The 139,132-nt window shown below is 52.1% G+C and overlaps 6 protein-coding genes and 2 long non-coding RNA genes across 15 annotated transcripts; 2 read left to right on the top strand and 6 right to left on the bottom strand.

Moving 5' to 3' along the window:
* Positions 1-30,484: 30,484 nt before the first annotated feature.
* LOC124505798 (general transcription factor II-I repeat domain-containing protein 2-like) lies at positions 30,485-32,547 on the bottom strand. The gene has a single exon (XM_047071834.1). It carries the CDS (start codon positions 32,318-32,320, stop codon positions 30,533-30,535), a length of 1,788 nt encoding a protein of 595 aa, XP_046927790.1. The 5' UTR covers positions 32,321-32,547; the 3' UTR covers positions 30,485-30,532.
* Positions 32,548-32,595: 48 nt separating this feature from the next.
* On the bottom strand, positions 32,596-33,561 carry LOC124505799 (putative ubiquitin-like protein FUBI-like protein ENSP00000310146). Its single transcript, XM_047071835.1, has 2 exons — positions 32,989-33,561; positions 32,596-32,883 (listed from the first exon to the last, which is right to left on the bottom strand). Exons 1-2 carry the CDS (start codon positions 33,178-33,180, stop codon positions 32,608-32,610), a joined length of 468 nt encoding a protein of 155 aa, XP_046927791.1. The 5' UTR covers positions 33,181-33,561; the 3' UTR covers positions 32,596-32,607.
* Positions 33,562-42,174: 8,613 nt separating this feature from the next.
* LOC124504602 (uncharacterized) lies at positions 42,175-47,815 on the bottom strand. Its single transcript, XR_006960493.1, has 2 exons — positions 42,989-47,815; positions 42,175-42,771 (listed from the first exon to the last, which is right to left on the bottom strand). It is a non-coding gene; the product is annotated as an uncharacterized LOC124504602 (long non-coding RNA).
* A 12,783-nt stretch (positions 47,816-60,598) lies between these two features.
* On the bottom strand, positions 60,599-93,809 carry FRMD8 (FERM domain containing 8). 4 transcript variants are annotated; one of them, XR_006960508.1, is made up of 12 exons: positions 93,668-93,754; positions 93,295-93,379; positions 91,700-91,867; positions 87,703-87,804; positions 87,279-87,337; positions 86,981-87,147; positions 84,753-84,977; positions 82,512-82,635; positions 81,432-81,575; positions 77,062-77,266; positions 62,801-63,180; positions 62,194-62,280 (listed from the first exon to the last, which is right to left on the bottom strand). XR_006960508.1 is itself a non-coding variant. In XM_047070252.1 (11 exons), the coding sequence occupies exons 2-11, from the start codon at positions 93,377-93,379 to the stop codon at positions 62,207-62,209; spliced, it is 1,353 nt and encodes a 450-aa protein (XP_046926208.1). In that variant the 5' UTR covers positions 93,668-93,754; the 3' UTR covers positions 60,599-62,206. The 4 variants fall into 4 exon arrangements, 3 of the variants coding, with proteins under 3 accessions (XP_046926208.1, XP_046926209.1, XP_046926207.1); XM_047070252.1 differs by lacking the exon at positions 62,801-63,180 and having other exon boundaries at positions 60,599-62,280; XM_047070253.1 differs by lacking the exons at positions 62,194-62,280; positions 62,801-63,180 and adding an exon at positions 71,833-73,648 and having other exon boundaries at positions 93,668-93,809.
* Positions 93,810-98,855: 5,046 nt separating this feature from the next.
* Positions 98,856-104,181, top strand: SLC25A45 (solute carrier family 25 member 45). 3 transcript variants are annotated; one of them, XM_047072533.1, is made up of 6 exons: positions 98,856-98,892; positions 99,922-99,965; positions 100,152-100,223; positions 100,521-100,706; positions 103,496-103,757; positions 103,913-104,181. In XM_047072533.1, the coding sequence occupies exons 1-6, from the start codon at positions 98,856-98,858 to the stop codon at positions 104,179-104,181; spliced, it is 870 nt and encodes a 289-aa protein (XP_046928489.1). The 3 variants fall into 3 exon arrangements, with proteins under 3 accessions (XP_046928489.1, XP_046928490.1, XP_046928491.1); XM_047072534.1 differs by lacking the exon at positions 100,152-100,223; XM_047072535.1 differs by lacking the exon at positions 100,521-100,706.
* Positions 104,182-111,586: 7,405 nt separating this feature from the next.
* Positions 111,587-114,777, bottom strand: TIGD3 (tigger transposable element derived 3). The gene has a single exon (XM_047070539.1). It carries the CDS (start codon positions 113,881-113,883, stop codon positions 112,468-112,470), a length of 1,416 nt encoding a protein of 471 aa, XP_046926495.1. The 5' UTR covers positions 113,884-114,777; the 3' UTR covers positions 111,587-112,467.
* Positions 114,778-115,129: 352 nt separating this feature from the next.
* Positions 115,130-117,149, top strand: LOC124504888 (uncharacterized). Its single transcript, XR_006960541.1, has 2 exons — positions 115,130-115,495; positions 116,700-117,149. It is a non-coding gene; the product is annotated as an uncharacterized LOC124504888 (long non-coding RNA).
* Positions 117,090-131,137, bottom strand: DPF2 (double PHD fingers 2). Of its 3 annotated transcripts, XM_047070541.1 has the most exons (11): positions 131,053-131,136; positions 126,066-126,226; positions 125,532-125,639; positions 125,043-125,206; positions 124,023-124,115; positions 123,780-123,858; positions 122,084-122,221; positions 121,839-121,967; positions 121,610-121,722; positions 120,413-120,494; positions 117,090-118,421 (listed from the first exon to the last, which is right to left on the bottom strand). In XM_047070541.1, exons 1-11 carry the CDS (start codon positions 131,082-131,084, stop codon positions 118,345-118,347), a joined length of 1,176 nt encoding a protein of 391 aa, XP_046926497.1. In that variant the 5' UTR covers positions 131,085-131,136; the 3' UTR covers positions 117,090-118,344. The 3 variants fall into 3 exon arrangements, with proteins under 3 accessions (XP_046926497.1, XP_046926496.1, XP_046926498.1); XM_047070540.1 differs by lacking the exons at positions 117,090-118,421; positions 120,413-120,494 and having other exon boundaries at positions 120,814-121,722; positions 131,053-131,137; XM_047070542.1 differs by lacking the exons at positions 117,090-118,421; positions 120,413-120,494; positions 131,053-131,136 and adding an exon at positions 129,119-129,213 and having other exon boundaries at positions 120,814-121,722.
* Between the last annotated feature and the right edge of the window lie 7,995 nt (positions 131,138-139,132).

The raw sequence follows: 139,132 nt of genomic DNA, 5'->3' as shown, positions 1-139,132 counted from the left end.
GCTTCAAGGAGGTGGGGCAATGGAAAGGACTGTGGGAGCAAAAATTTAAGGTCAGGCCTCCAGGCCTTTTGTCAGCAAGGCCCTACCTAATGCTCCAGACTCCCGTCAGGCCAGAAACCTCCAGAGAATGCCAGAATCCACTCCACCTCCTCCCCTTTTTAGCAAGGCCAGTCGAGCTTACTCAAGAGAAAAACTATGGGTGCCCTTCATTTCTGGGTCTGGGGTCCAGAGTTCAGTCTGGGGGAGACTCCAGCGGCCACCTCTTTGGTTTGATTTTACCGAATCCTGTGATTTTTATCTAATACTGCATTACCAAAGACTGTTCTGGAAATGCAGATCAGAAAGGCAAGGGGAGTCCCGCAGAAACAACTTTTTTGTTGTCTGAGGACTAGGAATTTGCAGTTCCCAGCCCCCTCCTGCCGCCCACCTTCCCAGAGCTGATCTCTGGAACAATACTGGTTCAAACGTGGGGCTCCCTCGCAGCAAGAAAATCCCACAGAGGCCACGCAGCTCAGGGCTCCATCACACCAAAGAGAGAGCATTGTTTTCCAGGGGATTTTGGACAGCTAAAAATGTACCCTGGAGAAACTCTGAAATCAACCCCTGAAACCCAGCAGACTGTTACCTTGCAGAGAGCTGAGGGCAATTCCAGCAAAAACAAGTTACAGAAACTACAGGCCACAGTGTCACTGGCCTTCCCCGAATGCGGTTAGAAAAGGCGGCCCGGGGCCTCTCCCTCTCAGGCACCGAACCTCACTAGGCAGAAGAGTAAAGGAAACATTCTCCTCCTGTCTTCCTGAGAGAAGCATCCATCTTCTAAATGTACCCTCCTCTAAGATGTAGTGTGAGATAGAATCCTCCTCAGAGGTGGGGGTTGGTGGGGGGGTGGGGACAAGGGGGAAGGCATCTTGTAAGAACAGTTCCCCCACCCCCAGCCTATGAGCTCCCTGCTGCTAGTTCCCTTCTTTAGTTTATTCACCACATAATGTCCTTGGCGCTGGGCCCTGCAGCCTGTTTGTGGATCTTTCTGGAAGGTCTGGCGGTGGAAGCCTGTTGGAGGACAGAGTGACAACAGGGCAGAAAGTGCTCTCTAGGGGAGCGGCTTTAGCTTCATCTCCCCAACTTAAGAGCTCTGCAGGGCAGGGGAGGGGGGTGGCCCTCACAGCCTTCACCCGGGGTTTCTAGACCTTTCCCCCACGCTGTCCTCCTCCCTCTGGCCTCTCTTCTTGTCCCAGTTAGTCTTTCCTGGAGACTTACTACTGACCTCCTCTCCCCAGCAGAGAACAGTCTGCGTGCTCTGCCTTCCTGGCCCCTCCGTTGTCCCTGATGTGTCTGCAGGACAGTAAATTCGGCACGCGGCTTTATTTTCTGTAACTGGTATCGAGGGCTGCGCTGCCACCCCCTTGCCCTGCATAATCCCCTTTCAGCTGTCACCCCAGCTCCCTGTGAGGGACATGCTGCAGTCCCCCAGACGGATGAGGAAACTGAGGCCTAAGATGGCTCTCTTGGTACCACTAGTGGCCGGCCCACAACAGAAGCTCTGTACGCTCTACTGAGTAATGACTAAATGAATAAATCGGGAAAAGCATCTCGTTGGAAGTTAAAACCCCAGGCCGAATAGCTCAGGGGCATGTGTGGTACGTGCTCAGCTGTGCAGTGTGACTGACTGACTGACAACTGAGCACGGGAGGGGCTCTGAAGGGCCAAGCGGTCCTCGTTCTGGAATGTCCCGTCCGGGGTCACTCACGGGAAATAAGCTCCGTCATAATGTGAGGTTTTCAGTGGTTTGCTGTGCTGCTTAAGTCTTGAAAGGTGGTAGGAAGGAAGAAGGAAGCGATTAGACCCAACTTGACATGCCGTGAGAGGAACTAAAGGCATCCGGATTTGACGTAGATGTCACTGCTCATCAGGGTGCAGCGCGATGGCAGGGAGCAGAGCTACGTAAGTCTCCGGAGAACTTCCGGACAGACTGATGCACGGGTGCAGGGGAAGAAACTTCCCGACACACTGACCCACAGGGGTCAAAAACAGGGGAAAGTACAGGGGAAGAAACCCAAAGGCCACCTTAGGTCTCTCTCCACCGAGCTCCGGCTGAACACTCAGGCTGTAGAGCGAAGGGACCGGCTGAAGGCTCAGGCCTCATCGTCATCCCCCTGTATGGGGGTCAGGCCTCACCTGTGCCGGGACGTCTGCTTACTCAGCCTCGGGGCCTGCTGAGTGGACCTTTGGAAATAGCCCAAAGGAGCGTGAGTCTCCACATTCTTGCATCCCTGAGCTGTTCAGTCACCCACTTGGGGACCCTGGCGGATGTTTGTGTTAGCATCGCATACCCCGCCTGATGCTTATTAAACATTTCACATCTCCTACACACACACACACACACACACACACACACACACACACACACTGGGTGTGCCATTCGTCCTCGACACAGCTGTGGCCCACATCCCATGCAGACAACTTTTGTGGAACAAGGGGGCAGAGGTCACCCAGTTCTGGGAACTTCCCCTGAGGTATATTTCTCAACACAGGGCGGGTAAAAACAGAAGCCCGTGGCATTACAGGTCCTTCTCCAGGGCTAATGTAACAGGAGAGCCATGCAGGGATTGAGGTGGAATGGACCATAAAGCTCATTAGGTGATGGGAACTCACTAGAAAGCAGGAGAGGCACGAAGGGAAGACTGGAGCGAGGGCTGGGGGGTTTCAGTTACCTGGAGGGGGAATTTGGATTCTGCTGCTTGGGCCTTTCTGGACTTGAAGCAACCCTGTGACCATAGGAAGTATTGTATGGCGGCACTTTGGAAGGTGGCTGAGCTGGGAGAGGTGGCAGATGGCAGGACACTGGAGTCCATTGTCGCAGCCCAAGCCAGAGGTCACAGAGGCCTGGATTGGGGTGGGTGGCGGCCATGGGACAATAGAATGAAGACAGAGAAGTCTGCCTGAGGCTCTGAGCTCCCCAGTGTTTTCCTCCTCTCTGGTTCCTCAGCACCCCCGGCCCTTTCCAGACTCATGCTCTTTACTCTCAATGACACATCTCTGCTCTTTCCTCTCGATGACATAGCTCTTCAGGTGACACTCATTCTCATCACCCCGCCTAGACATCACTCCTCCAAAAGGGCCTCTCTGACCAGCATATCCAAAGTCATCTCAGATCACCACCTCGTAGTTCCTCTCTGTCACAACGCAGCCTATGTTCTCCTGGATACCGATGTGTATTAACATTAACATGTTCCCCTTGTTCCTCTGACAGTCAAAGGGACTCCAGGTCTGTAGCTGGTTGGCAGGGAGGATGGGGTGTCACTGCTGGGGCCTGAACGGGGGGAGAGGGGGCAAAGAAGCCTCAGGCTCACTCATGCACAGACATGGGAGAGGCAGGTCTGTGCCAGCCTCCCTGAGAGACAGTCCCTCCCCCAGCTGCAGACAGAGAGTGAGGACACCACAGATACATCATTTGGCTCCGTCCTGTCTGGACCCTGCATTTCCAGCTGTGGCTGTTCAGGAAGAACCTAACTAGAACCTAACCAGGGGTGGAGCGGGGAGCCCAGCAGGGGGAAGTGGGGGGAAGGCAGAAGAGGAGAGAGAGCTTCCAGTGTCTTCCCAGCCCCACTCTTTCCTTAGAAGTCACTCTTCCATTTAGAAGCTTCTAGAAATAAGTATACAAAATACTACCCCCGTAAGAAAATAGAACATCCAGGGGCGCCTGGGTGGCGCAGTCAGTTAAGCGTCCGACTTCAGCCAGGTCACGATCTCGCGGTCCGTGAGTTCGAGCCCCGCGTCGGGCTCTGGGCTGATGGCTCAGAGCCTGGAGCCTGTTTCCCATTCTGTGTCTCCCTCTCTCTCTCTGCCCCTCCCCCGTTCATGCTCTGTCTCTCTCTGTCCCAAAAATAAATAAACATTGAAAAAAAAAAAAAAAGAAAATAGAACATCCAGATAATTTCTGGGGAGCAGAAGTGGTGCACCCCCAATATTCAGGTGCCTCTGGGCTTGTTCCAGCCCTGCTGCCCTGTCCTCTGGGGGAAAGACACCCATGTGGAGTTGACCTGGCTCAAGAATGCTGTGGTGATTGATGGCGGAAGCTGTCACTCCTCCCCTTTGCCCTCCCAGGACCAGGAATCCTGGGGTCTCCGGGACCATCAGTGTGGGTACAGATCTGGCATTCCACAGCACCATGGTGCCCTGCGCCTGAAGTTCTGACAAGTTTTTCGGCTGTCCCCAAGTCCCCAGGGCTGCCCCAGGCCTCTTCAGCCACAGCCTACACAAGCAAAAGAACTCAGCAGAGCCTGGGAAGAAGGTGGAGCTGAGAACAGCTTTGGGAAAAGAACCTAGGTGGAAATTTCCATCACTGTTCTGCTTAGGCAAAGACCAGCTGAGGCCCAAGGTGTAGGCAGACACTGCAAAGGGGTTACAAAGGGTCACTCTCCCTCATTCTTCCAGTGTTAATCACCTACTGCCCCACCCTCAAGCTGGGCCATAAAGCTCAATCAGCGGTGTCCCTCCTGTGTCCCCACTTCTGGCCCTGTTTACTGCCAGCTCCCTAGTTCACGGACATCCACCACCTCTGCCCTGAGGATATGCCCATTCTCCCTGCCAGTCAGAGCCCCCCCCCCAACTTTAGAAGCCAAGCAGTGTGCCTTTCCTTTTACAGGAAGACTTCCCTGCTGAATGGTCAGTCTGTCTTGCAGCCATCGTGGTCCAGTGACCTCAGCAGCAGTCCTGTGGTCACACCCTTCCTCCAGTGACTCATCTGTTATTACCTTCAGCTATGGCATATTTATTGTTTGTCCTTGTCGTTTAGCATCCTTGAAAACAGAGTCCTACAGCCCTACCTCAGCTGAGAGCAACTCGTCCATGCCGTTGATCCTGTGTGGCCTCTGGCTTGGGCTGGCACTGGGGACTCTGAGAGGCTCAGCCCACCCCACACTGTTCCAGACCTGGTTCCCCAGATCCGCCCCCAGCCCAAGCCAGCACTGCCTCAGCCAGAGTGGAGGGAAAGGAATGTTTGTAGGCTGGACTTCCTCCCCCCACAGCCAGAATGCCAGCATGACCGGTGCTAGAGGCTGAGACGACTGGGCCTCGGGCTCTGGCCAAAACCACCCCTGGGGCCTGTCTGGTCTCACCCATCAGCCCTCTGCTCTGGCCTGGCAGCTTAGGTGTGCTGGAACCGGCAGGTGTTTCCTCCCTGTCCCTCCACCCAGCCTAAATGTCACCCTCCTTGGTTTGGTGATGGTCCCCTGAAGACCGTGGATATCTCCCTCCTGTCCCCCACCCATCTGGGACTACTGCAAGCGTTCTATGGAGGAGTCATGAAGAGAGCGGCCCCAAGAGTCCCACACACTCGGTCTGAGCCTCGTTTGTTCCTCCACTTTCTGCCTGAGCTCTGTGACACCGGCAAGTTACTTAACCTCTCTGAATCAAGTTTTTGCCTCAGTGAAATAGGAATGATCTGCGCAGTACCCCCTTCTCAGGGTTGTGAGGTCGTCAGCAGCTTGGTTCAGTGCGTGGCTCAAATGCTGTGCTCTATAAATGGTGGCTGTCACTACCAGCGGCAGCTTCCCGGCATGACCGGAGCCAGGCACGTCTCGGGAAGGGGTTAACCATTGGCAGTGACTTCACCCCTGCAGTGGAGCAGGAAGGAGGCAGAGGAGGTAACAAAATCAGGCCTCAGCGGGGTGGAATTTTCCAGTGCTCATAAAATCGGAGTTGCAGTCAGGTTGCTAAGGGAGGTCACCATGGAAACGGTCAAGTGCGCTTGCTTCTGGTTATTCCAACCTGGCTCCAGGACGATGACACAAGTTCCAGGCCTCTTCATTGGCTGCCACCTTCCTCTTGCCACCGAATCTGGCAGGAGATTGGCCGAGAGCTGTTGCTGGGCTGGAGTTAGACCTCTTTCCCACTCCCCTACACCCGGAACCTGCTGGAAGCTGTTATTTTGAACCCGAGGAAGGGGGAAATAGGCTGCCAAAGATGTTGCCATAGCAACTGCCTTCCTTTCTGCCCTCCTTGGAGTTAGCAGTTGACTTCTTTGCAGCTGAAGTACTTTTGCAAAGGCAGAGGGGGTAGCAGCCATTTTACACGGACTTAAAGTAACGGCAACTCCCTCACCTTCCAGAATAGTCAAGGAATTTCTGAACCTCTCCTTATGGCCTTGGTTACTAGCCCACCCCTGGGGGCCTTGGTTTCTTTTAGTGAAACGGGGTATTCATCCAGGATTCACTACTTGTGCGGCCACCGTGTGTCTTTAACTGACCGGCATTGACATTAGCTTAGTGTGGGATAACTCTATGAGGTCGGGTTGGAGGCCCCACAGACTTGTTTAGCCAAGCCTGGAGCCTTCGGGACCCAGGGGCCCCTCAGGAGTCTATTTCTTCTGCCAACAGCTGCCCTCTGGAACCATCAGCAGTTCACAGTCCCCCCAGGGACTCATTTTCTCTTTCTGTAAAAGGATTCTTCTGTAGATGATCTTGAGAAGCCCTTTCTAGCTCCGACATTCCACAGTCCTAAGTTAAAGGGCTGCCTGCTTCCCACAATAAATCTGTGGAACTCATCATCCTCATAGGAGGTAAAAATACAGGCAAATTCCCTATGCCAAGCACTATCTATGTGGCAGGCCCTGCACATACATTAGCTCAATGTTCACAGCAACCTTAGAAGGTGAATATCACTATTACAACACCTACCCATTTTACAGATAAGGAAACCGAGGCCCTGGAAAGGTAGGTAAATTTGCCCAAGGTCGAGATGTAAAGCCTGGGGGTCTGGCAGCAAGTCCATGCAGGTATCTTTCCAAGTACCAACTGACATGAAGATTAGACAATGTGGGTCGACTCAGAGTAGGTAGAACACTGGGTGGAATGAATCCCGCACTAGGAATCACAAGCCTGCTTCTACTCTAGGTCCTGCCGTTAAGTCCCATTGCGTTGTCTCCAGAAAGTCACTTTTCCTCTCTTGGCCTTAGTTTTCCCATCCATGAAAATAAGAGATTGTACCGGATCTTTGAGGGCCTCTCCGGGTGAAACACTCTGAGTCTCTGAGAGAAAAATTGGCTTAGAGGAGACCAGGGATAGCCTTCCCGAGTCACAGAGCAAATAAATGCAGCCTCAAATGGCCTGTCCATTAGCTTGGATCTCACCCTTTGAGGTGTGGGAAGGATTGTTTGAAGTTGGGGCCCATAGACCAGCATCAGTCCACATGATTTTTTCCAGCAAAATACATTTTGTCTTAAGACTGGCCTTTTTTCGGGGCGCCTGGGTGGCTCAGTCGGTTAAGCGGCCGACTTCGGCTCATGTCACGATCTTGCGGTCCGTGAGTTCGAGCCCCGCGTCGGGCTCTGTGCTGACAGCTCAGAGCCTGGAGCCTGTTTCAGATTCTGTGTCTCCCTCTCTCTGACCCTCCCCTGTTCATGCTCTGTCTCTCCATGTCTCAAAAATAAATAAAAACGTTAAAAAAAATTAAAAAAAAAAAAAGACTGGCCTTTTTTCAGTGATTGAGCCCTTCCTGCATTTTTGATGTTATAAAGTCATTTTTCTTATGAAATGATGGTGATAGCAGATGGTAGCTATTTTGTTGTCATGTTCTTACTTGGGAAATGTTGACTAATTGGGGAAAGTTGGCTAACCTTATGTCTATATATTATGGAAAATTTCAAGATTTTATTTTTTATTTAATTATTTTTACTTTATTTTATTATTTTTATTTTTTTATTTTTTAAGTGAACTCTGTGCCCAACATGGGGCTTGAACTTATGACCCCAAAATCCAGGTCACATGCTCTACCAACTGCTAGCCAGGTGCCCCAATTAGGGAACATTTCAAACAGAAAAAAAAGAAAGGAATAAGAATAGTTTAGTGAATCCCCATGTTACCCTTCAACAATTATTAACCCCTGGCCACTTTTGTTTCTCAACACCCCAAATACCTCCACGCCCTGAATTATTCTAAAGCAAAGCACAGACGTCATATAAATCCATCTGTAAAAAAAAAATGTTTAGAGTCGCCTAGGTGGCTCAGTTGGTTAAGCGTTCGACTTCAGCTCAGGTCATGATCTCAAGGTTCGTGAGTTTGAACCCCGCATCGGGCTCTGTGCTGACAGCTAGGAGCCTGGAGCCCGCTTCGGATTCTGTGTCTCCCTCTCTCTCTGCCCCTACCCCCCGCTCATGCTCTGTCTGTCTCTGTCTCAAAAATAAACATTAAAAAATTTTTTTTAAATAGCCACATTAGCATTTTCACACTAAAAAATTAACAATACTTCTTTAATACTAATCTTCAAATACACAGTTTGTCTCAATTTTTTGCAGTTGGATTGTTCAGTCGAGATTTATAGAGTCTACACATTTGCTTTGATTATATGTCTCTTAAGATTCTCTTAAATTCTGTAGGTTTGGCTCCCCACCTTTTTCCCCCTGTAAGTTATTTGCTGAAGAATCTGGGTTTGCCCTTGGAATTTTCCACACTCTGGATTTTGCTGATCGTATCCCTGTGGTGTGGTGTAACTTATTCTTCTGTCCCCTCTGCGTTTCCTGTAAACAGGTGATTAAATCTAAGGGCTGGAATCCAGTTTGGGTTTCTTTCCTTCCTTCCTTCCTTTCTTTCTTTTCTTTCGTTCGTTCTTTCTTTCTTTCTTTCTTTCTTTCTTTCTTTCTACAAGAATATGTTATACATGGTGTTGAAAATATCCAATTAAAAATAAAAGTATATTGGGGCACCTGGGTGGCTCAGTCGGTTAAGCGTCTGACTCTTTGTTTCGGCTCAGGTTATGATCTCATGGTGCATGAGTTTGAGCCCGTGTCAGGCTCTGTGCTGGCAGCTCAGAGCCTACAGCCTACTTCAGATTCTGTGCTTTCCTTTCTCTCTCTGTCCCTCTCCCGCTCATGCTGTCTCTCTCTCTCTCTCTCTCTCTCAAAAATAAATAAACATTAAAAAAAAAATCTAGCTAGCTAGTTCACTCTCACTGTATGTTTAAAAGCTGATTCCAATTCCCCGCCCCCCCCCTCAAAAGATGACTTCAATCCTTTGTGTAAAAGGTAGATATAAAGAGATTAAAAAAAATTAGTTGTACAGTAGGACCTAGTGGTCTTTACTTCTGGCTTCCAATTCTTTACTCCTGGGACAGAACTTCATTCATTCAACAAACACTCAATGAAAGGCACAGCTAGTGGAAATGAGGCAAGAGGAAGCCAAGGCCAAGCTTTCCTAGGAGCTAGTGTTGGAGTCAGGCGGTGACTCCAGAGAACAGCAGTGTATAAATGTTCTAAAGAGAGTAAGGTGGAGGGATAAAGGGAGCCAGAGGAGAGGACCAGTTTTAGATAGGGTGGACAAGGAAGGTGACATTTGAGCAGCGATTTGGAGGATGAGAATGAACCGGCTTTGAGCAGAACGGAATTCTAGACGGAAGGAAGAACAAGGGTGGACAGATGAAGTCAGGGCCACAGATATTTTCCTCTGGGAGATGGGCTGCTCCCCAGGCAAGGGAATGAAAGTTCCTTCCCCCTCTTCCCCCCTCCCCCATCCCCAATCCACGCAGGAAGTCTCCCAGTAACAGGCCATCTGCTCTTGGCTTAAGACTGTGAAATATTCAGCTGTTCCTCCTCCCAGATTCCAACCGCCACCTGTGTTGAAACATATGCCCACGTCTTCCTTTGTGGGTGGGGACCCCAGACCTTTTGACCCTTGGGCTTAGAGGGCAGGCAGCCTCTGAAGCCCTGGCTTCTGGCACCGCATGTGCTCTGGTGGTGATCCTTGCTCCAGAGCCTGTGCCATGGGGCGGGGACCAGATCTCACCTTGACCAGCCCAGCCCCAAGGGAGCCAGCCTCCCTCCCCACTGGCCTCCAACAGAGCTGGTAGCTGGGGAGATTTTCAAAGCCCAGAGCTGAGCTTTCACTAGGCATCTCCAAATTCTTTGGTCAAGTTCAAACCAGAAGAGGTTCCGCCCTCTCCAGTTTAAGGGCTTAACCCAGTGGGCATAGGTAGGAGGGCTTCCAGAGAAAAGCGATCCATACGTTCCAAAGGATCCTAGAACATCAACCAAGAGACTTGAGACTTGGTTTTGTCATGGCAAAACTGTCATTATCTAAACCACTGCCCAGTCTCTGCCGCATAGTAGGTGCTAGGTAAAGATCTGCTTAATGAATGAATGAGCCAAGCATAAAGGAGTGTTAACTTCAAGAATTTTCGGGAGTGGGCGGGGGAGGGAGTGGGGTGGGAAGAATTTTCAGGGGCGCCGTCTTGGTTTCAGCTCAGGTTATGATCTCAAGGTTGGTGGTTTGAAGCCCCGCCTCTGGCCCCAAGCTATCAGTGCGGAGCCTGCTGGGGATTCTTTCTCTCTCTACCCATCCCCCACTTTCTCAAAATAAATGGATGAACTTAAAAACAAAAAACTTTAGTGGTAGTAAGAGGTAGTGAGCTCCCTATTAGTGGGCGGAATCAAGGAGCTGCTGGATGCCCACTTTCATGGGGTCCCGTCTTAAAGCATGGTGAGGGCCTAGGAGAGCCTTCCTTTGCAGGGCGGTGTGAGGCTAACTGAGAATGATCTGGAACGGCTGACAGTCTGCCCGCTTAACCGCTTTGAACCCTAGGCCCCTCTGCGGCGGAGCCGAGGGGCTCAGTCCACGCGCTCCCGCACTGGAGGCTGCCTCCCGCCCCCCTGCACAGCCGGAAGGCCGGGCCTCCGCCTCCGCCTCGCGCTGCTCCCGCCCGGGTAGAGGCGTTGCGAAGGTGGCCGGAGCTGACGCAGCTGCGAGCGTCCCCCGCAGACTCTGGCTCCCGGGAGGCGACGCGAGGCCGCAGTTGGAGCTCGCGCGTCACCGCCGAGTGAGCTCAGCCCGCTGCCTCCGCCCGCGCCCCTGCGGCTGGGGTGGGGGTGGGGTGGGGGCGGGGGCGGGGCGGAGAGGGGGAACGGGGAGAACCGAGCGAGCACCTGCCGGGTTCGCAGTTCCGGACCCCACCCCGGCCCCGGCGTGGGGCGGAGCGGAGCCTCGGGCACCACACCCCTCCTTCCTTCCGACGCTGTCCCTCACCCCCACCCCGCGCAACAGCGTCACTTGTCACCGGATTCCCACAGTGGCTCAGTGACCTGCCCACCCAGCTCCCCGCCCCGTGCGGCTCCCAGCCTCAAAGCCCTTTCCCCCGCGAGCGCCAGGCCCTGTGTTCGCACACGCTTTGGTTCCGGGCTTGGGAGGCCGGGAGGGAAGTGGGGCCGCGATGGAACTGGTTGACCCTCCCAGAGAAGGCTTTCCAAAAGGAGCTGCTCTGGAGCTGGGTACCGGAGTGGGGGGCGGGGTCCGGAAGACCGAGTCTGGGTTGCAGGGGAACAGAAGGCGCTGCACGGAGGAGTGAGAGCGCCCGGGTGGGGCTGCGCGCAGAGCAGAAATGTAGGAAGGGGCCGGGGAAGGCACTGGCTGGGATGAGAGGGCTCGATGGTAGGCGGTGGATGGAGCTGGGTGCCAGGAATGCCGCTGGCCCAGTGTGTGTATGGGAAAGGGGAGATGCCAGCCCAGTTAAGGCGTAGCAGAGCTTGAAAGCTGTTTTGCAGAGGGTGGAAGGACGGAAATACAGACAACCTTTCCAAGGACACGCATTCCCCCACATCCACCTCTGGGGCACAAGACCGTGGGTCTTTCCTCGGGTGCTCCTGCCAGGATGCTGCCCCCATTCTCTCTCCAAACCTGGGACACTCTTCTCCCTCATTCCTGACGACCCCTACCCATAGGAACCCCAGCTATGAGAGGCATGGTCTAATGACCCCAGGGTTGCTCCTTCTAGAGCCTCTTTCTGCCCTAGATTCATTCCCCTTCCCTGCCTGGCACTCCCCGTGTGTCCCAATCTGGAAGGCCAGGGCAGAGACCCTGGGATGAGGAGAAGCGGGCCTGGGAGCTCCCCCCGCTACCCCACCCTGAGTTGGGACCTCTGGGCCCAGAGAGACCGCCCGTAGGTTGGCCCAGCCTCGACCCCGGCGCCGCACCTCACGTGACCGTCCTAGTAATCAGTCGCCCGGGGCTCCTGGGAGTCACCGGACTGAGCCCCACCCCCCAACAGGCTGGGGGCGGGCAGCGTCGGATCCGCGAGGTCCCCTCATCCGCGAGTGTCATTTGGGGGTGGGCAGTTCGGGGGTTGTGGGGTGGCCCTCAGCAGGGCTGGGAAAGAGGAGCCTCGCGGGAAGGAGGGAACTCTGGGGGCGGGGGTCTGTCTCCGCCTCGACTTTTGGGAACCGCTTTTCCCATCGATGTGGCTCAGCTTGGTGCTTTGATAGTGCCTGGGCGGGTATGGTGGCCCCGGATCCAAAAAAGGCGCAGAAACGGGACCTGGGTTGGGGCTCAGGGCTCAAAGGATGGTGGAAAGGACCCTGTGGCCAGGTCTCATTATTTTCTTTTTTTTAATGTTTACTATTTTTGAGAGCGAGCGCGCACGCGTTCAAGTTGGGGGGGGGGGGAAGAGAGAGAGGAAGACAGAGGAGCCAAAAGAAGTCTCATTCTAGGGGTCCCCCGGGAAGAAGACGGTGGGACAGTGCCTCTGTCCTCGCTCACTCAGCCTGACGTTCCCTTCCCATCCTTCCTCCCTACTCCCTCGCAAGGGCCTCGACTCCTGCTGAGGCTGCCTCCTCTGTTTCCCCCTGCCCAGCACCCACAGCACCCAGGGCGCCTCCCCAGGACTGAGCCTCTCTGGATTCTCTGGGGTATCCCGGACCTCCTCCCCACATCATCTGCCTTTAGGAAGCTCTTGCTAAACCAGTCTTTGGTATTGTCCCACCTTGGCCTTCCTGAATACACTCGGGCTTGTCTGTGGTTATGCCAGGCCCTTCAGGAGCCCTTTAGGCTGCCCCTCCCCCGCTCAGCTCCTCCTGCCGCTCCTGGCTCGCGTTGGTCCTCCCCAGTCCTGGTGAACTCCAGCTCTCCTTACATCTCGGCTCAGCCCTCAGCCCTCAGATCTCACCTTGAAGACGTGGGTGGAAGGGCCCTGCCGTAGGACTCCCTGACCTGAAGGAGAGAGCTGACTCATTCCTGCTTCCTGAGGCCCAGCTCAGGCCTCTAGAGGAGGGCGCTGATGGCACCTGGCCCCAGGGTTGTGTCCTCAGAGCTCAGAATGCTGCCACCGAGTGTGGTCAGTCCGCTTCCCACCCAGCTCAGACTAATAACTCTGGGTCGGGATCAGCAGAGAAGATTCTGAGAAGAGGTTAAGTAACACACTCCTCTGTTAAGAAATAATTATTCAAAATTTGGAAATAAGGCAAAAGGATGACTGCCAGTCCCAGCTCAAGCAGATTGATAAGGTGTAGAGAATTTCTGCCGGATAGAAAAGTCGGCTCTGCAGGCACTGGTTTCATTACCTGTAGGTCCTTGGCAGCTGTGCTTGTAGCTTAGTAGCCTCGTGCTGGGCTTTTTAGTTTCACTGAACTTAATTTAACTTTTTTGATGTTCTCTTTGAGTTAGTTCTTCCCACCTTACTGGTACCCTCCTCAAGGCATTCGGTAATCGCTGACACACACACTATATTAAGGAGGGCCAGGGGCGCCTGGGTGGCGCAGTCGGTTAAGCGTCCGACTTCAGCCAGGTCACGATCTCGCGGTCCGTGAGTTCGAGCCCCGCGTCGGGCTCTGGGCTGATGGCTCAGAGCCTGGAGCCTGTTTCCGATTCTGTGTCTCCCTCTCTCTCTGCCCCTCCCCCGCTCATGCTCTGTCTCTCTCTGTCCCAAAAATAAATAAAAAAAAAAAAACGTTGGAAAAAAAAAAAAAAAAAAGGAGGGCCATGCCTTTAGCTTTGGAAATTATATACTGTGACACTTCGGGAGACTGGCCCATCAAGATGTCCAACCGGACTCAGCGGCCAGAGCCGATGAAACTTTGTTGCAGGAAACATATGTCATGGGCTCACCTGAAACACTGCCTTTCCTACCTCGGGCTTCCTGGCTCCACCCTATGATTTATTATTGTTATTTATTTAGAAATATTAAGTACATGAATACTTTCTTATTATAAAAGTAGAAATTTTTTTTTTAACGTTTATTTGTTTTTGAGACAGAGAGAGACAGAGCATGAACAGGGGAGGGGCAGAGAGAGAGGGAGACACAGAATCTGAAACAGGCTCCAGGCTCTGAGCTGTCAGCACAGAGCCCGATGCGGGGCTCGAACTCACGGACCGTGAGACCATGACCTGAGCCGAAGTCGGCCGCTTAACCGACCGAGCCACCCAGGCGCCCCAGTGAAATTTTTAAAAATGTTTATTTATTTTTGAGAGAGAGACAGAGTGTGAGAGGGGGAGGGGCAGAGAAAGAAGGAGACACAGAATCCGAAAGCAGGCTCCAGGCTCTGAGCTGTCAGCACAGCCCTGTTCAGCAGGGCTTGAACCCATGAACTGTGAGGTCATGACCTGAGCTGAAGTCGGACGTTTAACTGACTGAGCCGTGCCCCTCTTGTTGTAAAATTTAAACAGTACAGTTAAAGGCCCTTGGACCATCACCTCTCATCCTATGCCTGTCCTAAAGTTGACTACTGTTATTCTGCCATATATATATATATATATATATATATATATACGCATCAGTGTGTGGAATATATATACTCCGGTTTATATATGTCTATATACATGATATACATATGTTAAATAATGTGCATTATGTATATACACATACAATACACGCATATATGTATACTTAATATATGTATATATATGTACATATTCTATTTAATATATGTGTATACATAGTATATACATATAAATAGAAATGTATTATTTTAGCAGTTATGAGATTTTTTTCATAAAAGGTGTTATACTGAAGATACTGTTTTGCAGCTTGCTTTTTCTTTTCTTTTAAAGTTTATTTTTTGAGAGAGAGAGAGAGCACAAGCAGGGGAGGGGCAGAGAGAGGAAGAGAGAGAGAACCCAAAGCAGGCTCCACATCATCGGCGTGGACCCCAATGTGGGCTTGAACTCACGAACCATGAGATCATGACCTGAGCCCAAATCAAGAGTCACTTAACTGACGGAGCCACCCAGGCTCCCCTCCAATCTTATTTTTGAATGAGAAAAAGCAAGCTGCTGGGGCACCAGGATGGCTCAGTCGGTTGAGCTCCTAACTCTTGATTTGGGCTCAGGTCATGATTTCCCAGTTAGTGAGATTGAGCCCTGCATCAGAATCTGTGCTATGGGATTCTCTCTCTCCCTCTCTCTGCCCCTCCCATGCTCATGTACTCTCTCTCTCTCTCTCTCTCTCTCTCTCTCTCTCTCTCAAAAATAAATAGGGGTGCATGGGTGGCTCAGTCAGTTGTGCATCTGACTTTGGTTTAGGTCATGATCTCAAGGTTTGTGAGTTTGAGCCCTGCGTCGGGCTCTGTGCTGACAGCTCGGAGCCTGGGGCCTGCTTCGGATTCTGTGTCTCCCTCTCTCTCTGCCCCTCCCCTGCTTGTGCTCTGTCTCTCTCTGTTTCTCAAAAATGAATAAATGTAATAAAAATAAATAGATAGATAGATAGATAGACCTAAAAAAAAAAGATTGGATGGGGCGTGGTGCACCTGGGTGGCTCAGTCGGTTGAGTCCGACTTCGGCTCAGGTCATGATCTCACGGTTCATGAGTTCGAGCCCCGTGTTGGGCTCTGTGCTGACAGCTCAGAGCCTGAAGCCTGCTTCAGATTCTGTGTCTCCCTCTCTCTGTGCCCCTGCCTGCTCACACTCTCCCTCTCTCCCACTCAATCTCTCAAAAATAAACATTAAAAATATAACATAAAAATAAAATTTTTAAAATGAATAAACATTACAAAATAAAAATAGAAATGTGTGAGACTTTACATAGAAAGGTATTAAAAATTTTGTTATAAAAATTTCAAACAGGGACGCCTGATTATCTCAGTAGGTAGAGCATCTGACTCTTGGTCTCTGCTCAGGTCATGATCTCTCAGTTTGTGAAACACAGCCCCACATCCGGCTCTGTGCTGATGGTGTGGAGCCTGCTTGGGATTCCTTCTGCCCCTGTCCCTTTTGTGCTCTCCCTCTCTCAAAATAAATAAATTAAAAAAAATTAAAACAAAAGGTTGTAATATTTACAGCCTTGTAATATTTATACATTTTATAAGCAATGAAATGTATAAAGCAAAAAGTGAAAACACACACACACACACACACACACACACACACAAAGCAGCAGCCCTGTGTTTCTCCAGGCTTCTCTACCTTTCTAAGCATATTTCTGGAACTTGCTTTAAGATGCCTCCGTGGGGAGAGTTGTCACATCTATAAATAGCTGCAGTGCCATGTGGGCCGTGCGAAACGGCTGCTGAGCCACCCGGTGCACTGGGAACTTGCGTCAGGGAGACAGTCATGAGCACAGGGGTGGGGCTTTAATTAGGACTGAAGGATGAGGTGGCAGATGAGTTGGGAAGAACATTCCAGGCAGAAGACTTGATCTGGGGGTGGGATGACATTTCTTTTTTATTTATTTATTTTAGAGACAGAGAGAGACAGGGAGAGGGAGGGAGAGAAAGCGCCAGTGGGGGAGGGGCAGAGAGAGGGAGTGAGAATCCCAAGCAGGTTCCATGTGGTCAGCATAGAGCCCAACTCGGGGCTTGATCCCACTAATGGAGAGATCATGACTTGAGCAGAAATTAAGAGTCAGCTGCTTAACCGACTGAGCCACTCAGACGCCCCGGTGGGATGACATTTCTCCATGCAGAATCCTGACCAGGGTGACACTGAGGCCCATGGAGAGGAGTGTAGGGCTGAGCCAGGCAGAGGCTGAGTGTCCTGGCGCGAGCCTTGTGCAAAGCTAAGCTAGAAGCTGGGAGGCCACAGCCAGACCTGTGGCTTGAGTTCCAGTCCCAAGAGACAGGAAGGGTCCAGGCTGTGAACCTCCTGCGCCCTGCAGAGTGGGGTCCATGGAGGAGCATCTCTTTGCTGCAAAGAGGGGAAGTCTGGTCTTTCCAGAATGCCGGAGCTGGAAACACGCTTGATGCGGGAATGGGAAGTACTCGTGCCGCAGCCCCGACTACATCGGGCACTGCCTAGAGGTGGATCCCGGAACTGTAGGCGGCCTGTATCCCAGTCCTAGGACTCCTTGGGAGTCCCTTTGAGGAGCACACAGTCCCTAAGGCTCTGGTGCCTCTGGTGCAGGCAAGCAGTGCGGGGAGGGGACACCTGCTCCGTGGGGACCTTCACCCCCTCAGCCTTTCCCCAGCCAGGCTGGGAGCAGAGTGGGTGGCAGGGCAAACAGAGTGGGGCCTGGCTCAAGGCCCCTCAGAGGATGTGAAAGCAGCAGGTCTAGAATTCAGATTTCCTGCTCCTCAGAGTCAGTCCAGGTCTACGGCTGGTCTTTTATCGGCCCTCAAGAATCATGGCCAGATCCCTTTATTACTTGCCTAAAGTTGCCCAGCCAAGGCCCGTCAGCATGAGTGTGCTAGGCCAAGGTCTAGGTCTAGCAGGCCTCCTTCAGTTTCACCTGAAACTCCCACCCCACCGCAAAAGGGCAAAAGTAAAAATAGGCATTTGTTGGATCATGTAACTAAAACACCCAGAGGCAGTCTCTGTTCTGGCTTGGCTGGACCCTGTTCTCCATGGCCCTCCACCCTGAGGCCCTGCTACCCCCAGGCATGCCTTCCTTCCCAGACCGGCCTTCTCATACCACTTAGATAAAGTGATTTATATTGTAAAATAAACAGGGAATGCTTGTTAAACTGGTTTAACAAGTGCTTAAAAATGGATAGTTTACTGTGATGTACTCATGCTGTGGAATATACCAGAACTGCAAGAGACCACACGGTTTCACCAGGGATTCCAGGGAGCTATTTCCAAGTTGTCCGAACACTACACTCATCAGACCACCATGAAGCTGGAAGGGAAAGGGCAGGGTCAAGGTCAAAGCAAAACAGTCAGACCAGGCCAAAAGAAATGCAAATGTGACAGTCAAGGGATAAGAAGACTGGGAGAGAGACAGGCCCCAGGAAGTCTGGGTGTTGAAGTTCAGTGTGAGTTCAGGAAACAGGTGATCTATAGGGGCTGAAGGGAGGGAAGGGCAAGCAAGTTCTCTGCCCCGCTCAGCACTGACGCAAAGATGAGGACCGCAGTCTCACTTGACTCTGACTCGTTTCCCACGCTCCGTAACTGGAGGGCTTGCAGGGCACAGACTCAGTGTGTGGCCAACAGGGGCCTTTTCTGCAGCTTGCTCTGTTTCGTGGGCCTCATTTTTGCATGGTGTCTCTGGTTCTTCTTCTTCTTCTTTTAATGTTTAGGTGGTGGGGAGGGGCAGAGAGAGGGAGACAGAGGTTCCGAAGCGGGCTCCGTGCTGACAGCAGAGAGCCTGATGTGGGGCTCAAACCCACGAACCACAAGATCACGACCCGAGCTGGAGTCAGAGACACTTAACCTACCGAGCCACCCGGGCGCCCCTGTGTTTCTGGTTCTAGTGCTCTTCCATTTTCCTGCTGAGCCCTGCTGAGTTCTTCCCGTGTTCCCGGATTCTTCTGGCAATTCGTATTAGGAGATAGTCATCTGTGGGCAGGAATGGCCAGGGGTTGGGCATTTTCAACTAGAAGGACTCTACATATTTCATGGCTTCCTGTGAGGTCCTAGAACACACATTCCTCTACCAGGTCTGCTTCCTGGTCACAGGAACCTCTGCAGCCCGCGGACATCTCTCTCCTGGACATTCTTGTATCTCTGTCTCAGGAGGTGTCAGGCCAAGCATTAGCTCACAAAGGGATGGGGGCAAATGAGGCTGCAAGATGAGGCTGTGGAATTGTCAGGCTTCCTCAAGCTTTTAATGAAGAGCCTCCATCCTGAAGATGCCCAGGAGCCCATCAAGAGTCGTCCCATTAGAACAAAAGACACTCAGCGCGCCTGGGTGGGTCAGTCGGTTAAGCACCAGACTCTTGATTTCGGCTCAGGTCATGATCTCACAGTTCAGGAGTTCCAGACCTGCGTCTAGCTCCACGCTGACAGTGTGGGGCTTGCTTGGGATCCTCTCTCTCTCTCTCTCTCTCTCTCTCTCCCTCCCCCCTCTCCCACTCTCTCCCTTTTGCTCAAAAATAAATAAATAAACTTAAAAAAACAAAAACAAAAAACCAAGACACTCCTATCATCCAGGAAATTCCAAGGGATTGCAGAGCTCTGTGTCAGAAACAGGTCCAAAACCAAACGTCAGAATAAAGGATGCTCCTAATGCTCTTATCACTTAGGAAGTTATAGGAGTTTAGGAGCCCTGTGTCAGGAACTGGGGCAGAGATCAATATATTTGCTATTATTTCATAGGCTGCTACAGTACCACAGAATACCACAGACTGCATGGCTTAAACAGCAGACATTTCTTTCTCAGTGTTGGAGACTGCAGTCTGAGATCTGGGCGCCGGGACGGTCGGTTTTGGTGAGAGCCCTCTTCTGGGCCGCGGCTTGCCAACTTCTCACTGGGTCCTCACATGGTGGAAAGAGAGCAAGGGAGCCTTTCGTAGTTCCTTTTATAATGGAGCTAATCTGCCTCATGAGGGCTCCTCTCTTATGAGCTAATTCTCTCCCAAATATCCCACTGGGGGCTAGGATTTCAACATAGGACTTGGAGAGGACACAAACATTCAGTTCATTACAAGTGTATTGTGAAAACCAAGAGATTTGCCTTGGTGCAATCCAGAGACCTGATTCAGATTTTAATGGTTTTATACATACTCATTTGTATGTGTGTTGTGTAACACTGTGTAATTGATGTCATGTGTACATTTATGTAACCACCATCACCATCAAAATACAGAACTGTTCCATCATTACAGAGATCCTATCAGATGCACCCTTGTCCCTAACCCCTGGCAACTACTAAATCTGTTCTCTATCTCTATAATTTTGTCATTTCATGAGTGATATATAAATGGAGTCATCAAGTATGTAACTTTTTGAGATTAGCTTTTTTTTTTTTCATCAGCATAATTGCTTTGAGATCCATTCAAGATGTTTTGTTCCTTTTTATTGCTGAGTAATATTCCAGGGTGTGGACACACCATTCATTCATCGAAAGACACTGAAATTATTTCCAAATATTGGCTATTACAAATAAGCTGCTATGAACATTCACGCACAAATTCTGAGTAGACCTATGTTTTCACTTCTCTGGAATAAGTGCCCAGGAGTGTGATTGCTGGGTTGTATGATAAGCGTATGTTTAGGTCAACAGAAACTGCCAGGTAGTCTTCCAGAGTAGCTATACCATTTATATTTTCACCAACAATGCACAAGAAATGCAGTTTCTTTCTATCCTCCTCAGCATTTGGTATTGTCACCATTTTTACTTCAGCTGTTTGAACAGGTATGCAGTTACCACTGATCATGTAACTGATTTTCTACCTTGGTCTCAGGGGGCTGGTTTCTCTACCCCTCTATAGAGAGACTATACTATACATCTATTTGTCCCTATTCATTAGGGCATAATGACCCCTTGACAAGTGTTATAACTGGTCACTATCCCTGTATGAGACACTCACGTTAATGGGACAAGGGAAGACGCACAGAAGTAGACCCTTCCTGGAGAGCAGCAAGTCACAGGGTGAAGGTCAGCAGTTTTCTAGTTCTTCCCCATCCTCCAGAGGTCATTATCCTGTGTCTTTGTGCAGTTCCTCTGAAAGGTTCGTACTGTTCTTCACCCTTTGCCTTCTAGGCTGACTTTGCCACCCGGTGGTATAAATTTAGGGGTTCTCTTCTGACTTTCAAAGATTTCTTTTTTTTTTTTTAATTGAAGTTTAGTTGACATACAATATTATATTAGTTTCAGGTGTACAACATAGTGACTTGGCAATTTTATACAATTCTCAGTGCTCACTGTGATGTATAGTCACTATCTCTCACCATTAATGCTATTACAGTGTTATTGAGTATATTCCTCATGCTGTATTTTTTCATCTCTGTGACTTTTTTTTTTTTTTTTTTGAGAGAGAGAGACAGAGAGACAGAGAGAGAATGAGTGAGTGAGGGGCAGAGTGAGAGCGAGAGAGAATGCGGAGTCTGGAGCAGGGCTCAACCTCACCTGATGCGGAGCTAGAACTCACCAACTGTGAGATCATGACCTGAGCCAAAGTCGGATGCCTAGCCAACTGAGCCACCCAGGCGCCCCTGGCTTTCAGGATTTCAAGAGGCATGTGTGGGTCGCGGATGTGTTAGGATCATCTTATATTGAGCTGTAGAGTGTCGTCCGTGGATATCTAGCTGATTGTACAAGACTGACTTGAAATGAGAGGCAGGTATTTATGAAAGATGGTCAAGGGTATCTCACAGGGCCCAGTGCTGGGTGGGAATCAGTTCTTTTCTCTAGAAAAAGAACTGGGTCTTCTTAGACACAGGCTCTGTCTGGAGTCAGGTATTGGTATAGAGTTCACTGTTGGCCTGGGTGCCCCCAACTCAAGGTGAATGAAAAGCCACTCGGAAGTGTTTGAGGGGGACAGCAACACATTCTCCAGGGCTTGAAGGAATAGCTAGACGGAATATGAGCTGAGACCATCACCTCTAATAATAGAGATCACAGCAGGAGACCACCTGTGACTCTGAAGGACAAGATAATTCTATTTAAGGTTGTAGGATCAGTGATCCCATAATTCCAAGAAGGGTGTGGATGCTGAGCCCCTTCTCAGATTCTAGAAACATGCAGGCTCTAATTCTATCTATTGTCAGAAGCCTGCAGCAACATTTAAACTGATGAACTCAAGACACAGGCATAGTGACTTCATAAAGAGTTTTGAGAATTTGTTATACACTCTGGATACAAGTCCTTTATTAGATATTTGATTTGTAAGTATTTTCTCCTAGTCTGTGGCTTGTCTTTTTCTTCTCTTAACAATGTTTTACAAACAGTAGAAGTGTTGATTTTGATGAAGTCCAAATGGTCATTTTTTTCTTTCATGGATTGTGTTTTTGTTGTCATTAAAAAAATTTTTTTTATTTTTTAAAATATTTTTGAGAGAGAGAGAGAGAGAGAGACAGAGACAAAGTGTGAGTAGGGGAAGGGTAGAGAGAGAGGGAGACACAGAATCTGAAGCAGGCTCCAGGCTCTGAGCTGTCAGCACAGAGCCCAACGCGGGGCTCGAATTCACGAACCGCGAGATCGTGACCTGAGCTGAAGTTGGACGCTTAACCAAGTGAGCCACCCAGTCACCCGTTTTTGTTGTCATTTCTAAGAGATCTTTGCCTAATCCAAGACCACAGAGATTTTTCTCTTGAATTTTCTTCTAGTAGTTTTATAGCTTTAAGTTGTACACTTAGGTCTATGATCCATTTTGAGTTAATTTTGGTATAAAATGAGATGTTTGGACTCAAGTTCGTAGTTTTGCATATGGATGTCTACTTGTTCCAGCATTACTTGTTGAAAAAACTATTGCTTCTCCACCGAATTGCCTTTGCACTTTTGTCAAATATCAATTAACTATATATGTGTGGGTATATTTTCTAGACTCCCTATTCTGTTTCATTGATGTATCTATCCCTGTTTACACTAACATCACACGGCCTGGATTGATCTAATCTTCTAAGTCTTGGTTGTGTAAGTCAGATAGTTCAAGTCTTCTAGCTTTATGATTTCCCAAAGTTGTTTTTGACTCTTCTAGGTCCTTTGCATTTTCACATGAATTTTTGAATTAGCTCGTCAATCTTTATTTAAAAGCCTGGGATTTGGGCTGGTATTGCACTGAATCTACAGTTCACTTGGGAAAGACTGACATCTTCACAATATTGAGTTCGTCATACCTCATCTCAATATTGAGACAGTATATCTTCATTTTTTAAATCCCTTAATTTCTCTCAATAATTTTTTATTATTTTCAGAGTAAAGGTCTTGCCATTTTTCAAATTCATCCCTAGCTATTTCACTATTTATTTATTTACTTACTTATTAAAGTGTATTTAAAAAGTTTTTTTAAATATTTATTTTTGAGAGAGGGAGAGACAGAGTGTGAGTGGGGGAGAGGCAGACAAAGAGGGAAGGAGAGAGAGTCCAAAGCAGACTTCAGGCTCCGAGCTGTCAGCACAGAGCCCAACTTGGGGCTTGAACTCACAAACTGCGAGATCATGACCTGAGCTGAAGTCAGACACTTAACCAACTGAGCCACTGAGGCACCCCTTTAAAAGTGTATTTTTAAGTACTCTCTACACCCAATGTGGGACTCAAACTCATGACCCCGAGATCAAGAGTCACGTGCTCTAACAACTGAGCCAGCCAGGCACCCTGGAAATTAAAAATTTTAAAAGACAATACCATTTGCAACAGCACTTAAAAAATGAAATAGTTGAGGTGCCTGGCTGGCTTAGTTGGGAGAGCATGTGACTCTTGATCTTGGGGTTGTGAGTTCAAGCCCTGTGCTGGATGTAGAGATTACTTAAACTTAAAAAATAAATAAATAAAAATAAATACAATAAAATTTCCAATGGTTCATTGACAGTATATAGAAATACTATGATTTCTGTGTATGGATTTTATATCCTGCAACCTTTACTTAGTTAGAAGGCGCCCTTGTCTTTTTTTTAATATAGACATTTAGTGTATAAATGTCCCTCTAAGTACTTATTACCTGCATCCCATAAGTTTCCATATGTTGTGTTTTTTTTATTCTCATTTGGTTCAGGATACTTTCTAATTTCCCTTTTGATTCCTTCTCTGATCTATGGGGTATTTTAAAGTATGTTATTTAGGGGCATCTGGCTGGCTCAGCTGGTATAGCATGAGACTCTTGATCTCGGGATTGTGAGTTCAAGCCCCACATCGGGCTTAAAGCCTACTTTAAAAAAATAATAAAGTATGTTATTTAGTTCCCAAATATTTGGGGATTTTCCAGAGATCTTTGTGTTATGGATTTCTAATTTAATTCCATTGTTGTCAAAGAATATACTTTCTATGTTTTGAATCCTTTCACATTTATTGAGACTTGTTTTATGGCCTAAAAATGGTCTATGTTGGTAAATTTTCTGTCCTAGAAAAAGTTTATTCTGCTGTTGTTGGGTGGAGTGTTCTATAAATGTCAGTTAGGTCCAAAAAATATCAATTGAGTCAAGTGGGTTGATAGTAATGTTCACATCTTCTGTATCTTGACTGATTTTCAGTTTACTTGTTTTATCAATTATTGTTCTATTCAATATTGAAATTTATGATGATTACTTGACTATGCCTATTTCTCCTTGCAGGTCTGCCAGTTTTTGTTTCGTGTATATTTGAAGCTCTATTATTAGATGTATAAGCATTTAGGAAGGTTCTGTCCTCTTTATGAATTGACCCCTTTATCATTATGAAATGACCCACTTTATCCCTGGTAGTATTCTTTGTTTTGAAACCTAACTTGTCTGGTATTAAAAAATTTTTTTTTTAATATTTATTTTTTCATTAAAAATTTTTTTAATGTTTATTTTTGACAGAGAGAGAGAGAATGAGTGGGAGAGGGGCAGAGAGAGAGGGAGACACAGAATCTGAAACAGGCTCCAGGCTCTGAGCTGTCAGCACAGAGCCCAACGCGGGGCTCGAACTCACGGACAGTGAAATCATGACCTGAGCTGAAGTCAGATGCTCAACTGACTGAGCCACCCAGGCACCCCGATTTTTAATATTTATTTTGGAGAGAGAAAGAGAGAGGGGTGGGGGGAGAATGGGAGAGGGGCAGAGAGAAAGGGAGACAGAATCTGAAGCAGGCTCCAGGCTCTGAGCTGTCATCACAGAGCCTGATGTGGGGCTTGAACTCACAAACTCATGACCTGAGCTGAAGTTGGATGCTTAACCGACTGAGCCACCCAGGCACGCCTAACTTGTCTGGTATTATTAGAGCCACTGCAGCATCTTTTGTTGTTGTTGTTATTGTTAGTGTATCTTTTCCCATTCCTTTACTTTTAACCTATTTGTTTCTTAAAAGTATGGTTCTTATAGGCAGTATATGGTCGGGTATTGATTTTTTCATCCATCACATTTAATTGGAGTGTTAGGACCATTTCATTTAATGTTGATAGTATTTTGCTGCTTGTTTTCTATTTGTCCCCTCTATTGTTTCCCTTATCCTCTTTATTGTATTCTTCTAGATTGTTTTTATGATTCTGTTTTGTCTCCTTTTTTGGCTTACTAGCTATAACTCTTTGTCATGTCATTTTGGTTGTTGTCTTAGGGTTTACAGTATTCATCTTAAACTTATCACAGACATTATATCACAGAATGTATAAGAACCTTACAATACTATGCTTCTATTTTGCCCCACTCTGCCTTTGTGCTATTATTTTCATATATTTTATTTATACATTTGTTATAAACCCCACAATACATTATTTTGCCTTAAACAGCCAATTATCTTGTAAAGAGATTTAAACAATAAGAAAAAAAGCTTTTTAGGGGCACCTGGGAGGCTTAGTCAGTTAAGCGTCCACCTCCTGATTTCAGTTCAGGTCCTGATCCCACCATTTGGGAGATTGGGCCCCACACTGGGCTCTGTGCTGACAGCACAGAACCTGCTTGGAATTCTCTCTCTCTCCCTCTCCCTCTCAAAATAAATCAACCTTTTTAAAAATATTTATTTCTTTTTGAGAGAAAGAGAGTATGAGCAGAGAAGGGGCAGAGAGAGGGAGACAGAGGATCTGAAGCAGGCTCTGCACCATCAACACAGAGTCCAACGCGGGGCTCGGATTCATGAACCATGAGATCATGACCTGAGCTGAGGTTGGACACTTAACCAACTGAGGCACCCAGGTGCCCCTAGATCTTATTTTCTTTTTTTTTTTTTTTTTCAATGTTTATTTATTTTTTTTTGGGACAGAGAGAGACAGAGCATGAACGGGGGAGGGGCAGAGAGAGAGGGAGACACAGAATCGGAAACAGGCTCCAGGCTCCGAGCCATCAGCCCAGAGCCTGACGCGGGGCTCGAACTCACGGACCGCGAGATCGTGACCTGGCTGAAGTCGGCCGCTTAACCGACTGCGCCACCCAGGTGCCCCATAGATCTTATTTTCAAAGGGTACCCTCAAGATCCCTCCCCACCACTCCAGAAAACACTCAGGCATCCACAGGGAAGAGAGACGTTTGCTTTCAAAACTATACAAAGTTGAAAAGGTTGAAAATACACAATTCGAAAGGTAATTCAAAAGCAGGTTTGAAAACACAGAGTCAGAATAAACAAGGGAAAATGAAACTGAAGGGAAACTGGATATACATTTGAAAGGAAAGGAAGTCACTGTATTGTTCAGAAGGACAAGGAGAACTATGACATAAATCTGTAAAGCATTCACGATTTAAGGGAATAAAATACCTAGGAGCCTTTCTGTTAGTGTGGTACTTTTTAGACTGAATTGTGCCCCCGTCCCTGATCCCCAAGTTTATGTGTTGAAGTCTTAATCCTCAGTACCTAAGAATGCCACTGTATTTGGAGGTGAGTTCTTTAAAGGGGTGACTAAGTTAAAATGAAGCCATTAGGATGAGGCCCTAGTCTAACATGGCTCACGAGAAGTGGAAGGGTTGCCAGGAACGGCCATGTAAAGACGCATCCAGAGGGCAGCATCTGCAAGCCAAGGAGAGAGGCCTCAGAATATACACCGGCCAATACCTTTTCTTGAACTTCCCTCTCTAGAACTGTGACAAAATAAACTTCTGTTATTTAAGCCACTCAGTCTGTGGTGTTCTGTGATGGCGGCCGGAGCAAGCTGATACAAGGATATAAAGTTCTATTAATTTTATCGTTTGTTGCTGGATCCAGCTGGGCCTGAAGATGGAGGTTACCTCTGGTCTTTTGAGCAGACTTAGTGTGGCCATTTCCTGGCAATGGGAAGCTAGTTAATTTCTCTGTACTTTGTGTTTTTCATCTCTAACACTGAACCTAATAATACCTGTACAGCAGCCAGCACCGGGCACATAGAAGGTGATCAATAAACACCAGGTTATTTCCACTTTCTCACAGACTATATTTTGTCCAGTATCTTATAATAACCCCTGTATTTATACTGCATTTTTTAAAAGTATATTTATTTATTTTGAGAGAGGACGAGAGTGAGAGCGAGCGCAAATGGAGGAGACAGACAGGGACAGGGAGACAGAGAATCCCAAGCAGGGTCTGCACTGTCAGCATGGAGCCTGATGTGGGGCTTGATCTCATGAACCGTGAGATCATGACCTGAGCTGAAATCGAGAGTCTGACATTTAACCAACTGAGCCACCCAGGCGCTCCTATACTGCATCTTAACTGTATTTATACAATGTATTTCTCATATTTTTTTCTAATAGGCAAGGCAGAGATTAGTATTCACAATTTACAAACTAAAAGACTAAGGACAAGTCCAGAGAGTTGCAGGAGGTTACACAGTGAGGCTGTGATAAAGTCAGGAGACAGGCCAGATAGTCCTATGGGTGTTTGTGGCTTCTCTGCATTTGACTTCATTGCCAGCTGGTGAAATGTACCAGTTGTCTGTCCTACACTTAATGGTCACTACAATTGTGCCTTTTTGAACTGTTTGCTTTTTTAAAAAAATTTTTTTTGGGGGGGTGTGGAGAGACGGAGCATGAGCAAGGGAGGGGCAGAGAGAGAGGGAGACACAGATCCAAAGCAGGCTCCAGGCTCTGTGCTATCAGCACAGAGTGTGACACAGGGCTCGAATCCACAGACCGTGAGATCATGACCTGAACCAAAGTCGGATGCTTAACCAACTGGGCCACCCAGGTGCTCCATGAACTCTTTTTTAAATAATTTTTCTGTTTCCCTCTTTTGGGTGAGGCAGTCAACTGCCCACCTACAGCAGGCCTGCTATCCCATGGTAATTTCTTGTTTTAGTGGCTCTGATCCTAGAAATCAGACCCTACTTGATACCAATGTATATAAAACAGAAATCAGTAAGCTCTGAGGCCTCCAGAAGCTATGTTCTTAAATCTTATGCTATTGATTGTAACTGCTCAGAGGCCTTCAGGGCTCCCTTCTGGGGTGTGGGAGGCTAGCTGCTGGTTCCGTAGGACCCTGCCCGCCTGCCCGATCCCAGCGACACAATCTCACCAACAGCTGTGGCACAGTCAGTGCCTATTGAATAAACGGTGTAGTGGTTTTGGAACTGTCATATTTGACGTTGCCACCAAAGGGCTCTCCCCAAGGTCGCCAGGGATTCCAGTCTCTAAACCCAGGGGACAATTTCCAGTGTGGACAATTTTCAAAAACCAAGGATAGTTCCAAGCTTTCTAGCCGGAGCTGCACGAATGACAGAATTGCTACCAACTGCTGTAGGTGTAGATTCGGAGGAAAGACCAGCAGCTCCGTTTTGGACTTAGGAGAGAGAGGTCTGGCTGGAGGTGAAAATTTGGGAGTTAAGAGCATATTAATACTAATTTAAAGCCAGGAGACCCAGGGAATGTGCACCAACAGAAGAAATATAATTGGAGAAGAACCCCTGAGGAGCTTCAATGTTTAGAATTTGGGAGGTGAACAAGAACCATAAAGGAGGCTGAGAGTCACCAGTGTGGTGAGAGGAAAGCAAAGGAAATGTCAGAGGAGGGAGACATGGGCTGTGTCAGATTCTGTCGTTAACTACCTTGAGACCGCTGTGCCGGAGAGGTCATCTATAGCCCGGAGAGCCCCCAGGCTACACGGGGGTCTCTGGCTGCCTTGTGAATGAGCCATCATGAACACGTGGCCCAGGTGAGCCTTCAGGTTGACTATAGCCACCACAGACATCTGACTGCAACCACACGGGCCTCTCCGTAGGCCTTTTCACAACACGGTAGCTGACTTTCCTGGAGAAGTCATGAGAGATAGGGATCCTCTAGCCTCAGGAAAGCCTTCAGATGACTGCAGGTACAGCTGACAATTTGACTACAACGTTTTAAGAGACACTGAGCTGATGGGGTGTCTGGGTGGCTCAGTTGGTTAAGTGTCCAACTCTTGATTTCGGCTCAGGTCATGATTATCTCATGGTTCATGGGTTCCAGCCCCACATCAGGCTCTGTGCTGTCAGCATGGAGCCTGCTTGGGATTCTCTCTTTGTCCCTCTCCTGCTTATGCTCTCTGTCTCTCTAAATAAATAAATAAATAAACATTAAAAAAAAGAGAGAGAAACCACCCAGCTAAGCTACTCCCAGATTCCTGACCTACAGAAACCAGTGAGATAATGAATATTTATTGTTTTAAGCCACTACACTTTGAAGTAACTTGAATGTGGTTAACAGATAACTGATACGTGTGGCAACAGCCTCATTTTATGGGTGAAGAAGGTAAAGCTCGGGGGACAAGGTGACCAGCTCAAGATCATGGAATGAACGAATGACAGAACCAGCTTGCACCCAGAGTAGGATCTTGCACATGGTATGTTCTTGACGAATATTTGTTGAATTGGCCCAATCATTTTCTTCTGCTGTCAGGTTAGGTTATAGTTGAAGTACAACAGTGATGAGTTACAACCAATTATTATAAACATAAAAACAGTCTGCATGATTGATTAAATGCTACGGGGCCTAGAGACATCTCCTCTCCATCTAGTGACATGCTGACTCAGGGAAAGGCGAAGGCTTGAGTACATGCACATTTGTCTTCCTTGTTGCCAGAATCCAAACATGCTCATTTTGGGGGAATCCCAAGAGGGCTAAGAAATAGGGCCTGTGCCAGTCAGGGTCCAATCGGAAGAAGCCACACGATAATTTAAACCGTGATTTAACATAAAAGTTATGAATTGTCTTGTAAGAATTCTAAAGAAATACCAGGGATAAGGACCAGGTGCTAACTATCTCAGGGGCTGAGGAGATGCCCAGGGAAGAGGCTCCCAACTGGAGGGCTGAAATCCAGCCCATGTTGGATACATCCAGATATACAGAACAGATACAGAAGAAACACAGAGAAATTGTTGCAGTGCCACACTGGCAGAATTTGCTGGAAATCTCCCCTTTAGGGTACTGGGGAAGGCTGTTCATGGTGAAGTGTCTTAGCAGAAAGATTGCATCATACAACTGCCTGTAGGGATAAGCTAGGGGATGCTGCTGACTGCGGGGCCCTGCAGGACACTGGTGCTGGAGACATCAGCCGCACTGCAGGAGTCGGCCAAGTGAGCAAACCAGGAAGGAAAACTCCTTCCTTTTGAAACGTGTCTCCAGTGCCCTCCACTGACAAAGCTTAACATCAGGCCTGCTGTCAGAGGGAAGATATTTAAAGGGCCCAGATCCATTTTTAGAGAGCAGACAACAAAGAATGAACTTGGAGCGGAGAAGCAAGTAATTGATAAATAGCACAACCTGGCTCAAAGATGCGTAAGAAGTCTACAGCTCGGGCATTTTGCTCGAGGCAGCAAGTGACGGTTTTTCCCTGGCTTGAGACAAGTAGAAAAACAAACACGAAGTATGGCAACCAGCTCCATCAGGCCGAAGTCTCAAACTAAAGTTGGGTAGCCAAGTAAGTTAGACAAGCAAGCGTAACAGGCCCCAGTATATGAAAAATCAAACGCCAAGGGAAAAACAAACAACCTAAACTTTTTTTTTTTTTGCAATCGAACCACACTGCAAGTGGGTAACATATAAAGTTTATAATACTGGGTGTTTCAAAGACAAAATTTAAAAATACATGTTGAAAAATAGAAATCTTTTAATTATTAAAATTTTTGTTCATAATCTGTTATTCCTTTGATTTGGAACCAGAAACCTGACACCTTTTTTTCTGCACCAAGATGTCAATGTCTGGTCTCATATTTCGAGTCGCAATGTGGAGAACTGAGTGTAATCCTGTATCCTTTAATTGGGAGCGAAACTTAGTTTTACTCAATTTCATAACAGAAAACAGCTGTTCACAGACATAGGTGCTTCCGAACATGGACAGAATTTTTGCACAATGTTTTCTATATTTGGGGTAACTCTTGCTGAGGTATTTGTAGAATTCTGGTATTCCAATGTCATCATATTTCGTTTTTAATACCGTATTACACTGCAGTTCAATAACTTCCATTTGTAATTCTTCATTAACGCTATCGATGTTAATTGAGAAGGGTGAGCTAAACAGTATGAGTTCATTTTCATAATGTTTGAAATCAAAGAACCTTTTTTGGAATTCCATCTTTAACTCCACAATTTTGGGGATGTAGATTAAGCCATCACGTTCGTTTCTGGAAACCGATTTCAGTGTAGGAAAGTGAGCCAGATTATTTGCAGCCAAATGAGCTTCCCAGAGACTCAATTTTGTGAGGAAAGAGCAAACTGAATCATACATTTGTGTCACTACTTGTGAACGTCTCTGAAGGGAGATATTCAAAGTGTTCAGATGGTTTGTGATGTCAACTAAAAAGGCCAGGTCTCTGATCCAGTCTTCGCTGGTGAGCTGGGGAAGGGGTTTGCCCTTGGAAGACATGAACACATCTATCTCTTTTATCAATTCAAAAAATCTCTTCAGCACCATGCCACGACTAAGCCACCTTACCTTTGTATAGTAAAGGAGATTACCGTATTGGGCATTCAGTTCCTCAAGCAAAGCCCTGAACTGCCTGTGGTTGGAGCCACGGGTGCGTATCCAGTCTACTGCGTTAATCACTACGTCCATGACATGTTCTAGCTTTAACTTTTTAGTACAAAACAATTCCTGGTGAATAATGCAGTGGATAGATTTAAGCTCTGCATCCTTGAAAAACATTTTGACCTTGGACTTAAGTTTTGCCACAAGTCCAGTGTTATCACAGACCATCGCAGGAGCACCATCTGTGGTTACACTTACTAGTTTTGACCAGTCAACATTAAACTTTTCAAGACTTTTCTCAACATACAAAAACAGGTCATTCTCAGATGTTGGGTCTGTCATGGGCACCATGTCCAAAAGTTCTTCAGTGATGTCAAAATTCTCATCAACACCCCGGATAAATATAATCAACTGCCTCGTATTATTTATGTATGTGCTCTCATCAACTGCAATAGAAAATGTCACAAATGATTTCACTTTTTCTCGCAACTTGTCCTGTAGGTTCTCAGCCATATCTTTTACTCGCTGAGCAACAGTGTTTCCAGTTAGACTTATGTTGGCAAATGCCGGTTTCTGCTCTGGACACAGGATTTCCGCAGCACTCAAGAGACAGTCTTTTATAAACTCACCATCTGTAAAAGGTTTCGATGCCCGGGCAATTTTCTCACTTATGACATAACTGCATTTCACAGCAGCATCACTTAGTTTATTTGTATTTGATGACAGATGCTGAAGAAAGTTTAGTCCTTTCTTGAGTTCGTTAAGTTTTTCATCACGCATCTCTTCCGTATACCGGTCAAAGTGCTTACTATGGTTTGCCTCGTAATGGCGTCTTAAGTTGTATTCTTTTGACACAGACAAAGTCTGGTTACATATTAAACACACGGGGCTGTTCTTAACTTCCACAAAGAAATACGCTCGTTCCCACTTTTCTTGAAACATGCGATGCTCTCGATCCATCTTTCGTTTTCCCACTTTTGACAGAGAAACAGGGACAAAAACAGAGTTCACTTTTCTTTACTGTAAGAGAAATACCACCACAAGCCTGAAGATAAAATGGTGCCTGACATTGGTTCTGAGGAGTGGAGGAGGGAGGAATGGAACCTGTAGCAAACTGTAAAGCCTTCCAAAGGGCACAGCCACGACTCAGCCGGGGCAGATTGTGAGTATGTGGGAACCCAGGCCCCACTGCCACCAGATCTACCCAATCGCTGAAGCAAAGCCAGATATTGTATTTTAACACAAAATCAGCCGACTTTTAGACACGGTAAATTAAGGCAAAATATGCTAGACACTGCGAAAGGCAAACCAAGTGAGTAAGTGTAAGGATCGTAAAGAACCCCATGGTAACAGTTTGGCCTCTTGCAGCCCGACTCACCTCCTAGCATTCGGCCAACCACTTCCAGGGTTGCCAGGGCTTCTACCCCACACTGACCCAGGGTGGCTTCATCCTGCAGGGGAGAACCTGCCAGAAGAACGACTTTGTCTTCAGTGGTGAGGCCCTCCAGGAAGGCCACATGAGCCTAGGGAAGAAAGGGAGGGTCAAGAGTGTTCTCGGGGGAAGTCACAGGAAGCCAGGCACAGGGCACATGGGTTAGGGAAGCTCAGGGATACACTATCACCTTTACCTTGATCTGGGCAACTGTCTCCAGGCCGGTAACTTCAAGAGTGTGCAGCTCCCGGGCACGGACAAACAGCTGCATGTCAGTGACTTGGCGACAGAGAAGAGTGAGGTCAGCAGCTGGGAGACTCAGGAAGAGGGGTTGTGGGGGTCCAGGACAGTTCGTGGGGCAGAAGAACACTAGTGGGCGGAACAGCATCCTTGGGGAATCGCGGGGCAGAGCTAACCAGAGCCCGCAGTGGGGGCACGCACAGGGGCGAAAGGTTAGACCTCCCCCGACCCCGAGCCCAGGTCCCGCTTCCCCGCTCCCCTAAGCCTTGCTGCCTTCGGTCCCTCAAGTATCACGTTTCCGTTCCACCCGGATCTTACCTGGGACCGAGCCTCGCGCGCCGCCGTAACCGTGGAAACGGAATCCAGAGGCTACAGAGCGAAGGCGCGAAGACACCCGCCACTAGGGGCGCATTGCGTCACTGCCCCGCGCCTCCTCAGGCCTCGCCCCCGCGCCCTTCGCCACGCCCCCCGCGGTCCGCGCACGCGCGGGCGCCGTCCAGGGCGGGCAAAGGCTCTCGGAGGCGGCGCCAAGATGGCGGCCCCCGTGCTCAGGCTCTTTTGGCGGAGCTGGAAAGCGGGCTCTCTGCAGTTTGTGGGATGCGGCAGGTGATGGGAGCCGCTTAGCCTAACACTCACACGGAAGTCCAGCCATTTCTCGGGACCTCGGAGCAACGAGTAGCCCGCTAGAACCTCGGTTTTCTCCTTCGAGGTGGACATCTGTTTTAAGCACAGGTAGGGTGAGGGTGCAGAGAAAGAGAGGAGGTAGCAAAGAGTGCGCAGGACAGGGGCGCCTGGCTGGCTGAGTCAGAGGAGCGAGTGACTCTTGATCCTGAGGTTGCCAACTCGAGCCCCATGTTGGGTGTAGAGATTACTTAATAAAATCTTCGAAAAAATGCGTAGAGGGACAGAACGACCACGGGGCTTCAGGTGTGGCCATGGTCCCTGATGGCCTCAACTACAAGGAGCAGCATGTTTAGTTCGGCTCCCTCTTTTCATTTAGACTGGGGGCAGGAGGTAGACTGAGTGGGACGCCCAGGAACTGTGGGTCCCAGAGGGCCTTCAGCCCACCCCCACCTTGGCAGCCCCTTTCCGTTGTAACCCTCAGGCCTAATCCAGCACTGGGGTATTGTGTTGGAAAGAAATACTCCACGAGGATCCTTATGGCAGAATAGTTGTCATAGATTGTAGGGGGGAAAAAAACAAAAACAAAAACCTAGGCCTGAATCCCAACTCACAATTTACCCTGAGGGTCTAACTCTTCTGTGAAGCTGGGCAACAATAATTACTCTCTAGAAGGGTTGCAGGAAATAGGTACAACTCTCACTTAGCATGGTGTTAGGTATGCCTGCATAAAACTAAAACCAGGAAAAACGTGTATCAGAAAGACTTCTAAATGTTGAAAGCCTTTTATCTTGGCCTGGTATAATGGTTTAGACTTTGGAGCCAGACTGAATTCAGATAGCAGTTCCGTGGCCTACAATCTCTATGATCATCGGCAAGTTACATAACCTGTACCTCAGCTTTCTCATCTGAGAATGGGGATAATAGAACCTACTCCTATGAGAATTGAGTAAGTCAATGTATTTATAAACCATTTGGAACAGTATCTGGCACAGAATAAGTGAAACATTGTTAATAAATAAAAACAGAGATATACCATGTTGAGTTAGACTTGTGATCCAAGCGTTTTTTCATAATTCTTCAAACACAACTCACTTGAGCCTCACAGATGGGAGAAGCAGACACATCAGAGGCCAGCCCTTTTCCAGTCTTGTAACCCATTAGTCTGGGTTCCTGGCCTTGGGTTCTGCTTTGCTCCCTGCCTGGAATGTTCTCCTTTCACCTGTTGAGTTTCTTCTATCCATTCTTGGAAGCCAGTCGCTAAGTTGGTTGTTTCTTTGCTTCAGACACAGACCCAGGAGCTGCCTAATCACTCTACCATGGTGGAGTCTGGTTGAGTGCTAGTCTGTGGAGATCCTGCTACCCCCAGAAGTATCCCAAAGCCCCCAAAGCATGCACAGTGTTTCATCTTGAGTGGCTGGCACCTCTACACATTTAATCCCAGGATATGGGGGTAGCTTGAAGGCTGTGAGGGACTTTCAGGGGTACCCTGAGGGCAACAGTATCCATCACCGTGGCCCTTGGTGTTTGTGGAAGAGCCCACTCCCGCATCCCATGGTCGGCCCGCCTTCATCTGGGGTTTGCCTGGTGGACAGGACCTGTGGGGAAATTCCTCAGGGCTGACATCTGACTCAGGTCCTCAGTAGTGGCCAGAAGTAGAGCCCTCTGTCTCCAAACACTATTGGATGCCTTACAGAGCTTTCCCAGATGAGAACAAGTGAAGCGCAGAGAAGACCCAAGTGCTTGGATTCCCCCAGTACGCCTGTGTTCTTGGCCTTGCATCCCTATCTCATCGCTACCTGAGGTTTCTAATTCAAGAACATGTGGCATCACAAGAACATAGGCTTGGGAGTCGATGGATCTAGGTTTAATTTTGGCCCCGTCATATACTGTGGGTGTCAGTCTCTCCCAACCTCAGTTTCAGCAGGATAGAGATACTACATCTGACCTCAGAGGGCTGTTAGGATAAAATGAAGGTGCACATAAATCACTCAGAACTCTGTTCCTTTGTTTCAGAAATTTATCTGAGTCTTCCCGGCCTAAAGAAGGGAGAGATCGTTCTCAGAGAGTCACCTAAAACCCCACAGCAGCTGTGGCCTTGGTTTCATTTATACATTCATTTCTTCCTTCATTCCACAGACACTTACTGAGCACAACTCAAGCAGGAGACAAGTGCCAGGCCCTGTGCCTGACAGTGAGGTGTCAGGGTGAATAGTTTGTCCTGGCTGTAAACTTATGGAAAAGGGAGGCTCTTGACCTGGAGTCTGGAGGTGGCTTGGCCATTTGGTGCTGCCCGTCTGTAGACGCTGAGAAAACAGGTGCTCAGCTTTGGGGAGATGAAGCCTAGGGAGAACTGGCTTATCATCTGTATTCTTTGCAACTCCCCCCCTCCCCCCACCTCACCCAACCCGCCCTACTCTGTAAGGTGTTTCCCGACGCACAACATCACCTACCTTGTGTACGAGCACTACCCACAGCAACCTCCAGATGAGAAGAGGGGAGACTTCTAGTCAGTGGGTAGATGGGTCAGACTTCTGGTCTGTTGCCTTTTCAGGGCTAAGGGGGTGGGAGCCCAGAAGGCTGAACTGCTCTCTCTGTCCTATAGAGGGATGAGGCACCCGGCTAGGACTGACTGACCTCCTTCCTTCTGGACATGGAGAGTTTCCCTCCGCTGGTACCGGGTTTGATGCCCATCACCTAGACCAGCCAGGTGACGGAGGGTCATGCTGACCAAGGGCAGCTACATCTCGGCTCCTAGAGAAGGGCTTCTGACGTTTGGCCAAGCAGCCTGCGTGACAGTGTTCCCTGCATGACAGACAAGCTCTCGAGGTGGTGGAAGAAGCAGGGCCTCAGAGCTGGGGAGAGGTGCTGGCACTGTGAGGCAGGAAGCACAGTGGCTGGAATCCTTGGGACTAATCCCTGCCCTGAAAGGGGGAGGATGGGAGCTTGCAGAGGTTGCCAGCAGTGGAGGAGGGAAGACAGGGCCAGAACAGCTACGTACCTTCAAGGACCTTCAAGGAGGGAAGACCCACCAGGAGTAGCCAAGCAAGGGATGGCATGGCTGATGGCCCCCGTGTGGTTCCTATCCTGACACAACTCAAGCAGGAGGCAAATTCAGGCTCTGGAAATGGGCATGGTGCCGGGAGGGGGTGAGCCTCAAACCTCTCCTTCGTAGGCCACTTTGTCCTTGCGATCTCACTCCTGTAAGTGCCGCTGAGCCCCTGCCTCGTGCTAGGCTGAGCAGAACTGACCCAGAGATGGGCAAGAAGGACAGTCCCACCGCCCCCGCCCCGCCCCCATGTGGGAGCCACCTCCTAGTCCCTTCAGATTCCCTTTCTCCAGCCCAGTACAGCAACCCGGAGTGGCTTCCCAGGGCCTTTGGGCTCGTGCGTGATGCAGGGAGGATGGGGCGCACAATTCCAGGGGACCCGGGGAAAGCACATCCCCCTTTCCTGGCTACTCTGACCTCAACTCAGGTCCAGGTCAAGTGTGGCCTTCCAGCTGGGTGAAGCTCTAAGGAGGGTGTCCTTTTTTCTTGTCTTCCTCTCCCAAGGTCGAAGGGACAAGCCACCCAAGCGCTGAAGGGGGACCTTGCAGGCAAGAAGGTGCTGGCCCTTCAGCTCCCCACCCCCTGCCTACAGTGTTATTTGGACATAAAAAAGAAAGGAGCACTGACACATGCTACAGCATCGATGAGCCCTGAAAACACGCCAAGTGGAGGAAGTCAGACCCCAAAGGACAATTATTTTATTTTATTTTATTTATTATTTACTTTTATTAATGAAAAGAAGAAGTTACTTTATTTTTCTTTCTTTCATTAAGATTTAAGGGTCTTTGGGGGGGGGCACGTGGGTGGCTCAGTCGATTGAGCGTCCAACTTCGGTTCAGATCATGATCTCACAGTTTGTGAGTTCTAGCCCCGCAGCAGGCAGGTGTCAGCGCAGAGCCTGCTTCGGACGCTCTGTCCCCCTTCCTCTGTGCCCCTCCCCTACCTCTTAAGAATAAATAAAATATTTTAAAAATATATATAAGGGTTTTTTTTTCTTTAAAAAAATTTTTAACTCCAGGGGCACCTGCGTGGCTCAGTCACTTGAGTGTCTGACTTAGGCTCAGATTATGATCTTGCAGTTCCAGAGTTCAAGCCCCACATCGGGCTTGCTGCTGTCAGTGCACAGCCTGCTTTGGATCCTCTGTTCCCCTCTCTCTGCCCCTGTCCTGCTCATGCTCTCTCTCTCTCTCTCTCTCTCTCTCAAAAATAACATTTAAAAAAACCCCCAAAACTCTCCTGCCTTAAAAAAAAGAAAGAATATAAAAATTTAACTCCAGTATAGTTAACATACAGCGTTGCCTTAGTTTCATGGGACAATTATTTTAGATTCTATTTATATGAAATATCTAGAATTGGCAGATTCATAGGAACAGAAAGTAGGGTAGAGGTCACCAGGGGCTGTGGGGGAGGGGAAATGGGAGTAACTAATGGATGTGGCTTGTCAGGGGCTATGAAAGAGATTTGGAGACAGTGGTGATGGTTGCACAACTTTGTGAATGTAATTAATGCCATCAAATTGAAGACTTAAAACTGGTTAAATGGCAGGTTTTACATTGTGCGTGTGTGTGTCCTCAATAAACATTTTTTAAACATTTAAAAAAGGCCACAAAGCCAAGCAAAATGCCTCCTGGTCAAATTCAGCCTCCACGACGAAATCTGACACAGGAACTGGAGGCAGGAGAGGCTGGGGGTGAGGGGAGAGTCTAGGATCCACAGGGTCAGAAGGATGAAGAACCAGCGGAGAATGGAAGAAGGGGAAACTGAGGCTTGAACTTGCCTCCAGCTGCCCACGTGGCCTGTACCAATCAGACACCAAGCCCCATCTTAACGCTCTCCCCACCTCCGTCCTGACTGTCCCTGCCTCGTCCAGTCTTCCTCATCTGCACTGGCTTCCTCCGCTTTGACCTTTGGTCCGTCTTTCATTGGCCTGGGTGGTGACCCTTCTAGAACCCGGATCTGATCACGTGTCTCTTCTGCTTAAAATTCATCTGCAGCTCCCCACTGCCTCCGCTCAGCCTTGCAGGCAAAGCTGTTCCCAGCTGATTCCAACCTGCTTTTCCTGCTTTACAGTCGTCTCGTTCCCAAGCTCCGAGTTCCTTTATGTCCCTGGCCATTTTTGAATACCTTCCACGTGGCAATTCATAAATGTTATTCCTAGTTTTCCCCACAACCCTGCAAGGTAGGTACCATTGACTCAGTTTTAGAGATGGGGAAACTGAGTCTCAAACAGGCTAGGTCACAGGTCCATGCTCTTTGAGACATGTTGGCTCCTCTCTGTCATTTCTTCCCGGCTTCCCCGCCTTGGCTTATGCGCGAGCATAATAAGCCTGTCAGCCCCTAGCAGCTGGTTGATCATGTCCAAGGACTAAAGGTCCCAAGGCTTCTTCTGACTCATGTGGTGGCCGCACTTCAGATAGACAGGCACCTTGGTGGACATTGTGACCTTAGTGCCAGGCCTGGCTGCTAAGGGTGGACACAGGCCACCCGCCAAGACCACAGCTTCCTGCTGCCTCCTCTCACCACCTCAGCCAGAAACACCAGATCCACAGGGCAATTTTCTGTCACCAAAATTTGCTAAGAGGTTGAGGGATTGCAGACGATGACAAAGCGGCCATCAGTCTCCTTTAGGAGGGCCCAAGCCAAGGTCCCTTATTTTTTTTTTTTATTAACTAAACTCTACCCCCAACATGGGGCTAGAACTCATGGCCCTTAGATCAAGAGTCACATGCTCCGCTGACTGAGCCAGCCGGGCTTCCCGGAAGTCCCTTAAAAGAGGTTCTCTCGGGGTGCCTGGCTGACTCGGTTGAGCGCCGGACTCTTGATCTTGACTCAGGTCATGATCTCAAGGTTCAGGGGATCGAGCCCCAAATCGGGCTCTGCACTGATGGCGTGACCATGGGCTGGGCTGGAGACAAGGCAGCCATCAGCACTGTGGCCAGTGAAATGGATTGTGATCCTCTGACCTCTTTCTGGGATGCGGGGAAGGGATGGGGAGGTTGACAAAGCTGGGAGAGAGGCAGAGGCAGCCGCTGCTGGGGCTTGCGTGGAGCTTGCTCAGGATCACAGCACACTGTCCCTGTTGGGTCCCACGCAGGAGGCGGGGCGGTGGGGGGAGGGGTGTCTCCTGGGATCCATCCAGGTCCCAGGAGCCTGGAGAGCGCAGTCTCAGATCCCTCGGTGCCCATTCTGGCCCCTCCCGCCCCATTTCCTGCCCCAGGGCCTGTGTGTGCGTTGGCCCTGCCTTCTTCTCCCCCAGGGCCACCCCACACCCTGACCTGCCAGCCCAGAACTCCTCACCCCCTCAGCCTTCCCAGAAGAGCCATCCTGGTCCTCGGAGGTGGAGGGCGGTGGTGAGTTGGTCCTGGGAGCCTCAGATGGAGGAGACCAGGCGGGGAGCACACACACCCTCGGCCTTGGGGTTCACAGCTCCCAAGCTCTCCTCTTCTTCTCGAAGGATTGGTTCGGATGGGGCTAGTTCATCTACCTACGGCCCAAGGGAGGGGGAGAGCCCTTGAGAGCCCAGCCCCAGGTCCTCCAAGGGGGTGATGGAGGAGACCGTGGAGGGGAGCACTCCTGGGGGAGGCCCTGGGTGCTTCAGCCCAACGTCCCTCCTCAGGACCACGGAGGGAAAGGGCCCGGAATGGGGAGCAGGAAGGAAGCAGAGACGCCACAGGGACTCGAACCCTGGCCCAGCAGCACCGGGCGTGCCACCACCAGCGCCTTTTGCTTTTTCCTGCTTGTTTTCTCACAGACTCAAAGGTGAAAAGCAAAACCTGAACGCGGCCATGGGCCGCGTCCAGTAAAAGAAACACCTGCGGCGGCTCCGGGCCCCCCTCCCTCCCAGGTTCCCCCTCGCTGCCCTGACAGCCCTGTCAAAGGTGCAGCCAGGGGGACGCGTGTCCCCTTGGCCGCGTGGCCACATGTTTCCTGTTGTGCTGGATGCACATCCCAACTGCAGGAGCTCACGAAGTCCGACGGAAAACTGAACCACAAGTTATGGTCCTGCTCACTGTAGGGCAATGTCTTCGTATGTAGATGGAAATTTCCAAAAAGATCCTAAGAAATGGGAGAGGCCACCTCTCTGCAGTAGGGCTGGGATGAGTGAGGGGAGAAGGATTTTACTTTCATTTTATACCTTTTTCTATGGCTTGAATTTTTAACTCTATGCAGATGGCTTTTACAATTAAAGGCAAAACTTTCAAGTTTTTCATCCAGAACAGGAAATCTAAGAACTAGAGGAAATTTCAAGCACCCCAGCCTAGCTCAAATGCCAGTGGTCCTCCGCATCTGCTGGGCCCCTGCTGTGTGGGGCCACACAGTCTAGCCCACCTGCCTGGCCTTCCGTCCTCGCTCTCTCCACCAGTGCCGGCTGTGGGGTCCTTCCTGCGAAGCTGCCACTGCTTGAAAACGAAGTCAGAAGCACAGTGTCCCCACCAGCCTCTGGCCCCGTGTCTGAGTTCCCCGAGAGGATGGTCTGAGTCACCAGGGCCCCAGACACAGGAGGAACAGGAAGCCTACCCTGGACCCTGGGCCAGTTTACCTGCCCTGGGCCACCCTCCCCATCTGGGCCCCAAGCACCTGCTGCTCCCAGGCTGGGCTCTGCCTCCTGTGGGCCCACGGCGGGTCCAGTGGGAGCATCCCCAAGCTCTGCGGTCCTCATCCAGGAGTCCTGTCCTGGCCTCTCACGAGGGGAGGACTCCTGGACCCCTCCAGCCAGCCCTGAGGAGCCCAGTAGCCCTTCTCCAGCAGAGTCCAGAGGAGAAGGTGAGGCTCAGAGAGGACTGAGACCTGTTCAGCGTCACACCAGGCCAGGCTGACAACGGGTCCTCTCTACTAGTCCTGACGGATGCTCTGCAAGCACAGCCAGTCTCGTCTCTCTCTTTCTCTCCCTCTCTCTCCCTCTCTCTCTCTCTCTCTTTCTCTCTCTCTCTCTCTCTCACACACACACACACACACACACACACACACAAACACACACACACACCCAACCCACCAAGGTCTGGGGACCGCTGGGTGAGCTCAGAGCCAGGTTTCCATCCCCCTCACCCATCTCCCTCACCTCTCCCCCACCTCCTCGCTTGCCCATCGCCCCTCCTGGCCTCTCTCCAGGCTTCAGCCCCCAAACACACCACAAAAGGCAGGCACTTACTTACTGCAGCAGGAAAGAGGAACCGTGCATAGCCATCTAAGTCCCAACCTGACGGAGGAACAAAGCTCTGACCTTAAAAGGCCTTAGAAATGGGGGGGGTAGTCAAAACACAGTCTGTAAGATGAGCAAAGAATTAATTCAACATGTTAGTGAGAATTAATTCAACATGTTAGTAACAAGACCCTCAAGGTGTCTGCTTAAGGAAACTCAGAGAGTGACCTACACAGGAAAATGTGTCCCCAGTGAAAATTAAAATGGCTTCAAGGGAAAAAATAAAATAAAATAAAATAAAATGGCTTCAAGAAAGCACTCCACACTCACAGTCAAGAACAGAAAAAATTGTGTTGGCAAGGCAGTGGGCAAAACAGGAGTGCATAACCGGCCCTTTCCAAACATCTGCACCCAGGGCAGTGAGCGAAGAGAAGCAAGCAATTCCTGCCCCTTGCCTCCGGCCAGGGGGACAACCAAAAGCAGCCTGGAGGTATAAAAGAGGATTTGCCCAAAGACGCCTGTGCCCGTGTAATTCAGAATTACAAAATGCTGGAACCAGCCCACGCAGAAGCCCACGAGGTGACAGTGGCGGGCTCACAGCCTGGAACACCCCAGGGAGCCTCAGCCAGAACAGGTGGATTATCTCAACACGAGTCATTGTGTCTACAAGGTAACCTGAAGTGGAAGAAGCAAAATGGCTCCCGATCACAACTATATGTACAACGAAGGCATGACACGGGCAGGAAACAGACGAGAGATGGAAAAATGGTTTCAAGGTTCAACAGTTGAAAATTCCAACACACAGGTACTTCATTCAACCCGCAAAGGAGGAGACAGTGAGGTGGGGGTGGGGAGGGGGTGGGCTCCCGTCTGCCCGGTCAGCACCCGGCACTCCACGCGGCAGGGCCGGACTCCACGCACCAAATACACTGCAGCGAAACACACAGAACAAAACCGGTGAGCGGTCTTGGGGGCAGTGGAGAGAACCACGAGTGGTGGGGAAAATGGAATCACACTTCGCATTACATAGGGACGTCGTGGCTTTGGACTGGACCCCAAACCGTCGAGAGGGATGGACCTAACGTATGGAATGTGACAAAGAATACTTTCTCAAACGCCATGGAGCATTTATAAAAATAATCGTACCTTAAGCAGTGAAGAAAGGGAGCCACAGATCCAAAAAGGCAGAAATTGTACTGGGCACTTCCTCAGGTAACCATTCATTAAAATAGAAATTGATTATAATAGTTAAAAAAAAACAAAACACAACCCTTCCAAAACCTCGGAAAATTTAAAGCGTACTCTTTAAATAACTATGTTCAAATGATACATCAGAACTGAAACCAAAAAGCAAATGGGAAATAAGGACAATAAACTCTTTTCCCAAATACAGACGGGGAGCCTTCAGGTGCACCATGGGGCACCTCCTGAGTCCCCACCGTGGCCCGGCCAGCCCCACCTGCACTCCTAGCTCCAGCCAGTTTCCTTCACAGCTCAGAGGCTTTGCTCGTGCCCTTTTCTCAGCCAGGAATGCTCTTCCTTACAGCCTCACCTACCTGTCAAGTGACAGCTCAAACGTCTCCCCTGGGTTAGGGCTCTGTCTTCACCCTCAGGCTGCACTCCATCCCCGGTGGCTGTTGCCGCACTGTGTTAACTCACCATCTATCTAGTCACCATCGGAGACCCGTCCCCCGGGAGAACGGGGGCACCACGGGAAGGCAGGGCCATTCATCTCACCTGCCTGTGTCTGTGGAGACCAGCTGAGTATCTGGACACCGAGGAGGCTGTTGGTTGGAGTGATCGTTAGAAACCGAACCGTGGACCGGAGCAACAGCAGTTGGCCGTTCCCCCCTGCAGAACGCCCCCCATGCTCCCGCTGGGCCCTGGCCACTAACTGGCCTCCATGCATCCTCTGGCGGCGGGGGCGGCGGGGGTGGCGGGGGCGGCGGGGGGGCAGCAGTTGCCTCCCTTACGGAGGGTCCACGCGTCAGCGTTGGAGGGCTCTGTCCATGGTCACAGTGGGGCTAGAGCAGGAGCGCCTCCTGCCACAGCCTCCCTGACCGCGCTCTGCCTCCCCTGCCTTCCGCACTAAGCATGTAAGGCAAGACTGGAAAAAGAGGGACAAACAACATCCAAGGAGAGCACAAGAATTAATGAAGTAAAAGCAGAAATTAATAAATTACAACATGAAAGCAGAACTGGGTATTCTATCTAAAGCTGCTTCTTTGAAAAAAACAGTAAAATGGATTTCTTGAAAGTCTGTCAAAGATAAACTAGGAATAAAAAGTGAAAACTATTTTTTTTCCTTCCACCCCCCAAAACCATTGACAAGGATATTAAAATGCAAAAAAAAAAAAAAAGCTCTACATTAATACGTATTTAAAAAGGCAATTTTCTTAGAAAACTGAATTCAAGCAAATTGACTTACAATGAAATAGAAATACAGACTAGCCTATAACTCAGGAAGACACTGGAAGTTCGCAAAGAACTTGGAATCTCCAAAAGGAAGTGGCAGCCCGGGCGGCGTTACCCAACACTCTGTGTCCAGTCAACTGTGCGAAGTGGGGAGGCTGACAGGGACCGGAAACAGCAGGGCCCCTCACTCCCAGCACCTGTGCCGTGTGACCCCTCATCTCAGCCTCACGCAAACCACGAGTTATGTTCTGACTTTATTTTTGTCCCCATTTTGTTAAGGAAACCGGCTTCAAGTATTTTAGAAATGTGGCCAACGTCACGTGCTAAGTGGCAAAGCAGGGAATAGAAAGTCAGCTGTCCAGCTCAGAGGTCTGCTCTTTGCTGCTGCTCTTGAAAGCGTCTCTGCTTTTCCTGAGGTCCTGATACGGAAGCCTGCCTGACAACACCCTGAAGCTGAAGTGGACCTTCTGATTGATTTCTGTGTTGGCGGAATAGAGCTCCAGGCCTGGGACCGGTGTGTTTCAGAAATCACAGGAGGCCATGATATTCCGTGATATAATTAATCATGAGAGAATGAAAGGAGAAAAACTCAATGCTTGGGGGGGCAGCGGCGGGGGGTGGGGTGGGGAATGCAGAAAAGACATCTGAATAAATCCATTATCTATTACTGGACATAAAAAACAAAACCAAACCTTCCAAGCACTCCAACGAGATGACCCCGGCACACATACCAGGTAGAACCCGCTGACGTTGCACAGGAAGGAGTGCTCACCCACTTCACGCTACAGGATCGAAACACTCTTCTCTGCCCCCAAACCTTAATCATTCACACGACACCTGGACATTTTTTGCCATATAACCAGTCCCAGTTTTTTTTTTCCCTTAAATCAAGTTACTTTCGACATATAAATTTATTTTATGTCAAAGAACACTACCAAGAAAGTGGAAACACGACCCCCAGAAGGGAAAAATGTGATAAGGCTCTAGTATCCAGAATACACAAAGAACTTTTAAAATTCAATAATGAAAAAATAAACACTCAATTAAAAAGGGGACAAAAGATCAGTATAGACAGTTCTCTAGAGAAGATCTACACATGGCCAACAAACATATGGAAAGGTGCTAGACACAGTCATGAGAGAAGTGCAAATCAAAATCACAGGAGATACCACGTCACACCCATTAGGATGGCTATGATCAAAAAGCCAGAGGGGTGCCTGGCTGGCTTGGGTGGATGAGCATGCGACCCCGGGTTGGGAGTTCAAATCCTACACTGGGCATAGAGCTTATATAAAAACCACACACACACACACACACACACACACACACACACACACACACAGCCAAATAAGAACAAGGGTTGAGGGTGTGGAGAAATCAGAAACCTCATCAATTAATGGTGAGAATGTAAAATGGTGCAGCTACACTGGGAGACAGTTCTGCGGATCCTCAAAAAGTTAAGCACAGAGTTATCTGACCCAGCACTTCCACTCTGAGGCACACACCAATGACAATTTAAAACAAATTCAATAAAAAGTGCATAGAGGTATTATTCATAATAGCCAAATGAGTGGAAACAACCCAAATGTCCAACAAATGACTGGATAAACAAAATGTGGTGTAGACACACCAAGGGCGTATTCGGCCTCACAAAGGAATCAAGTATTGTTACATGCTGCAACGTGAATGAAACTTGCAAACACTGTGCTAACTGAAGTAGGACGGACACAACAGGACAAATGTATGATTCCCTTCGTAGGAGGAACCTAGAAGAGGCAAATAGACAGAAAGTATAGTAAAGGTTATCAGGAACCAGGAGGAGGAACACCAACCTGCAGAAGCTGCTCGTGCTGTGTTCTTGCCAATCACTAGGTTGCCTCTGCCAAATCAGTGTCACATGTACTGAACTCACATTCACATCTATTGCAAACAGACTTTGATCAGTTACAATAATGAAAATGCAGGAAAAAAAGCGGGGTGGGGGGAACCGGGAGGAGGGAGGGAGAGAGGGATGGGAAGTTACTGTTTTATGGGGATCAGGCTTCTGTTTGGGAAAACGAAAAAGTCCTGGAAATGGGATGACAGTGATGGTTGGCAAAACACGGTGAACATACTAAAACCCACTGAATTGTACACGTTGACAGCATGAATCTTACAGTATGTGGGGGGACATTTCAACTAAAAAGAGAAAAAATATATTCCTCTTAAAAGGAAATGTTGTATTACCACCATAAATAGAAAACCAGCAATTTTCAAATACATGATAAAACAAATACGTGAATATTAAAATTTGAAGAGGTCTGTCAGCAGATCACTCCAGCTGAGGACCGTCAGGATGACAACCAATGGGCAGCCTGATGTGTGCTGCTGGGGCTTGTGCACACCTGCCAGGGCCAGCCTGACCCCTCTCTATCCACTGACAGATCCCACCAGCGGATTGGGTGGGAACAAGACCACGATGCTCACAGCTCATTAGTGATTACAGCCAATGCCAGCAAGACAGGAGAGAAGCATGAAAAACGGAATGAATCACATGGATGACAGAACCATTAAAGATGACTCTTACTCTGAAACTCCAGTAGAACAGTGCTCACTCCGTGTCAGCAGAGCACTGAGCACAATGCCTCTTTATTTCATTAAACCCTCATCCCACTTCTTAGTAGATAATATGATTATCCCTTCTTACAAATGGAGAAACTGAGGCAGAGAGCTCGTGGCACAGAAAATAAATAAGGGGCAAGTCAAGCATGAGATCAGAGTCATCTGACTCAAAAGCCCTTTTAGCCTGGATGCTATATTGTCTTCCAATTGGCCTTAATAATCACCCTATTTATGTCTGAAATAATGTATACCTATAAAACAAGTCTTATCATATACTACCACAACCAGGAATTTTAATGGAAAAATATATCTAACCACAACACAGAATATAACATATCTAGGAGCGAACTTCATAAATGTCCATAACTTGCCTAAGAGAGGGCTAAAATTTCTGAGGACACGAAAATCATCCAATCCTAAACGAACAGGGGGGGCCTGTTCCTACATGGAAAGTCTCAACGTCATAACATATCGATAAACATAATGCAATTCCAGTAAAAATCAGAGTACCTTAAAAAAGAATGCCAGGGGCTTGTATTACCACGTTTTACAATCAGATGTGATAAAGCTAATATAATGAAAACACTGGACTGGCGGAGGAAAGATAGATCGGCCGAACAAACTAGAAAGTTCAGAAACATACTCAATTACATTAAAGGTACTTAGTACATAACTAACAAGTTTCAGATCAGTAGAGAAGGCATCATCCAGGAAGCGGCGCTGGGGAAATCAGCCATCTTGAATTAATTGGATTCTTACCTCACACTGTACAAACACCAACACGACTCCTAGACGGATTAAAGAGTTATGTCAAATGTCAAAAATGAAAGCACAAGGAAGCCAGTGGGAAATACAGCAGAACATCAAAGTATGAAACCACGGTCAAAATAACAGACTTGACAACAAAACTTAAAACCACTGGCAAGATGCAACAAGTAAATTTAAAAGGCAAATTACAGGGCGCCTGGGTGGCGCAGTCGGTTAAGCGTCCGGCTTCAGCCAGGTCACGATCTCGCGGTCCGTGAGTTCGAGCCCCGCGTCGGGCTCTGGGCTGATGGCTCAGAGCCTGGAGCCTGTTTCCGATTCTGTGTCTCCCTCTCTCTCTGCCCCTCCCCCATTCATGCTCTGTCTCTGTCCCAAAAATAAATAAACGTTGAAAAAAAAAATTAAAAAAAAAAAAAAAGGCAAATTACAACTTGAAAGCAACGCGGCAGCATCGCGCGTCAACTTAAAAAAAAGAAAAAAAGGGCAAACTACAAACTTAAACAATGTTTTGTAATCATTCGAGGGTAAACGTCCTCCAGTGAAGAGTTCTCAAGAGATGAAAACATAACTGAGGCACAAGCAGTCACACACGTCGGCCAACAAAGTGTTCACTCAGCTTTACAGAATCACAAAGTGGAAACTGAACCACGGCGACACTGGAGTTTACCTTCTACTCAGCAAAGATAAAACCCCAAACCGCCAAGGCCGGGCTGCAGGGAACCACTGCGTCTGGAATGGGGCGGGGGCTGGGGGGGCACTTCACAACCTGAGTCATAAAACCCAGAAGCCCTAAAAGAAAACATTGATACATAAGTATATTTAAAACTCTGAACAGCAACATTCTAGCATGAAACACAAAAGCCAGATCAACGACAAACAGGCAAGTATTTGCCGCATCAGTGACAAAGGGTTAATTTCTTCAATATATAAAAAGCTCTTGAAAATCTGTAAGTACACAGCCCAATAGAAATAGAACTCAAAACTACAATGAAATGCTATTTTTACTTCTCACATTGACAAGTAACCAAGTTTAAGAACAGTGTTGGTGAAGTGCGGGAAAATGTCAAGCGGAAGAACGGAACTACAGGGAGCATGGGCTGGCAGTACCCATCACATTCAGAAAGACACACAGACCATGACCCAGAAACCTTCCCCCAAAGGCACAGTTGCCCATATACACAAACAACCACATAGGCAGATACTCAGTATAGCCTCATACACCATAAAAATTGCTAGAAACAATCTAATTGCTCCTCACAAGGGAAAATGGGTACATTTAAACACTGACTACCACACAGATGTGTTTCGAAAAGCCCAAGGTAGGCCAAAAAAGATAAGCGGTGAGCTCCTAGATGTACCGTTAACTGAACAGTCCAAAGTGCGAGACTGGATGTGGTGTGCCGGGGCCTCTGTAGTGAAATAGGTACACAGGATTATCCAGAAAGAAATTCAAGCAACTGGCCACAACGGCTGCCTCTGTGGGAAGGGAGGCTGGGGTTAGAGAAGGATGTCACTCCATCCCCTTTACAGGGTTTGAATTTTTTATATGTGCACATATCACTCTGAACATTTTTTATATCTTGAAACAGACGGGAAGAAAACCGGCAGAGCCTCTGCCCTTGGGGTCAGCAGGAGGCAGAGGCAGGGCCTCGCTCTGACGCGCAGACAGCTGGTCCCACAGCTGTTACGTCGACAGAGGAGTCAAGGGGACAGCTACCACTCACCCCAGAAGCGAAGGGGGCAAGAATAAGGCTGCCGGGGATAGATCTGGGCCTTGTGGTTCCCAGCGTGAAGCTCCCCGTGACCCTATTAGTCGAGTAAGAGACAGAGCAGGGCTCACACTTGTGCTCCTGGCCCTCGGGGGGCCTCTGAGGGGAAGCGCGTACTTAAAGGGGGAACCACAGGCAGCAGAGGGAGCAGACTGTGCCCCACCGGATGCACGCCTTTTCCACTCGGGATTAGAGATGCTGACAGACAGATGCCAGGTAGGAAGATTTCAACAGACCAAACACATCAGATATAATTAAAAGCCACTTTCGGCGGATGTCACAACTGCTGTCCTAGAATAGTTTGTTTTTCAGCCTGCTTAGGAGAAAGAACTCAGAAGTAGACTCAGAGTCAGAAGTAGACTCAGAGTCTTGCTAGGTCTAAGTAAGTCAGACACTATCTGATGCTCACTTCTGGTACCGACAAGCAGTTGTAGAGACCGATCAGTTTTAACTCGATTCCACAGCACATTACTCTACTTTGGCAGCAGAAACTCTCAACCCACCTGACAAGATGGAGAATCCCAGATGGCACAGCTGCTATGCTGTGCTGTCCTGGAGGGGCTGTGAATGCCTGGAGCTTCCTTAACAAACACACTTAGGTGGATTTTTTTTTTTTTTTAAGTTATATGAAAAGAAAGCAAGTAAAGATAAATCCAGTATTCGGGATGGCGATTACGTTGGCCTAGAGATGGGGGCAGGGGGAGAAGATGACCACCCAGGTAGAAAAAGCTACGAACGTCCTAGGTTTTACACTGAACACAAGTCTCAGAAATGCTTACCACATTATTAAAAACACCAAGGAAGCAAATAAAAGAGAGCCATGTCATGTCACAAACCAAAGATTAACCCAGTTCTGTGTACTCAAGTCCCAACAAGGAGAGAATACTCTTGCCTTAAAAGGAGCAGCATAGCCTCCACATACTAGGTTTTCAAACAGTAACAGCGATGGTCTTTAAAATTTGCTGTATTTGACTAGAAACAACAGAAACTAGCGGCTAAAAATTCCAGAAACAGATTCAGGCAGATAATTAATTGAAAGACACTAATACTGACCTGGAGCAGAGCAAAGTAGAATTCATTCAGTAAAAGTTTGACATTTCCACTTTATGAGTATAACTCATCAATTTAGATTCACCCCTAAATTGGATTCATAACTCCTTAAACGGTGAAGAGTACTCAGGAAACTGTAAGAGTACACAGACATTTAGCTACTAAAGAAAACGTAATCAGAAGCAAAATGAACAGACTTATTATTATTAGACTTGGTAGATGGATGTTTTAAAAGTCCTTGTGTGATAGATACTTTTTGTACCAACAACAAAAGGGGAAAAAAAGGAGTACGTCTGACACTCGTAAGTGGCAAACGCGCTTACCTTCTGAACGGAACAAAGAATTTACGACCATTATAGAACTCAGTGAGGAATTTCATACAGTAAGCGGGCAAAGAGGTAAAGGGCAGATGGTAAACCAAATGGTAAAATGGACTAACCAGTAAGTTCAAAAACATGGATTAAGACTACCACAGCACTTTTAATAGTAGCAATAAATACTTCATGACACTGGACTTGGCAATGCCTTCTTGGACATGGCACCAAAAGCACAGGTAACGAAGGTAAAAAATAGATACGCTGGACTACATGAGAACTAAAAACTCCTGGGCATCAAAGGACGTAATCAACAGACTGAAAAGGCAGCCCACACAATGGGAGAAAATATTTCTAAGTCATCTATCTGATAAAGGGTTATTATTCAAAATATATTTTAAGAACTACAAGTCAATAACAATAAAAAATGACCCAGATTTTAAAATGGGCAAAGGACTTGAAAAGATGTTTCCCCAAACAAGACATTCAAATGGCCAAGAATCTTAGGAAAAGATGCTCAACATTACTAAGTATTAGGCAAATGCAAATCAAAACCACAACGAAACATCACCTCACACCCAATAGGATGGCTGCTATATAAAACAACAGAAAATAGCAAGTACTGGGGACCATGTGGAAAACTGGGATTCTTGCAGACTGGTGGGAATGCAAACTGGTGCAACCACTGTGGAAAACAGTATGGAGGTTCTTCAAAAAATTAAAAGTAGAATTACCATATGATCCAGCAATCCCACTTCTGGGTGTATCTCCAAAAGAAATAAAAGCAGGGTTTCAAAAGGTATTTGCACACCCATGTCCCCAGCAGCATCGTTCACAATAACCAAAAGGTGGATGCGACCCAGGTATTAATTGAGAAGTGGTAAACAAAATGTGTTGCATACATCTGATGGAACGTTCCGGCTCTTTTATTTTTTTAAAGTAAACTCCACACCCAACATGGGGCTCAAGCTCATAGACCTCAGATCAAAAGTTGCACACTCCAATGACTGAGCCAACCACGTGCCCATTTCAGCTCTTCTAAAAAGGAAGAGAATTTTGACACATATAACACAGATGAACCTTGAGGATATTACGCCAAGTAAAATAAGCCAGTCACCAAAGGCAAGTACCGTATGATTCTGTTTAACATGAGGTACCTAGAAAGGCCAAACTCCCAGAAACAGAGAAGGGTGGTTGCCAGGGGAGGGAGGGAGAAGGGAATGGGGAGTTTAGCAGGTACAGAGTTTCAGTTTTGCCAGATGAAAACGCCCTGGAGATTGGTTGCACGACAATATATCACGCTACTGAAATGTACACTTAAAAATGATTAAGATGATAAATTTTATGTTGTATTTTACCACAACTAAGAAAAAAGTTGTAATAAGAAAAACTGAAAATATCTGATGTCACCAACTACGCAGGGAAATGGATATACTCACAAGAGGAAGTGTAAGCTTTCCGGAGAGTATCTGAGTCTGTGAAACTGTGCATACTCACCGAGCAGGCAACGCCACACACACACCACATTCACAGAGATGCTCACAGCAGGCACAATCTAAAATAGTCAAGACACTGCTTACTACTTAGGAGACGGAGTAAACATCCTATAATATAAGCACCACGGGATACAATAATGCAGTTTTTCATTTGATCTTTTTTTGAGGTCATGGGCCTCTTCGGCAAGCTTATGCTTTTCACACACACACAATATATATATGTGTATATATATAAAACACACACCGTTTCTGAGCACTCACAGACCCCTAGAAGCCCATCCATAGCATTCTTACGGAAGAATTAACAACCATGAGAAAAAGCCACGTCCAATGTGTTTGTGAACTCCACTGATACAGGGAAATGCAAATGAAAACAGAAACACAAAACCAGAGCAGACCAGAATATGCACACTGATTGTCATCCAAGGCTCAGAGCAAGGCGGGCAGGGAGGCGGAACCAGGAGGTAGCGGTTGGACAGGAGGCTGGGTAATGAGAGGAAGGTGGCCCTGCAAACGCTCGACGAAGAGTAGCCGTGTGCCCAGGACACACGTTCACCTGGCGCCATTTCACAGAGGAGGGAAACAGGCTCGGCGGGTGGGGTTCAGTGACTTTCTCTAGTTCATAAAGCTTCCAAGTGGTCGGGTCGGGAAAACCCAGATCCATCCTTCGGCACCTGCTTTGGACACCTGCCCCCGGGGCTGGCGTTGCCATAGGTCCAAAACAGTTAGGATGCGGTAACGCAACCTCCATCATGGAGGCCCCCACTAGAAGACAATACCTGCCTGTCCCCAAGGTCTTCTCCAGTGAACTGTCCTATTGTGACAGCTGCGACTCTTCCACTCAATCATGTAGCCACAGGGCGGGGGACACCAGGAGGGGAGCAAGCTCTGGGGGGGCTCTGAGAGGACATCAGCCCCTACCCCCCACTGGCTGCACAATAAACTCCAGTTGTGGTATATGTTTAAGTGTAAAAAATTAAGCCATAAGTGTCACAAGAAAATCCAGATTAATATTTATATACTTTTGGGGTGGGAGAGATCTAAGCAGAACACCAAGTGCAGAACCTACAGCAAAAGGACCTCAGAAAAATGGTGCCACTCTTTCGTATGTCTGAAACACAACACACAAAATGAAAAGGTAATCTAAAAACCGGGAAAAGTATTTACGTTGAACATAGATTGTTAATATCCTTGATATGTGTTTCTACAAAACAACCAATAGGAAAATGAGCAATTAGTAAGCCCAAGTAACCCCCCCCCCCACACACACACCACTGCAAATGGCCAATCCACAGATATTATGTCTCAGTAGTGGTAAAGATCTAAGGTTTTTAATATAGTAATACCTTGGAATACTGTAGAAAAGGGAAGACAAAGCCAGGTTTACCTCAATTATGAGAACATTAATTTAGAAAGTCCCTCCGGGAGGGCTATTTAGCACTATAAATGAACCTAAAGTCTTAAGTTTGACGTAGGCATTTCATATATTCATATACCCCAAAGAAAGAATATCAGATGTGATCAAGTGTGAGCTACAGGGAAGGTCATCATAGCTGTACTTCCTAAGAGAAAAAAACAAAACAAAACAAAAACCTGGAAAATAAGATCATCTAACTTAGATTGTTTAAATTGATATAGCCATACGATGGATTACATCACCACAAAAGATGCTTTAAATGACAGGAAAAGATGTTCACTATATATTAAGTGAAAGGAGTTGCAAAGCAATTTACAGTATAATCCCATTTTTGTAACAAAAAAATCGTATCTTATGCATAGGAAGAAAAAAACACTCTAGAAGCAAACATACCAATAACAGAAAATTACTGAGGATTTTGGTTTTCTGTCTTATTTGTAAGCCTCATGATAAACCTTTTTTATACGTGAGAACTCAGTTAAGAGGTATTTAAAAGAGAGGGAAGGCGGCACAGAGCTGAGGGGCCTGCAGCAGAGAGCAGGCAGTGTCCTTACCCAGCAGGCCAGAAGGTGGCGGAGAGGACACCCACAAGAGCAAGGTCAAGGCCACACCCTCAGGGACATACACCTTTGCATCTTTTTATTTTTTGTTATTTTGCTACCTTCCTCTGCCCACTTCCAGACTGCAGGGGTGCAAGTCTGTGTTAAATACGAACACTTAAAACATACAAGTATCTGTAAGCCTGTTTGCATTTCATTTAATATCAGCACCACACAATAGAAAGCAGACCAGAGGTTAACATTTCCTCCAGACACTCAGCCACACAGAGCGGCATAAGAGGTCCTACAAGTCCCTTAATGTCCAAGGTCAGGAAGACAAACCAAGGGCAGCCGACAGAGTGGAAGAGGTGGTGGTTAGCGTCTGATCCCTTTTGTAAGGAGAGCCACTTAGACAGTTCTGACTATGCCCAACCTGGGCACAGAGAGGCCTCAACCCATACTTACTCTTAGGCTATTTTCCTTTTTAAATGAACTTCCAAACACAACTTTTGCTATCCTTATGCCCCCATTACTTTGATCTTGCACCAGATCACCATTTTCTACTTAGTGAATTTCATTGTGTCATCCACTGCCTGTGCGAGTTCAGAGAGAAGGCTGAGTTCAGATCTATGCACTAGAAGGCAAAATGATGAGCAAAATCATCAACACGGTCATTCACACCTGCAGCCTATTCACTTGATGGGAGAGTAACTGTGGGTGAAGAACAGGTAGAAAGCTTTTTCACAGACCATCTCAGGAGCCCCTGGATTGGGTGGAGGCTAGGAGGCCTGAGCTTCAGCTGCCTGCTGTCTGCCAATACCAACCATTGGGTGCCAATCACACCCTTATGGAAATCCTTTATCAGCCAACATAGTTGCTAGGAAACACTGCCATTTAGGAAAACATTTATAGCAGTTACCTTCAAGGTTGGAAGCAAGAGTTTTGTAGTCAGCATATAAAAAACAAGAAGAAACTAATTCTGAAAAGAGGGCAGGGCAGCTGGAGGAGGGCTGGGGTAAAAAGCAAAGAGAAGGGAAGGGGTAAGATAGGAAAGGAGACCTAGGTTGTTCTACAGGGATGAAGGACCAGAGTGGTGAGCAGGGAAAGGATCCTGAAACTTGCACACAGCCGTGCCCACTCTCAGCAGAGCCTTTAGCCTGTCCCACACCCCCCACCCCTGCCCGGCCACTTCCTCCTCCCCAGCACCCATCTCCAGTTTCTCAGTAGCGGACACATGAGGGTTTACCAGGACCCTAGACACAGGCCATCTAGACACAAGGAGGGAGGACAATAGCCAATCCCATGCCTGCTCTTGGAGGAATTCTTTAGGCCACGCTCTCCCACCCCTTTGTTTTGGTCACAGACCTAGCCTGTCCCATCTCCTCTCCCCTTCCAAGGTAAACTTCCCTTTCGGCTCCCTTGCAAACTAAAGCCTTAACGGAGGTTGGCAAGGGTTTCTATCCTGAGCCCAAAGTTTTGCCTCCCGCGAGGCAAAACCTTTGGGCCCAAGAGTAAATACACAACAGCAGTGTGAGGACTTTGCTCCCAGGATGAGCCTCCTGCCACTTCCCCACCCAGGACAGTCAATTTAGACACATGAGACAAACTATGGATTCCAAGAGCTTCTGTTCACACTCTGTTTAACCTTGGCCTGCTCCGCAGAGCAGGTGCACAATGGAGCCCAAACTCATGTCACTTACCAAACCAATAAAGCCAAACCAAAGTCTTTGGTACTAAAGATGACAATTGTGTTTAGATTCGAGTCCAAAATACATTCCAGCTCCCCCAAACCACAAGTACAGAAAACACAGAACACGTGTCTGTTGTATTCTTCAGACGGTCTCCCTTCAGCAAAGGGAATGATAGGTCCCCCTTCCAACGATACCATTTGGAAATCTAACCAGTTAAAGTTCCAGGATATCAAAGTACTCGCCCAGGACCTTGACACTGACCTTCACCGGCTGGGTGGTTCAGCATCAGTTTGCACGACTATTAGACACTCCCTACGGTGAGCTGAGCCCCCATTCCTGTCCACCAGGCTGCAGACCATTGAGGACACGTTTTATTTGAAGTTACTACACATTCCACTAAGTGACCTCAATTATTCAAAGCAAATAATGAACAGCAAATCTAGGCCTCAATCTGTAAGAAGATGATACATCCTACTTCGTTATCAAGATAACTTGTTTACAGAAAAGATAAAGGTCGAAAAACATAAGATAGCAATACAAATTAAAGAGTTTTAGAACTCAAACCTTTATTTGTGCTGTAAAGAAAATGATTAGTAATCATGTACACGATGCAACAGAAGACTAGTTCTCAGCACAGAGCAACACAGAAGTACTTTACGCAGTGTAACAGCTTCCATTTCACAACAGCATACACAAACACATTTCCCCATATGCGCATGACTAATTCTGAGGACAGGAATTACATCATACCCAAGTCATGATGAAAAGCTGAACGATACCAACATATTTTTAAACATTAAAAAAGAACCCATAAGACAAAAATCCCAGAAGCAAAAGGTATTGGGGATTTTAAATTTTTAGTGAAATCTAAGGTTAGAGGCACAGGAGAAAGAGCTACTGGTATTACTTTACCAACTCCCTGGATGCATCTCAGAAACACGTAATCATAAACGGTTTTCTTGTCTTTCCCTGAATTTTTAAAAACAGACCACATCTAGCAAAGGCTCCCCGCTCCCCCCGCCACCATTTTGCCTGTTCCCCAAACTGATTTTGGCTGAGAGTTGCTCCAGTGCCGGATCAATCTGAAAAGCACAAATGTTCAAACTAAAGATAGAATCGATTCACTCAACCTTTGCAAGGCTACATGGATTGTTTGCTATTATATATCACAGTAATTTTACAGTGACCATAAAAAGGTTATTCTGTTACAAAAACTAATAGCAAAAATTTTTACTGCTATTAATACGGACCACAAAGGCAAGAGATGTGTTTGAGACATAAAATTCCCATCATTGCACGTTCACTTTGCTCAGAATTTTCAACCACAACATCTCAGTAAATAGAAATGTTCCAAACCCCAAAGAGTACATCTAATCTCAAGTGCACACCACAATTTTAAACTTCAATACTTTAAAAGCTCACAATTTGCACATTTAAAGTCCTTTCTAAGACTTACAGCTCCCCAACACCCGCACACCTTCATATAAACCACTGAAAAAGCTCACGGAGCAGCAAAGGCTAGTGAGCACTCTGCCGACGGGGACTCCTGCCACCCAGCTTTCATGGGACTTGTACTCATGTTCAGTTGTCCTCCCTCTTTCCCACCTTGCAGCAAGGCAAAACAATTTTAGCTTCTTTCTAAAGTTTTGAAGCAATCTTTTGTGCTTTCGAAGCACAATGTAACTAGCACTAACAATTTAGTAGCGTTAACTAGTACCTTCTTCCCCTGTGAGTCGATTACCTTCCCCAGAATTTTACCCTTTTTGTCGGAATTCCCTTCCAACCCCCATTCCCTACCACCCCTACCCTCTGCAACATATACGGTATCAACCCAACCCTCTCCCTTTCCTCACCCCCACCCCTCCCAGTACCAATGCCAACGTGTACCACTCCAACTGTCACCCCTGCCAGAACCGATGCCAAGGTGTGCCCCCCCCCAACCCTCACACCTCAGTTGGGTCCTCCCATTTGAAGTTTACTTTCAAATTAAATCAAGCAAAATCCACATTAACAAATACATAGAAGCATCAAAGATCACTGGTAGTCCCCCAACCATTTCCCTCACTTAGTCATCTGTGATGCAGTCAGAATGCCCAAAGACCTGCCATTTCTAACAGAATTTGGCCACAACCAACTTGTACCCACCCCTGGACTGTAGCATAACACGACCCCCCCACACCCCCACCCCCTTCAGTTTGCCAGTAGGCTTCATTGAAGTATTTGCTCAAGGCATTTCAAATGTGAACACTTTCCCCAGACACAGGTTAGACCATCACACTAATTCCTCCAACCAACGTGCAGGCAGGCAGGCGCGTGGGTAGGTGAACGAGTCACTGGGCTCCATCTGCAAGATTCATCTACAAGGCATGACTCTGCGTTGTGGCACGTTAGAACGTCCTACAGCTTAAGAATCTTCTTGAAGCCATGTTCGTAGCACAGAACTAGCAAAGACTGAAGGCTCAATTTAGAAGATGCAGCATCTGAAAACCTCCGCCCCAGAAAAGGAGGGGTGCCTGGGGGTTGGTTGGTGCTCCGGGATCAAACATTCAAAGCAACAGATCTGCTGATGGCCCGATGCATCTGCTTTGGACTTTGAATGATTGCCCCCTCATGAGCTCATCTGAAAACCTTAAATGGTGGCCGCCTGAATACAGGGCTTCCTGAGCAAGGCCTGGAAACAGGACACTGGAGAAACTTCCACCTCCTAAGCCTCTGGAAATTCAATCTGCAGACATCAACTTAGGCGGGCTCTCTCCTTCAGGGTCTCCCCTCCTGCACTGCTACGACTCACACTGGCCATGGGCTCCATTTCTCCTGGTGCCATCTGATCACCACGATGAACACTATAGTAACAAACCATGGTCCATGAGGCATTTCGTAACTTTCAGCTGGTGCCGTCGCTGCAGGCCCACCCAAGGGTACACATTCAGTCCCCACCCTCTCCGCAGGCAAGCAAGACCACCCCACCCCACCCCGAGTCTCAGCAGGGCGTGCCTCTCCTCCTCCACGATTACCGACATAACCGAACTTCTCAAGGCCGTTGCCAACTTTCCCAGGCTTACCAGGTTACCAGAAGCAATGTTTTAAACGAATGGATAACCTCGAGAGAGTTAAAGGGAGGAGGAAGGGCAGAGTGAGCTCACAGAAGAAGTTAGCACGGAACCTAGAGGAAAAGTCCAAAGGGGAGCACTGCCACCTGGAAAATAAAGCTTGGGTCAATTTTGTCCCCACACACACAAATATCCTGCCTCAGCAGCCCCAGCCTGTCAGGCGTCAGGCGCCACACCAGTAACCGCTTTGATGGCACCCTACCTCCTCACTCACTCCTGAGACCACCCTTACCTCCGACAAAGGGTCTGACCTCACACCCAGGACTGGTGTGTGACCCAGGACTGGGGTTCACCAGGCTGGGCATGGCCTGGACCCTGTCCCAGGCCGAACCAAAATTACATACCACCCTGGGCCAGAGCTGTCAGGCCCGCGAAGCTAAGTTCAGTATCCACAAGACCAGGCCTCATCCCCACGCGGGTTCACAACCCTCTGAAAAAAAAGGGGGCTGCTGACATTGACGAGTTCGAGGTCTGCCCTCCCAGCCCTCCTGGGGCCCTGCACCCCACTGCCTTCCTTCCTGATCATGCTCAGGGAGCCAAATGCCCAATTCCGCTTCCTCTCCAGTAAGGGCGTTGAGATCCTGTTCTCCTCCTGCTTCTAACTTCTCTCCTCCTCCCACACAAACCAGGGCACGGGGCTCGCTCGGCCCACGCAGGAGCGGTGCCCTCCTAGAGGCCAACTTCCCGTTCTCCAGAAGGAAGCGACAGCCAGGGCTAAAGGGCTGTCCTCCCCTGGGTCACTGCGGGGACCTTCAACGCAGCTCTCCCCACCATAGGTTCCCCAAGATCTCGTTTCCTCTTTAACCTTTCTTAGTCTCACACCCCAACCCCCTCGAGTCTCATCTAAGCCTGTCATCTCCCCCATCTGCCCCCTGAGGCCCTGAGCTGGCCACTTCCTCCCCCACCACTACAGCCAAGCCCGCGGCCCTCCCTGTCGCTAACTCCTGATGGACAGGCCACAACTTTTGCTTTTATAGCCCCGGGCCGCATCACTCGGGGCACGGCTCAACGGGACGATTCCTCCACCGCCACGCGAGGGGAAAAAAGTCCCTCCCTGACCTTGTCCAGGGAGACGACTCGGGGCGGGTCTCGGTCTCCCGGGGCGTCCACCACCTGGATTCCTCGGTTGTCCCCGCCTCCCCTTTAGCAGTGCCTCGTGACACGGAAGATAGATTTCAAGGTCATATTTGGGAAGAGGATTCCGCGGGGGAGAGTCCCCTTTTTCTTTTCGGAGGGAGTAGGAACACCCTTCCCTGAGAGACCAGGCGGGGGGGGGGGGGGGAGTTGGCGGGCTGGGGCCGCATTCCCGAGGGGGCCAAAGCAAACGCCGGGTCTTCTTAGGTCGCCCCGCCCCGCATAAGCCCGAAAGAAGGGCCGGCAGAGCGCCTGGAAAATTCCAGGCGGCCGCGGAGGGATCTCTGCAGAGGGCGCATCACCTCGGGCCGTGGCGGCGGAGCGCCGCCGCGTGACTCCTCGGGCGGCGGCTCGGCCGCGTGAGCGCCGGTGACGTCAGCGCCGAGGCGCGCGGGTGGGGGCGGGGCGGCCGGAGGCCCCGGGCGGCCGAACTCGGGACATTTCTAAGGGGTGCGGGGGCTGCCCGCCTGTTGGCGACCAGCCGTCCCTCGCAGAAGCGCACGCGGAGCTGCGCCTGTAGCTTCTCTGGTTGAGAAACCCCGCCGTGGGGTTGTTGTGTTAGGAATGGTTGGGGGGCAAGTTGATTAAAACGTTAATGCCCCCGCGATGTTCCTGCGTGGTGGCTTGTAGGGAATGTGTTACGGCTTTGTTATTTTGTCCCCAGGGGCCTGGCGGTTTGAGGTGTTCCGTAAGAAAACCACGCCTGGGATAGGCTACTGAATGATTTTTCATAATGCATTAAGGGGAAATCAGTAATTGCCAAATGATGAAATCAAAAATCTTGTCAGTGCCGAAAACAGTATACAACTGCGTGGCTGTAAGACCAAAAGGATACATGTAATTCAACCCGTTTTACTTCTGGATTGGGAAGTGGGGAAGAAGGGAGACTTTGGGGAAAAAACTGCATTTATCCAGGGTAGTTTACAGCCTGTGATGGGGCCCAGGGAGCCTGTTTGATGGCTTGGGGTCACCGCCTGCTGGCTGCCCACATAGAGCAGGCCTCCGACGTGGGTCTTCTAGAGCAGAGGCAAAAGAACCCCCTGGACTTACGATCCCCTCTGCCAAGGCCCGGCGGACCCAGGCCTGAGCGCTGGGTCAGGCTTTTGCAAGGGACGGGTGGTATCTCGTTGCCAGGGTGAGGGAGAATCACAGCTCGAGACCCCCTGTACCCTCCGTTCAGACCTTGCTCCCTGAAGTATATAGAGTGGAAGGAGGACTGTGTGGTCAGGTTAACCACAAGCGAGGACGGCTCCTTAGACCAACTCTCTGCCGGAAAGCCTCCTCCCAGGGTAACCACCCGCGCCCCAAACAAAACATTGCCTGACGACAGGCTCCTTTGGCAACTGGGAGGAAACTGGGGAAGATTTCTTCCCCAGCCTCAGTGAGATGGCATCTGCAGATGGGCCCCTCCTTGTGGTTCTTGCAAAACTCATGACTCTCATGTGACCGTCAGCATTGATGACTGAGTTTGTGGCAAGCCCAGGCTTGTTCCCCAACGGCTGCTTAGCCGAGCTCCTCTATCCGGGGAAGATTCTGGCCTCTCACTTTTCGTCGAGATCTGCCCCCGCAGTCTTGTCCTGGCAACATTTCCAGGGGTCGATTGGAGAGACTCGGCCTGAGAGAACAGTGTGGGAAGAGAGAATTGCCAGTCAGAATGTTTTAGAAAGCTCTACAGTGTGAATAATACCAAGCAGATTCCTTTCCTGCCGCGTCACAGTACCAGGCTGTGGGGTCAGCCCTTTATTTATCTACAAGGTGCCTGAGAGGTGGTAGTCACCGCTGTGTCGTTGCTTCCTGGGCCCAGCCTGAAATCTTAGCTTGCTTTTCTCCACCTCTTGTCTAAGAATCGCCCTCATTCACACAGATTCCCAAATCCCAGAAACAAACGTCTTTAGATTTTATTTTTCAGAAAGGTAGGAGTAGTGGAATTAGCAACACAAAGCATTAGGGTTCTACGAGGCTTAGGATTCGCCATCGCAAAAGGACCTAAGGCCGTTCTTTGTGCCCTCGTGTCTGGAGCTGCTCTGTCCACCCGCTTTATTTTCAAGGACGAAATGGCAGTTTCAGAGGATCCTCGTGTAGAAGCTCTCCGGGCCTCCGGTTCCACACAGCCGGTTTTGTTTGGGAAAGGAATGTCCTTGAGGAGGGTGGAGAGGAAGACAGTGTTCAAAATAAACGACCCAGCTAAAATGGAGTCATGTGTGCTAAGCCCCATCAAGATTTCATGCCTAACTTAACGGCAGCTTCAGACCCATCAGGAATGTCCAGATCGGCCCTAGTGAGGTAGTCTGCCTTGCCTTGCTCTCCCCCCTAAAGGAAGGTGATCTTGCTCGAAACAATCCATTTGCTTTCGCTAATACCCCCTTGTCACACGGTATCTCGGCCTGTAAAACCCTTCTATTTTGCACAGCTCCCTCGAGTTCCTTTCTATGGATCAGATGGGCTGCTGCCTAACTCGTTGAATCGTTGAATACAGCCAGTTAGGTCGTTAAACTTGCTCAGTTGAATTTTGTTTTTTAACTGTAGAAAGCCATACAGGGACATCTCTGTCCTGTGTGGGGGGTGGGGCGGGGGGGAGGTAGTCTCACAGTGAGGTGGACAAATGTGGGGCTTGGGTTCTGCCTTTTTTTTTTTTCAACAAATAAGGCTAAAAATACCTCTGCCCAGAGGGAGGAGAGCAGGCAGTGCGTCAGCAGATTTCTCTGGATCAAAACAAGCTGTTCCAGGAAAACAGTCGTAAACAGAGAAACTTGGATCCCTGGGTGGGGCTGGTGATGGGTCCACCCCACCCGAGCAGGCAGGCGGCTGAAGCTTTCTCCTTCCTGGGCCACCCACTGAGGAGCTCAGGGTTGGAGGGGGAAGGAGGACAGGAAAGGGCCCCTTGGGCAACATCTCGATTTCTCGGGGTCAGGGCCTGGGTTCCAAGTCCTTTCTCCGGTCATGGCCGCCTTCCCCTCTTATTCTGAAGCCGGCTCAGCTCTGTTGCCAAACACACACCAGCCCAGGAAAGGACCCAGGAGATTTCCTGCAGGAGCTCCTGGGAAAGGGAGAGGAGAAGGGCGAGAAAGGGGTGTTGCTTCAGGTTCACACCAAGGGCAGGGCAACTAGAGAATGTGCTGGAACCCTGACTCCATTCCCCACAGGTCCAGTTGCGGAGATGTGACCCCCCGGGTCACCTTGGCTCTCTACTTACAGGAAATCCTTGACTGGGGCCTTTTCCCTCTGAGCCATAAGGCCCCTTGTCTCAGAGCCTGCCAAAGGAAACTGCACAGTCACCCAGTGGTGGCTGGGAGCCCTTCCTGCCCGGCCTTGCCTCGCCTTGCCTCACAGCAGCCGGTGCTGGAACAACATCCTGCCCCACCCCCACTCAGCCCCCACTGGCCTCTCCTGCCCCAGCAGGAAGCTGGGCCCCATCTCACAGTGTAGCCCTGGGCACGCTCTTAACTCCTCCCAGCTAGTCTTTCCTCGTTCCCACTTCATAATTCTGACCCGGATTGTCCTGCCCAGAAGGCTCTTCACCTGGTGGCCATCTGGCCCAGCCGTCCCTCAGCTGCTTGAGGCCTCTGCCCAGAGGTCACCTTCTCAGTGGGTCCTGTGCACCCCTGGGACTTGGGCTCCTGGGGCAGGGGTTTCTGTTCCGCCCTCCGCTGGATTGCCCCAACCCCGCAGTCCCTGGCGCGCAGTGGACCTCAGTGAAATGTGTTAACAAAAGCAGCCTGTGTTCCGTAAAGGTCATTCTGTCCACTGTGAGGCTCTTGACAAATATTTGCGATACTGGCAGACTGAAGGAAGGAAATGAGTGCCCAGGTCAGCAGCGGCCCCACAAATTCAATGACAGGCCCGGATTTGGGAGCCTGTCCAACTTGGACTCCCAGGTCAAGAGACCAGGAGGAAGGGCCAGGGGCTGCTCCGTGTGGACTGGGGCCCAGCAGCTCACCCTGAATGCCTGGGGCCAGCTAAGGGAACTAGGGAAGCCTGTCTCTGCTGGAGCTGGCAGAAGGCATTTGAGGGAGAGAGTGTTGGGGTACAGACTCCCCATAGGCTGGTTTGTAAGGCAGGGGAGGAGACGGACCTAACCTACATTTCATCCTACATTTTTTTTTTTACCCTGCCTGGACCAAAGGGCAGGCGGCCAGAGGAGGGGGAGCAGGAGAGATTAGGAGAGGGCTCCTTCCACATTTGATTCTTATCTCTTGTTGGTGCACGGAGCCTGTGGGCTCTCAGCCCTGATGCTCTTTCCTGAGGCTCTCCCCTCCTAAGGCCAGGCTTCACGCTTTGGCCAGGCCTCCAGGCAACAACTTGGATAGTGTCAGTCCTTTGCATCTGGATCTCCTGGACCCACTGACACATGCACCTGATACCCCTGGGCGTCAGGCCGTCGGTGCCCCGGCCCTACTGACCACCCCTTGCCTTCCCTGAGTCTTGCCCAAGCTGACCTTCTGCCCGGAGCCCGGCCTTCCCTTCTCCTGCCAACTCTGTCACTGGCTCCTGGTCACCTCCCTGTGTCCTAAAGCTGCTGCCCCTTAAGCGCTCACCAGACCCGCCTGCTTCCTTACCCCCATGCTGAGCACCTGTGTCGTCACTTCTCAGTCCCCAGCAGAGGGAAGTCCTGTGGAACTAGGGACCCTGACCCACAAGCCTTGTCTCATTTGACCACTGCTGTGCCCCACCAGTGGCCCCCAGACCTCCTCAGTCCCCCTGTTGCTGACTGAGCAAGTCCCAGCTTTCCTAGGCCCCACCCTTTGGCCTGTACCCACCTTGCCAGCCTCTCCCCAAGCCCCACCCACCAGGAATCCTGGTGACAGTGTTTCTGGGCAGGGAGCTGGGGGTGCCGACATCCTACTACCCCACACCCCTAGGTTTGCATAGCCCCCTACCTTCTCCAGGCTGCCTGCAGCCCCCACTGCCGAGCCTCCCACTTCCACTAGGGTCCCTGCTGCTAGGGTCCCTGTCCTCAGGCCTGAGCCTCGTCTTGTCCCTAGAGTGACTCCACCAGAGCACTGGTCATTTAAACAGTCCGTGAACCTCTAAAGGAGCCTTTTCTGATCTCACCCCATGCCCCCTCCCCCCCAATCCTCCAGTGGCATCTGGGAGCAAAACGTGCCTGGCACCAGGACTTGTGCAGGCACTGGAGAAACCCTCTGAGTGGTACCCCTGGCCCCTGGAGGCTGCTGACCTTGACACCGTGAGGGAGGCCTGTGCTCTCACTGGCCTAGAATATCAGTGATTACTACAACCCCTTCCACCAAATGCCAAGGTCGAATAGGCAGGGGACACAGGAACCCTGAGGAAGAGCTGGGACTATTATTATCCTCTTGCAAACTGTATTTATGACAAGTAGTTTAAAAATAGTTGGCGGGCTCAGTATGGGTGGGGGAGGCAGGTGCTGAGAGACAGCTGGGCAGGGGGTGGGGGCCTGTCGGGCAGGGGCCGGGAACAGTCAGCTCTTGTGGGCACTGGGCAGAGCAGGACGGAGATGACTGGCCCAGGGTGTGCCCACCCCACCCCCTGGATTTCCCCACGTAGCCCTGGTGTTAAATATTTTGACTCGGTTGTCACTGTACAGAAAAACAAACAAAAAAATTCCAAAGCAGAATCTGTTTGCAGGATGCGGATCCTGATCTTTGGAAAATGTGGGTCCCCTCACCAATCAGTGCCCTTGGAGCTCCAGGACCCCCTATCATGGACTGTGGGACGGTGGTGGTGGTCAGGAGCCAGGGCCACTGCCCTGAAAGGGGTTGCGGGGGGGAATGAATGCAGCACCAGACCGGACCCCTCTCCTCCTCCCCTGCCAGGGGAGATTCTGCCCTGGGTTCCAGGTTCCAGGGATCTGGGCAGGAAATGCCGGCTCACGGCCTCTGCAGCCCCGCTGGAGGAGCTGGAGGAGCTGGAGGAGCTGGAGGAGCAAAGGGCGGGCTCAGCTGCCCCCTTCTGGCCATATCTGGACCTGCAGGCAGACTCTCCCCCAACTCTGCGTACCCCGCCCTTCCCACTGCCTCAGTGTCAACCTGATGGGGGCAAAAAAAAAAAAAGACAGCCAACCTTGGGGCATGCAACTTGTTGTTTAAAACTTAAGTCCTGACCCAGGCCCAACCCTGCCATCCTGTTCTGGGTGACATTGGGGTAATCCGCCTGCATTGTCTGAAGTGTGGACCTGATCTGGGCAGGGAGAAAGTGTCAGGCAGCTCTAAAATGTCCTCCTTGCCTGGGAGAAGGAGGAGCAGTGAGAATCTGCCATGAAGTTTCCCACTTCCCTTGGCTTAGGGCTGGCAGTGTCTTTCAGACTCAAGGTCACAGCCAGGCTCTGCGCGGCTCCCCCTGCTCTGTGCCTGTACCCTCTCACTGTGCTCCATTTTTTCTCTATTTTATGGAATCTCTCAGGCCCTCTCCTCTAGGAAGGCTTCTCTGATCACCGAGACCCCCCTCCCTATCTGTTGTCTGTTTCCTTTGTCTCCCCCTGTCTGGGTGTGGCCAGCTCATCGGTCAGGTGCAAAGTGGCTTATATTCCTGGTCATCTGTGTTCCCATCCCCAGTGTCCCCTGCAAAGCCGACCGGACTCCGAGCTGACACCCTTTGGGCAACTCAGTCACTAATTCTCTCAACTCCTTTTGCAGGGGCGTCTAGAAGTGCTCCCTGTCACGGTCACTGCAGACCTCCTCCTGCCAGCTCTATCTGTGTGCCTTGAGGCTTTGGCTTCTCAGACTGAGCATGCAACCTTGCGCGGTTGCTCTGCCGTATTCTGAATCCAGTGTGGCTTCTGGCCTCCTGTGGGTGTCTCCCCACGCTGGCACACCGCTGGCTGCAGCAGCACGAAGCGCGAAGCCCTCCCCCTGTGGCCGGATCTGAGGCGCTGCGGTTGAGGCAGGAGCCGCCCGTGCCCGACCAGCTGAGAGGCCGAGATTGGGAAGGCCTGCCCAAGGGTCCCGGATGCTGTAAGTGGTGGAGAATGACCCGGGACTGCCCCGGCCTCAGAAGGGATTGCCTGTGTAGACTGTTCCAGGGACCTCTGCTGTTCGAGTTCTGAAGAGTTAGGGGGTCTGGGGGCCCTGAAGTCCCAGTACCCCTGCACTGACCGCCATGGGCCTCTTCTGGTCTGGGGACCTCTGGAGCCGGGTGCTGGCTGAGCCAGGCTCTGTGTGCTAGGCTAGTAGACATAAGCCACTAGGGCAACCCAAGGGCAGCTGGTATTTTATTATTACTTTAAAAAAAATTTTTAATGGTTTTATTTACTTTTGAGAGAGAGACAGAACACATAGCAGGGGAGAGGCAGAGAGAGAGGGAGACACAGAATCTGAGGCTCCAGGCTCCGAGCCTGTCAGCACAGAGCCCGAGGAGGGGCTCGAACCCACAAAGCACGGGGATCATGACCCGGGCCAAAGTTGGACGCCCAACTGACTGAGCCACCCAGGTGCCCCAATAAACTTTAAAATAACAAACTTTGATGCACTAAAAGGCCCACCAAAGGAGACCAAGATAGTAATCTATTGGGGTGGTGTTATAGGTTGAATCGGGTCCCCTGCAAAAAGACGTGTTCAAGTCCTAACTCTTGGGACCTCAGAATGTGACCTCAGTTGGAAATAGGGTTGTTGCAGATGTACTGAGTTAAGATGAAGTGGCAGAAGGTGTGCCCCCAACCCAACATGACCGGTGGCCTCTTAAGAAGACGGCGACAGGAAGACAGACACACGCAGGGAGGAGCCATGTGATGAAGGCAGGGATTGGGTTTATGCGGCGCAAGCCAAGGATTGCCAGAAAAGAACCGGAAGCTAGGAAGGGGAAGGAAGGATTCCTCTGCGGCTTTCAGAGGGAGCATGGCCCTGCTGACCTCCTGGTTTCGGACTTCTGCCTTCCAGAACTGTGAGACCATAAATTTCTATTGTTTCAAGCCCACCAGCTTGGGGCACTTTGTTATGACAGCCCCAGGAACCTAAGGCAGGTGGAAGAGAGATGCATGAAAATGACTTCTGGAACACGGGTCCGTCTTCAGGGATGAGTGAATGGACGAGCCTGACCAAATCACTTAAAGATACAGCCACGCGGGTTCCAGGTGGTTTCACATCTGTTACCCAACGTCACCCACAACCTCATAAAGGAGGGGTGATCGTCCTCACTTCACGGAGGAAGAAACTGGGGCTCACGGAGAGGACTTCCGGCCTCACAATGGTGGGGGATCCTGACTCTGCCGCCACCTCTCCTGCCTCTGCAAACAGGTGCCTGCCTCTCATTTGCAGAGGTGTGCAAAACACAGTGCTCTGCCCTTGGGCGTGGGAAGAAACCATTAGACAGGCATCATACCTCCCCCACGAAGGGGAGGAGTAGGTATTGCTACCGTCCCCATTTTAGAGATGAGGAAATGGAGGCCCAGAAAGGTGATATAATTTGCCTAAGGCTGCACAGCAGGGAGGAGGAGTCAGACAATGAATGGGGTCTTGGCCTCCCCAGGGAGAAAGATCTGATCCTGGGGGAAGTCACCTGTCCAGGGTGAGAAGCTTGGGTGAAGGGAATGTGGGCTGGGGGGGGGGGGTTGTTGAGAAGCCAAGGTGGGGAGGGGGTTAAAGAGTGCCGAGCCAAGCCCCCCGAGTGGGGAGATCGTGGGGTATGTTCTAAAAACAAGTGGAGGGGCACCTGGGTGGCTGTGGGTTAAGCATCCGGCTCTTGATTTCAGTTCAGGTCCTAATCCCACAGTTCACGAGTTTGAGACCCGCGTCAGGCTCTGCGCTGACAGCTTAGAGCCTGTTTGGGATTCTCTCTCCTTCTTTCTCTGCCCCGCTCCCACTTGCGTGCACGCTCTCTCTTTCAAAATAAAAACAAAAGCTTTATTTATTTATTTAAACAAATTTTTTTAAAGTTTATTTACTTTTGTGAGAGAGACAGAGCATGAGCAGGGGAGGGGCAGAGAGACAGAGGGAGACACGGAATCCGAAGCAGGCTCCAGGCTCTGAGCTGTCAGCACACAGCCCAAAACGGGGCTCGAACTCATGAACCACGAGATCACGACGTGAGCCGAAGTCAGACCCTTAACTGACTGAGCCACTCAGGTGCCCCCCAAACAAAAAAAGTTTAAAAGCAAGTGGGGCCAGTATCTCTGGGTGGGCAGAGACCAATCTAGGATTTGTGTGGACTATAGCTTATGAAGTTTAGGTTTTAGTTTCAGTTTCTGAAGGTCCCTTCAGAAAAATAATCTTTAAATCCTACTTCTGCATATTTTACAAAACCACTGAACACACTGATAGGCCCTCTCAGAGCCTTAGGAGGGAGGGCCCTGATGCTTGGCCTTCATTCATTCATTCCGGATGGCAGGCTCTGGGCAGGCCCTCGTCTGTGTGCAGAAGATCTGGGATGGGGGGGAGAGGTGGGGGGCGGTAGGGGGGTAGGAGGGTGGAAGGACGCGGCAGAGGCCCTGCTGTTCATGTTGCCGTCCTCACCATCCAGTCAGGTGTCGCTGGCCCCCTGCTCGGAGCAGGGACTTGGGCTGGTGCCACCTCAGGGGGATGCGTAACCCAAGACCCATGGGGGACACAGAGGGAGAGCACTACACAGTGTGGGCAGATGCCTGAGTGGAAAAAAAGGGGGCAGAGCGCCTCCCAGACCAGGAAGCTGACTTCCAGGGGAACTTCCGGCAGCCGCCTTGCCATGCAGAGCCGCGCTCCCCAAGGGGATCTGGTTCTCAGCTGGGCTCCCTCCCCGGGCCCCTCTTTGGTCATCTCAAGGGTGCCTGGAATTGGGATCACAGGCTCGGAGCCGAGCCCTCAGAGAATGGAAGGGCCTCCCCGGCAGCCAGCCTCTCCCTCTCCTCCCGCCGGGTCCCGTATAGGTCACAGGGGGCGGTTTGTAAGGGTCAGCCGGCCCGGGGGTGGAGGGGGACACATAGTGTAGGGTGGACAGCGTCTTCTCCTGCTGTCGTGCGCGGTGGCTACAGAGGGAGCACAAAGGCCCTTCTGTGAGGGCCAGCCCGCTGATGGCTGAAGCGGTATGTGGCTCCGGGGGGCGGGGGGGGTGCACATTCTGAACTTAGGCCCGTGAACCAGCTGGAGAACTGGCGGTGGTCCTGGAAGGGGGTCCCCCAGTCAGCTTGAGCCTGCCCACGGACAGGCAGCCGCTGCTGCTCGCCAGGCCACCGGTGCAGGGTGTGGGACGAGGCCTGGTCAGAGACGGCAGAGGGGGCACGCGTGGCGGGCCCGGAGCACGAAGTGGTGCAGGGCTGTGGCGGGAGGGGCGGCGCAGTAGGCAGAATTAGGTCCCTCCAAGATGTCTGTGTCCCGGTCCCCAGAGCCTGCGAGTGTTAGGTTATGTGGCAAAGAGGGGTGCCAGGTGCTAGTCAGCGGCTGTTGACAGGGAGATGAACCCGGATTGTCCACACTGGCTCGGTGTGATCACACGGGCCCCTAGACCTTGTGAGGGGAGAAGAGAGAGATGTGAGGACCCCGCATGGAGGAAGGGGCCACCAGGCAAGGAGAGCAGGCTGCCTCTAGAAGCCGCAAAAGGAAAGGAAAACAGCTTCTCCCCTAGAAGCCCCAGAAGCAATGAGGCCCTGTCGATACCTTGACCTTAGTCCAGTGAGACTCATTTCGGACTTCGGGCTACAGAACTGTGAGGTGATGAATGTGTGTGGTTTTCAGCCACTAAGGTTATGCCCATTTGTTACAGCGGCCGCAGGAAACGAATACAGGTGGCGAGGGCTGACGGGCCCGGGAAAGAGGAAGGGGCTCCAGGTGGGCCAGGCTCCGGGCCGTTGGTACCCCCTCACCCACCAGAGCGGGGGTATCCGCGCTGTCGGCAGGCCCTGGCCTCTCGGGTGGATCCTGTTCTCCCTGCCGGTGTCCAGACATGTGACTTGTAGAGACGAAAATAGCTAACACCCATCAAGTGCCTAGTCATCGCCAGACCCTCAAGCACCCCAACAACCCTATGAGACGGGTACTATTATCATGGCCTTCTTAAAGGGCAAGGAGTGGAGGCTCCAGGAAGTGCCCACAATCGTGCATCATGCTGCCCTTGCCAGATGGCAGACCTCACGGAGGAAGGCAGGATAGGGGAGGGGCCCTAGTCCCAGGACCTCACAGCCACAGACTCATGACTTGCTCCTTCTGGCTCCCAACACGCTCAAGTGTGAACTCCAAACCCCACACGGTGCTCACCCTCCAGGGCCAAAGCCTGTGGGCTCCCACGACAGGATCTATGGCAAACAAACCACTTCCTGGCGAGGCCTGGGGCACGAGGCATCCTCGGGGTGGGTACAAAAATCACCCCAAAAACCTCCTGGGTTCTCTGGCCTCTCGGCTAGGCACTGGTGTCCAGACTGTGCCCTCGGCCCCAACCCTGAGGTGTGAAGAGGAACGGGAAGGCAGGGGTCTGACAGGCCATGGCAGTATGGCTTAGGCCATGAGGGACAGGGGACAAAGGCCTGCCCACCATCGGTGCTTCGTTCCCCTGCCTCCCTGCAGACCTACCCCCTTGGTTCCCACCATGAACCACCAAACCCCTCCTGGACCTTCTTACCCTGGGAGTCCCTGCCCAGCCACTGACACTGGAAAACCTCACTCTGGGTTCTCCATCGAATTCCACTCTGCAGCCCAGAGAGCTGCATACCTTGACACGTATTCAATAAAAAGCAAACATGCAGCCTATAATCAACTCGCAGGCTGTACTTAACACACTCCTGGTATTTCATAACGTGAACCACCCAGAGTTTGCTGGAAATTCATTTATTATTAATGAGTCACATGATACAAAAGAATGAGAATATTCAAAGGGCACTTGGTGAAATACTGTTTTGTCCCAAAGGCCAGGCAGAAAAGGTCACGTCACAAGGGATGCTCAGAGAACAGCAGAGAGGCCGAACAGTAAAAACAAGTAATGGGTCCACACCCGCCCCTTGCAGCCAGACCAGCAGATAAACATTCACCTGGGTCAAAACAGCGAGTGGGAAGAGATAACCAGATGGCTGCGTGCCGGCCGGGCGGGGCAGCCACTCAGGTCCAGTGATTCCAGGAGGGGAGATAAGATGTTCTCTGGCTGGGACATTCCAGAAGGCTGGGATACCTATTTATTATAACAAGCAACACAAGTCCCTACTGCCGGAGGCAAGCCCCCCTCAGAACATCTGGAGTGTGCAAAAGTCACCAAAAGGAAGAGGAAGTGAGTGGGCTCCGCCCCTGGAGCCAAGTTCGCGTTTCCTCTGCCCAGGCTCTCCAGGGGAGGGGAGAACAAGGCCGAGCCCAGTGCTCCGCTGGGCCTGCCTCTTCCCCGCGGAAAGTCCCAGCAAGCGCCGTGAGAGCCATGGAGCCACCACGGAGGAGCCGAGGGGCTGGGAAGGCCCTCTGCTAGCCTGGCTCCTCTGGGAGAAGACAGGAACGTGAGGCAGGGGAAAAGCCACACCCAGTGCCACATCCAGCCTCCCCACAATGTCCCCGCAAAGATGAGACCAGCTCGCACGGGACATCCTCGCGCACAGGCCACCCCAAAGGGTCACACGGATGGACACCATGGCGCCATCTTGAAGGAAAGCCAGTAGCTCTGAGGTTGGCGGGAGCATTCTCTCAAGTTGCCCCCAGAGGCCACAGGCTTCGCAGAACTAAAGCAGATGAAAAAGGAGCACAACTAAAACCTGAAGCCCAGGGTGGCTGGGAGCCTGTCCAAGTGTGAGGTGTGGGTCTGGCGGCGTGTTGGTCCACAGGACGGCCACCTCCCGGCACAGCGTTGTCACCAAAGGCTGGCAAAAAGGCATTTTCCTTCCGGTCAGAGGGTGTCCTGGCACAAGGGGCCTGAGTGAGGGGCACAGAATGCCCCCTGAGCCAGGCCCTGCCTGGCTCCCTCTAGTTTCATCCGGCAAGGGAGGGTATGGGTGAGGGGCCTCGCCTTCTCTGTTCCTCCTGTGGTTCAATGCACGAGGGCCCCTTCCTGCCCAAAGAGCCATGCCCAGACTGGCAGCAGGTTGTGGGGTGGGGGGGGGGGGGATGTGGTCACCAAAGTCCAGGGAAGAGACCAAAGACACACACTGGATCTACAGGTCCCGAACCCTATTCATCGGCCACCTGCCATCAGAGCCGCCACTGAGGACTTCAGAGCAGGGGACACTGTCCATCTCGAGAGGGGCACGAAGACAAGTCCGTGGCTGGGGGGAGGCGGCCAGAGCCTCCTCAGGTGCTCCCGAGACGGCAGTGGGGCCGAGTCCAGGGGAAGTCCAAAAAAGACCCCGCAGGAGCCCCCGGCCAGCTCCGCGCAGCCCGCGTCCCATCCCAGGCACAGAAGCCACTTCCTCCCGCTCGAGGTGGCCCTCTTGCCCGACGCCAGGGCCGCAGCCTGGTCCCGCCCCTCGGGGAGAAGGGTCCTCGGCCAGGCCCCAGGGGGCCTCTGGGTGCCACCCCCCGCCTGGCACCGTTGCCCTCAGCCCTGCTCCAGGCTGTCAGCGGGCTGCACCACGGTGTAGCTCCCCTGGCCCACGGACAACTGCCGGCTGAAGAAGGACGTGGTGCGCTTCGGTTTCACCCGCTTGATCTGCTGACCTATCAAGGAACAAGAGGACCGCGCTGAGGGAGGGCTTCCCGGGGTGGGCTGGTCCGCGCCCCCCCGGGAGCCTGGATTCCGGCTCCAGGGCCTGGCTCCTTCCAGAGCCAGTGCAGACCCAGTCCCCCTCACCGCATCCACCAACTATCTGAGCCTCGGTCCCGGACCCCAACTCTTCTGCCCACGATGGGGAGGGCGGGGAGTGCGGCCAGCCTTGCAAATCGGAGGCCGTTTCGGGTTTTCATTTGATGCTGGGCCAGCTGTGCTGTCTGAGGAGCTTTTGTTAAACCCAGTTCAAGAACAGACCAAAGAGGGGCCCCTGGGTGGCTCAGTCGGTTAATGTCTGACCTCAGCTCGGGTTGATCTCACGGTTCGTGAGTTCGAGCCCCGCATCGGGCTCTCTGCTGTCAGTGCGGACCCTGCTTCGGATCCTCTGTCCCCCTCTCTGCCACTCCCCTGCTTGCGCTCTTGCTCTCTCTCTCTCTCTCTCTCTCAAAAATAAACAAAAAAACAGACCAAAGAAACAAAACACCTACAACACAGACAACTGGTTCGAGGTGAACCTCGATAAGACAGAAAGAATTCTTACAAGTTAGAATTTCAGGCCAGGTGACCAAGGTCAACACCAACTGTCACAAGTCATGTTGATAATGCACCTTTGATGTGATGTGATAAAAATGGCACTTTTTACCTCTGTGATCTCCCTCCCCAGCCCACAGCTCCTGCCTAATCACGAGGAAAACATCAGGCAAATTCCAATAACACGGCATCCTACAATATCCCCAAAGAGTCGTCCTCAAAACTGTCAAGGTCATCAAAAACAAGGGAAATCTGAGAAGCTACCACAGCCCAGAGGTGCCTACAGAGACACGAAGCTAAGTGTAGTATAGTGTCTTGGATGGGATCCTGCCACCTTGAAAAGGGACATTAGGTTAGAATGAAGGACTTTAGGGGCGCCTGGGTGGCTCAGTCGGTTGAGCGTCCGACTTCAGCTCAGGTCATGATCTCGCGGTTTGTGAGTTCCAGCCCCACGTCGGGCTCTGTGCTGACAGCTCAGAGCCTGGAGCCTGTTTCAGATTCTGTGTCTCCCTCTCTCTCTGACCCTCCCCTGTTCATGTTCTGTCTCTCTCTCTCTGTCAAAAATAAACATTAAAAAAAAAAAGAAAGGTTTTAATAATAATACTGTATCAGTATTGGCTCGTTAATTATTAACGAACATACCACATTAACATACGATGCTAACTAAAAAAAAATCAAGCAACGAAAGAAAAATAGACACCAGAAATGAACAATAATCCAAGCACATAAAAATGGTCCAACTTCACCGATATTCAAATACCAACCCAAAAAGGTCTCTTTTGGTGTGACAGAGAGGGGGTGGAGGCCTGTGCGCATTGTCTACTGGGAGGGGTGCAAGCGGGCACGCGGTCTGATACCGCAACACCGTCTCAAGGAATTTGTCCCAAGGAATCGGTTTGGATTCTAAACAAGGATTTAGCCACGGCTACATTGTTTGTAGTGGCTCACAACTGGAGATACGGTCATGTCCCACACCAGGGAGCTGGGTGACAGTGCCTGCTGGCCATTCCAAGGAAGACTACAATGGGGGAAACAGTTACGTTATTGAAAAATTATTTTGCTGTTTCTGATTATAAAAGATGACGTGCTTGGGGCACCCGGGTGGCTCATCAGTTAAGTGTCCAACTTCGGGGGCGCCTGGGTGGCGCAGTCGGTTAAGCGTCCGACTTCAGCCAGGTCACGATCTCACGGTCCGTGGGTTTGAGCCCCGCGTCGGGCTCTGGGCTGATGGCTCAGAGCCTGGAGCCTGTTTCCGATTCTGTGTCTCCCTCTCTCTCTGCCCCTCCCCCGTTCATGCTCTGTCTCTCTCTGTCCCAAAAATAAATAAAAAACGTTGAAAAAAAAAAAAAAGTGTCCAACTTCGGCTCAGGTCATGATCTCACCATTTGTGAGTTCGAGCCCCGCGTCGGGTTCTGTGCTGACAGCTCGGAGCCTGGAGCCTGCTTCGGATTCTGCCTCTCCCTCTCTCTTTGCCCCTCCCCCACTCGTTCTCTGTTTCTCTCAAAAAAAAAAAAATACAAATTAAAAAAAAATGACGTGCTTCTCGTAAAAAACGTAGGGGTGCCTGGGTGGCTCAGTCAGTCAAGCGTCCGACTCTTGGTTTTGGCTCAGGTCACCATCTCACGGTTTGTGAGTTCAAGCCCTGCATTGGGCTCTGCACTGACAGTCCAGAGCCTGCTTGGGATTCTTTCTCTCCCTTTCTCTCTGCCCCTCCTGCGCTTGCTCTGTCTCTCAAAAATAAATAAACTTCAAAAAAGTTTTTTAAAAATGCTGTGCTTGTCATAAAATATGTAAATACTGCAAAGACGCACAAAGAAAAAGCAAAAGTTACAACAATTCACCACCAGGGCTGGCACATCCCCCTCCTCCTGCACACGGATGCAGTCTTACGTGGGGCTGTCCTATTACCCGATTTTTATTACTTGGTCTTATTTTGTGAACATCTTGCCATTTATTAAAATTTTTTTAATGTTTAATTTTTGAGAGAGAGAGAGAGAGGCAGAATGTGAGCAGGGGAGGGGCAGAGAGAGAGACAGGGAGACACAAACCGAAGCAGGCTCCAGGCTCTGAGCTGTCAGAGCCTGGGGCTCAAACCCACAAGTCGTAAGATCGTGACCTGAGCTGAAGTTGGATGCTCAACGGACTGAGCCACCCAGGCGCCCCGACATCTTGCCATTTAAACGTAGGTCTTTGTTATTGTGTTTAAAATCTTATTTTGGGATAAAACCAGATTTATCGAGAAGGTGCAAAGATAATCATACAATGAGTTCCCGTTTGCCCTCATCTGGCTTCTCCTGAGGCTGGCATCCTCCGTCGCCGTCTCACATTTGCCAAAACTAAAACATAAACCCCAGTACGAAATGATGAACTGAACTACATACTTCGGGACTTCCCCGGTTTCCTTATAAACACCCTCTGTCCGCTCCAGGGCCCGGACTGGGACATCACCCTGCACTCAGCCCTCTCTTTTACCAGCTGCCCTGATTCTACTGGATGTGGCCCCCTTGTTTCTGTCCCCACACCGAACTAACCGACGTCGGTCATTTCTAGTTTGTCACATCTGGACACTGCTGCAGGGAACATCTGTGGACGCAACAGTGACAGGGCCAGAAAAGGACTCTCCCGCCAGGGCCCCAGGGGCCCCCATTCCTAATCACAGAGCTCACAAGATGCGACCCTCACCCAGCTTCACTCCTTCTCCCGTTTAGGTCCCTGGCAACTGGACCCTACCTCGCTGTCCCCGGGGCTCCCCGTGGCGCGCATATGTGCATGTGCACGCGCGTGTCATGTGTGTGCGTGTGCACGTCGTGTGTGTACGTGTGCGCATGCTCACCTTCCTCCACGTAGTCGATGGTGGAGAGATGCTGGAGGCGGCTGCACACCACGCTGCCCTGCCTCTGCAGCTGCGGGCGCTGAGCAGAAGATGGCAGGGAGCTGGCGGCCGAGGGCGGGCCGGACACAGTCTCCTGGGGGGCGGCGAGCTCTGAAGTCTGGTTCAGCTCAATGCAGTACTCGATGAGGCCGCTCATCAGCTCAGCCTGGGGGGGAGAAAGGGGCCACCCTGAGGCCTGGGCGGTGAGCCATGGCCCAGGACATGGCCTTCCCATACTCTGCAGGGCGAGACGGATAAGATGGACGGGCCCCTGCCTTCTGCTGGGGGAGGCCGAGGCGGAAACAAACGCCATTTACATAATAAAGGAAGGGGGGGTCAGGTGCTCTGTGGGCAGAGGGACAGGGGAGGCATCCACCTGGGGTGACTTCGTAGGTCAGTCCTGGAGGATGAGTAGGGGTCCCTGTCTCAGGTCTGGGAGGTGGGCTGGGCAAGAAAGAACATTCTAGGCAGGAAGGCCGAGTGCCATGGGTGGCAGCAGTCAGGCCAGATGGGAAAGAAACTCAGCTGCGCAGAGACGATAAGGAAGGCAGGAAGAGGGCTCAGGCAGGGCGTCCTGGGTGGAAGGAATGGAGGGAGTTGTCTGAGAGAAGAACCTGCAGGCCCATGAGGAAGGCGGTGGTGGTCAGGTCACAGGGTTGAGGGTGGGGGACGCCCTCTGAGCACGTTCTTCAAAGGCGACACCTTCTCAACCAATTTTAAATATAACGCACGTAGGGGCGCCTGGGTGGCGCAGTCGGTTAAGCGTCCGACTTCAGCCAGGTCACGATCTCGCGCTCCGTGAGTTCGAGCCCCGCATCAGGCTCTGGGCTGATGGCTCGGAGCCTGGAGCCTGTTTCCGATTCTGTGTCTGCCTCTCTCTCTGCCCCTCCCCCGTTCATGCTCTGTCTCTCTCTGTCCCAAAAATAAATAAACGTTGAAAAAAAAAAATTTAAATATAACGCACGTTGACATAAAAGGTGAAGAGACCAGGTGTCAGTGAGCACAGTCCAGACACCATGTGATGGGGACACCAGGGGTCTGGTGGGTCCACAGACAGCCAGCCGTCAGCGGGTGGAATCCCTCGGTTAGACAACATCCTCACCGAATGCCTACCCCGTGCCAGGTCTACTATAGGCAGTGGGACACAGCAGGGACCGAGGAGGACCGAATGCCTGCCTTGTGCTCCCAAGAAGAGTACCCACAAGGGGTTGGGGGTCAGGGGCCAAGGGGATGGCCCCCCGCTAACAGAACAGCGGCCTGGCACCTGTGCCCGCACGGTGCAGCCAGAGGCCTCTCCGGAGCAACACAATCCGCCCTGGGGAGAGGGGCAGGGCAGGAAACGCTGCCTGGGCCCAGAAGGAAAAGCCGGCATCCATTCTCCGCGCGCCTGCCTCCTTTTCTCATGCAAAGATTGGCTGGTGAGTGGGAGGGCAGCCAGTGGGGACAGAGGATACGGGGCTGTAAGCACAACAGGGAAGCCCTTAAAGTTCCCTGGAACAAAACGTCAATCACAGCGTGATGCTTCTGAGGTCCAGGGAGCCTGCCATTAAAACGACCCCACATCTGACCAAATTAATATCCATTCAGGATAAAGCCTGGCAGACCAGTAACAGAAGGGACTATTAGCCTTCCTCGACCTAATAGCCTTCCTCGACCAGATGGGGGTGTCTGTGAAAAACCTGCAGCTAAAACCATACGTATTTCGAGCAAGACCAAACATACTCCCGCCCAAGGTCAGGAGCAAGTCAGGATGTCTGCTCACACCTACTCAACACTGTACAGGAAGTCCGGGAGTGGAATCAGTCAAGACAAACAGAGGCACACACACTGGAGGGTCAGAATACAACCGCCCCTATTACACATGACATGACTGTCTACAGAGAAAACCCCAAAGAATCTGCAACAAAACTATTAAAACCAGCGAGTGAATTTAACAAAGTTGCAGGATATATGAATGTGTAGATAACACAATCAATTGTATTTTTCTTTTTTTCTTTTAGAGAAAGAGTGAGCACAGGAAAGGGGCAGAGGGAGAGAGAGAGGATCTTAAGCAGGCTGTAAGCTCAGCAGAGCCCGATGTGGGGCTCGATTCCACAACCCTGGGATCATGACCTAAACTGAAATCAAGGGTCAGACAGATGCTCAACCTAGGTACCCAGGTGCCTCCAAATCAACTGTACTTCTACATACCACAATGAACCGAAAATTGATATTTAAAGAGGGGGTGTTTGCCTCTCCCTTTTTCTTCTTCCTGTTGTGGAGCATGTAGATGTGATGGCTGGAGTTGAAGCAGCCATCCTGGACCATGAGGTAAATTTAAGAGAAGAGAATATGCGTGGTGGAGAAAGAAAGTTAAAGGACTCTGAGTTCACAATAACAGATCTGGACTGCCTACCTATAATGTTACGTGAGAGAAGAAGAAATTTTTTCATGTTCCAAAAAAACAAATAAATAAAAATAAATAAAAAAGTACCATCTAGGGTAGCACCAAGGAAAGAAAGAAAAAAAGAAAGAAAGAAAGAAAGAAAAAGAAAGAAAGAAAGAAAGAAAGAAAGAAAGAAAGAAAGAAAAAGACAACCTTAAGGATAAATATAATAAAAGATGTACAATATCTCTATGCTGACAACTATAAGATACTAGTGAAAGAAATCAAAGCCAAATAAAGGGAGACGTAGAAATTATTGGCCTGGAAGATTTAGGATGTTAATTCTCTCTAAAATTAATCTACAGATTCAATGGAATCTTAATCTAAATCTCAGAAGACTTTTTTGGGGGGAGGAAGGGTAACAATCAACAAGCTTTTCCTGAAATTTATATGGAAATGCAAAGGAACTGGGATAGTCAAAAACAATTTTAGAAAAGAACAAAGTCCTAGAAATCATACTACCCAATTTCAAGTTTACTATTAAGTTTCAGTCATCAGTACGATGGGATTATTAGTGAAAGACAAACACATAGATCAAGGGCACAGAACAGACAATCCAGAAATAGACCCACACACACTTGGTCAACTGAATTTCAACAGAGACACAGGGCAATTCAATGAAGACAGGGTAGTCTTTTGAACAGATAATGCTGGAACAAAAAGAAAAAAGAGAGAGAGAGAGAGAGAGAATGTTGATTTATACATCACACTTCATGTAAAAATTAACTTGAAATGGAGGGACAGGGAGCGGCAGGCACACATCTGCGTGACGGCTGTGGACGGCTTGGCAGTGTCTCCTCAAGTGAGCGTGTGCTGACCTGGGGGCCCAGCCATCCCACTCCCAGGGGGACGCCCACGTATGCGCACAAAGCACACGCACGACAGTGATCACGACAGCGTTGCTGGCAACAGCCCCAAACGGGAAATCCAAGTGTCCATCAGCAATGGAGTGGGAAAGTCAAGGCTGGTGAACGTGGACGATGGGACATCGGAGAGCCTCTCCAAAAGATCAAGCCACTGCCACCTGCAGGGGGGACAGAGCTCACAAACACACCACTGAGTAGAAGAAACCAGACAGAAGAGAACAAACTGAGGGAGCCTGTGCCAGAAGGTTCAAAAACAGGCAGAAAGACTCGAGGGTGAAACAAGTCAGGATGGGGGGGCCCTTGCTGGGAGGAGGCTCGAGGGGTCTCCTGGGGTCCTGGTTCTTTTTCGCAATCTGAAAGGTGTTACGTGGGTTTATTTTCAGAAAACCCGTTGAGTCATACACTTAGGATTTGGTAACTTTTCTCTACAGATGATACAATAACATATTTGCTTTGAAAAGGGGTCTAGCCTAGTGATGTAAAAATGACAGAATCATCAGCCGAAGTGGGGACAGTCGTGTATGCAAAGCCGTGAGAGGGAAGACTTTGTGATGCTATAGGCCAGGGGGTCAGAGGAGCCACTGCAGGGGACAGGAGTATCCAAGAGCTCACGGTCAAGCTGAGCCAGGGACGGAGGACAGCCATCTGTGTACTGGGTGTGGCAAGGCAGAGGCCACTGGGCTCGCAGCAGGGAGGTGCAGGGATGAGGGCCGTGTGCACAGAGTGAAACAAAGGTGCCGAGGGGCCTTCGCCCCGCCACGCCCACTTCTCTGAGAGCACCCAACTCCCAGGGGGCCTCGAGGACTGGAGCCAGGGCCGGCTGGTCACACAGCCACAAGCCCAGCGTGGCATCTGCAAACCGGGCCTCTGACTCGCAAGAGTGGCTCTGGCTCAGCTGACGTCAGCTCCCCTGGTCCCCAGGCGCTCGGCAGCCCTCCCGCCTCCTTGTCAGCCAGCCCGGAGCCTCCAGTAGCCTGGGACCCCTCGAGCCCAGGCTACCCCACCCCGACCTCGCGCCCGGTGCAGGCAATGCCCACTACCTGCTTGGAGTAGATCTTGAGCAGCCTGTTGACCGGGGTGCCCTCGTTGTCCCCATCGAACTCTAGCCACAGGACAGACTCCTCCTCCTCGGGAGAGGTGTGGTCCCACGACAGCTCCTGGAAACGCAGGCCCAGCAGGACGTGCTGGCCAGCGGGAGACACAGAGCTTGGATTCTCGGAGCCAAGTCCATTCCCCCACCCCAGCCTGCTCACGTGACACCAGGAGGGGACGCCTGGCCAGGCTATTTACCCCCAAGGCTGAGTTCCTATATGAGTTTCTCGGAGGAGTCCCCACTTTCATCAAACCCTCAAAGGGGGTTGTGGTCTGGGGAGGCTGAGAGCCCCTGACCCATGGCACTACTCACCAGCCGGTCAAGCCTCTGACAGTTGGGGCAGTCACATGGGGGAAGGGGTCGGGGGTAGGGGGCTTTTCCATGAGATCAGCTGGGTAGCGTCTCAGCAGGCCGAGCTGGGCTCTGGGCCCAGCATACTTGGGCACAGGTGCCCAGGAGGGGCTGGGGTCCCTCTCTGGGGGTAAGTCACCCAAAACTTTTCTGCTGGCTTAGGAGAGACTCTGGCCCAAGTGCAGAGAAACTGCCCCACAGGGCAGGATGCCGACACCACCATCTACGCAGGGAACCAACCGACAGCCTATGCCAAATACAGGGGAAGAAGCCCGACTCTGGCAGCCGGAGAGGGCTTCTAGTCATGAGGCTTTTCTGGAAAACCAATAGCTAGTCTCCAGCCATTGGTCCGGCAGAGTGGCCAGGCCAGGCCAGACCCCCTCCACCCAGAAGCTTTAATCCCAGCCCCAGCCTCCCCTTTCCCTAGCTGCCCTCCTGCCTAGCGTGCTGACAGAAAAGCTGACCTAGAGCAGACCCCAAGGAAGCTCCCAGGATGACACTGAAAGCCCCAGGGACTGTCCGAGGGGGAGGGAAGCCACACAGGCCATCCAGTCTGCTTCCGGGCCGACCACCAGCCCACGAGAAGCAGGAAGGCCCGCGTGAGCACCCCGTGCCCTCTCCAGTGAGGCTCCCTGCTCCCCCAACCCAGGTCCCACCCTGGAGAAGCTGGAGGTACCTTCTCCCTGCTGTCGATGACATGCACGCCCTCCAGACTGATGGCCACCACCACCGGCTTTCGCCCGCCCCGGTGCAAAAAGCCCTGGGCCGGCTTGTCAACCTCACCATGGAAGAAGGCACACCTGGGAAGGGGAACTGCCATTAGCCGGTCACCTCCCACACCAGGAACAGACCGTCCGGGGTCACCCTCCTCAATGCTCTGGCCAGGCCCTGCCCTGGGCATATGAGAAGTTTAAGCCATTTTGGTGACTGACGGTTAAACGGAAACCTGCCCCTGGGGAGGGAGAAACAGAGAGGGGGTGGGAGGGAGGCTTCCTGGAGGTGGTGGCATCTGCACTGGCCATGCAGGACAGGAGGGCTTGAACAGGCAGGGGGAGGAGAGGAGCGTCACAGAGAAGGGCAGGCACCTCAGACGGAGAGAAGAGTGTGAACCTGGGGGTGGGACAGAGGAGGCTACGTCCGGGGAACCGCCAGGAGGGGATGGGGCTGAGGCTGCTGGCAGCTGCCAGGCCGTATCAGGTTGGGAGAACTCCGCCGCCCACGGTCTGTCAGGCCAAGACCCTTCAGCAGCAGTGGGGCCAAGCTGCACCTGCTCGGGGCCATGAGGGGACAGGGGCCACTCAGGGAGGCTTCAGGGCTTGACACGGGGAAGGGGAAAAGGTATAGTGGCCTTGGCACACCAACTCACTGAGCCGCCACCCTCTCCCCCTGCCCCGCCACGTCCTTCCCTCTCCTATGTCTGCCTGGCCTGCCGCCCCCTCGCACCAGGCGAAGCCAGAGCCCTTGCTGAGTCCCACTCTCTGTGACAGCCTGCACCCTCGCTCTGGGACTGGCCTGGAGACAAGCACGTGCTCCTCCGGGTCCTGAGAGCAGCCTCGCTCCTGTCCCTGCTCCTGGAAGACTTCTACAGGTTCAGCGGATGGCTGGGACTCCTGCCTCACTGAGGACACGGAAGCCACCAGAAGCAGCCACTTGGCTGCCCTCATCTCAGTTTCTCACCCTCTGTCGGATCAGCCTGATCTGTACACACACATTCGCTCACCATAAAAATTAAAAGCCTCTGCCCCCGCATCCACCCATAAAGGCTGCATCTCTGGACTCCACTGCACAGCACCGACCCCTGAAGGGGCCAGCCCCACCCGCTGTCTCCTGTCTCTTCTCACTCTCCTCCACCCGCTGCCACCCCACGATGCTGAAACCAAGGTCAACCATCAGCCACCCAGGGCACGTTGAATTTGACCCGGAAGCGGTAGCGTGCGACGCTTGGTCACTTCCTCCTCCCTGACACTTCCCTCTGCCTGGCTCGTAGAGACCCACCCGCCCGCCTGGCCGTCCCGGGGCCTCCTTGCGCCTGTCCACTCGCACCTCCTTGGCCATGTCTTCAGGCTCCAGGTTTCAAACCGCCCAGATGCTGATGCTCACCAATGACTACCCGACTCTAGACTCAGAAACCTAACTGCCCGCCCGGAATCGCCAGCTGGGTATCTAGCGAGCATCTCAAAATCAACACGTCCAAATCCAAACCCCCAAACCTTCCCCAACCCGCTCCGTGGCACGGTCCCATCTCGGCTGATGACACCATCGTTCGTGTGCTCACGCCAGACACCTGGAGTTCTGCCTCCTCGCCTTCATCTGTCCCACTGTCCGTCTGTCTAGCAAATCCTGTCAACTGTACCCTCAAACACCCGGCATCTGACCGCGTCTCACCTCCTGCATTATTACCACCCGGCCTGAGCCGTATCTCCCCTTCGGGGCACGGCCACACTGTCCTTGCCGGTCACCCGGCTGCCACTCGTGCCACCTGAGGTCTCTACTTCTGCTGCTGTCTGACTTCCCACCGGAAAGGCGGCCTCACCAGGGAGGGCCCGCGTCTCTCTGCTCACCGAGGTATCGCCAGCGCCTCGATCGCTGGCACGCAGCAGATACCCGAGAGCCACCGACCACTGTTGGTGGCGTGAGAGAACTGGCCACGCGCAAGGTCCGCGGGTCCAGCGGCCAGGTGACCGTGGCGGGTGGAAGGAGGGTCGCCGCCCGGCCTGGGACAGTTGCAAGGGGAGGACAGGGGTCCGGCTCGGTCCCCGTGGGGCCCGAGACACGCCCCACGTGAGGACAGAGCTCAGCGGGCGCAGAGGTGGGCACCCTGGCAGGCCGTGCAGACTGTTGGGCTGTCAGGGGAGGGGACAGCAGAGGCCCCGTGGCCGTGGCTGCCCGGGACGATGACAGCCAGGGGGTCGCTCACCCGTAAAAGGGCAGCTCGTGGCTCTTGAGGAGGTAGGCACGGTAGTGGGTGCTGAGGGAGGTCCCGCGCCCGCTGTCACCGCTGGCCGCTTCCTTCACCTTGCAGTAGGCGTTCAGCAGGCCCTGCTCCCCCAGCCCCGCCTTGGCCCCACGGCCCCGGAGGGCAGCAAAGAGCCCGTGGCCCCGCTTGCAGAGGTGGGCGGGGAGGAAGGAGTCCAGCTTCTCCCTGCGGAGGAAGGAAGTGGGGGGCTCGGTGGGAGGCGGGGCTCCAGGGCGGGGGCCTGGCCAGAGGTGCCGAGGTCCTCAGGGTGCGGCGCGCTCACGGGCAGGGGCAGGCGAGGCCCCGGACGAGGACCGCCAGAGAGCCCACTGCCACGAGCCCCGCGGCAAGCCTGGCTGGTGACAGGCCTGGAAGACAGGCTGGGACACCAAAGGGGGAGCCGAGACCAGGCCCGCTGCACAGCCAGCCTGTGGCCGGAGGGTTTCAGTGCAGTGTCTGTGTCACTGAGTCACGAAGGTTTGGATTTCTGAGCTAGTGGAACTTTTACAACCAAAAACCAGGACAGCCAGTGACCTACATATACCTCTCCACGGATTTTCTGCCAAAGAGGGACATAAAAAAAAAAAAACACGTCAACCCACAATCCGTCAACACAGGTCCAAGAAGAAAAGCTCGCAACCATAAAGAACCTCGACATAACCGCACTGTTCCCGCGTCAGACAGCGCTCTGACCGTGCGGGCTGCGTGCCAGCTGCTCCCAGCTGGGGGCAGCCGGAGGTATGTCCTCGGGCAGCGAGGACCTTCTCAGAGGCCCAGCTTCCCCAGGGATAAAACGAGGACACCAACCGCTGGTTGCATGGAAGGGCGCCAGCAGGTGCCTGGCACCTAAAAAGTACCGCTGAGGTTGCCATTTTCACCACAGAAGGGAGGGGTCTCTCCTGGGGCTTCTGGACGACCAAACACCCGCCGCCAGCGGGAAGGCTGAGGTGAGGAAGGAGCTAGCGCCGGCCTGGTGGCCAACAGCGGGGCAGTGTGAGAAGGGGTGTCCAGGGGGCCGTCGCCCTTCTCGGGGCTGCTGTGGGCACTTTCGTTGCTCGTGCTCCCGTATCCTATCTTCCAGCGACAACTCTCGCCTGTCATCTGGAAATCCCGCCTTCCCCACACCCGTCGGTGGGGCCTGGGCAGGCTCAGGGCAGGCCCATCAGCGCTCTGGCCACCGTGTCTCCTTTGGTCGGACCTGAGGCTCAGCCAAGGGAAGGGGACGTCAGAGTGAGTCTGAGGACTCTTGTGGGTCAGGGAAGAGGCCTCTCCCAATACACAACTGGCCTGCCTGAGTGTGAGCTGGCCCAGAGGACACGGGGCTGGGCCAGGAGAATGAGGACAGGCGTCTGGGGATCTAACCGGAGCCTCTGCACCTCTGGATACATCCAGAGCTGACAAAGTCCCTCAAGTACAAACACTTTGGGTTGCGTAAAGCAGCAGACACTCCCGAGGGGCAGGATCCCTACGGCCACCAGCCCCAGCCAGCTCCGTGGGGAGCCCTCCGGCTCGACTGAGCCAGGTGGTCGCTGTGGGGCCCCAGCTCTTAGTCACCTGGCACAGGGCCCTGTCTCTGAACATCCTCTCCCCCAACACGCCGCCACTACAGCGCTGGGGTGGGAGGAGTCTGGGGTCTAGGAGCAGGCTGTGCCGAAAGTTCATCTCCACTGGAATTACCTCTAAACCTCAGGACCATTGTCCGTGGAGGTCAGAGTCCGGCCTGGTGTGCTTCCGGGGCACACTCACTGTCACAGCAGAGAGCACTGCTTCTTGGGAGGGAGTGGGAAGCCCAGAGCCCGCAGGCTGGAGTGCCCGGGGAACGGGACCTCGTCCCTGGAGTGCGGAACTAAGCTGGACGGTCATTGGTGATGGGGGTCAGTCCCCGGAAGAACCAGCTCACCTCCCTCCTGGCCTCAGATGGAGGCTCCACCCTCATGCACACCTGGGGGCTCCTCTCACAGGTGTCACTTCACCCAAAGCTCCCACTTCTCAGGCCCTTCAGCCCAGAGCAGACGAGGAAAAGGAGGCTCAGAGAGGTGGGGTGAGTTGCCCAAGGTCACACAGCGTCGGGGCCAGCCCCAGGGGGCCTACGCCTCCCGACTCCAGATCTTGTCAGGTCACCTGCAAGCAGGGCTCCAGGACAACCCTCCCCACCCCGTGCCCCCGTCTCAGGTCCCACAGGCCCTCACCTCACGGCACAGGCAGTGGGCTGGCCAGGCTGGTAGGGCCCGAGCTGCACGCGGCACACCAGGGCGCCCAGGGCCTCGCAGTCCTCCACGTCACATGGGTACCGTGCGGCCAGCACGTTGCCTTTGGCCTCCTCATAGAGCAGCCGCAGGACCTCCTCGTCGTGGATCTGTGGGCCGGTGCGGGACGGAGGGGCTGCTCAGCTGGGGTGGCACACCAGTGTCCAGGGGTCTGCGGACAAGGGGAGGCCGGACACAGGGCCCCAGGGACGGGGGCACCGCCTGGCGCTCACCGCCTCACCTGGAGCTCCCGCCGCTTTGGGAAAAACACGTTCCTTCGGAACTGCAGGGAAGGCTCATCTGGGGAGAGAGGCTGGGGTCACCGCCCGGCTCCCTGGCTCGGCCCAGCCCTCTCCCCTGACAGGCTTAGTGCCCCCCTCACCCACCACGACTGACAAAGCCGGAGGGCTGTCCAGAGACTGGGAGGCTGGCTTGTCTCAATGCACTTGCTGACCCCCGGGGCCACCCCCCTCCTGGGTTCCCCTCAAGGATCCTGCAAAAGCTGGTTAGTGAGGCCCAAAGGCCCAAGGGGCTGCCCTCCCTGGCCCCTGGCACAGCCTGCCCCCCACCCCTCCACACCAAGGATCTTCCCCTGGAAGGAGTGGCCGAGGGTGCCTGGGAGAGATGCGGGCCAGCACTCTCAGTGGTCAGTGGGCGGCACTGACCCATGGCCACATCGTCATCGGGGGCGTCGGTAAAACGCAGCAGCAGTTCCGGCCACTGGCGGCCCAGCTTGTAGGGCTGGTGCTTGGGCTTCAGCTGCACCTCTGCGGGACGAGAGGGGAAGCGGCCGTGAGTGTGGCCTCTGGCCAGTACGACTGCCACCCGCGAACGAAGGCGACGACGATGGCCGTCGTGGCCGGTATTAACTGAGCAGGTACAAGCACCCCGAACCATTTCGAGTGGTTTACGTGCATCTGCTCTGTAAGAACGCTATGCTCGTTTCACTCAGGCAGAGAAATGAGGCACAGAGAGGTTAAGTCACTTGTCCAAAGTCACACAACAGGTGAGAGAGGGTCAGGCTCTAGGCAGCACCAGCCTCTGACTGTTCCCTCCAGCACGAGAGGCGGTGGCCGACAGAAAGAGCCGGAGATAGTGGTACAGCAGAACCCAGCACTGCCATCAGGAAGCAGAGCCCAAAGCTGATAACTGGGACCCGCAGACCCAAGAGGCTGTCTTCTCTTGCCCCTGGCAGAGCCTGGGCTTCCTCCTCTCCAGGCCTCACCTCCAGCATCCTCCCCAGGAACTCTGGCTGACCTTTATTCCATGCCATCCAGCTTGCCCACCTCATTTCCTCCTCACTCCTTCTCCCGCTCTGCTCCTGCCATAGCGGCTTTCTTCAATAGCTTGAATCTCCCCAGCATGTCGGTGCCTCAGGGCCTTTGTACGCGCTGTTCCTCCAGCCTCAGGCATCCCCCCACACCGCCCTCCACATGACCGGCTGGCTTGGGTCTCAGTTCAAGCGTGTCCTTCCCCAGACCCTTCACTGAGGCAGCTCCCCTCATCCACTTCCTCCGTGCCAACTACACCCTCATGTGGTTGCCTTTACGGCGTTTACCACTATCTGATGTCACCTCCCTGCCTATGCTCCACTAGCTGCTGAGTCCTCGGGTCACCCGGGTAACAGTGGCTCTATCCCATTCACTGCTTTACCGCTGGCCCACCGCAGGCCCTCACATGGGTGGACAGAATGGCCAAGTGCATCTCTCGTGGCCCCTTGACTCTGGGCAGCCAGCTGGCCCCAGGGCTCGACACCCCGGGCCAGGAATAAGAAAGCACTTTCACCTTACGCGTCAGTGACCACAGCCTTTGAAAAGTCAGAGGCCACTTCCAAGCCATCAGATGAATGAGGATGGCTGCTGGAGGTGGGGGAGTGGGGAAGTGGCAATATCCATGCCATCGACTAGCTACTCCTGCCTTCTGACCCTGCTTCTGACCCCTATCTCCTCCCTCATCCCCCACTAGGGGGCTGGGCACCTTATCCTGCCAGCATGAAGCCAAGGGTCTTTATCTCTGTTCTTTGGGCTTCCATCTGATCCCCGTTTTTTTGTTTTTGTTTTTGTTTTTGTTTTTGTTTTTGTTTTGGGAGAGAGAGGGCGCAAGTAAGCAAGGGGCAGAGAGGGGAGAGAGAGAGAAGCTGGGTTCACCCAAAGCGGGGCTTGTATTCTCCGGAAGTGGGGCTCGAGCTCACCCGGAGTGGGACTTAAACTCACCACGAACTGTGAGATCACGACCTGAGCCAAAGTCAGTTGCTTAACCAACTGAGCCACCCAGGCGCCCCCATCTGGTCCCTGATCTTAACACAAAACAGTAGCCAAATCCCCCCAAACCGGTCTCCCTCCTGCTGGCAGAGTCTCCTATCCACCCCTGCATTCAGCTTCCTCACACCCCTTTCTCCTCCAACGTTTCTCAGATATTCAGATTTCCCAGTGGCTCCTTGTCCCTCATTTCCAACCTAGATCCTTGCCCACACCCATCTGCCGCGGCCCCTGCCACACCCAGTGGCAGCGCCCTCTCCCCTCCAAGAAAGGCTCCGTCTTCAACCCTCCCCACCCGGCCACTCAGCTTCCACATGCTTTGCACCGGAATGCTCAGAGGATGCCAGAGCCAGAGGGTCCGGAGACCATCCACTGAACAGGTGGGAAACTGAAGTCCAAAGAAAGACAGCGCCTGCCCAAGGCCACCAAGAGTTCGTGGCAACCAGGACCACAGCTCCTGCACCACACTTCAGACTGCGAGTTCCCCCAGGGCAGGGACACCTTTGGTCCTGCTTCCCACTGTGTCCCCGGCATTTAGATCACTGGCCGCCACAGGGGTGCTGGGAGGCGGCTCTGGACCTACCTGTGAGGTGACCAAGGTAACTGACTAGCTGGGACCTCCGGACACACTGAGAGGGAGAGTGGACCGGGGGCAATGGTGCCCTTCCTTCTGTCTACAGCCCAGCCCTGATCTCGAGCTCCAGCAGCTCAGGGGACTCCCGTGATCAGAGCAGGACTACACTGACCCTGCGGTCCCACACACTTTCAGACAGGACCTTCCTGTCTGGAGGCTTTCACTCGAATGAGACTGATGGTCCCTGGAGCCTGTTCCATGCAGAGTGACAAGGGCACTGAGAAGGACAAACATTCCCCAAACATCCAGCCTGAGGGGTGGCTCCAGCCCACAGCACCCCTCCCCCCTTACAGCCCTGGGGCATTTGTCATAGCTTAACCCACTCTGGGGTTGGGGGGCAGCCAAGGGTTCCAAGGGGCCTGAGTCAAAGAAGAAATGGCCTTTCAGCCTTCCCGAACCCAGCCAGGGAACCAAGTGGGCACTGACTTCATGCTGGGGCCTCTAGCCACCCTCCTCCTGGACAGGGTGGTGCCCCAGGGTGACCCGGGCCGGCCACACAGGCAGCCCATTCATGTTCTTGCGAGGGGGGGGGGGGACAGGAATGTGAAGAGGAGGGAGTGGGGGCGGAGGAAGTAGGAGGAGCTGCCCAGCTGCAGGGACAGACAGAGCCTGAGGCGGGGCAGGGGCCAGCCGAAACCCTTGAAACAGACACCACCAGCTTCCCAAAGATACAAACCAAGGGGCTCGCAGTTTCGACCCACACCCGGAGGGTGGAAAAGGGGTAGGCTGAGCTGGATGGGGAATGGGTGGAGGAGCCCTGCCAGCAGGAAGAGGGTGGGCGAGAGTAGCAGCTGGACAGGAAGCTCCAACGGGGCAGGGTGGGGGGCTGGACACAGGACATGGACAGGATGGAGATACACAGGATGGGCACTCCGTCTCCCACTGGTCACTAGAGATTCTCCCTCTGGGGCAGAGGCACAAATCCCACCGGCCTGACAAAGAGGTAACCACTGGGGGACACATCACCCCCTTCTTGCCCCTGTTCCTCTACAAGAAAGGAGAATATTTAAGCTCAGCAGACATGCCTGGCCCTGACACCTGTTGGGGCACCCTCTCCTTTGGCCTTCTTCCCCCACCTCCCACCCCGCCCCCAGGCCCGAGGATGTGGAGAGCTACCGCCTCCCCGCCTTGGGATCTCAGCCTGAAAGGACAGGACACAGGTGGTCATGGACCAGAAACCAAGCAGGGCTGGACGCCCCGTGCAGAAAAGTCAAGTTCCCACTCATCCTGTCCACCCCACCCTCGGGGGTGGCTGCTTCCTTGGCCCACCTTCCTCCCTGCCCCCAACGAGGAGGTTCCAGTTCAGAGGCTGGCTGAGGAGGCCCTGTCCAGGCTTCCATTCTGATCTGGGTCCTACCAGTCACTGAACCCACCACTCCAAACCTCACCTTCTTCATCTGTAAGACAGGGCTGGGCCATTAGGGTGAGGAGAGATTCTGCTCAAGAAATGCCAGCTCAGGTCATGGCATGGACCACATGCTCAGTGAATGCAGATCCCTTCCATCCCTGTCCCCCAGTCCTGATCCTCTTCATGCCCCAGGTCCAGCACCAGCGAGGCTGAGGGGCAGGCTTGACCCCTCCTCTGCCACCAGCAGAGAGAGAGTGGGGGCAGAGGATCCAGGTGTCCTAGAAGCGGTGGACAGCTCCAGGACATACAGAAGTCCCACTTTCTCCTGATGTCTGTGGCCAGAGGTTCCGGAAGCTGTCCCCTCCCTACTGGTCATTGCCCTTCCAACCCTCCGGCCTGGGCTTCTGACTGCCAAGCCTTACCCAGCAGAGGGGAGACAAGCCAGAGTGCAAAGACATCCAGGGCGATGTCTGGGAGCTGTAGGACCTCACGGACAGCCCGGTGCAGCTCGTGGGCATTAAGTGAGGGCAGGTTCTCCACAGCCAGGGGCACCACTGTGTCATCCGCCAGGTACACCAGCACGTCAGCTGCTGCAACAACAGAAACTGGGCAGGGTCAGCTGGGCCTGCTACGTAGGCAGAGGCATGCTGACCAGGAACCCTCTACCCCCCTCCACCGGGGCAAGAGCCCCCCTCCCCTGCTGCCCCAATCCCTTAGAATGCCTCCATACTCTAGAGGCAGAGCCCCAGCATCTTCAAAAGACCCTGTGACGAGTGGTGTTAAGGCTTATCTGAGACCCTCAAACCACCCAGAAACACAGCAACTCTGGCCCAGCCCTAACTCCCCACCCTAGCTCCCTAGGCTTCTTCCTTGATGGAGAACATTCCACAGGTGAGAACTGAGGCAGAGACAGGCCAAACCCGTCCTGAGATTATAGGAGTTAGTGTATCAGGCTGCGAGGCAGGAGAGTTGGCAACTGGCTATTATCCTCAGGCAAGTAGCTGTCTCTCTCTGGCCCCAGCTAAGATAGAACAGGGGATTCCTAAGGCCACCCCAGGGTCAAGCAAGTTCCAGGGTTCAGCTTCCATAGGATTCTCCAAGCCTCAGGACTCAATACCATGGCCTTCCAGGACAGTCTAACTAGGCCAGGAGAAATATAACCTAAAAAGTTGAGTGTTCACTTGTGTCAGCTTTGTAGGATTCTTATTTGGAGTCTGGTGCCGAAGGGAGACCCTCAGAAGAGCAGCCAAATTCAAATCCCCATCCCTGGAACTGCAGGTACAGTGAAGGACCCCTGAGCTCGGAGGCCCAAATACCTGGGTTCCAGTCCAGCCGGGGTCCTGGCTGGTGGGCTGATTCCAGCAAGTGTGAATGTGACTTGCTTCATTAAAGCAGGGCTAATCCCCGTCTCTCAAAGACAAGCTGTGAATCCAATGGGGTAAAGCCTATGAAAGGCAGAGGTATAGTTTATCATCCACACACATGAACGTGCGTTTTGGATCTCCAGTCTGTCCTGCCTCTAACAGCTACTTTCTTGACAGACCATAAAATAATCTCCAGGAGGCTGTGATTCAGACTCACTTTTCAGGTAGGGAAAACAGAGTCAATGCAGGCTCCAGTACCCACTGACTTAACCTCTCTAGGGCCCAATTTCCTTCCTTATAAAATGAAGATAATGATGCCTGCTTTCACCCTGCTGTTTGTGAGAAAGAAATCAAAGAAAGTCAAGGTGGCACTTTCATTCATGAGGTTTCATTTCAATTCCACAGCTATGTAAGATATGCTCATTTTACAAATGAAGAAAGGGAAGTTCAAGAACAGTACCCAACTTGGCCAACAGCCTAGTGACAGAGCCCACGTCCTCTGTCTTCCGTCACTTTTCACACGGCTACAGACCTTATTTGTTAATTACTATATAAGATTCTCTTTAATGAAAGAGATGACAAGCCAGGGCCACTTCCCCAGGGCTGAGACACAAACTGGGTATGGAGATTAGGTGAGGGGGACAGGGACCCACCTCGGGCTCCCACGGAGGACACGCTGCTTCGATGGGACCGCTCAGCGGGGCCCGGTTGCCCAGCATTGCCTTCTGTCCCGTCCATCTACACAAGGAAAGAGAAAGAACGGCCACTGGGGGAGGGAGTGTCCAGGGATGAGGGGATTGGGGAGCCCCTCAAACTCTCACTGAGGAAGGCTGGAGTCCCGGGCTGATCTGCGAAAGTGAACAGCGTTGGCTGGGGGCACCGGTGTGCAGACCAGCGGGTCTTCAGCCAACTCAAGCTCGAGGCTGGTGGTCAGGTGCGGGGTCGACTCGCCGGGATGCCCCGGGCAGGGCACGGCGCCTTCCCATCCGCGGTGAGGACCCGCGCAGGGCGTCGCCGCGCTCTCACCTCGCAGGGAGTCAGTGCCCGCCGCTTCAGCCCAGGGTCCTGGTCTAACTCCGACCCCTCCGGTCCGACTCCAGCTCTGAAACCGGGTAAGGCTCTGGCACCCGCTCGGGGTCCGGCTACCGGGGCGAGGACGCGGAAGCTGGGGCGGAGGAAGCGCGACGCGCACGGCCCCGCCTCCCAACCCGCAGGAACCAATGGGAGCCCGGGGCTGCGGCGCACGCGCCCTGCCTGGCGCCGGCGCGCTCTCGCCTCTCACGGGCCCGCGGAAACCTGGGCCTCGCGTGTTTGGTTACGCCCCTGGTCCCCAGGCTGCCGCGCCGCGAAACATCCCCGCCACCAACACGGTGACCGAGGGCAGCGCCCCCCCCCACCCCCTCCACGGGCCTGCCCGCTGGCCTGTAACAAGGTGTGGCGAAGGTTCAAGGAAATCAGGAATGGTGACCGAGCTATGGGCAATCACTTGTGCGTGGTTTGGGGCCGGTGCCCTCACTTGCAAAAATGGAGATGCGTCCTGGGACGTGTCAGGGACCCGCACTGTTCTGGTGTTGCGTAAAGGTGACTCAGGCAGCAGCCTGTACTGCAGCAGCTCCCCCTGGGCCGTGAGGGGTTAGGGGCTCTTTGCTGTGGTCAGAAGACTGGGCCCTTCTATGGACTCGGCCTGGACAAGCCCCTTCTCCCCCGGGCGCCAGTATCCGATCTGTAAAATGAAGAGATTGAACTCAGTGGCCTCCTAGGACTCTCAGGTTATATGCTAGAAACCCAGGCCAGACACACTTGATTTTTCAAGGTGCAGTCACATAAGCCCTCTCTATCTTAGACACACAGCCTGGAGACCTTGAGCCGTTCCCACGCCAGAAAGAGGCATTGGGCCCCTGAAGAGACAGGTGTGAAACCATTATCCCAGGGTCACGTCACCAACATGTCCTGGCAATGCCAGCATGTGTATGCCTGAGGTGTAGCTCTCAGGGAGAAAAACAGGTCCATGGGGCACCTTCCTAAGCCAGAGGAACCAGAAATTGTTCTCACCACAATGGGCTGGGTGATCAGGGATGGTGGGGGGTGCAAGGGGAGGCGTGGGCTCACCATGCTCTGATTCCTCCCCGCCCCCTGCATTGGGAGGCTGCCCCATCTCCTAACCCAGCACAATTTCCTCAGTATTTGAAACCTCTCTTTACCTGCCCTCCAGGAGCCACACTGCTGTGCAATTGAGCCCGTTACAACGTGTCTTCCTCGCGTGAACTGAGGACTCAAGGGAGCTCAGGTGTGAGCTGGAGAGAAGACTGCAGTCAGAATGGGCATCTGCCTCCAGGTTCTAAGCTCTGGGACCCTCAGACCAGGACACGATGGTTTGGTGGCCTCCCTAAACCAGTGGGAGCAAAGTGGGACACGGTTCAGTGTGCTTGAGTGCGTACTGGGTGTGGGGTCTGGGCTAGGGCAGGGGATGGGGGCCAGGGTGAGACACTGCCCTGCCCTCAGGAAGCTTCTGTTCTGGTTGAATTAGGGAGTGGAGGTAGAGAGGGGGGAGAGAGAAGCCCAGAAGAAATGCAGGTTTAAAACTACAACTACCTGAGCCCTGCTGGGTGCCAGGCCCTCCCCTGTCTCCTCATGTCACCCTCATGGCCCATGTGGGTAGAAGTAAGAGTAAGCAGCTGCTGTTTGTGGAGCGTGTACAATGTGCCAGATTCTTTTCTTATAATTTTTTTCAATGTTTATTTATTTGAGACAGAGAGACAGAGACAGAGTGTGAGCAGGGGAGGGGCAGAGAGAGAGGGAGATACAGAACCCAAAGCGGGCTCCAGGCTCTGAGCTGACAGCACAGGGGCTCGAACTCATGAACCACGAGATCATGACCTAAGCAGAAGTCGGACGCTTAACCGACTGAGCCACTCAGGCACCTCTCTTTCCAAAGTCCTTTAATCCTTATACCACACTAGGAGGTGGATAGTATATCTCCATTTGTTGATGAAAAAATAGGATCAGAACGTTTAAATAACAAAGCTGATGTCTGGCAGTATGTGGTGGTAAGGAGGCCGGAACCCACGTCCCGTGAGGAGGGGCACCAGAAGAGATTCCTGAAGGCATTCCCAGTAGTGGGAACTGTGGGAGCAAGGTTAGGACACCGGGGAAGCCCTGGGCAATCAGAGCACAGCAGGTGAGGCTGGGAAGATGGGGTGGCACCTGGGAGGGGGTGTGAACACCAGGGAGAGGGGTGTGTGGTGGGTTTGGCAGGCAGTGAGGATGTTTTGGAGGTTGTGAGCTAGAGAAGGACGAGGTCAGAGCTCTGCTCTGCCAGGCAAAAGGCTAGCCTGGCAAGGCTCCAGGGAGTGGTAGTGGGTCTCCCTTGAACTGGGGTGGTGGGCTGGGATGAGAGAAGAGAGCAGGGCCCATTCTGATGTGAGGACAGCAGCCCTCAGGCCTTTAGAGCCAAGAAGCTTAGACTCAGCAATCAACTGGGCTGGTTTCCTACCTCTGCAAGCAGTGAAGGACCCTAAGGCCCACAGAAGGGATTGCCCACCATCCCTTGGGAGAGGGTACGCAGCAGAATGAGGACCGTAGTCCAGCCCTTGGTGAGAAGCCAGCGCTCAGGAAGGTCACTGGGGCAGCCCAGGGACCCCCAGGAGGTCAGACGTGAACCCCGCTTCATAGAACCTGTCTGCCCGCAAGAAAGTAGTGGGGGGTGGATGCTGCTTTGGCCACAATGGGAAAGCGGAAGGGTGAGCGGGACTGATTCTTGGGCATCTGCTGGGGAAGTAAGAGTTGCCACGAGATCTGGAGGGGCAGGTCGGAGTATTGTTGGGACTTTACATCCTTTGGGGCCATTTGGAGATGGGGCTAGAGAACTGGAGACCCAGGGGTGGCTGCAAGGCTGGCCACTAATGCTGCTCCCTCGCTTGTCTGCTCATTCACACTTGCAACAAAAATTGATTGAGTGCCTACTCTGTGCTACGCGCTGTTCTAAGCCTTCGGGATAACATCAGTAAACAAAACAGCCCGAGATCCCAGCCCAGACAACAAGTTAATTACACAGTGCATCAGACAGTGATGAGTGCAATGAAAGAAAGGAAAGGTAGATCCAGGAAAGGGGCACCAGGAATGCCAGGCAAATGACGTTTGAGTCCAGGCTAGACCGGGCCAACAGGGAGAAGGGACAGCCGATGCCCAAGGCCTGGAGCCAGGAACCCTTCTGAAGAAGAGAAGGAGGTCAGAGTGGCTGGGAAGGAGGTCAAAAGAACATGGGGCTGTACTGTGAAGCCTTCTAGAGCCTGGGAAGGACTTTGGTTTTGACTCTGAGCAGGATGGGACCCGTGCAGGGTGTGGAGCAGAGGACAGACATGGCCTGACTTAAATTTCACCTGCATAGCTCTGGCTGTGAGGTGGAGAACAGACTGGAAGGGGGCAGGGGTGGAGGCAGGGAGGCCAGGCAGGGATCCAAGCGGAGGTGATGGTGGCTTCGGGCCTGGGTAGTAGCAGGGGAGGAGGTGTGGAGGGGTGGGGTGTGGGATGTGTTTTGAAGGCAATACCAACCCAACAGAGTTTCCTTATGGAGTGTTATTGAGGTATGAGGGAAAGGGAGGGGTCAAGGAGGACTCCAAAGGTTGGGACCCACATTTGGTGCCTTCACAGATTTCTGTGGGCCATGGCACCTGAGCACTGGATCTCTGTGCCCTCGAAAGAAGACCCCGCCCCCGCCCCCCTACCCAGCATACCTAAGAATAGAATCTGACAGAATATTCTGTGGCTGTCGATGGAAACAACACGTTACATCAGAACCCCTGTGCGCTCTGTTAATGTCGGAGGTTCATCATGTTCAGCAAGCTCAGCGCTTTTTGCCTGCACCCATGGGTCTGCCCTGATGCCCTGCCTCTGCCCCCAAGGCTGCGGGACTGCCGCTGTGCTCCCGTGCCCCACTGCAAGGGAATCATTCAAGTGTAATGGAGAAAGTCAGAAACACAGCCCTGGATGAGGTCGTGATCCTGAACGTGAACACCACCGCCCCAGAAACCCCCTCTAGTGACCTCTGGAGACTCCTAAAGGACGCGGGAGAAAAGCGCCTCGGGAAGCACGCGCCTTGCCACAGATCACTTGGCTGGTGGGGGCAGAGCTGAGACCGGACGACACCACAGCCCATGCTGCCTCTGCTCATGTACATCGGCCCCCCTAAGGCAGAGAGAGAGGGCGGAAGCAGAAAAAATAAAAGTACCAGACAGCACAATAAATTTCATATGTTGGAAAAAAAAAAAAAAGTACCAGACAGGTGTGAGAAACACAAGGCATGAACGGTCATCTAATTTCTCAAAAGATGCAACCCAATTTTTAAATGATGTGAAATACCATTTTCAAAACAACACGGAGGAGTGTATTTGACCGCACTCAGCTCGTAAAGAGCCGACGGGCGAGTGGAATAATGGTGCACGCTGTAGCATGTTGAATGTATTGGCAACAGAGAAGCTTGGTCGAAGGAAGCCGAGAGCGAGAGAGAGGGATTCAGGTCCCTGCCTTGTCAGTTTGGGTTATTGTCCAAAGAGAAATGGGCAGTCATAACCCTTGAACTGAGGCACACACCAGCCTTTACAAGCTTGAAATCCCCAGCTTTCCCCCTGGAAAGGAGGGATGGAGAAGAGAAGGCCAAGCGAGGGAAGCTGTTTCTGACTCACACGAGGGAGCTGGGGAGCCATAGACAACCCTGGGAGAAGGCAGGGCTTCAGGCCCAAGAATCACTCCTGTCCTCCCACACCGGCTGTCTGCCCCCTGGTGGCCATGCTCCATCTCTGCAGGCCTGGCTGCCTGTCCCGAGTGGGCGACAGCCTGGCGTGAGGTGCTGTGGGGATAGAGGGGATTGGGGCCCGCTGGGCCGGGTAGGCTCGTTAAAGCCGGAGGCAGCCTTGGAGGCTGGGGCCTGGCTGCCCTGCCTGGTCACCGTGGGAGGCTGCGAGGCCGTCGTCGGCCGGCAGGGGGTCAGGCCACCCGGGCCATCACCCCTGCCCTAAGATTTCACACGGTGCGCCCTCCTCCGAGTTGGCTCCCTCCCTTCTCCTGGTGCCGAGGTCTGGGCAGCGGGCCACTGCTCACCCTACGGGCAGAGTTAAACATTAGTGGCAGTTATCAGGCAGATCAGGGGGAGGGAGACCAGGAACCTGCACTCACCAGTGTCTCTGCTGGAGCCACCAGTTTCCGCCCCTGCCGGACAATGCCCGTGGAGGAGTTTGTGGCCGGCTGGATCTCTGGTGAGACACTTTTCTCCCTTCTGTCACATCCCCTCCACCCCAGGGGTGGGTCACTTCCTGGTGATTTGGTAGGAGCTGAGACCAAAGTCCTGGTGGCCCAGAAGCACCCAGAGCCAGCTATCCCGGAGCCTCCTGGCAGTTGCCTGAGGGGAGCGGAGAGGAAGCCGAGCCGCCCTCGCCTCCAGGGCCAAGGCGAGCGCTCCCCCAGACTCACCTGCGCCTGCAGACCCGCACCAGGAACCCCGCTTCCCTAGGCCCACCCTGGGGGGCTCAGAAAGGAAGTTCACCTTTGACCCCAGCAGCTGTCCTGCATTCCCCTTTGGGCCTCTGCCCTACCCAGCCGTGGGCTGCAGGCCCTGTCGCTGAGGCCTGCTGTGCTGGGGACCCAGCCCAGCTTCTGGGTGACACTTCTATCAGAAGAAAAGAGAGGGACGTTTCGAACCTGCCTCCTGAGAAGATTCTGTCTCCAGAACCTGCACCTGCTACACAGGGGAGATGGCCTGGGGGCCGGGACCCTCCTCCCCTGGTGTCAGCACGACTGTTCTAAGGGCTCCCAGCTCCGTACTGCTGGCTGAGGGGGTGGAGGGGGGGAGAGCAGGGCCCCGTCTGGATCGAGGCCACATACTCCACGGCAGTAGTGAGTGGAAGGCAAGAGGGAAGGAGTCAGGCCGGCAGCGAGGCAGCAGCACTGGAGAACCCATCCCACCGCTCCATGGTTAAATAGGCAAGACAGGCAGTGTTAGACGCTATGAGGACGTGGTGTCTGTGGTTGGCTCCTCCCTTCGGCCTGTGTCCTCCAGGTGGGGCCAGGGCTCTCTCTGATTGTCCCCATGTCCCCACGTCCCCATGCCTGTCTCACCCAGCACTTGGTGTGGAGGAGGTTGCAAAGGGGACAGCTGGAGTTTCTTTGGAGTCTGGCAGGTAGGGCTCTGCCCCATTTTCTCCCCCCTGAATTCCCCTTCCCTCTAGGCACCTGCTTCCTCAGCATGGTGCAAGGGGCCTCACTCATACCATCTTCTTATCCCACAGGAGCTCTGGGTTTGGTCCTGGGACACCCTTTTGACACTGTAAAGGTGAGTCGAGGGGACGCACTCAAGGAATAAAGGCTACGACCTGAACCAACGGTCAGGATGCCTTGAGAGGGGGATCTTTCCTCTCAGTCCTGCCCTGCTGGCATCCTGCTGGGCAGAGGGAGGAGCTGGGCTAGAGCCATCTCTGCCCATCCCTGCTGGGCTGCCTGCTCTGTCCTCCTCATCCAGGTGCGGCTACAGACCCAGACCACATACCGGGGCATCATCGATTGTATGGTGAAGACTTACCGCCATGAGTCGGTGGGTGTCTTGCTTCTTTGGGGCTTTGGCATAGGAGGCCTCCGGGTGGCCAGCACCAGCTTTCTTGCCCCCTGGCAGGGCTCTGTCCCTGGAAGAGAGATGACCTAAGTCTGGGGCTACCCGTGGCTGGGTGGTAGCTTGGTGCCCCGAGGATGGACCTGGGGCTGCCTCGACCTCCCTTCGGCAGGTTTCAGGAGTGGTTTCTAGCCAGAGGAGACCCTGCCAGAGGTGGGAGGGGAGAAGAGGAGGCCTCCCTGGTCCCCCGGCCACTTTAGCATTTGCCACATCTTTCTACAGCTCCTGGGCTTTTTCAAGGGAATGAGCTTCCCCATTGCGAGCATAGCCATGGTCAACTCCGTCCTGTTCGGGATCTACAGCAACACCCTGCTGGCGCTCACGGCAACCTCTCACCAGGAACGGCGGGCCCAGCCACCCAGCTACATACACGTCTTCATAGCTGGCTGCACCGGAGGGTTCGTGCAGGTGAGAGGGAGGTGTGGGGTGTGTCCACACGGGTACGGTCATGCACACGCGCACAGGTGTATGCACGCACACACATCCACACACGCGCGCATGTGGGCACAGCGAAGGTCCGTTTGCTGCTTCCCCTCCCAGCCCTCTCTGCAGACCCTGGGTCTCCCCACCGGGTACATGAGGAGCTGTGGGGGAATGGCCAGCTCCTGGCTTCTGCCCGATGACCTGGCCTGGCAGAGCTGGCTGTGGCCGTCTGGGCTGCAGGCTTGGAGGGGAGGGTCATGGAGAACACTGGGGGGGGGGGGGCAGGGCAGAAGGCAGAGAGAGCTGGGGGTGGGGTCTGGGGAGACGGTGCTGAGGGGGCTGCATGGAGAACAGTCGATGTTCCACTCTGAGGCTGACGGGGCTTGCCCACTCCGGAGGGCTCTGCCAGCCTCAGGGCTCTGGGAAGACTTCTCCCCCAGGTGACCTCTTGCCCTGGAGAACTGATAGCGCTCCCAGAGCTCCGAGCCCAGCCCTTCCAGTCCTGGCGTGGTCCTGGCACTGCCCCAGCTCATGCCCTGCTCAGCCCCTTTGCCTGCAGCATGTGGCGGGCCGGGATCTGTGAGCCTCGAGGGGCCCCAGTCCACAGAGCTCGCTGCGAGAGGCCCAGGGCGTTAATCATTAAATAGCTCTCATCATTCGGTTTTGGTCTTTGTTCTCAGCACTTAAGTATCCAGCTTTTGATTGATGGGGTGGAGGAAGACGCGGCTTCCAGGCACCAGGGGGAATCCCAGCTGATTGGGGGGCGTGAGCACAGAGGCGGAGGGACTCTTGCCTGGCTCCCCTCCACACCCCAGCCGGGCGCCTTCCGTCACCCCCTATTTGATATTGCCCTGACGCTCCTAACATACTTCATGGGGCAGAGAGCAAGGACAAAGGACAGAACCAGGCGGCTCGCTCAAGTGAATTAATGATTCATGAGACCCCCAAAGGTCCTGGCCTTTCTCCTGCCCCTTCTTGTGCAGGACACATGCCTGCATATTTCCCAAGCCCTGAGACTTGCACCCCACAAAAACAAGGAAGAGAACTGAGACCCCAGGCTGGTAGCCGGCCCAGAAAGGCCCAGCTCCTAAGTCACCCTCCCCTCCTGCTCTTTAGAAAGCAAAACAGGGGCGCCTGGGTGGCTCAGTCGGTTAAGCGTCCGACTTCAGCTCAGGTCATGATCTTGCAGTTTGTGAGTTCGAGCCCCGCGTCCGGCTCTGTGCTGACAGCTCAGAGCCTGGAGCCTGCTTTGGATTCTGTCTCCCTCTCTCTCTGCTCCTCCCCTGCTCATGCTCTCTCAATAATAAATAAATGTTAAAAATTAAAAAAAAAAAAAGCAGAACAGATAGCAGAACGGGGTGTTATAGGGTCACTGATGGGGACCTGGTCCAAGGACCGACTGGAACTCAGTTTCCCATCAAGCCCATGGATTCGGTTTAACAGGATCTTGGAGTAGAAATTGTGTTTCAGTGTGGAGATGGGGAAGAAGAGGCAGGAAGTGACTCTGGTTAGCACAGGGCAGGGAATGACAACCTCTGATGTGCACAAAAGTTGCCTTTGGCTCAGCAAAGGCTGACCCTGTCAAACACTGTGGCAGTGTCTGCCGTCCCCACTCACCCCGTGGGCACAGGTTGGGGAGTGAGGACCCTAACCTGCCCCTGCTGGCCACCCTACCTTGGGCTCGGCCATTTCCTCACCCTCAGGAGCCCTGGACTCAGGGGCACATCCCCTGGAGGAGTCCTGAGTTTGGCTCCGCCCACAGACTCTGAAGGATGATATCAGGGTCACGCCTCAGGGGGAGGGACCCCAGCCGGCTGCCCTTCCTACAGGGGAAGAAGTAAGCAAAGTTGGCCTGTCGCCCTCTGACCATCGCCGCCAGAGCCGACTTCCAGCTGCCTCTGCCATCAGCCATCTCCAGGGCTGAGGACCTGAGCTCATGTACCTTCCACGAAAGAAACAATAACCACAGAAGCCCCTCATGACGTGCTAACCTCAGCCTCACCTCAATTCTCATCTGAACTCTAACAGCTGACCTTGACCTAGTGCATCCGCGTTGATTCGCACATTGGCCCCTGCCCCCACCTTCCCTCCACATCCACCCGGAACCACCCTCAGTCCTAATACTACCCCAAATGTTCGTCCCTTCTGCCTCAGCCGGGTGATAAGATCCCAGGACCCGCAGATCCCACCATCACCCACCTTCCTTGGGACACAAGTAGTTGGTGGTTTTCAGGAGGCAGGAAAGGCTGGCCCAGCACTTGACCCCGTCAGGGGCCTCTGAGAGGTGTCCTGCAGGAGGTAGGGGAGGGAGAACCTATGAAGTGGAGTCTCCAACAGGACTGAGGTGACCTCCTTCACCCTGCAGGGGGGGGGATGGCGATCAGCCCTTTGCTGTCTCACGGGCACAGACTAAATCCTTTCTTCAGACCCAATCACTGCAGGTGGGTCTCACCCTGGCTTTGGGGAGGCTAGAAACCTATCCTCAGTCTTGGGGAAACAATCCAGGTTTGTCTCTGAGCACCAAGCACCAGGCAAGTTCAATGCTGTTGTCCAGGGAGAGGGGCAGTGCTGCTCGCCGTCAGGGGTCTGATGCTACGGAAGCCGTCTGGCCCATGCCGAGCCCTGTGTGCAGAGGCTGTGAGCGGGGACGGGGCGGGGGAAGATGCAGCCCTCTCTGCTCCCTACCTTCCTCTTGTTAGGATCAAACCATTGTTCTCTGCCCGTCGTTCTCTCCCGGAGCCCCACCCAGGGTCTTCCTGCTTCCTTACATACAGGTCTACTGCTTGGCCCCTTTTGACCTCATCAAAGTCCGGCTACAAAACCAGACGGAGCCAAGGGCGCGGCCTCCGGGCAGCCCCCCGCCCCGGTACCGGGGGCCTGTGCACTGTGCGGTCTCCATCTTCCAGGAGGAGGGGCCCCGGGGGCTGTTCCGGGGAGCCTGGGCCCTGACGCTGAGGGACACCCCCACAATGGGGATCTATTTTGTCACCTATGAGTGGCTCTGCCGCCAGTCGACGCGGGACGGCCAGGACCCCAGTAAGTGAACTGGCGTGGGGGGGGGGGGGGACGGAGGGGGAAGCGGGGGAGGGGAGCTGGCCCTTGCCCAGAGGATGGGGAGGGACGCTGGGGATGGGGGGGAGGGCGCCTTGCTCCTCGGGGTCTGACACCCGTCTGGGCTTCCTCTACCCCAGGCCCAGCCACGGTGCTGGTAGCAGGGGGCTTTGCAGGCATCGCCTCCTGGGCCGTAGCCACGCCCTTGGATGTGATCAAGTCCCGGCTGCAGATGGCGGGGCTGAAGCGCAGGGCGTACCGGGGGGTGCTGGACTGCATGGTAAGCAGCGCCCGGCAGGAAGGTCTGGGGGTCTTCTTCCGGGGGCTGACGATCAACAGCGCCCGCGCCTTTCCTGTCAACGCCGTCACCTTCCTCAGCTACGAATACCTCCTCCGCTCGTGGGGGTGAGTCCCGGCAGGTAATGCCGGCCGCTCCCCAGCGAGACCACCGCCCACCTGCCCAGCTTGGAGGCCGAGGTGAAAGCACCGGCTCGCGATCCGATTCGAGAGGCCCAGTCCTTCCCAAGGGTGAGCAGCAGTGGGCCCGGGCCCTGGGCTCCGGAACACAGGCTGACTTCAGCCCCCCAGCAGCGCTCGCCTTGAGTCTGTGAAGTCCACTCCCCGGCCCGTGGTGCTGGTGACCTTCTGGCCCCCAGCCTGGGGCTTCACCCCTTAAAGAGCTCTTAGAGGCTGCGCCCCTGGGCGCTAACCAGCCACCCCCTGGATTCCAGCAACTCGTCCTCATGGGCCCTCCTCACCTCCTTTCAAACTGCTCCCTGCGTGACCCCCCTGGAGAGCAGCCTTCTGTCCCCTGCTGGTCCAGGGTCCTTCAGTGGCTTCCTTTCCGGTCTGGGGGAGAGCCCCCCCCCCCCACCTCCTGGGCCCTCCCTGTCCACTAGCTTTCTTCTCCCTGGGGGCTTCCACAGCCCAGCCCCGCACTCGGAGAACAAGCTGTGCTGTTATTGGCCTTGGCCTGGAAGGCTTATTCCCTCGTGGCCTGGAGCAAACAGTTCCCGAGGGGTGGCTAAGCCCGCTCCGGGCCCAGGCGGAGCACTGTCCCTTGGAGTCTTTCCTTGCCTCCCCCCTGCCTCTTGACTGGCTGGGGGGTTTTCATACCACTCCCAACCCCCCACCTCCTAGTCCCCACCCCCACCTCGTCCCCTGATCTCTTCCACATCCCCCACAGGCCTGGATTACGGCCCTCCCTCCCCTGTGCTGTGTCGTGGTTGTTGATTTGCTTCTCAGCCTAACCCTGTTACACAGGGAGCTCCTTGAGGTCAGGGGCCAGACTTCTGATCGGTCCTCCAGCTCCAGCCACCACGCCCACTTCCTTGGTACTGCACTCCCACCTTTCTACCGGGAGTTTTTGCCTGCCTGGCCCCTCTTGGGGTCGTCTCCAGGGGACCGGTGCCAGAAGTCGGGGACCACCTCCCCCAGGAGTGCTGGCCTGGCCACTCCCACGGACGGTGTTTGTTTTTCTTACCCATCTCAGTTGCTAAGTGGGGGTTACAAACTGGCCAAAGAGGGGTTCCTTGATTGGCAATGAAGCCGAGGAGAGTTTGTACCTACTAATGTCCCTATCTGGTCTGAGGTCAGCCTGGGCCCACCTTCTGGTGACCTGAGTGCCTGGGATTCTTACCATTTACTGGGGGCTCCCAATGAAAACCATTACAATAGGGGCACCTGGCTGGCTCTGTCAGTGGAGCACGTGGCTCCCATCTTGGAGTTGTGAGGTTGAGCCCCCTGTTGGGTGCAGAGATTGCTTTTAAAAAACAAAATAAAATCTTAAAACAAAACATCATTGGATGCCTGGGGTGGCTCTGTCGGTTAAGCGTCTGACTTTTGATTTCAGCTCCACTAATGATCTCACTGTTCGTGGGATCAAGCCCCTCGTCGGGGTCCACGTTGACAGGGCGGAGCCTGCTTGGGATCCTCTCGCCCTCCCTCTCTCTCTGCTCCTCCCCTGCTTGTGTGCCTGCTTTCTCTCTCTCAAAATAAATAAACTTTAACCCCCACCCCAAACCATCACAATATTGTTATCACAGTTTACAGCGTTCTAGCTCTTATCACAGCCTTAGCTCAGAGAGTGTGTGTAACGTGTCCAAGGTCACATGGCCAGCATGTCGCACTGCCTGCCCGGACACATCCAAGCCTCCAACTCCAGAGCCCAGTTACTCTGCCCCCCTGTTCTACCTGGGGCCCGCGACAGCCTCCCACCAAGTTCAAACCCACCCGGGGCTGGCCTGATGGCATCAGCCCCACGTGTGCTCCTCAGAGCTCTCCTTCCCTGGACGGTGGCCTGCAAACTGCAGCGACACCCAAAAGGCGCCCGTCTTCTTTCAGTGTCACGGTGTGGCCGCAAGGCATGTGCCCACCGAGCCGGGCTCCATTTCCTAACCTCCGTCGCAACTCAGGGGGGCCCCGTCCCTGGGCTTTTGCCAGAGAAATGTGTAATGCCTGTAGATTGCCCATCTCGCTTTTTGTTTAATTTTTTTTTTAATGTTTATTTTTGATAGAGACAGAGCATGAGCGGGGAAGGGGCAGAGAGAGAGAGAGGGAGACACAGAATCCCAAGCAGGCTCCAGACTCCGAGCTGTCAGCACAGAGCCCGACACGGGGCTTGACCTCACGGCCCGTGAGATCGTGACCTGGGCCAAAGTCACACGCTCAACTGACTGAGCCACCCAGGCGCTTTGCAAGTTGCCCATCTCTTACCTTCGAGAAGATTCCTCACTGTTGGCCGGAAGTGGGGCCCCCAGAAGGCCCTGCTGAGGACGCAGGAGGCACCCTGTCAGCCCAAAACCCCGGGTGCCCACGACCACTTGGGCTGCTGTGCTCTGACACGTCTTTGTTGCAATAGCCTGACCTCACCCTTGCTGACACAGTAGGTAGGGGTCTGCGGGTTTCCAGGTCGGGCTGACTCCAGTGTGGTCTCTGGAGCAGTGGCATCAGGTTCGAAATGCAGGATCCCGGGCCCCACCGGGGGTGGATGGAATCGGAATCTCTGAGATTGTGACCTAGGAATCCGTGTGGTGCAAAGCATTCTGGTCCCTTTTATACACATTAAGGTTTAATGGTGTTCAGGTGCTCCTACAGGCAGAAACGTGTGTGCTGCCTCTCGAGCTAAGGGACTTATGGGTCCAGTAGAAGGGACTTGAACTCCTAGCTCCAGTGGCCTCCCCTCCTGGCCAGGGTCAGGAAGCCTGTGTTCCTGATATGGAAAGACAGGGTCTGGCTCAGCCAGTCACCGCCCTTTCTGTGCCTCAATTGCCTCTGACATCTGGTCGGTTAGTGAGGCCCCAGCGGCTGTCCAGCACCACGTTGGTGCCAGATTTGGGGCCAGATAGGACGGTGGTGGTACAGCAGTGGTTGGGGGCAGGGGTGGGGGGGGCAGTCGGTACATGTGAGAGAGAAGGCGGCGCTTATAAATGGGCCAGAAGGGAGCAGGAGGTCAGGGTGGCCCTCTGTAGTTTGCCATTTCGCACATTACCTGTCAGCAAGAGAATAAACTTTAAAAATCCGTTCTTGACTGGGTTTTAATTAAATCCTCTTTTGGGGTAGCAATTACACTCTTAAGCCTGCCTTTGCACCGTCTAGGCATAGGCTTCCGTTTTCCCTATCTGGTTCTTTCCCGAGGTGTCTCTGGAGGCTGGAGCTCTTCTCCTCTCCTCCCTTACAACCAGAGAGAGTGCAGGCCTCCCACGGGGCCATGTACTCCCGGCCCGAGCTGCTGTTGCTGCACATGGCAAGGGCTGCTAGCTGGACTGACAGAACAGAGCTGGAGGGAGGTTAGGGTTAAGTGTGAACACGATTAGTGAGAAAACAACTCATTCCTCTTTCCGAGGCCCAGGGAAAGGACACAACAGTGTTGGAAAGGAGGGTGGAAAGACAACAGGCAGGAAGTGGCCAAGGATAATTTTAAAAAAGATTTTTTTTAATGTTTATTTATTTTTGAGATAGACACACCCACACACACGGAGCACAAGTGGGGGAGGGGCAGAAATAGAGGGAGACACAGAATCCGAAGCAGGCTCCACGAGGCTCGAACCCACGAACCGCGAGATCATGACCTGACCTGAAGTCGGACACTTAACCGACTGAGCCCCCAGGCACCCCAAGACAATTTTTTTAAGTTTATTTGGTGAGAGAGAGAACGCATGCACGCACATGATCAGGAGAGGGGCAGACACAGAAGGAGAGAGAATCCCAAGCAGGATCTGCGCTGTCTGTGCACAGCCCAAGGCAGGGCTCGAACTCACAAACCGTGAGATCATGACCTGAGCCGAAATCGAGAGTCAGATGCTCAACCCACTGAGCTGCCTAGGGATCCCCCAAGGATATTTCTAAAAGCCAAGTGTTTTTACATCAGCAGGGTCTCATAATAGTCACGTTAAATTCCACAAGGAATTAACGTATCGTTGGGGGTCATCATTACGTTTGAGGACTCGCTGAGGGGAAAGGAATCCTTAAGAACTAGGAAAGAAAATAGCAGATGCACTTGCTTTGAGTTGACAACGGGGATGGTGTCTGAGGCTTGCACATCAGGAGCTTGTAACTTGGGCGAGCATGTACAGCATCTTACTGGTTTCATACTGTCAAATGTCACGTTTATTTTCAGAGTAGTGACCACAGGAGGCTAACTTATGTGGATAGTGACACGAAGACTATAGGGGGAAATGACACACCCAAGGACGATTCTGGCTTAAATCAATTCCTTCAGACTTGTGGGGATTCACTTCGTGAATGTGACTTGTTTCTGGCTTAACCGCTGTCCGGAGCTCCACGCCCACACTGCCCTCTGTCTCTGGTCACCTATCCTTGAGGATCTCAAAGGCACGTCATGGCTCCTCCCGGTCCCCTCCTGCTGCAGTGCTCTGCGGTACAGGTATGTCCTCGGGCCAGATGTCTCCAGGAAGCTCTCCTTTTCCCCTCCTCCCATATCAAAGGAGTCCCCAGCTCCTGCCAACCCTGCTTCTGAAGTTTTCTAGGACTCACTCCCTCTTTTGCCATCCTCATGCCACAGCCTTGGTCCTGTCCTGAATCTGAACAAGTAACTCTGCTTTTTCAAATGCAGTTCTGATCAAGACACCCTACTCCTCTCATCCTCCTGGATGGCTTTCCATCATTCTGAGGAATCAGGGCAAGCTTCTTCTACAAACTTCAAGGCCCTCAGACATTCACCTTCTCTTGGTTCCTTAAACAACCAGATTCCCTCTGACCGCGGGACATTTGCACATGCTGTTCTCACTGCCTATGCGCCTCTCACTCATCTTTCTGTTGTCATCACCACTTCCTTAGGGAAATTTGGTCAGCCCCTCTGTCTAGGTCAAGTTCCTTTGGCTTATGGCAGTAGTTTAGAATCACCTGGCGGGGGGGGGTGCTTGTTGAAATACAGATTACTGGGTCCCATGCTGGGGTTTCTGATTCAGTAAGTTTGGGAAGAGGCCAAGGACTTGTGCTTTACTAAGTTCCTACTGATGCTGCTGGTGTGGCCCACAGTTTGAGAAGCACTAGCTTTCATGCAATCCCCACTTCGTCTGTAATCACACTTGTTTGTGTGATTCTTTTATTATAATGTCTCTGCTCTAAGCTATGAGCTCCGTGAAGCAAAGACCTCGTCTGTTTTTGTACATCATCACAACCCTAGCTGGCACACAGAGGTGCTCAATCGATGGTTTTGAACAAATGAATGAATGAATGAAGAAAGAAAGAAAACTGATCTTCCCAACTCCCCCTCTGGCAGACTGATGCTCTCGACTTTACCTAGATCCCTCCTACTAGAAAGCAACTAGACTCCAGATCCATTAGAACAAACAGGATCTGAAAACCCTAACCTTTCAAGAAGTAAGGGAACTTCCCAAGCGCCCCTTCAAAACAAGGAAGTAAGCGTAAACCAGCGTGTTGGAATTGGAGCTGCTAAGGGGCTCGCACTAATGCTTCTCAGCATTTAGGTTAAATAACTGCATGGAACTGTCAGGGGGAACTGAACCCCAGACTCATAAATTAAGCCAAGATTCTGGAGAGGGATACACCTTTAGTGCAAAGGTAGACCAGAAAATCTCCATCCACCAGTTAAAGGGAATTTACTAAGAAACCTACCTCTCCCTCGTGGTGGACAAAAATTAAGAACAAGATCGTCTCCTCTGTGAACCAGAAACCACATGCCTATTCATATTGCTTCAGGTCTGGGACACCTTTCTTTCCTTCCTTTTTTTTATTCTTTTTTAAAATTTTTTTCTTAATGTTTATTTATTTTTGAGAAACAGTATCAGCAGAGGAGGAGCAGAGAGAGAGGGAGACACAGAATCCGAAGCAGGCTCCAGGCTCCGGGCTGTCAGCACAGAGCCTGACGCAGGGCTCGGACTCACAGGCGGCAAGATCATAACCTGAGCTGAAGTCAGAAGCTTAACCAACCGAGCCACCCAGGCGCCCCAGGGACATCGTCCATGGAGAAATTAACTTATCATGGTAGGCGCGCCCTCTGGTGTCTGGCAGGAGTAACTACAAATTTTTCTGAAGCGCTCTCCTAAACGAGATCTTCGGGTTTTCCAGAGATGAAAAATAAAAACAAAACAACAATTTTTATATATATATATATATATATATATATATAACAACAATTATATATATATGTTGTTTTTTTGTTTGTTTTTATTTATAAAACAATATATTTGTGTGTATATATATATATAATATATACACGAGAAAGAAAATGAGGCCAGTAAGGTGACGGGGATGCCTGGAGAAGAAAGAGCTTCAAGAAGTTAGAAGTATACAACAGAAGTTAGCGTCCCGGGAGCTTTCCTTAATACACTGAGGATTGTGGGGCGCCTGGGTGGCTCAGTCGGTTGAGCGTCTGACTTCGGCTCAGGTCGTGATCTCGCAGTCCATGGGTTCAAGCCCTGAGCCGGACTCTGCTGACAGCTCAGAGTCTGGAGCCTGCTTCGGATTCTGTGTCTCCCTCTCTTCTACCCCTCTCCTGCTCACACTCTGTCTCTCTCTCCTTCAAAAGTAAATAAGCATTAAAAAAAAATTAAAAAAAAAAAAAAGAAGAAAGGTACTTCATCAAAGTCGACAAAGTGCCGCAGCCATGCCCCCAGTGAGGGGGAGCCTGGGCCAGGCGAGCAGGGGGGCGTGAGCGTGGCTGCCCTGGGCGCCGTGTCCTGGACCGCAACACCCCCCAGAAAACTGTGCCGCGCTGGCATGTGACGGTCGATTGCCTTTTCGGCCGCAGTAGGATTTGGGCCTGAGCTGGACGCCTCACCAGCCAGGGTCCGTCTGTGTCCACAGCCCATGTCCTTTCCAGGCCAATCCATCCTCTTCAGATCCTACTCCCTGATCTGGCTCAGGCTGCCCACCTCTCACCTGGACCCACGTCTCCACGTCTCAGTTATTCTAAATTTTTAACAAATATTTATTCATTTTTCAGAGAGACCGAGAGAGCACAGGTGGGGGAGGGGCAGAGAGAGAGGGAGACACAGAAGCTGAAGCAGGCCCCGGGCTCCGAGCCATCAGCACAGAGCCTGACGTGGGGCTCGAACTCTCGAACTTCGAGATCATGACCTGAGCCGAAGTCGGACGCTTAACCGACTGAGCCACCCGGGCGCCCCATGGATCCCACGAATGACCTGTCCCCACCCTGAGACCCCTTGGGGTGCCCCACCAGCTTGCGTGGTGGGCTGAAGACCCCTCCTGCTCCCCACGCCTCCCCCTGCGCTCTAGAGGGACCGCCTGCCTCTGCTCACCACCTGGGGCCCCCTCCTTCCCGGCAGGCCTCCATGCTTGCCTCCCCTTGGCCTGGATTGTCCTTCCCGCTCCCCCCCCTCCAGGAGTCTCCCCAGGCTCCTGGGGGCCACAGCACTTTGCACAAGCCAGTGGGACGGCCTTTAGTCACACCGCACTGTCACTGTGAGGCCCTGCCCGGCAGGGAGGCCATTTTTGCAAGCTCACCACACAGGAAGCTTGCTGAAGAGATGTTGTGAAATGATCAAAGGAACGGATGGCGATGCCAAGTTCTGGCTCCGTGTGGTTTCCCTAGACTGTCCCTAGCCACCCCTCCCCCCGTTCCTAATGCCACGATCTGAGAGCGAAGTCATCAGAGCAGCAGAATGTCCTGGGACGATACTCGGGATCTGTCTGTCGGCAGGTAAGGGGTCCCCGTTCCCGGGGAGTCCTTCCCGCTGGAGTTCTGGAAGACGGGGGTGCTGCCGGTCACGTGCAGCCACAGCGGCCAAGCCCGGACGGCGGCGTCGCGGCCAGCCTCAGCAGTCAATTTTAAAAATCTGAGTTGAAAGCTTTCGCCCCTTTTCCGTGAAAACAACACCCCGACCTCTCTTCTGATTAAAAAACTTTATTTCCAGAAGCAGAACTGTTTCCGACACAGAGTTCAAGGGATCGGCCTGTCCGTAAAGCCTCAATTCTTCCTTCCCAGGTCCCGGCCTCCCTGGAGGTTGAGAAACGACACGCTAGCCTCACACCCCGCCCCGCGCGCCCCATCTTCAGAACCCTCTTCTGGAGGCTGGGGCGACCTTCTCTCGGGGCTTCGACTCGGTCTCCACCGCTTGTCTCCCTTCCACACCTTTCCCGAAGCTCCATTTCCGCGGGAAAGAGCCCAGCCTCCAGCCCGCCTTCCTAGCGAGGGCGTTTCCATGGGAAACAGGAGAGGGGGGGCCCGGCCAGCAGCAAGGGGGGCCCCTCACGAGCCGCAGAGACGCTCCACCTCCTCCTCGCAGGCGTAGAATTTTTCAAAGAGCTCAGGGGAGGTGCCGTTGCACTCCAGCCACCTCCTCAGCGTGCCCAGTGCCCGGAGGGCGTCGGCTTTGGTGGGCAGGGGCCCGAGGCCGTCCTCTCCGGCCCCCGCCTCGTCCTCAGTGCCCGTCTCCTCCTTGCACCCCCCAGACGCGGGCTCCTCACCCTCCAGGTCCACAAAGCGGGAAAACTCCTCGAGGCTCAGCCCGCCGGGGACCGGCGGCATCTCGGAGGCTTGGTCTGGGGACGGGGACATCTTGCAGGGAGCCAGCCCTTCCTGGACGAAGCTGCTCCCGATGAGCTGGGGGGGCACCTTGGCCCAGGCGGCCGCCGCCATGTGCAGCGCGTCCAGCACGGTGATGCCCGCCGCGGCCTCGGCCAGCGAGGCGCCGGCCCTCTTGCTCCGGACGGCAGCCAGCTTGCCCAGCAGGCGGTGCCGGTAGTGGGTCCTGAAGGCCCGGACCACGGAGCCGGGCAGCGAAGGCGTGCTGCCGTCGGCGGCCAGAGGCAGGAGCCGCACGTGGCGGAGCCCGGGCCGGCCGGCCAACCCCTCCGCCACCCGGGCGGCCAGCAGCAGGGTCACCTGTCGGCCTTGCCGCGCCATGTCCCTGTCAAACTGGGCCAGCCACTCTGACCAGGGGACGCCCAGGTCGGGGTGGTAGGAGGCCGGCAGAGCCGCACCGCTGACCCCGAAGAGGCACGTTGGCGCGGCCCGGAGCCCGCTGACCCACACGCGCCGCTTCTCGGTGCCTCTGCTGTTGGCGCACAGCAGCACCTGCACCCGGTCGCGCGCGCCCCCTCTGCCGGGCACCGCCCGGTACAGCAGAGGCACTTCGGCGCAGCCGAAAACGTCCTCGGGGGAGAAGTCTTTGAGAGAAAGAGGAGGCTGGGCCTGGGACGTGGGGCCCGGGGGAGGTGGCTCGGGGGGGAACGGAGGCGCCAGGACGTGCCGGGCCCCGAAGCCCACATTGTTCCGGCGTTTCCAGCGGACCAGCCAGCCAATGCTGGGGACAAAATCCTGGCCCATGATGTCGGCCAGCTCCTTGGCTTTGTGGAGCAGCATGGGCCCCGTCACGTCCCAGGCCTTGGCCCGGGCGATGTGGTACCAGCAGAGCAGGGCCTCGTCAATCCCGCTGTACTTGGACTCCCGCTTGCGCTTGCGCTCCCGGTTGGCCGTGCCGCTGCACCAGTCCGCCAGCAGCTTCTCCTTATTCTTGCAGATGCGTGAGATCTGGGGCTGGGAGACCTGGAAGCGCCGGGCCACCTCCGACTGGGACATCTTGGACTCATCCAGCAGCTCCAGCACCTGGATCTTCTCGGCCAGGGACAGGGCGTGCAGCTTCTTCTTGCTGCTCAGCTCCATGGCTTCTCCACGGCACCTGTCGGGGGAGGAAAGAGTGAGCGGGGGTGCAGCCGGCTGAGGCCAGGAGGATGGGAGAGGAGCACAGGCAGGAAAAGAGGATGGATGAGGACAGGGAAGTCGGCTGGTGTAGGGGAGACCCCGGGGAAGACTGGGCCAGCCGGGAGAGGGTGAGGGGGTACACTGGGTAGGTGTTCAGAGGGCTGGGCTGGAAGGAAGGGGGTGGCTAGGCTGAGGGAACCGTGGGCTGGGCACAGATCAGGAGGGATGGCAGAACGGAACCGGGGAGGGGGTGGCTCACTGGTTAGACGGAGGAGTCTGGGCTAGAGTTTCGGGGAGAAGGATGGATAGAGCCAAGGGGCCAGCTGCAGAGACAACAAAGGAGCATGGATGGGGGAGGATATGGGGCTGGGGCTGAGTGGGGCAGGTGTAGGGGACAATCAGGGCTGGGGGGAGGAGTCCCCGGGAGGGGGAGAGGGATGATGGCCTGGGCTGGATGTTGGGAAGGGGGGGTTCGGGGAGAAGGAGGGGGCAGAGTGGATGAACAGAGTTGAGGTGACAAGTGTACAGACGACAAAGAGGGACGGATGGGAGCAGAAGGAACCAGGCTAATTTGGTGCTGGGTCCTGAGGAGGTAAGACTGCGGGGGGGAGGGGGGGGCGGGGCGGGCCTGGAGAGGCAGTGCGAGCGCAAGGCCCAGAAGGCAGGTGCACAGGCGACAAACAGCAAGAGGGGTGAGGAGGCCGCAGGCAGCCAGAGGGACGAGGTGTCCCCAGAGGGGAGGGTGGTGGCCTGGGAGGGGGACTAGGGCGCGGACCCGAGCGCCTGGGACCGAGGCAGGCCAGGAGCCGGGCTCCGCCACCTGGCCGACCTCTCTCCACCTCGACGCGGGGTCCTTCGGCGGGGCGTACCCAGGCGCCCGCCCGCCCGGCCTCCCTGCCTCCCTGTCTCCCGCTCCGCACCCACCTCAGGCGCTCGTCCCGCGGCTCCCGCCCCTGCCCCGGCTAGGCTCGGCTCCCGAGCCCCTGTCCGGGCGCCGACGGGAGAGCGAGGGAGGGACGGGCGCCACGACCCGAAGGGCGGAGTGGGCCGAGGGGCTGCGCGGGTGGCGGGCGGCGGGCGCGCGCACAGCAGGGCCCCGTGCGCGCCGCCCGCGCCGGGCTCTCCCCCGGCTGGGAAGACCGCGGTGCAGCCGCTCAGCTCCCACCCGCCGCAGCTCCGCCCAGGCCCAATCAGATTGGCCCTCAATGACGTTCAGTCCCTCCCCCAGCTAAGTCTCATTGGACGTCGGGGAAGTGGCGGGGCCCTCCTGGGGGCGGGGCTTCCAGCGCGAGGGGCTATGAGGCGGAGCCAAGACCCCGCGGGAGTCCCGGAGGCGCCGCCAGCCTCTGGGGCCTGACGAGCCTCTGGGCAGCGTGGGCACGGGAGAGAAGGCTTGGCGTCTCAAGGCCCTCCTGACCTTGACCTAGGCAGTCTCAGCTTTTCTCATCTACCAAATAGGGCTGACACCCCTCACGGATTGGTTGTGAGAAAAATGGATGAAAGCTTTAAGCCACACAAAAGCTGTTACCATGGACAGCGCTGGTCTCACGTCGATCTGTCCAGCTAGCTAGCGGTAACTACTTGCCTGGGGCCGGTTCTGATTTAGGGCGAAAAAGGACTAATTTTTCTTGGTTTTGGTACCTGTTGGCAAGATTCAAGTTTCTTGACTCAAGATCTAATACCAGTCCCTTCCTCGGTAACCTTCGGTCCTGCCTATTGTTAGCAACTGGATATAGACACTTCGACCTGCAGTAGAGTGCTTCCCACCCTCAACCTCAGCCGGCCTTCCAGCCTCGTTTCCCTCCCCCACTGCCAGCTCTGATGGGAAGCCTGGGGCCACAGATGGGATGGGGGCCACAGAGAGTCCCCATCTCTCTGCCTTTCTCACAGGCTTCCCTCCCCAGCCCAATTCTACCAGCTGATTCTTCTTCCATCCCTCTATGTCCCATCCTAAATCTCATCCCTTGCAAACCCTTCCCGAATTTATGTCTGCTAAAGCATTTTTTTTTTTTTTACATTTCTTCTTCTTTTCACCTCCTTTTCTCTTAGAGACTACTCAGCTACCAACGATCATTGCTTTACTCCCTCTGCTTCTGGCCTACTTCCGTGTAAAAGCCTGAGGACAGGGGATGTGCTTTGCTGCTACCAAAATTCCCAGCCTAGAGCACCCTATTATTGAATGCAATGGTCTAGGCCACTGGCTTCTAGTGGGTAACAGTGGCTTTCAGACTGTTCCAAAAAATGCTAAGGATACCTCAGTGGGTTCATAACTGATTGATTCAAATCTTAAGTTTAAGAACTTCAGGGCACCTGGGTGGTTCAGTTAGGTGTCAGACTTCTGCTCGGGTCATGTCACAGTTCATGAGTTCAAGCCCCACATCAGGCTCCATGCTGACAGTACAGAGCCTGCTTTGGATTCTCTCTGTCCTTCCCCCACTTGCACGCGCTCTTTCTCTCTCAAACTAAAAAAAAAAAAAAAAAAAAAGCTTAACTTCAAAACACACGCTCAAGTGATATAGAAGATCCGTTATGGAAGCTATCAAAAAAAAAAAAAAAAAAAAAGCTGGCTGCAAAGAAGGAAACTCATTTTTGTGCATGTAGACAAGTCCCGAGGAAGGTGGCAGTGGGGGCCGAGCTCATGCACACTGTACCTAGAGGAACGAATGCCAGGCAAGCAAGGCTGAGTGAGGGGTCTCTCTGCTCATGTGCATTATCCATGCACAAAGCTTTCACATGTCCCATCATAATATTTTCTTCTGTGATTCTTTTATATTTAGACTCAAGCTCCTGAACCCGTGTAAAGTATCTGAAATCCCAAGATCAACTCTTAGAAACCTGTCACCATGTGCATATACAAGTCTCGCAGAATTTCCTTCAAACCAACCAAAATACAGAAACAGGATGCCGAACCCGACTCTAACCCAAGTTTTGTATTAACTGGAATAACTCTGTCCTTTACAACAAGGAATAGCTGTAACACAAATATACGTTAAAGAGTTAGAACTAACAGAGTGCTCAATTTTTTATATATGCTTCACATACAGGGGTTCAGCAAAAACTTTAATTTGAGATTAAATAAAAACCACTGTCCTAGGGAAGAAGTCTTAGGATGAAATGACCTTCTTAACCGGGAAAGGGAGTCAGGAGATAAACCATCCAGCAGGGAGTTCTGTGTAAAAACGTTTATTTGTACTAATGTTTAGAATACAGGAACTAAAGAAAGAAAAGACACCTCAACTCCAAAGCGACAGTGAATTAGGGCCTGCCCACAGCCAAGGGGAAGGCCACTCCAGGGTGTCCTGGCATGGACTGTCCCCCCCACTACTTCATGTCAGTGTCACCAGGCAAAAAACTGAGGAATCAGGGTGTGAAGACCTTACCAGCCGCTAGCGAGCGTGCAAGGGAAGAAAGGGATGTCCGTGTGGCTTCCCTGTGACCCAGGAGCCAGGATACACAGAGCAGGAGGCAGAGGCTCCCAATTCAGTTAAGGGCAGGAGCTGAATGTCCAGGTCCAGGAAGAACAAAAAGGGGATTTCGGAGGTAGGCTTTTTCATCGAGTTAAAAAACAGGCACATTATCCAACGTCTCCCTGTGGCCCCCAAGCTGCTGGCCTGGCCCCCTGATTCTTCCCCTCTCCCCACAAAACCAAAGGGAATAAGGAGAGGAGGCAGAAGACAGGAAATTCCAAGGGCAGGGAATGCTTCGGTCGTTAGAGACCGCCTGCGAGCGAGCCAGGTGAGCACAAGGAAGAATCAGGTGAAGCTGCTACTCCCCCTGGGGTGGGGTGGAGTGAGTGGGACAGGACAGAACAAGGAGGGTGACCAAGAGCATCCTGGCTCAGGCAAAGGATCCTGGGTAGCAGGAAGAGAGGGCTGCAGAGAGCCATTCTAGGGGAAGGAGGCAGCGAGGCTAAGCGGCACAACAGGCCCGGAAAGCTCCGTGCAAGCGCTGCCCCAGCTCGCTCAGCTGCTCACTCCCAGCCGCTCTTGGCAAAGAGACCCTGGTCTGCTCACCTCCAGGGGACGGGAACACCCTGGGGACCAGAGTGGAGGCAGAGCAGAGAGAAAAGCGAGCTGCTCTCCCACTCTTTCTCAGAGGACACTGTTTGAACCCTGTGATCACCAGGGCCGGGGCCCAAGGCAGGCAGAGTGAATGCACGTCACGGAGAGCAGTGAGAAGCCGGGCCGCAGGCATGCCTCGGGGCAGTGTGCTGCTCCGTTCTCCCTGAGGGCCTAGGGCCAGGGGCGGCCAGAGCTGCCACCCCAGCTTGCTGCTGCCAAAGGCAGATTGGCACGACCACCCGAGGTTCTCTGGACTTGTGAAAGAGGAGGAGGGGAGAGGTGGGCATGAAAAACAAGAGAGGAGGAGAGAAACAGCCCTAGATGCACGGGGGTGGGGGAGGGGAGCGGGGATGGGGGCACATCAAGAGGAGTTCTGGTTCTGGTAGATGGAAGCTTTCTCCTTCAACAGGTCCAGACACAAGTGGCAGCTCCAACTTCCTGCAGAGAAACAGAAAGGGTCAGGACGGGGCCCACACGGCCCTGGCGTGTTGCCCCTCCACTCCCCACCTCTCCTTCCAGCAGCAGGACCAGCTACAGGTAGGATGAGAGATGTTCTGCCGCAGCGAACTCCGTTACCCTGAGCTAAAAGAAACCTCTAGGGCTTCAAGTATCATGAGAAATAATTCTCGGGGCTGAAAGAAAGAATCACCTGGAGGACTATTTCCAAATGTAGACTCCTAGGCCCTCTTGGCCCTATTAAATCAGAATCTCTAGGAGGGCCTGGGAGGGCAGAATTTTTTCAAGCATCTCAGCTTTAGACTTGTGATTACAGAAGAACCAGACTTGGTTCTCATGGCCCCAAAGGTCAGAGCGGAGATCATGAACAGAGGCTCTAGAGAAACCAAGTTTGATTCCACAGTAAGCCAGCTTTCTGTGAAATCCACAGAAAGAGGAGACGGGCTTGCCACCGTCACTGGCGTTTGAGGAGAGTCTGAGGACCGAAGAGAGGAAAAGGGGCAAACTGTGATGACCCAACTTGCTATTATCTATTTCACAGAAAAACTGGAAAAAATGTCCCTCGTCAGAAAAATAACTGCTTCATACTTTGCTGATTAATATTTGTTACGGTTGCATTCTTGTTTTGGTTTTTAGAAAGAAAATGAGCCCTTAATGCCTCAAAATCATAAATGTAATTGTACATATGTGGATGTGTACACGGGAGAGGATCCACACCTTTTATAAACTCTTCGGCAATCTAGGACTCTCAAAATGGAAGAAGGTCCTTTCTAACTGAAAGGTCAATACTACAGGGGCTGGCAGGCTTCTCTGTAAACAGCCAGCCAGAGCGTTAAATATTTTAGGCTTTGTGAGCCACATATAGTCTCGGTCCCATGTTCTTCTTTTTTTAAAATCTCCTTTAAAAATGTAAAAACCATTCTTAGCTTGTGAGCTGTATACACTAGCTGCGGCTGGATCTGGCTTACAGGCTGCAGTTTGCTGACGCCCGACTTAGAGCCTAGACCACCTCACGGCTTCTAGAGAGTTCTCCCTCAGCTGCCTGCAGCTCTTCACTACCTCAGCATCTGACAGTACTTCACTAGGAAGGCCCTTGTACAGTTCACGTCCAATTTCGTCTGTAAATTAACATTTTACGGTTAAAAAAAACAAACCACAAAACACATGACTTTTCCCCAAAGTAGATACACAAAGTGGGCATGACCGAGGACACCAGCTGTGTGCTCCCCTGCAGCTGCCAAAGGACTCTCACACTTCGCTAGTGTCTCCTTCCCTAGGGGGGTGACAGCAGTCTGACCTCTGTTACAAGTCAGCTTAACCACACAGTGGGTCACTCGCTCTTGTCTGTAATGCTGGCCCACATCCTCTGTGCACAGTGAAAACCAGACACTCACATCCTCCCGAGCCAGCTCCCGAATTTCTATAAAGGAGGAGTCTGGGCACACAGATCTGGCTGGAGGGGGACTTCAGAGACGCTGCCACTTTTTGGTGCCACCACGGGTTCGGCTGAAGAGCTTCCACAGACTCAGAGCATCATTAAGCAAACTACTGGAGGGGCACAGTGACCCACTCAGGCTCCAGGTTTAACAGTTTTCTAGACTCGGCAAGGGAAGAGAGATGCCGTGGACACTCAAACCTGTCAAGTTCAAAGAGCTGACACCAAAGCCTCACATCAGACAAACTACAAACGGAGTTTCCTGGACCAGCTGGAGGAAAACAAACCACTCCTTCTGGTAACTGTTTTCTGCTCAGCATTTGTTTTCTCTTGGGCTGGGAATTTTCTGCGTTTCTAAATGTATCCAGTGATAATGTGCACACATTAAACCCTTGAAGTTGAAATGCCAGGAAAGCATTCTGAGTGAAGGCAAAGTATCTATTCCCTGACTGAGAAGAACAGGTCACCGAGAAGAGAACTCACTTATTGCGCGAGTGGTCTTCCAAGTTACTAACGAGAACTGTTCCAAGCAACCTACCTTCAGGAGGCTCAGACATGGATGGGGTGAGACAGTACATATGGTAGCCACGATCACAGTCGTCGCAGAAGAGCAGCTGGTCCTAGAGAAGGCAAGATGGAAGAGGAAGGGGCAGGTGAGTGACTAGGGGGCCTGTCAGGCCACTGGGGGCGGGTAGGGATGGGAGCTTCTGTAGACACCGCTGCTACTTCCAAGAGGGGTGGGGGAGGTGGCAGGTAAGAACAGACTCGGGAATTTCTGGATAGAAAATGGCTGTCCTGGGGCACCTGCATGGCTCAATTAGGCATCAGACTCGGTTTGGGCTCAGGTCATGGCCTCGTGGTTTCGTGAGTTTGAGCCCCGAGTCAGGTTCCGTGCTGACAGTGCGGAGCCTGCTTGGGATTTTCTCTCTCTGTCCCTCCCACACTCGTGCTGTCTCAGTCTCTCTCAAAATAAACAAACAAGGAGGAGGAAAGGGAAGGAAAGGAAAGAAAATGGCTATCCTCCACTCAGACTGAGTGAGTCACTGTCATTCCACCTGAATCCTCCCAGCTTCCTAACTCAGCTCCTGGCCTCCACTCTCGTCCCCTATGTTCTATTCTTCACAGACTAAAGTTATCTTCTACAAATGTTAAAGACAGGGCACATCACTCCGAGTAAACCCTCAGACCTGGTGGAGCGCCTTCCGCGCTCCCCACCCACTGTGCTCCCACTGCAGGAAGGCCCCAGCTGGCCACGCTGCCTCAGTACACTTGGCTCGTCTGCCTTAAGTCCTCTGCACGTGGTGCCCCTCCCCTGGCCACGCTGCACCCGCAAACCTTCTTGGACCGGCTCCTCTGCATCAGCCAAATCTCAACACCAACGTCACCTCCTCGGCAAGGCCGGCTCTGACCACCTACACGCATTACCCAGGGACTCTGCCACACCACCGCTTCCACTCTCTTCACGGCCTGTCGCCGAAGTGTCACTCATCTCCTTGCGCACCGCTTGTTCCCGGGAGGGGACAGATCCCATGAAGGGAGTGGCCTCGTGGGTCTTGTGTCCTCAGTGCCTAGAACGGCAGCTGACACAAAGCTGGCGCTCAAGGAGCACCTGCCGAGCAAGGGACCCGAAGTTCTCACTGGGGTGCTGGGGAGGGTCTTGCTTCCCTCTCACAGGGAGCTCCCGCACAAGGGCCGCGGGCGGCCGGAGCCAGGCGTGCGGGGTGGGGACACGCACATCGTTCTCGGAGGTGCCGCAGATGTTGCAGCACTTGCACTCGATGCACTGCCAGCGGTAGGTCTTCACGGCCGCCATCATCACCGGGGTGAACTGCAGGCAAGACGGGTGCCCTGTGGAGGGTGGGGGAGCAGGTGACACAGGCAGCTGTGGGGCGGTGCGGTGGCGCAGTGGGCGGGTTGCCCGGGGCTCCCCGGGGGGGCTGCCCGCGGCCCTGGGCTGGAGGTACCTGAGCGGCCACAGTCGGAGCAGGACACCAGCTCCTCGGGCTGCCCTGTCTTCTTGTTGATCTTGGAATCCCCCAGGCAGAAGTCGCAGTAGTTGTTGGGCAGGGCCAACCCGTCGGGACCCTTCTTGGCTACAGAGAAAGAACTCTGACGACACCCACCGGGGCCTCTGAGCACCCCGCATCCCTGCAAGGAGGGCTCTTCATAGGCCGACTCCCGCTCGCCCCACCTCCGACGCTCAGCTTACATTTCTGCTCCTCCGACCTCTGGGAAACCGGGGTGGGTGGCTGTGAGTCTTCCTTGTCCTCACCCTCCTCCTCAGCCAAGTGGGAGTGGGCGTAGTGGTAACTGAGGCCGGGTCGGTTCTTGTAACGTTTTCCACAGACTGAGTGGGGAGAAGATTGCAGAGAAAGGTGTTAGGATCCGAGAGTGCCACATCCCCGCCCCTCCAAGTCGTGGGGCTCCACCTGAGGCAGAGGCAACCACCCTGCCCCCGTCGGCTCCGTCTGAGACAGGCCTTCAGTGATGGCCGCCTCCCCTCGGCTAGGAGCGTCAGGCCCCGGGGCTCTCCAGCTTCCGTAGCCCTTCCCCGTTAACCCCCAGCCCGTGGCCACCTCTGCTCTTCCACACTGGCTGTCTGGGAGGCTGAACCCTGGCCCCATTACCACTTGCCCTGGCAACAGTCTGGGGAGCTCCGGGTCAGGAAGGGAAGGGAATTTCTATACTCTTGCAATACGGCAAGAAGGAATAAAGGTAAGGAAGAGACGCCAAACTTTTTTTACCTCTCAGTCCACGTGGGAAGCTCAAGCTACCCGTGAATCCCACAGAGCTCGTCTCTGCCCAATGAGGATAAAGGAGTGGGGAGTGGATCACTTGGGGATCGCCTACCAACTGAGTCCACTGGGGTATCTGGCCCCCAAGGCAATTCAAAGACACTCTCACATCAGTGCCCTGCCCACCCCCTGCCAACCAGCAAAGAAAGCAGATCCCCACAAGGCATCTTGTACTCTTAAGCAGTGACACCAAAAAGAGCAAGGGGGCCGGCAGGAAGGAATGGGGAGAGGACGGGAGGAGGTGGTGAGACGGTGAGAAACGTTAGCTGACCACCGAGTGTCTGTTCTGGGGAAGGGGAAGCAGAGGGATCTGTTCGTAGCGGGTTCCTTAGAATGCTTTGAAGCCACCCCATGCAGCGGGGCCGAGCAGCCCTGAGCCAGTCTGTGGGAGACAAGCAGCGGTAGAGGCAGCTTCCAGGACTGTGAGGAGCGGAGCACAACAGAAAGCCCCCTGCTCCTACCCCATGCCATTCCAGAAATTTTTACACTAGCATCACAGGAGATGAGAAAGGTGGGAGAAACAAGGGAGGAGGGAAAAGGGATAGGAAAACCAAAAGTCTGAAAAGTTGAGAGAGCTACCTCTCTGGGGCGCTTTCGAGGTATGCTTTTGTTTGAAACTATCTGAAAGACAGAAAGAAAAGTCATGAGAAGAAGGCCTTGATACACTTGAGACAGGAGCGGCAGCAGCAGGAGAGCGGAGCGAACGAGAGAGAGACCAGCGGCGATGGCGCTCCCAGGGTGGAGGAACAGAAGTGGGGCGAGTCAGAGAAAAGGGGGAGAGCAGACATTGAAAAACTCAGTGCTGGACTCTGGGGGCCCTGGCTTGACTAGGGCCAGCAGACCTGGACACGGTCTATTGAGAGGCCAATTCTGCCTGCTGAGTGGGCCCCCACCCCCAGTCCCCCACCCCCAGGGACAGCAGAGATCTCTCCCAGAGCATGCAGGTCCCACCCATTGTGGAGCAGAGACCGGGGCCTCCAGTCGGCAGGCAGGACAGTGTCGAGGATTGTTTTACCACTCTGACCAAGAACAATACCCTCCCTTCTCTCGCATCCTGAGCAGGGGCTGGGTCCAAGGCAGGGACTACCCACCCACTCATGAGGCACTCACTGTCACAGGCATAGGGCTTGTCCCGATCCTCCAGGATGGAAGCGTCCAGCTTCTTCCGGGCACTGCCCACACCTTTACCCTGCCAAAAAGAACAAAAAGATGTCTTACCAAGCTGTCTAGGCCTGAGGAGTTAAGCTCTCCAGGAAGTGGCTGCTGACTTCACGAGAGGAGAAATGGCAATGACAAACAATAACGCAGAGGGACTCCGCGGGCTCCCCTGCAGGCAGCACCGTGGCTCCTCACCTTGGACTTCCCCTTGCCCCGACGCTTGGGAGTGTCTTCTTCATAGTCCTCGTCATCAAGGTCATCCAGGAAGTCATCTGGTTCTAGGATCCGCTGAGTGGACGGGAGGATTAGGATGGGCAGATACAAAGTACACTCAAAAGCTCCCCCACGGCAGGACTGGCCAGGCCACCCACAACCTCCTCGGTCAGCTGGCCCCTCTGCTCCGGCCTCGTTCCTTACTGCGGCCCTTCAACACCCTACCGCCCCAGTCCTTCTCTGTTCGATGCTGTGGGCTTTCCTTCCCTTTCGTGTTGTTCTCCTGGAGTGCCTTCCCCACCATCAACAAGGGACCGAATCAAATGCCATGTTTTCAGAAAGTCTTCCCTGGTACCCCAAGTAGCCATGTCCTCTCCTGCCTCTGATCTGCTGCCCTAGGGGCACACCAACAACGGTTCCCTTCCCTCTGACATCCTGCTTGCTAGATTTTTTTTTTACTTTAATTAATTAATTATTGTATTGTATTGTATTGTATTGCTAGGCGCCCCCAATTTTTAGATGTAAATTAGAACTTTGTTGCTTACTTGTGCGGCCTTATAGGAAGTTTCCTTTTCAACTACTCTGTTTCAACTTCCCTGCATGTGAAATGGAGGCCACAGTACCTACTTCATAAAGTTGTAAAGACTAGAGAAAGCAATGGGAAAGCACTTAGCACAGTACCTGCCATATTTTTAGCTCTTATTATTTCTATGTATAGTTTTATCTTCCCTGTTGGCAGGGACCAGGTCTGCTTCACCCATGTAACCCCGGGCACCAAAAAACATCTGTGACAAAAGATGAACGAAGGAGAGTCTGTCCTTAGAAGGAAAGACACAGGAAAAACTGGATGCTAAAAGCAAAGCCAGTCAGTAGCCAGCGCTAATCAGGGAATGAAGCAGGAGAACCCACGGGCCTGCCTCCACTCTGCTTACTGGGTGGCCTCTGATGAAGACGAGGCCGGTTTCCATCAAAGCTCCCTTAGCCACAGTGTTAACCTTGTACCTTCCGTGCTCGACTGTTGGTTACAGGAAACTCGCCCAGGCTGTCATCATCCACTCGGGGATCTGGGGCGCCTCGCTTCTCCAGGGGGTCGGTGCGCAACAGAGCCTCTAAACTACTGCCGTCTTGAGAGATCAGCCCCTCTTTCTTCAGGGTTTGGTCCGTGTCTGTAGGCAAGGTCAGGATGAGGCGAGGCTCACAAGGGCTGAAAGCAGACCGCTCTGGGTCTACAGAGTGCGAGGCCAGCCATAGACCAGTCACTGTCATTTGGTCTCTGGTTGCCCAAGACACTCCAGTTTACATGGCACCATAACTTATCTGTTTACCTGTCGCTTCTATTAGACTGAATTCTTTAAAGGAAAGAATGGCTTCTCATTCATTTTAGTATCTTCAGGATCTAGCATTGGCCCTGGTATATAATAGGTAATTATATAATAGGCCTCTTAACCATGCAGCAGGCCACACCCCTACTCAGGGAGGAGTGTGCTTTACCTGGTTTAATAGATGGGAAAGAAAGTCTTGGATCCTCAGGAGGATGGGCTCGCCGCTTTTTCCTCCAGCGCCGGGCAGGGTAGGAGTACAGCTGCCCAGAGGCCAATCCTGTGGAAACAAAGAGAGAAAAGTCAAGCTCTAACCCAGCCCTAGGCAATAATATCAAACACTTTCTAGATGAGTAGCCCTCCCCACCCCATCCCAGCCTTGAGTTCTAGAGCAAGGGAGGAATATGGACAGTGAGGGTCCAGGGGCGGGAGGAGGGACAGTTTGTGCAAAAGACAAATGGATGTAGGCTCAGGGGCTTTGGCTGACACATGGCTTCCAAGAGCCCAAAGAGCCTCAGCAGGGCAGCCCTGCAGAAAACAAAGATGCGGGTATGAACCTGTCTGCTTCATCCCCCCTGGGCTTCTAATGAAGACAAGACCATATTCATCCTTGCGCGGAAAGCAGGAAGGAAAACCCTTTCAGCTGGCTCATCACTGAAGCTGAGGAAGCTCCTTCCTTCCTGTGCTTCTGAGTGTGAACCCTCACCTGGACCCCGGTGGCGCTTTTCCATCCAGATATAACAGTTGCTCTGGGCTACTCCAGTCTGTGAGTCCAGGAAAGGAAGGCGTACACTGCGCTCAGCACAGAGGCGGGCATTGTAATTGTGGCACTGCTCCATGGCATCTTTGTAGTACTGCTCCCCGAGGCTGCGGAAAGACCAAGATCAGGGTTGAGTGGAGCACGGGGTGCTGAGCTATCCCTCCCTTGCCATCTGCTTCTTTAGAAGGTTCCAGGGACTGGGAGATCGTGGCTTGGTCCTATCTGCCTCCATTTCTGCCTCATGGGACACCAAGTCCCTTCACGAAGCCATTATGAGGAAAGGCACTTTATAAATAAATTACCATCAGGAACACATGATCTCTCACGTGTCTAATCAGACCTAAGTCTAACCCACAAAGAGAGAAAGAAACGAATGTTCATTCTGTGCCTCTCTTGAGTCCAGCCTTGTGCTAGCCAAGATGCTGCTTCTCTTAACCCTCATGACTGAGAAGCAGAGGTTAGCTTCTTTTTATGAATGAGCAAAGGAGTTCAACAAGGTCTGGGGGACTTACTAAAATATATTTAACAGGGGCGCCTGGGTGGCGCAGTCGGTTAAGCGTCCGACTTCAGCCAGGTCACGATCTCGCGGTCCGGGAGTTCGAGCCCCGCATCAGGCTCTGGGCTGATGGCTCAGAGCCTGGAGCCTGTTTCCGATCCTGTGTCTCCCTCTCTCTCTGCCCCTCCCCTGTTCATGCTCTGTCTCTCTCTGTCCCAAAAATAAATAAACGTTGAAAAAAAAAATTAAAAAAAAAAATATATATTTAACAAACTACGGCATATCTATACAATGAAATTGTATTTAGCCATCTGAAAAAAAGAAGGAAACTCTTCATGTGCTGATATCAAACAATCTCCAAGATGAGTAGAAAAAAATAAGCGAGGTACAGTGATGAGAAGTGTTAGGAGATGCTACCATTTACGTAACAAGAGGTGGAAAAGAAACCGTAGGCCTCCAGAGAGAAAGACTGGGGGCAATTTCTCTTCTATGCCATTTTATACCTTTTGAATTTTGAACCATGCACAGGTTTCTCCCACTGACAGTTTCCTTTATGGCACTTCACTTTTACAAAAGACCTACATTAGTACCTGTTTTCACTAACCAAAAGAGATTCAGAGAGAATGTTCGCTTTCAAGAAGTGGTAATTGCTTCGTTGCTTTATGCCATTTCAGCTTATGAACAGTTTCATAGGAACACTCTACTTTTGGATAGCCGGGGTGAGGCGGGGGACCTGTATTTAGACAACTAATTAATTCTATATACTAATTTTACAGTCAGTGGAAAACATCTGAAAATACCTGAACCACCTTGAAGCCTACTTTTTTAGTGTACTATTAGAGTATATAAAACCTGTTTGCTCAGAGGCCCATCCTAGGTCCTTTCCCATTCCCACCATCAAATTATTTACTCAAAGACTCAGCTTGAAATCAAAATCAAAGGTAAACCTTGGGGTGCCTGGGTGGCTCAGTCGGTTAAGCCTTGGACTACTGGTTTCACCTCAGATCATGATCTTGAGGTTCGTGGGTTTGAGCACCATACTGGGCTCTGCGCTGACAGTGTGGACCCTGCTTGGGATTTTCTCTCTCTCTCTCTCTCTCTGCTCCTCCCCTGCTCGTGTGTGCACGTGTGCGCGCTCTCTCTCAAAATAAACGTTAAAAAAAAAAAAAGAGGTAAACCTTTAAGTGCTTTAAAAAGCAGGAAAATTACACAGTGCCAGGAACTACTTGGTTCTAAGAAGCACGTATAGAGAAACAATCTTGTTCTCACCCTTCACAGTTTAACAAGCACTTTATTAACGGAACTTAAAGTAACTATAATGATTCGTATCTACATATTCAATCAATCTTAAAAATAAACAGGGGCGCCTAGGTGGCGCAGTGGGTTGGGCGTCTGACTTCAGCCAGGTCACGATCTCGCGGTCCGTGAGTTCGAGCCCCGCGTCGGGCTCTGGGCTGATGGCTCAGACCCTGGAGCCTGCTTCCGATTCTGTGTCTCCCTCTCTCTCTGCCCCTCCCCCGTTCAGGCTCTGTCTCTCTCTGTCCCAAAAATACATAAACGTTGAAAAAAAATAAAAAATAAAAATAAATAAACTGAAGGCAGGGGTGGTTTCTTTGCCACTGTATCCCCAATACCCTCAAAGGCATCTGGGACATCCTGACTTGACCTGGGAGTAAGACCTTGCATGGCTACAAGTCACCAGACAAATGTCGACATTTAATCAACCCACGTGGAGCTCAAGTCCCTCTGCTACAGACTGGGGAGGCTGGACTTGATAAGCTCAAACATAGTCTGTGAAGGAGACCCCTAGCATGAGAAGCTGGACAGAGTATGTCTTTGTTGCTTATGTCCACAACTCAAGCTACACCAACAAACCATGCTCTGGAATCAGAGGGGGGGCTCTCACAGCAGCCGTAAGAGACTACTTAGGCACAGCCTACTTAGTATGTTCCCAAGCAACTGAAAAAGACACACACCATACACAAGACGGTGACAACACAAGACAGCCTGGCTTATTTCAATGAGCTGTAATGACTGTAATTTGAGGGAAGCATGAATCTTGTGTTGGAGAGTAAAGAGAAAGGAACAGGCTCACAGTAGCTGGCCTTTAGGAGGCAGCCATGTCCTTACCACACAGAGGAAAATTGGATAAACACGGCTGAATGCTGCAGCTCCTTTGTTTCTGCTGATGGGAATTGATACTGACACTGGAAGTCAAATGGAAGGAAGGATGAGATGGACTTTGGGCTGCAAAGTCAGAGCAAGGAGGCTAGAATTGGTTTGGGGTGAAAGAGTGAGAGATGTTCTATCAAAGCCCTTGTGAGTTAAGTGGGATTTCAGAAGGCGGTGCAAACGGTCTCCCGAGTAGAGAACTGGCCATGAAATACCTAAGCTGGGAGAAGAGAGGATCTGATGAGGAGAGATTAAGAGAGAATTTATAAATAGGAAGATTCTTCTTCCAGAACAAGATGCAAGTCAGAAAAGATGAGCTAGTAGTCCTGACCTGGATGTATCATCTCAGCTGTTCAAAGAGCAGGCACACCATGATCAAGAGAAGCTCCGGAAAGATATCTCTCTCCACGGTGACGATGCTATAGGAAGAATACAAGCCCCCTCTTAAAGGGCAAGTTCTGTAGGAAAATGTATTAATTGCGGCTCACAGCCCTCTGCAGCTACAACAGAGGAGAAAGTTACTAGTACTCAGGAACCAGTGGCTGGTGACCCTCACAATCTCTGTAGTTCCTTGAAGACGAATAAGTCATGCTCTGTGTCAACAGGCAAGTCCTCCCTTTTAGCACCACATGAAAGGGTTGGCAACTCTATTTCCCTGAAGAAAGTCTCCCAACACAAAGTCTTATTACCGATTAACTCTCCAAACCTAGGGAAGTCTGACGTTCCCCCAGTACAGTAAGATTTCTAAGGTAGGGGCTCTGATTCGTTTCTGGGAAGTATGAAACCTTTGTAAAACCTCCCCTTACAATGGGATTTGTGGGGGGGGGGTGGGAATCAACAAAGAGAAAGGCAGGGAAACAAAGAAAGAACATCTGAGTCAGGAAGGATAACTATACAAATGGTAGATCAACAGCGACATTTCTAAATTGAGGGAAATGTCAGCCTGAAGAAAGAGCTGGGGGAAACTGGAGTGGGCAGATCAGAGAGAAAGATAATAGTGTTAGGAGGAGGGGTAGCTGAAAGAGGAGGCAGGATGGAGCTGAAAGCAAGTAAAAAAAAAAAAAAAAAAACAACCCACAAGAGAAGGCACTTAGCTTAATGGAAGTGGGAATGCATTCTCAAAGAAAAAGGCTACAGGCAGAAAAGGGGGAAGCAACATACTCTTTAAAAAGGCTCTTGGGAAGAGTGGGGGCTCAGCCCACCACAAAGGCAGATGAGAAGCTGCGAGTCCCTCAGAATAGTTGCCAAACCTTTACCTTGTCATCCAGGCAAAATCCAAAAGCCCTGCCTGGACATCTGGACAACTAGACACCTTCCCATTTTCCTACTGCTGCACCAAGCCCAATTTACCCATTAAAAAGAGCTTGCTCTATTTGCCCACCCGGCATGAACCCATTTCCATCTTCAGGGAGGAGGCTGGGTGAAATCAAGTCCCAAAGCATCTTGAACTCACAGCCAACAGACCCCTCTCCATTGCCCAACAACCATTAACTAACTTTGCTCGACACCTGCCTGGCACAAGGGGACTGCACAGCGCGCAGCCTGCCCACCTAGGTGCCCCTCTGGGCTGCAGAGGCGTCCTGGACTGCTTCCGTCCAGTTCCCGTTTTTTGGTGGCTGGACTGGCCGGCGCAAAGGCCCTCTCCCCTGAAGTTCTCGCTCTTCTGCATCGGCTCCTCCACAAATTCTTCCCAAGAATGTTTTTGGTCTGGGGTAGCACATCCTCAAGACCACCCCCCCCCCACCCCGAACGTCACGGGGCTGTTAAAACAGCTCCGCGGGGCTTAACTGCGCCAAGGCTGCTGAGCCTGTTGCTCCAGGACCGGCTGCGGGCAGCCGATGGGGAGGGGTCGGCGGCCGGGCTTCGCGGGGACACGGGTCGGTCCCGGGTCCACCCTCGACCCGGCCCCTCCGGACCGAGGCGTCTGGTCTTTAGAGCGCACCCAGACTGGTCTCTCGTACGCCACAAGGGCGCCATGCTCAGGACACCGTGAGCCTTAAGGAAAGCTCAGACCGCACAGCCCCGCAGGGAGGCTGCCTGTAAGGGGCTCCCGTGGGCCCCCCTCGGGGCCTCCACAAGTTTCCAAAGAAGCGCAACGTCGTCTCGGGAGTCTCCTGTTGCCCTCCCTACCAGGAGTCGCAACGACGCCTTCTCGGGCACGTCCTTCCCTCCGCCTCGTCCCCTCCCGCACCGCCCCCTACTCCCAGGTCCCTTACAAGGCCCCCCCCGCCCCCCGGCCTAGGAGAGAAAGAAACGACAACTCACAGCTTCACTACATTTTCCACCACAGCCGCCATCTTCCCTGCTCCTCTCCCTCAGGCCGGGAGGCCCGGAGCCCTCAGTGCGCAGGCGCCGGGACCGCACCAGGGAACCGGTTTCCTCGTTCCTCTGCGCAGGCGCCGTGCAGGCGCGCGCGCCCGAGAGCGAGGCGCGGGGAACACGCTGGGTGACGGTCCACCCGGCCCAGGGAGCCGAGGGAGCCCTGTGCGCAGGCGCGATGGAGGCGGGCGCGCGCTCCAGGGGCTCCAGCTCGAGCCCGGTGTCTTCCCCTGGGAGGGCGGGGCCAGCGAGAGAGGATCTGGCCTGGTGCAGAAACGAGAGGATGGATGAAATGGTGAAATGCAGGTTGGTGAAAACTGGCAGGCCCAGAGATGGGCTAGATGGAGCATATACGTTCTGCTACCTCGCCGACCTTTAACCTTGTGGTTAACCCTTTGCCCTCACTCACGGGCTCGGGGAGTGGGATGTTGGTGGCTAGCCAAAGGCAAGAGTGGTGCACGGTCACTTGTCTCCCCCCGCCCCCCCCCCAATCAAGTGCCCATTTAGGGAGAGGAAAATTAACGTCCAGATCTGGGCAGTTCTTTGTCCTGAATATTGGACTCTTGGCAAAAGTTACCTCCCTTTCCTGTCACCAAACCCAGCCACCAACTGAAGTGATAGCCCCTTCTCCCATCCTTCCTACTTCTGTCCCTCCACCCAGGCTCTGAAGAACTTCTTTCCTGCAGCTGTCTGTGAATCTTTTGTACCATTCATTTCTCCTTCACTGTTGACTCATGCAAATTCATGTACAAACATGGTTTAATATCCTCTTAAAAAATCAGAGCTCTTCTGGTGCCTGGGTGGCAGAGTGAGTTAAGTGTCCTACTCTTGATTTCCGCTCAGGTCATGATCTCATGGTTGGTGAGTTCGAGCCCTGCGTCAGGCTCTGCATTGACAGTGTTGAGCCTGCTTGGGATTCTCTCTCCCTCTCCCTCTCTTCCCCTTCCCTGCTCATGCTCTCTCCCTCTCTCTCTCTAAATAAATAAATGAACATTAAAAAAAAGCAGAGCCCTTCCTTCAGCCCATGTCTGCCTTGGATTATCACCCCATTTCTTTCTACCCTTTCAAAGCTAAGTTTCTGTTTATACACCCTATCTCTGTTGACTTACTTCCAAGTCCCTTTCTGCCCAGTTTAATGGTGATTCTGTTCCCCCTAGTTCATTGAAACAGGTCCTAACAAAGACACCAGGACCTTCATTTCAACACATTTAGAGATCTCGTCTCCATCCTCATTGGCCTGTCAACCTCATGACACTACTCACCTTTGCCTCCTTTTTCAAGCTCTTCTCAGGGTCTCTGAGATGCACACCCTCCGGCTGTGCTTTGATCACACTGGTCCTTCAGGCTCTTTTGCTGACTGTCCGTCCTCTGTTCCACTTTTAACTGTCACAGTCCTCAGGGCATGGTCTTTGGTCTTTGACACATACCTTATCCCATTAATCCCAGGATGTGCGTATTCCCAGGCTTCTCTTCCATCTCAGGATTTTAGAATCAGAAGACATCTTACCATCACTGTGCCTTAAGACCATTTTTGGCAGAAAAGAGTTGTGGGATATCTGTCCCTGCCTACCCTGTACCACATTTATAGAATAGGTGCCAGCAGCTTGGGAGCAAACCCCAGAGACAATACTGATGCACTCTTTTCCCTAGGAACCAAATGATTGTGGGGACAAGGAGTATCCGAGGTGACTCCAAAGCAGGAGTCAAAGGCGCATGGGGCGCCGGGTGGCTCAGCCAGTTAAGCATCCGTTTCTTGATTTCGGCTCAGGTCATAATCTGCCAATTCGTGGGATCCAGCCCCGTGTGGGGCTCTTCACTGACAGCACGGAGCCTGCTTGGGATTCTCTCTTTCTCCCTCTCTCTCTGATCCTCCCCTGCTTTCACACTTGCGCACATATACTCTATCTCTCCCTCTCTCTCAAAATAAGCATTTAAAAAAAAAGTACAGTATGTGTTGTGGCCTGAATGTTTGTGCTCCTCCCAGGCATATGTTGAAGCCCTAACCCCCAGTATGATGGAGGGTATTTGGAGGTGAGGCCTTTGGGAAGTGATTAGGTTTAGATGAGGTCATAAGGGTGGGACCCTCTTGATGGGATTAGTACCCTTATAAGAGGAAGAAGACAGATCTCTCTCTCCTTGAGGAAAGGCCATGGGAAGTCACGACAAGATGGGAGATATCTACAAGTCAGGAAGTGCGCTCTCATCAGAACCCAAATCTGCTGGCACCTTGATCTTGGAGTTCCCAGCCTCCAGAATGGGAGAAATAAATGTCTGTTGCTTAAGCCCCCCAGTCTGTGATATTTGGTTATAGCAGCCCAAGCCGACTAAGATAGTATGCTAGCACTAAAGCTGAACATACACAAATCCTATGGTCCGGCAACTCCACTCGTGGATACATACACCAAAAAGCATGCACAAGAATGTTTGCCACTGCGTTCATTGTAATAGTTTCAAACTGGAAAAAAACCAATGCCCACAACAGTACAATAGATTGAGCAAAATGGAAAGAATAAGTTATCGCTATACAATAATGTGAATGAATCTCAAAAACTTAACACTGAATAAAAGAAGCCAGTTTCAAAAAAGGACATATTGTATGATTCCATTTATATAAAGGTACACAAATAGGCACACTAATCCATGGAGTCCAAACCCAGGAGACTAGTTCTCTTTGGAGGATAATGGCAAGAGGGGGCAAGAGGTAGCTACTGAGGGTCCTAGTAATGTTCTTTTTTTTTAATGTTTATTTTTTTGAGAGAGAGCACATTAGAGTGGGGGGGGGAGCAGACAGGGAGAGGGGGACAAAGGATCTGAAGCGGACTCTGCACTGACAGCAGAGAGCCTGATGGATGTGGGGCTCGAACTCACTAACTGTGAGATCATGACCTGAGCCGGAGTCAGACGCTTAACTCACTCAGCCCCCCAGGCACCCCATGTTTATTTATTTTTGAGAGAGAGAGCACAAGCAGGGGAAGGGCAGAGAGATTGGAGACAGAGTATCCAAAGTGGGCTCTGTGCTGTCAGCAGTAAGCCCTATGTGGGACTCGAACTCATGAACCACGAGATCATGACCTGAGCTGAAGTCAGGCTTAACCAACTGAGCCAGGCGCCCCTATAGTAATATTCTTTTTATTCGTCTGGGTAGTGGGTACGTAGGTTTGTTAATAATTTAGTTATTTATTAATAATTTTATTATTATTACTATTTTACATGGGGAAGTTGAGTAGAGTTTAATAAAATAAGTTTTTACAAAGATACAAACAGGTTTAGGGAAACCAATGAAGGATAATGCAGTACTCAATGGTTTATCCAGGTGTTGTGAGGTTTTGTGGCTAACGCATACTCAATTTTTAAAACCTTCTTTAAGAAAATGAATGCAAAATCATTGATACAAAATGAAATTTTAGAGGTTAAGATGAGAAAGCAAGCATGTCAAATCACAAATCTGTAAAACTAAAAAGGTTTGTTCACTTTATAAAAATTTATTGAACTACACAAAATTGGGGCACTTCTGTGCATGTATATTTCAAACAAAAAATTTTTTTTAATTTTTATTTATTTTTGAGAGAGAGAGACAGAGTAAGAGCAGGGGAGGGGCAGAGAGGGGTAGACACAGAATCTGAAACAGGCTCCAGGCTCTGAGCTGTCAGCGCAGAGCCCGACGCGGGGCTCGAACTCACAAACTGAGATCATGACCTGAGCCGAAGTCGGTTGCCTAACCAACTGAGCCACCCAGGTGCCCCTGCATGTATATTTCAATAAGAAATTTTAAATTAAAAATATTAGTAATAATACATAGGCTAGTTCTGTTTAATTGGAAAGGTAGCATATGAGCCCAGCATGAATGCCTTTTAGTTCTTTTAGGATTCTTTTAAGAAATGCGTCATCACCAGGGGCGCCTGGGTGTCTCAGCTGGTGAAGCGTCCAACTCTTGATTTTGGTTCATGTCATGATCTCACGGTTCGTCAGTTCAAGCCCCAAGTCAGGCTCTGAGCTGATAGCAAGGAACCTGCTTGGAATTCTCTCTCTCCCTCTCTCTCTGTGCCCCTCCCTGGCTCATGCTCCTGTTCTCTCTCTCTCTCTCTCTCTCTCTCTCTGTCTCTCTCTCAAAATAAATAAACTTTAAGAAATGCTTTGTCACTGAACAATAGATTCACTGAACCATTGACCAGCATGTACAGTGTTTCTCTTACAGACAGGAACCAAGGAATGGAAGTGGGGTGCAGCCTCTCCCAATCTCAACTAGTGACTCTTGCAAAATATTTCCTATTTCTGCACCTCTGGGTTCTGCCAGATCCAAGAGAGGAATGCTTCCATCAGGGAGCACAATAACGATTTCTCCACATTAGGAGCTAAGATGTCCAACGGGCCATATTTTGCTCTGCATGCCACTGGGCAAGAAAGTTAAAAGAGGGGTGCCCGGGTGGCTCAGTCAATTGAGCAGCCAACTTTGGCTCAGGTAATGATCTCACGGTGGGTTCATGAGTTCGAGCCCCACATCGGGCTTGCTGCTTTCAGCACAGAGCCTGCTTCAGATTCTCTGCCTCCTCTCTCTCTGCCCCTCCCCAGCTTGCACTCTCTCTCTCAAAAATAAAGATAAACATTAAAAAAGAGAGAGAGAGAGAAAGGAGGTACTACTATTGTCTGGGGTGTTGATTCTAATTGTCAAGGGGAGGTAGGATTATTACCCACTGGGAACAGGGAGAAATATAAATGAAACCCAAGGGATCTTCCTAATATTACATATAGGTAGTTAATGGGAAACAGGCTCCTGGTTAGGTATTTAATTCCAATATTCCCAACTGAACAAACTAAAACAAAACAAAACAGAGGAAATGGGGGAAAAAATCTTAAGAGCATTGAAAAGCTAATGATATAGTGAGAATAATTGGACCAATATTTAGGAAGATAAAACCCAAAAAGGTAAGCTCAGAATTCAAAGCAATTTTTGTCCTGGGGACATTTACTGATCTGGAAGATACAACTGTGAAACTGAGCTGTTGTTTGGGGGTCTATGGTGGGGAGGGTTAACAATCAAAACTCAGAGCCTGCCCAAGGTGGGAAGATGGACATTCCACCATGGACATGTCCACACTTTGAGAAGGGATCCAATTGTATATGAACCTGTAGTCCAGGATCATACTATCTGGGTGATTCAGGGAAGCTCAAGCCTTGAACTTGGATTAAAGTAGACCCACTCTTTCTAAGCGAAATTAGTCAGAGAAAGACAAGTATCATATGACTTCCCTCATATGAGGACTTTAAGATAACAAAACCGATGAACATAAGGGACGGGAAGCAAAAATAATGTAAAAACAGGGAGGGGGACAAAACATAAGAGGTTCTAAAATATGGAGAACAGAGGGTTGCTGGAGGGGTTGTGGGAGGGGGGATGGGCTAAATGGGTCAGGGGCACTAAGGAATCTACTCCTGAAATCATTGTTGCACCATGTGCCAATTAACCTGGATGTAAATTATAAAAAGCAAATACATTATAGAAAGAAAAAAAAAAGTGGACCCATCCTCATAATGCCTCAGGACACCTAGCTGAAGCAAACATATTTGGTACTGAATCATAGACTTTAGGAAGGAATTTACCGTCATCCCAGTCCTCAAATTATGTCTAAAAGTATTTTTTTCAAATATGACAAAGATAACCAGGCACACAAAGAAAAAAGAAGCCTTTCACAAGAACCAGTACAAAAAATATAAAACACAAACTGACTCACACAAAGATTTAACATGTTGGAATTATCTGATGCTGACCGTAAAATAACATTGCTACTGCATTTAAAGGAGTTAAAAACGAGCATAAGAACATCTTCAGGGGACAAGTGCTTATTAAGAAATGCCACAACAGAATTTTAAAACAACAACATAGAACTTCTCCAACGGAACAATAAAATAACCAAAATTAAAAACACAATGAATCCTTTAAACAAATTACTCACAGCTGAAGAGAGAACATAGAAACTAGAAGATAGGTAGGCAGAAATTGTCCCTAACATTGCACAGAAAGACAAAAGAACAGAAAATAGAGAATTAGAGCAGAAACATAGATACATAGAGAGATCTAATATACATTTAGTTGGGGCGTCAGAGGGTAGGGAGAAAGGGGGCCGAGGCAGTATTTAAAGAGAAAATGATCAATAATTTCCCAACAATAACGAAAGATGTGAATCCACAGATTGAAGAAGTCAAATAAAACCAAAACTGAGCTAAATAAAGACTTCATGGAGGCGCCTGGGTGGCTCAGTCTGTTGGGCACCTGACTCTTGGTTTTGGCTCGGGTGTGGTCTCATGGTTCGTGGGTTCGGGCCCTGCGTTGGTCTCCATGATGGAGGCATGGAGCTTACTTGGGGTTCTCTTTCTCTCTTTCCCCCTCTCTGCCCCTGCCCCCTCTCTCCCTCTCCCTCTATCTCAAAATAAATGAATAAACTTAAAAAAAAAAAAAAGACTTCCTGGAAATGAATGCTAGAGCACTTGGGATGAACTATCGTAATGTCCGCAACTTATTTTCAAAAGGTCAGAAAAAAAAGTTTTTGTAGGCAAAGAGATAAAGGAAACGAGGCAAAATGGTAAAAGGGGAGCCTGGCTGGCCCAGTTGATAGAGCATGTGCGACTCTCAATTTCAGAGTTGTAGGTTCGATCCCCACGTTGGGGGTAGAGATTACTTTTTTTAAAAGTCCTTAAAAAAATTCTTGAAGGAGTCCGTAGCTTCTACGTATGTTTCTTTTCTCGCTGCATCAAGTCTATTTTTATATATTTTAACTCTCCCATTCTTCTCTCCTGCTTTCCGCTCTTGAATATAGGGTGTATTGGTGATAACTAACTTTATAGCACAGTTCAGAGTTTGCAAAGTATTGAGATGGGGCTGGTAAAAAAAATTGCAGGAGGAATGAACATCTAGAATTCCCGGCCTTGCAAGTGGATGTGATCATTGACAAGATATTGAGTTATCTCCCTTTGGAAAAAGAGTGAATCTATTTTTGACAGAAATAGGAATAGATCCATTCTACTAGGGAGGTTTATATTATATTATAGCAAGTCATGCATGCATGTTGGGCATCTAAAACAGCAGACTGTACGGACATTTGTCTTTTTTTTTTTTTTTTGGCTGTCCAATGACTTCTCTATTTGGGGGAAATTCCTTTTTGTGGGTGGTATTTGGAGGGCATGATGCCTGAACAGCACTGTACAAGCTGAAGAGGAAAGATCCATGTTTCCATCCCTGGCTACCTTGGTGCAAGCAGGTGTTTCTAGTTCAGTTAGTCTGATGCTTCAGGCCCCCTGCCTAAGTCCCTTTCTCCAGCAGCTCCGAGTGGTTTCCTAGGTCTCTTGGGTGGGTGCCTGATGCAGGGTGGGTGGGGGACAGTTTCAGGGAACCTAGGGCAGACATGTCTCTGTCCCATGGCTACTCTGGCCTTGACTCTGGTCCAGGGCCAGGTGCAGCCTTCCAACTGGGTAAAGCTGTAAGGAAGGTTTCCTTTTTTCTTGTCTTCCAAGGGAAGGGACAAGCCGTTCAAGCACTGAGAGGGAGCCTCCAGGCAAGAAGCTGCTGGCCCTTCAGCTCCCTACCTTTGGTCTTCACACTTGACCAGTTCTGATACAGAACTTCCGTTCGGTCAAGAAGGTTGCAGTGGAGTATAGGCTTTGGGGCGTCACAGGCCCGGGCTAAAGCCCCACAACCGATAGTGAAACCCCTAATCTCTAAATGACGGCAGAATGTTCAGACTAAAAGGAAAAAGTTGAGCAGGGACGTAAAATGGTGCACCTGCCATGGAAAAGAATATGGTGGTTCCTCAAGAAATTCAACATAGATTGAGGGTATGATCTAGCAATTTCCGCTTCTGTGTATGGACCCAAAAGAATTGAAAGCAAGGACTCAAACAGGTATCTGTACGTCCGTGTTCATAGCAGCATTATTCACAATAGCCCAAAGGTAGAAACAACGCATGTGTCCACTGATGGATGAATGGATAGACAAAATGTGGTCCAGAGGGACAATGGAATGGTATTCAGCCTT

The sequence above is a fragment of the Lynx rufus genome, unplaced genomic scaffold (genome assembly GCF_022079265.1).
Source record: "Lynx rufus isolate CCGP_SWC_20201006 ecotype Redwood Valley unplaced genomic scaffold, mLynRuf1.p SCAF_9, whole genome shotgun sequence".
Taxonomy (NCBI): domain Eukaryota; kingdom Metazoa; phylum Chordata; class Mammalia; order Carnivora; family Felidae; genus Lynx; species Lynx rufus.
This window is presented reverse-complemented; position numbering and strand designations above follow the sequence as displayed.

Bases quoted from the DNA above. Each gene is read 5' to 3' on its own strand.
- LOC124505798 (XM_047071834.1), bottom strand. From the start codon at position 32,320: ATGGATCGAGAGCATCGCATGTTTCAAGAAAAGTGGGAACGAGCGTAT.
- LOC124505799 (XM_047071835.1), bottom strand. From the start codon at position 33,180: ATGCTGTTCCGCCCACTAGTGTTCTTCTGCCCCACGAACTGTCCTGGA. The intron at 32,884-32,988 runs GTAAAGGTGATA...TTTCTTCCCTAG, and splicing joins AGACAGTTGCCCAGATCAAG to GCTCATGTGGCCTTCCTGGA.
- FRMD8 (XM_047070253.1), bottom strand. From the start codon at position 93,379: ATGGACGGGACAGAAGGCAATGCTGGGCAACCGGGCCCCGCTGAGCGG. The intron at 77,267-81,431 runs GTAGTGGGCATT...TCTCCCCCCCAG, and splicing joins TCAAGATCTACTCCAAGCAG to GCTGAGCTGATGAGCGGCCT. The intron at 73,649-77,061 runs GTGAGCATGCGC...GTTCCTTGATAG, and splicing joins CATCGACTACGTGGAGGAAG to GTCAGCAGATCAAGCGGGTG.
- SLC25A45 (XM_047072533.1), top strand. From the start codon at position 98,856: ATGCCCGTGGAGGAGTTTGTGGCCGGCTGGATCTCTG. The intron at 100,224-100,520 runs GTGGGTGTCTTG...ATCTTTCTACAG, and splicing joins AGACTTACCGCCATGAGTCG to CTCCTGGGCTTTTTCAAGGG. The intron at 100,707-103,495 runs GTGAGAGGGAGG...CCTTACATACAG, and splicing joins GCACCGGAGGGTTCGTGCAG to GTCTACTGCTTGGCCCCTTT.
- TIGD3 (XM_047070539.1), bottom strand. From the start codon at position 113,883: ATGGAGCTGAGCAGCAAGAAGAAGCTGCACGCCCTGTCCCTGGCCGAG.
- DPF2 (XM_047070540.1), bottom strand. From the start codon at position 131,084: ATGGCGGCTGTGGTGGAAAATGTAGTGAAGCT. The intron at 125,207-125,531 runs GTAAAGCACACT...CCTTGCCTACAG, and splicing joins TTTCCCATCTATTAAACCAG to ACACGGACCAAACCCTGAAG. The intron at 121,723-121,838 runs GTACCTCCAGCC...CACCCTCCACAG, and splicing joins CTCCGACTGTGGCCGCTCAG to GGCACCCGTCTTGCCTGCAG.